Genomic DNA, 144,179 nt, shown 5'->3' on the forward strand with positions numbered 1-144,179 from the left:
AGAACGTGCCATTCCACTTTGAACAGCAATAACTAGAGTTCTAGGCCATCAAAAGCAGTGATCTTAGATATTTTAGAAAGCTTAGGAAAATAACTACAACTCTCCTATTATCACCAATACATGATTCCTTGTTTAAATAAGCCGAACAATACAATCATTTAGATCTATTCAGAGCACATGCAAAAGCTGACAGCAAACTTGTAACATCTATAACTCCTAAACCAGTAGGCCTAAAATCATGAGATTTTAGGAAAAGAAATATAAGGAAATTATCTACGACTTTTGTATTCAACATATCTACAGAAAACTTCATTTGCATCACAAAAATATCACCACCACAGAAACTATACATGCAGCCATTTTCAGCACATAAGCAAAGTAACAAGGTGACATAAAAGTGCATCCAACACATAGCTCTAAACCATGATGAGGAACCCATACAACCTCATCTCAAACCAACACATGACATTAGCATCACAAGAACCATGTATAAACATATAATAAGAAAAGCACATGCTCCTTCAAAGTTTAATTAACATGCAACTAATAAAAAGGTGATGTTGCAAACATTCTAATTTGGAGCCTAGGTTTTATGAGAGAGATATGATAACAAAGCATGCTACTATACAAAATTTACATGCTCAATGGCTACTGTACAAAATTTACATGCTCAAGTTTTATAAATTGATTATTACATGCAAAACAAGTTTTAATTGCAAATAAGCATGTGAGAGCAAGACAAGTCTAAACCTCCACATTTTCTGTAAACACAAGACCAAATTAGATTTTCTTAGGTTACCACCACACCATGAAAAGGCAATGGAACACCATTTTCCATTTTTACACCTTTATGATATTTATCAAGCATTTACAACTACTTATCAAGCACCTAGCAAGATAAATTAATAACTCAGTAATACATGCACCAAAAATCATGAAATTTTAACCAGAGCTCATGCATCACATAGATATCCTACAATTAAAATTTCATGTTGTTTGTAGCACTACAACTTCTAGTATGACAATAAGAAGCAAAACAAGCTAGAATTGCCTATTTAACAAGATTAAGTCCAAACCTTATAAAAACAGTACACAATTAGAATGTTTAATATTTTTATTAGATAGAGCATGTAATCACAAGATTAACACAACTAGAATTACCATTTTTGGACTTCTATAACTGAAGATATGCATCTATCCAACTTAAAGGCATTTTTAAAAGCACTTTTCTACTAATAGATATCATATTATGACTCTACTGCATAGATCTACTCACAAGGATTCTAAAACATGTTCATTTGCTATTTTACAAATTTTCTACGATTTACTATGATTTTCCAAAGTTTTAGTGAAATTAAAAGCAATAAAGGGGAAACACATTTGTTTCGGAGACCCTAAACTTTCCTCAAATACCAATTCCAGTGAACAGGTCCCTATAGGCACTATTCATATTAGTCTAGGGTTCATAGTTAGGCCCTTCCCTTTCTTCTTATTTGAGCTCGAGGTCCCCGACGTGAGTTGGAGCAAAGGAGGTCGACGGCGAGGTGGTCGACCTCTGGCAGCGAGCAGTAGGGCCGCAGCATGCCCTAGCCTACGCGCACCCCCTCAGGTCTTCGGCTTGGCCCATGGTGGCCTATGGTGGCCCGACCACAGTAATAGGTGGTAGCAGCATCTAGCCACATAGCGGCGAAACCAATCAGTGATGGAGGCGACCGGTGAAGGGCCGTGGAAGGCACGACGTGAGCTAGGGATTGCGGCGGCACCAAAGACTAGGTGGAGGAAGGCTAGAGGAGAAGCAGCACTAGCATCAGGAGCTTCGCTCGGTGGCAGCCATGGTGGGTTCCCCAGTCATAAGCATGCACAAGAGCTAGGAGAGCGAGGTGAGCAAGTGAGGGAGGACTCAAGAGGGGCGAGCGCTTGGCTTCGCTATATCGTTAAGCAAGGGCGAGGTGACAGTCATGCGAGCAGCAAGGGCACCACGTGGCGTTGAGCCCCTATGCATAGTCGGCCATGATGAGCTCTAGTTTGAAATAAGCTAAAGACCTCAAAAATACGACTAAAACTCCATATACTCCCCTTCATATCTCTCAAATTGGTTAGTGATTTGTTCAACCAATTGCACCGTGTGATAGAGCTACACGAGTACTACAACTTTGATTAAAAGAATTTAGTCCAAATCAAAATGGATAGTGTGAGATATTAATTCCCAAAGAGGGGTACTTGAAAATTGAAAATAGAAATTCAGATATTCAGTCCAAGTTCCACGAATTAAGTGAAACTAGCAGTTTTGGGAATTGATTTTGATGGTCCAAATGTGCTCCAAACTTGATGAGACTTGTTTTGTTGTTATCTCCATGGATAGCACTTCAACTTATATTAAGAATCCAATTGAGTTACCATACAATTTTGCAAGAGAAAAATGTCGCAAATTTGGCGCAATCCTGCTGTCAATAGAGGACTTAGAAATATTTTCAACTTGACAAAAGAGCAGCAGATTAAAACTTTGAACCTCTTTTTGACCTGCTTCCAGGTTGATTTAGGGTTGGGTCCAAAAACAAAGTTTGCTATGCATAACTTCAACTTCAACTTCTGTTTAAGGTCAAACTTCATATCTAGTCCTAAAATCATTGTTTCACCTTTGTCAATGCAGCATCACGATAAGGCTTAAATTAGAGATTTAGGCCAATTGAGGCATTTTCTTGACATTTGCTCAGCACGAACCCTTCATGACTTTTGTTCATGAGTTGAATTAGAACTGTTTGAGCAAGGTTGCAAGGATTGGTCAACATCCCATGTTTCAATTTGCTTAATGAAGCAATTTAAGCAAAATGTAACTTCTCATTTCATGTGACTTTTTGGCTCCAAACTTCATGAAACTTTTCCAATGGTGGAGATAGATAGATGTTAAGGTGATGCTCATGAAAGAACCATATTTAACACTACTCAAGCATACATTTGAAAAGGGTCAACATGTAAGCAATGGTGTGTTGTCCAAATTTAAGTTGAGCTCATTTTCATAGATTTGACCTCAACACCTTCATCACCATTTCAGAGATAAGGAACTAAAGATCTTGATTACCTCTTGATATGTCATGTTTGAGCTCAAACCCACTACCTAGCAAGTACCCCAAGTAAAGCATCCTACACATTGAAGCTTCCTTTCTAATGTTAATCAACAACTCATAATCATAATCTAAAATCTGTTGTTTGACACTTTTCAAATTGTTTTTGACTCGTAAAGGCACAAATTGAATTGTAGAACACCTTGACTGCTCATGTGTTGTTGATATGAGAGGGCAAAAGCAAGGCACAAAGGGGTGCAAGGAGTCTTCTTTAGGGTATCTAAAGGATTATCTAACGACAAAACATTGACCATGTTGCTAATCTTTGCATCAATCACAAACACAACCTTTTAACATGAGGGATGATAGCAGTCAATAGAGAAATCATAGATTCTATACACCTTGGTTTTTAGTTCATATCTCACAAACTACTAGTCCATTCCACATGAATTTTCTTAAGGCGTGTATACCCACAAGTCCTCTCACAACTAACCAAAATTCAGCTCAAATGGACACTATTTGACTTTCCAAATGAATCATCTACCAAAATTGTTCTATTCTAAAATTTTAGTGACCTGAACTGACAAAATATCTCTCAAATCCAATGCTTTACTCACCAATGCTCAAACCAACTTTAGACATCGAAGTACCCCAAGTGAATAATGAGCTTGCCAAGTTTTTTTATGATCCAACCATGTTTACCAAGGGGTGTACCCATAGTAGTAGATGAATTGGTGGAGGTGCATGTGATATGAACCAGATGATAATAAAGACACAAGATTTATATAGGTTTAGGCTGTCAGCTTGACATAACACCCTACATCCTGTGCTCTGTTATTTTGTATTAATTGTGTATTAGATTCGATATATCATCTAGGGGACTCCTACCTCTCCTTATATACTCTGGAAGGGTAGGGTTACAAGGAAAATATTCTATTTGGTATTATACAATACATCACATCTTCATGTAGTCTTGAAGTGCATGCCTTGATCTTGTGGGCTGGGCCACCTTTGGGGCACAGCCCATGTCTTGTCTTATGGGTACCGAGGGCCATATCCCCACAGCTAGTCCCCAAGTGCCCTGTATCCTTTGAGCAACGCTGTCTTGAACATGTTCGAGCAGTTTGACGTGAAGCCAATCAGTTTAACCAATGATCCGAGCGGTGGAAGTCAAAGCTAACCAGTTTAACTAGTGAACTGAGCGGTGAAAGTCAAAGTCGATCAGTTTAACTGGTGAACTGAGTGGTGAAAGTCAAAGCTGACCAGTGTAAGTGGTGAATTGAGCGGTGAAAGTCAAAGCCGACCAGTTTAACTGGTGTGCTAAGCGGTGAAAGTCGAAGCCAACCGGTTTAACTAGTGCACAGATCTCGGACTTAGGCATGTAAGGCTTGCCAGAAGGATGTAAGGGGCTCAAGATAAAAATTTAAAAATTCTCCACCTTAGGAGAAGTGTAGCCACTTAGACTCCATTTGCAAGGAATCATCCATGATTTAGTCAATAAGTTGGGTAAATCAAGAAAAGAGCACTACATTCACTACTAGGTGAAGTGTAGCCACTTAGTCCCCGAGCCTGCTAGAAGATGAAGAAATAAATCTTGTCATAGGGACAAAGAAAATAGGCCTAAAAGCTTGCCAATGTCATATGTCATGTGCATATCAAGACCCTAGATGTGCTACCCAAGATCAGCACCTAGATCCAAACAGCATGGAGCAAGCTGATAGCACACCGATGAGACATTGCAAGATCCAACCACCAAGGGAGTCCCTAGCTTAGCTGATGACTCTTGCATGAAGAATCCGAACGCTGAGTCCCCAGCTTAGCTGGCAATGAAGTGACAAATAATCCAAACATTGAGGAGTCCCTAGCTTAGCTAGCGATGAAGCGACAAACAATCCGACCAGTTGATTGGCAAAGAATCAAGGACCGAGCAGCCCAACCAACTGGTCGGTGACGAAGTGAGCGCCAAGTAGAAGTGAGCGCCGAATAGTTCGACCAGCTAGTTGGTGATGAGGGTCATGAACCTTGCGGTCCAACCAGTTGATTGGCAGAGAAAACAGCGGTGGAGCTTGCCAGAGACATCGACCTTAGGTGAAGTGCACACACTTAGGCTTCATTGGCGAGGTCAGATGATCATCATCCATGACTTAGGCAAAGAGGATGTTAGTATTGATACATGCGCTGCAAGGTGTAATGTATACATTGTAGTCTCTGAGCCTAACAGTAGGTGAAGAATGCACCAAGTGTCAGGATCAAAGAAGTACAACGATCAGTTAATTAGAATAACTAAGTCCCAGCTTAGCTAAGCACACATCTAGCCCCCATCTTAGCTAAAGACCAGTAAGAGGAAAAATAGTACATTTACTGCTAGGTGAAGTGTACACACTTAGTACCCGAGCTTGTTGTAAGATAGAGCAGCATCTTGTAGCAGGATCAAAGAAACAAGTGAAAAGGATGAAATCCCCATGCTGAGCACTGGACATTGGAGTACAATTTGTATAGTGTTGAGCACTTAAAATGGAGAAAAAATGGAGACTACTTAGCACTTTACCGTTGAAGAAAATTGGAGAGTGCTTAGCACTTAAACTGTGGAGAAAATAAAGAGTGCTTAGCACTATACCGTGGAGAAAATAGAGAGTGCTTAACACTATACTATGGAGAAAATGGAGAGTGCTTAGCATTATACCATGGAGAAAATGGACAATGCATAGCACTATACCATGGCAAACATGGGAAGTGCTTAGCACTTAACCATGGTGAAATTTGGAGAGTGCTTAGCACTACCATGGAGAAAATGGAGAGTGCATAGCACTATACCATGGCAAACATGGGAAGTGCTTAGCACTTAACCGTGGCAAAATTTGGAGAGTGCTTAGCACTATACCATGGAGAAAATGGAGAGTTCTTAGCACTTAACCGTGGCAAAATTTAGAGAGTGCTTAGCACTATACCGTGGTGAACATGGGAAGTGCTTAGCACTTAACTATGGAGAAATTTGGAGAGTGCTTAGCACTATACCATGGAGAAAATGGAGAGTGCTTAGCACTTAACCATGGTGAGATTTGGAGAGTGCTTAGCACTATACCATGGAGAAATTGGAGAGTTCTTAGCATTTAACCATGGCGAAATTTGGAGAGTGCTTAGCACTATACCATGGAGAAATTGGAGAGTGCTTAGCATTTAACCATGGCGAAATTTGGAGAGTGCTTAGCACTATACCATGGTGAACATGGGAAGTGCTTAGCACTTAACCATGGAAAAATTTGGAGAGTTCTTAGCACTAAACCATGGAGAAAATGAGAGTGCTTAGCACTTAACCATGGCGAGATTTGGAGAGTGCTTAGCACTATACTGTGGAGAAATTGGAGAGTCCTTAGCACATAACCGTGGTGAAATTTGGAGAGTGCATAGCACTATACCATGGAGAAAATGGAGAGTGTTTAGCACTATATCGTGGAGAACATAGGAGAGCATGGAGAGTGCTTAGCACTATACCATGGCAAGATTGGAGAACATGGAGAATATTAGAGAACATGGAGATCATTAGAGAGTGCTTAGCACTTTATCGTGGCGAGATTGGAGAGCATGGAGAATATTGGAGAACATGGAGATCATTGGAGAGCATGGAGATCATTGGAGAGCATGGACATCATTGGAGAGTGCTTAGCATTTAACCATGGTGAGATTGGAGAACATGGATAATATTGGAGAGTGCTTAGCACTTAACCGTGGCGAGATGTGTGGGGCATTCTATCCCAAGATTCTTGTTCACACTTAGGAATATGGGCATCATCAAGGAGCCGCTGCCACCCACGCATGACGTAGGGTGCTACCACTCATGCACGTTTAGGTGCTAAGTCAAGGATAGGGCTGCTTCTGGATAATGCAAATGAAAACATGACTGGTCAGGCGGCAATGAAATTGCCTAGCCCTCGAGCTTTTTTGGCCTATCGCCATGGCAGGCGATCATTGTTGTCACAACATAGTTCTTTGTAGCGGTCATCATTATAGGCATGGCATGGTTTGATTATGACTCAAGCGGCTCGCTTAGCAGCTCCCTTGGTGGCTTGGGCTCGAGCGGCTCGGTGGCATGGCGGCTCGAGTAGCTCAGTGGCATGGCGGCACAGCGGCATGTGGCTCGAGTGGCTCGGTGGCTCGATGACACTGATGGCACGGTGGCTCGATGGCTCAGTGGCATGGTGGCATGGTGGCTCAATAGCATGGTGGCTCAAGCGGCTCGATGGCATGGCAGCTTGAGTGGCTCAGTGGCACATCAGCATGGTGGCTCAGTGGCACAGTAGCTACATAGAGTCATAGACAAATAGGCATAATCAGAGCCTGGCAGAGTCAATTTGCATGGGGAGGCGAAGCCCTTGAGCGTGTTCGACCGAGGCAAGGGCATGGTTCTATTTGAATGGTGATAGTATACGTCATCTTATAGATGTTTAGCATGAAGAAATAAGTAATTTGAGAAAAATTATGGAAAACAAATGGAGAAAGCACATGGCCAGCGCTGTTGTTGATAGTTATCAAGGTAGACAAAGTTATATATATATATGTAAGAATATTCAATGGAAAAAACTATGACTTAGCTCATTTGGATTGATGATGTTGGAGTCACGTTTCATGAGTGTAGATCGGTAGCAAGGGAATTTATTTCTTGCATGCATGCTCGAGGCTATATGTAGATGCAGTCAAAACACCATGATGGTTTGTTTACTTATCTTGCATGGTATTATAGATAATACATCGTCCTTTGCTTATTGACATTGATGTTAGTGAAAATCACAATGCGTCGTGTGAGTTGCCTCATAATGTTGAGTCAATAGTGAGGACCACACGAGCCATCGATGAGGGCTAACGAGCGCCGCCAAAGGATGATGACGAGTCGATGTTGGGTGATGTAGCCAAATTCTTGCAGTTGACCTATATGCTGCTAGCTTGCCACATGTAGCCATCTCCTTGATTGGTGCCAACAAAGCACAGCAATGGACCTCTAGAGAACTCTTACAAAAAGCAATGTGCCTCAGAGCCTTGAGTTGAGATTGCTGTCTCATAGAGCCGAGTCATCACCGCAGATGGTGATGATGATGGAAAATTACCATCTGGTTCTCCCTAAGCATAGCTGATGATGAAGCGATAGACAATCTCACTAGTTGGTTGGCGAAGAATCGAGCACTGAGCAGCCCAACCAACTAGTCGGCGACAAAGTGAGCGTCGAGTAGAAGTGAGCACCCAACAGTCTGATCAACTGGTCGGATATTGCATTATGGGAATCTTAAACACGAAGATATTAAATGTGGAGACATTTAATTATGGAAAATAACTAGAGAAATAATAATTGGAGGAGCATGGCAAAAACTCTAAGAAAAGAATTGGAGAAAGCTATATTAAATGTAGATATAGTAGAGGTACTTAGCTTTAGTCAAAATGTCTGATCGGCGGCATATGACATTATCTGGTCGGCATCGATGAAATTGCTCGGCCCACGAGCTTTCTAGCCAGTCATCTTGGCAGCGATCACGATCGTCATAGTGCTGTTCTACAAAGTGATCATTGTGACATGGTAGGTGATCAAAACAAGTAGTTTAGGCAACATCATCCTTATTCCACTAGTCGGCCTTAGGCAAATCCGATATGAAGATATCATTGTTGTAGCCGCATTCAATCTAGTCAGAGAAGTGATGCTGCATGGTAGGCTCGGACTGCTCAATGCATTCGGATGAACACGTGGAGTCATACGTGTAGTCATAGTTGAATAGGCATAGTAGCTGCAGTCGGACATGGTTTGCATGAATTGTTTGTGCATGCACATGCACATATACACCTTGGCCTTTCTTGCTTGGTAATGTAGATCGTGTTCGACTCAAGAGAGCTTATCGATGGCATGCTGGATTTGCCATTATCGATGACAAGGAGTGTAGTCAATGGATGTCACGGCATGCTAACAACAAGCCAACGAGGAGGTCCATGCTGTCGATGACCAAAGCCACTAATGAGCAGGCGATGTCAGCGAGCTGTCGATGTGGCCTGAGGACTGAATGACGAGTGTCACCGACAAGGGATGACAAGAAGATCCATGACATATTGACAAAGGGCCTTCACAAGACGACAATAGGATCCACATTGTTAGCGAGGGACATAGTTAGGTTCCTTCCAATAATTGCCATGCAGACAAATAGAGATGTAAACAGGTATACATGTGTTGTATATTTAATTGAAACAAAAATATAGCTTAGCTTGTTTAATGGGCAGCTAGAATGCTAATCTCAAGCTAGGGTCAGATCTTGAAAGTGCTAATCAGCATCTGATCATTGCATGTCTCTTTGTAGATGTACGCCCTCCTTTAGATCATGTCCTACGACATGGTCGATGAGCCAATGATGTTGATAGCGAGATGTGATGACGAAGGATGCCATGGGACCAGCGAATCCATGATGATGAGTCTATGGTGTGAGCCGCATTAGTAGGTGCCACCGCCAGGGCCTAATGATTGCATCTCATGTCAACATGAGATCATGCTGATGATGATATTGTCGGCGTGGAGGGGGCATCAGCATACGGACTCAGTGACATCCAACACCGCTAGTACATTGGTGCAAGGGGCATTGCTCATTGCCACTAAGGCATGGAGACATAGAGAAGTAGTTCTTCTAGGCATCACGTTGCTAATCGGTACATCGAGCGCCACCGCCGAAAGATGTCGATTTATCGTGGATGATGTTGACCTTGAGGTATGCCATCTAGATCGCCATGGGATCAACATGCACACCCCCTACCTAGCACACCACTATCGATGAAATCTGGTCGACAGTCTACCAAGGGCTATACCCACGGTAGGAGATGAATTGGTGGATGTGCACGTAATACAAACTAGATGGTAATAAAGACACAAGACAAAAGATTTATATAGGTTTAGGCCGTCAGCTTGACGTAACAACCTACATCATGTGCTCTGTTATTTTGTATTGATTATGTATCAGATTTGATATATCGTCTAGGGGACCCCTCCCTCTCCTTATATACTCTAGAGGGATAGGGTTACAAGGAAAATATCCTATTTGGTATTATACAATAAATCACATCTTCATGTAGTCTTGCGGTGCACGCCTTGATCTTGTGGGCTAGGCCACCTTTGGGCCGCGGCCCATGTCATGTCTTGTGGTTATTGGAGGCTATACTCCCATAGTTCTACACTCTCTAACTCTTTGTACAAAAGCAGAGTAGCTGATGTAGACAAGGCCTGATCTTCCAATAGGTACGATAGTGTCGATTGGTGGAGACTCGATGTTCACGATCTAGGCTTCGAACCAAGACTGATTCGGACCCTCACAACCGTTAAACCACTCCATGTACTCATTAGCACCAATACCATCATAAGTAGGTGGGGAAGAAATAATAGATTGACCTGCGGGAGAAGGTGTAGTGTAGCAACAATAGTGCATGGCTCATGCATCATTGATGCCTCATATCGGTACGTGTTGTAACTTGTCATTGTTAGCATCAAACAAGAAAACACACAAGTATGTATTTTCCTATTAGCTACTATAGGATGTGGTCAAGGAGTAAAGTCACACACTCTCAAGCGTCTTACCATGGTCTTACAAGTGTTCTTACCAAAGCAACAGGAGGTGCAATCGGTCGGTGACTGTGATACCGTTGTAGCTTGAGTGTAACAGTTGCAAGGCAAACCTGTACTTGGTTAGAAGAAAGTGGAGCTTGGACAGGCACAATATAGTAGCAAGGAATAGCAATAATTTAATTCAGAAATTGCAAGATTGAAAAGTAGTCCCAAGCTAGTCTATGTCGCTAGCCTAGACTCGTCCTAGACCTAGTTCAACAAGCAATAATATCCCAGCACAAGGACTAAACAGGATGCAAGCACTCCTGAATTTTTTTTCACCTTCCTTTTTTTCCTTTCCTTTTTTCTTTTGGTGTGGCTATTTTTTCTTTTTTTTTGCACCTTGCCTTTTGTGTTTCTTTGTTTTTTAACAGAATGTGCCGCAAATGACTCTAATATGTAACCACCATATGAATTGATTAAATCTGCATAGGCTTGTGCACCAATATGCGCGGCTGGACACCTTAGCAAAGCAACTCCACAAACGAAACACCTTATTGATTATTACTCTGACATGTTCTAAAGGGCAACAAACCTTCCTTTTTTGGATCTAGTACTGAGAACAACCACAAGAAATTTGGAGTCTTGAATGTTTACGCACACAACAGCAACTTGTGTAGATGGTAAATCAGACGTGTAGTAAATCTAATTGACCAAAATAAACACCAAACCAATCTATTGGCCAAACTAACTTTATCACTAAGATATATTTTTTTTGTTCAGCCAGAAAAGAAGACCGACACTAGACCAAGACTAATTAACCAACGAACACAATGATAGGCGAGGGATGACAGTTCAACAAAGCAAACTAAAATTAAAAATATTGCAAGGCACAAAGGGGCTGTAGGATATGGAATATGTGGTAGTGTATATATTTTTTGGCTTTTTTGGACAATAGGTAATGCAAAAACAGTAACAATCTAAAGGGGAAAACAAAGTTATACCTAACGGGCAACAAGGGTTCTAATACCACTTGATGTAGACAAGGCCCGATCTTCCGATAGGTATGATAGCGTTGATTGGTGGAGACTCAATGTTCATGATCTAGGCTTCAAACCAAGACTAATTCTGAGCCTCGCAACTGTTACACCACTGCTCCGTTGGTTATCAACCACACGAACGCGATTGACCTCGCCGAGAAGGCTTTTCTGCAAGTGAATCGAGAACACAAGCAAGAACAGGATGAACGCAATATGAAATTGCAAATAAATATAAGGCTTATGATAACAAGAATGAGTTCAGGTCTTCATTTGAAAGGACTAATCGCCATAGGCGAACAAGATCAACAACCGAGGCCCTGGTTCATAGCAAGCGACCTTGGCGGCACAGTTGTAGCCAAACGACGTCTGTTTCACAAGGAAATCAAGAACTAAACAGAACCCAAACCCTAAGGAGAGTGACGGCTACTAATTATAGAGCCCTGGACGTCACCCCCTGGACATGACCCTAATGGGCCCAAACATGATACATGGTCCAATGGACCAAAAGACGGTGTCACAGCACCCTGGCAGATTCTGGATGCTGACTTGTTTTGATGATTTCCATTGATTATGAGGGGCTTTTGATGTGAGACTACTTGCATTGGCTTCCTTATCTAATTATCTTTCCATTCATATGTGGATCGTTAAAAACAGAGCCCGAACATGCCTGTGTGACCAGTTTTATGACAGACTGGTCCTATAACCTGAGATGGGCTTGAACTTGATTTGGGCCTCCACCTTAGTGACTCGAACCGGATGAGCTTCGGGCCTCCTTCTCGGTTAGGACACCCTCACTGATCTCCTCGTCCTCTATCTCAAAGCATGGTCATATGCATGGAGCTCATGTCCTTATCAGTAGCTTTCTCACTGAGGATGGAGGCTAGGGTTTTTCCTTACATTCCTCTTAGGAAACAACCTCAACCGTTGATTTAGACACCAACTCGACGATACACAAGCACTAGACATGTGGGCTGTTTTTTGTAGGACACAATGCATATTACACGTAGAGGGGCAGTCCAACAAAGATAAGGGACCATTTCTAACTACCCTTCTATGCTTCATCCAATAGAGTCCTGAACAAATCCTTTGATAGCACCATATACATAACGATGCTGACCGAAACTAGGGACGTGCTTTCTCTAGCTCTTTACTTAGCTGATACAACATTTTGCACTATCTATGTGATGGTTCAAGATGGAATTGACTTGATCATAGCAGCTCTGGAAGATAGAGTGCCACTTAGGCCATTGACTAGTTGATCAACTCCTTGTTGGTCATTGTTCTATGAGACATAGCCTTCATAGCTACCGAAGAGTCGTTACCTAGCTAGAGATTAACCTTCCTACTGATAACTAATTAGTTGTCTCTCAACACTTAAAAAGCTCCAAAATTTCCTTTTTGATGGCAACAATTATAGTGGATGCGCAAACAAATAGTTGCCATGGAAGTCAGCCACGAAGGGGTGACACCGAAGAAGGTTAGTTTTTGTCTGCATGATCCTTATGCACTTAAAGATTGAGAACTTGGATAGGAAGCTCATGAGTACTAGGTGACCTATTACAGGACATAATATCCTAGTCCATTTATCATCCGACTGATAACTTGTCTAACTTTAAGTGACGTGTACCATTCTGATCCAACAGGGATGACATGAGTTGCTCACCAGATGGCTGATGTCATTATAGGGACAATCAAGTAGAGTCACTTGTCTACCACCTCTTATAGTTTGCTATTGTTTATGTCGATGATCTGTTCTTCCAAGTTATCCTTTTTGCAACTTCAGAAGGAAACTCTACTACTTTTGGTCTGATATACGGATCTTTCGATTGGATATGGAGAGATTATCAAGGAAAAGCTCACAAGGAGACAACTCATCGGTGTAGTTCCATAATGGGTCATCACTAGAAACCTCAATACCAGCGCGTGCCGAGCAGCACAACCTTGTGTTGGCCGCCATAGGAGGCTCTCAGTTTTGTCGTGGCACCGTAGATCGCTAATTGTGGTACCATTACTAAACCTACAACCCACAAGAGTTCTCACGTGGAACAAATTGGGTTGCATAGGACCACACACCATGTGAAGGAGTGATAGCAAGTTAAGGTGGTCACAAGGTTAGGAGTCAACAAGGGGTGGTCCAAAGTAAAGACATGGCACATGAGAAACATAAACTAAGTAATGAAGACAACTAAGCGTGAGACTCTGGCGTAAATTTTCACACATGCCTTATTTTTACCAAGGAGATTACACGATAAAAGAGTAATACGAGATGTGGTCTTGTTGGGTAGCAAAATGAGATCAAGACTGATAAACATTCTAAGACTTGAGAGAGTTGGAGATTAAACAAGTGAGATTCGAGGGATAGAGTAGATACACTACTCAGAGATTTAGTTGATAAAGCAACGAAATGATTTGCAAGGAAAAGACTTCGAGGTTCAGGCAGCAAGAGGTTAGCGTTGCACCGTATCACCTTTAGGATAAGGTCAGAGATGTCTGACAAGGATTTTTGGGTAGGGTCTTCACACATAGGAGCAAGAGATCCATGACATATGCAATCATTGAATGGAATGAAGCTTGGGCTCACAGGTCAAGCAAAGGCATAGATACACAAACATTCAAGGGCTAATAATCACATAGAGGCTCAAGCTTCTAAGCAAAGGAATCTACTTGGAGACAGCCATGAGATTAACATAACTTGAGTGTTGTTCTAGGATAAGGCTCTTTGACACTCGTATGCTTACCGAGGACAAAAAGGGTGACAACTATGGTACCACCTAGATCACAACACATTCACACATACATCATGGTAATACCTAGAGAGCAAGCAACCACACGTCTAAAGAACTATTGTGAAGATAACTTGAAAGGAAGAACCTGACATTATATTTAAAAGAAAAGCATGTGCAGGCTTCTAACAAGGTATCACTACTAGTTTTAGTTTTCAAAAGGGTGAAGTTTTTGCTAACTACTAACTTGTCATCTATTTCCTTTAGAAGCAAACATACAAGGCAAAGCTAATCACACACTATCTTCAAGCATAGCTATTCAAACAACATGGAACAAGGTATTTTGCCTAGCTTTACACAGGGAAGATAGTAATATCACATTGATCACAAGTTACTTAGTATTAGAACAAAGTAAAGGAAGCATATTTATGCACAAGCACAATCATGATGCATGACCATCCTATTTGTCCTCACAAAATTGCCAGCCTAAGGTGGCAATCACATTCTATGTTGGTGGCATAGAACCTCAGCTATGTTCAATCTACGCATTCATGGTTAGCGTACCTATAGAAGATTCCATTTCAGCCTAACCCCACAATTATATGTATGTGGAAATGAAAATTTGGTCTCTAGGTTTCATTCTAAATACTTCCATATATATATATAGAATATATATATATACTTCTATATCAAAGCTACCCATATGTAAATACGTCTATACATACATATAAATATACATATATAGCCATATCAAAACTAACCCATAATTATATACTTCCGTATATATATATATAAGATATATATACTTTAGTATCAAAACTACCTCTCCCCTTTGACCGCACGCTCACATCTTGCGGTCAAACCACTCACCAACTTACCTGGGCATAGAGGTATATTGATCCATACATTACCATTCAAGAGAATGGCATCCATACAACAGCACGTCGTATGAACGATGAAATAAAAATTGCAATTAAGTAAATCCCCCATAGTTAGTATCAGTTTACTTAGCCACCAAGTAGTCCTTAATTGGGCTTAACTAGAGGTTGTTGCTAGCATAGTTTTGCAAATTAGTTTTAACAAATTTACCTATACCTAAGGTTTTAGTCCAAATAGGCTTTTAAAATCAAAACTTTGCTTTTAAAACTACGTACATGATAGTATTATGCTTAATCTTGCTCTAATCCAGCTATGACAGAACTGGCCAATTTATATAAGATCGAGTATGGATGTCCCCGTTTAACACGTTGATGCGCACATACTTTTACTTATATAAACCCGGTAGTCTACAGAGTGTCACGAAGGACCTCAGTAAATCCACATCACAACCAAGATTGCACGATTAAGCAAATACACATCATATACACAGAGTTGCAGTGGAAATAATGTTTATAATGAGTTCACAAATAATAATACAAGTTTGGGTTTCAAAACCAATTAGTGAAAACAACATAGCTTTCAACTAATTATAATAATGTAAGTTTGTAATACATTGCTAGCATAGGGGACATCCTCTGACAAAAGCATATAGATAAGAACACTATATAGAGTCGCCGAGCCCATCGACGGTTAGCCACCATCTTTAGCAGGTCGAGAACTTCACCTACAAAATGGTGGGATAAACCCTGAGTACAAGAAGGTACTCAGCTATACTTACCCATCATAAATAAAAAATAAAGTGACACCAAGGATCATGCAAGGCTATATAAGTGGAGCTAGCTTGACAACATTTTGCATAAAAAGCCACTAATTCAGCTATACATTTTATAATTCGGTCATCAAGTTAATTATAACTATTCATCTCTAGATTAGCAACTAACATATGCCAAACATGTGGTATATCATTTAGTAGCATAACAATAGTAACCATAGCTAGTGTAAGATTTTTATATTCATCAAAACCATCATATTCCATAATCCAATTACTATAATGAAGGGGCTCCGTAAAGTTTCTCACTATCTAGGAGAGACGGTGATTCGAATCGATTTCAACCAGCTGGGAATTTATTCCTAACACAAACCCAGACAAACCTATGCCAAGGTAGTCTTAGGTCAGCTTTGGTACAACTCAGGTACACATTTTGTGGGTTCGATCAGCGCTGCACAACTAGGGACAACCAGCTGCTAGAACGATTAGGACTACCCTACCCTTGGGCTCACGTTTGGCTCCCCACTCATCCTTACTACCATCTAGAGTGTGCACTTTAACAGAACGAGGCCTGGCCTTAGTTGAGCTACTCGGCTTCGTGGTCAGAACGAGTTATCCAGCTAGCTAAGTGAGAGGACTGCATTCAAAATAACAATAGGGCCTCCAACGATGCGGTCCTTAATTGACACAGACAGAATCGGATGAGTTAACCCACACATAGACTCCGCCCGGCCTCTATTTATTCATCACCCTATGGTTCTGTTCCACGATAGCAAATATAGCCAACCATGCTCCGGTATCCACCTATATTTCGCAGGTGATAGGAAATGACCCGACTTCTACCGGTCTAAGCATTGCTAAGTATATATTCAATCTTGGACCTATACATGGTTAAAGGTATAAATATCTAGACAAGGAAGTTATATGCATCAAGTGTTTCCAATCAACTCCTATAACCTAATGCATCAAACATGTACCTGTGTCTAGCACAGGGGTAGCAAGCATAACAAGCATGGCACACCAGTTAACTCAAGTCCAACTATTACAATCATTTAATAAGCAAGAACTAATTAAGCCTAGCATCACATAAGAACTAGGGCTGCGGTGATGACACCAACATAATTAAAGCTCTAGCAAAACATGCATCAAGATCATTTTGTGGCAACATGCATACATGACCATTTATTAGTTATGTGCTTGACCAACATTATATAACACATTTATAAGATACCTTAGGTAGTTCAATTTAACTCTAGTAGTGTTATGAGCTAACACTAACAAGCATACAAAGCAATGCAAAGTGAAGCAAACAACTTTAGGTACAAGCTCAGATTCAGGGCAGCAGCACAACAGTCACTTGTTTCAACCATACCTGGAGTTACAAACATTCAATAAAGGTGATCTTGGACTTTTTGGAAAGCTAATGAAATTATCTACAACTCTTTAATTTACACTCAGAGCTGATTCTAAAGCTAACCAAGTCAAAATACACCAAGGAGCAGGTATGCACAAACAATGGACAGAAAAACTGATACGAACTTCAGAGATGCATATCCAGAGTTCTATCCATCCAACAAATGTTGTTCTCAACTTTTTTTATAAATCTTATTAAGTTAGCTAAAAATTTGTTATTATCATCTAAGGGTGATTTCACAGCAAAAAGGGTTAAACAACACAAAGAAGGCATCTCTATTCAGATTTGAACAGAACCTACCATTCCACTTTGAACAGCAATAACTAGAGTTCTAGACCACCAAAAGCAGTGATCTTAGAAATTTTAGAAATCTTAGAAAAATCAATACAAATCTCCTATTATCACCAATACAAGATTCCATGTTTAAATAAGCCAAAACAATATAATCATTCAGATCTATTCAGAGCACATGCAAAGCTGATAGCAAATTTGTTACATCTATAACTCCTAAACCAGCTTGCCTAAAATAATGAAATTTTAGGAAACGCAAGATAACAAAATTATCTAAAACATTTGTACTCAACATATCTACATAAAACATCATTTGCATCATGAAAATATCACCACCACAGAAACTATACATGCAGCCATTTTCAGCACATAAGCAAAGTGGTGCTTCACTTGATTCTATAACAAGGTGACATAAAATTGCATCCAACACATAGATCTAAGCCATTGTGAGGAACCCACACAACCTCATCTCAAACCAACACATGACATTAGCATCACAAGAACCATGTATAAACATCTAATAAGAAAAGCACATGCTCCTTCAAAGTTTAATCAACATGCAACTAATAAAAAGGAGATGTTGCAAACATTCTAATTTGGAGCCTAGGTTTTATGAGACAGATATGATTACAAAGCATGGCTGATGTACAAATTTTACATGCTTAAGTTTAATAAATTGATTATTACATGCAAAACAAGTTTTAATTGCAAATAAGCATGTGAGAGCAAGACAAATCTAAACCTCCACATTTTCTATAAACACTTGAGCAAATTAGGTTTGCTGAGGTTACCACCACACCATGCAAAGGCAATGGAACAACATTTTCCATTTTTTACACCTTTATGATATTTATCATGCATTCACAACTACTTATCAAGCACCTAGCAAGATAAATTAATAAATCAGCAATAGATGCACCAAAAATCTTGAAATTTTAACCACAGCTCATGCATCACATAGATATCCTACAATTAAAATTTCATGCTATTTGGAGTAATACAACTTCAGATATGAGAGTAACAAGCAAAATAAGCTAAAATTGCCTATTTAACAAGATTAAGTCAAAACATTATAAAACAGTACACAATTAGCAAGTTTAATATTTTTATTAGCTAGAGAATGTCATCAACAGATTAACACAACTAGAATTAGCATTTATTGACTTCTATAACTCAAGATATGCATCTGTCCAACTTAAAAGCATTTTAAAAGCACTTTACAAGAATAAATAAAAACAACAAATTTCTACTAACACATATCATATTATGACTACTGCGTAGATCTACTCACAAGGATTCCAAAACATGTTCATTTGCTATTTTATGATTTTTTTATGATTTACTATGATTTTCCAAACTTTCAACTAAATTAAAAACAATAAAGGAGAAACACATTTGCTTCGGAGACCCTGAACTTTCATCAAATATTGATTCTAGCGAATAGGTCCCTATAGGCACTATTCATATGAGTCTAGGGTTCAAAGTTAGGCCCTTCCCTTTCTTCTTATTTGAGCGCGAGCTCCCCGACGCAAGTTGGAGCAGAGGAGGTCGACGGTGGCTTAATTTTCCTATGAGGTGGTCAACCTCTGGTGGCGAGCCATAGGGCCACAACAAGCCCTAACCTATGTGCACCCTCTTAGGGCCTTGGCTTGGCCTGCAGCGGCCTATGGTGGCCCATCCATGGTAATAGGTAGCAATAGTAGCCAGCCACTCGACGGCGAGGCCAATCGGCGACAGGAGGCGACCGATGAAGGGCCGTGGAAGGCATGATGTGAGCTGGGGACTGCTGCGGCACGAAAGACTGGGTGAAGGAAGGCTGGAGGACCAGCAGTGCTGGTCGGTAGGAGCTTTGCTTAGCGGTGTCCATGGCGGTATCCACGGTCATGAGCGTGCGTGAGAGCAGGAGAGGGAGGCGAGGTAAGGGTGGACTGAGGAGGGGGAGCGCTCGGCTTCACTATATCTTCGAGCATGGGTGAAGGTGGCGGTCATGCGAGCAGCAGAGGGCACCACATGGCATTGAGACCCTATCCATAGTCGGCCATGACAAGCTCTAGTTCAAAATTAGCTAAGGAGCTAACAAGTATCAACTCAAAAATATGACTGAACTCCATATCCTCCCCTTCATATCGCTCAAATTGATTAGTGATTTGTTCAACCAATTACACAGTGTGATAGAGCTACACGAGTACTACAACTTTTATTAAAATAGTTTGGTCCAAATCAAAATGGTTTGCGAGATATTAATTCCCAAAGTGGGGTACTTGAAAACTGAAAACGAAAATTCAGATATTAAGTCCAAGTTCCACGAATTCAGTGAAACTAGCAGTTTTGGGAATTGATTTTGAAGTTCCAAATGTGCTCCAAACTTGATGAGACTTGTTTTGTTGTTATCTCCATGGATAGCACTTCAACTTATATTAAGGAATCCAATTGAGTTACCATACAATTTTGCAAGAGAAAAATGTCGCAAACTTGGCGCAAAATTGCTGTCAATTGAGGACTTAGAAATATTTTCAGCTTGACAAAATAGCAGAAGATTCAAACTTTGAACCTCTTTTTGACCTGCTTCCAGGTTGATTTAGGGCTGGGTCCAAAAACAAAGTTTGCTATGCATAACTTAAACTTCAACTTCTATTAAGGTCAAACTTCATATCTGGTCCTAAAATCATTGTTTCACCTTGGTCAAAGCAGCATCACGATAAGGCTTAAATTAGAGTTTTAGGCCGATTGAGGCATTTTCTTGACATTTGCTCAGCGCAAACCCTTCATAACTTTTGTTCATGAGTTGAACTAGAACTATTTGAGCAAGGTTGCAAGGTTTGGTTGACATGCCATGTTTCCATTTGCTTAATGAAGCAATTTAAGCAAAATGTATCATATTTCATATAACTTTTTGGCTCCAAACTTCATGAAACTTTTCCAATGGTGGAGATAGATTGATGTTAAGGTGATGCTCATGAAAGTGCCATGTTTAACACTACTCAAGCATACATTTGAAAAGGGTGAACATGTATGCAATGGTGTGTTGTCCAAATTTAAGTTGGGCACATTTTCATAGATTTGACCTTAACACCTTCATCACCATTTCAGAGATAAGGAATGAAAGCTCTTGATACCTCTTGATCTATCTTGTTTGAGCTAAAACCCACTGCCTAGCAAGTGGCTAACACCTAGGGTGTTATAGGTTTGGTATAAAATGTTGTTCTATTTGCATGATTCAACGAGATCTTTTGTGATGTTTTGGATTCTACTCATGTGATTGCATTCACATGAATTAGATAAGATTAAGTTCAAATTGGTGTGATCTTTTATGTCATAGATGTTGTTACTATTTCCTATAAAGTTAGTCAAACTTAGAATTATAAATGACACAGTAACAAGCATCATAGGAAAAAGAGGAAAAAACTACAGAGGATATTGTCCGACGTGTTCAAATGTACAGAGGCCTGACTTTCTTACACATGTAGGGGTGCATGCTCATACAAAAAAATACAATCAGCACTAGTAGACTTTGAACAATGAGATACATATATAGTTGATGTTGTTGCCAAATTAAAATAAAGTCACCAACCATATATATGCATAGATGTTTAACACAACTTAACATGCACTAATTCAGAATTAATCTACCACACTGATGTGAATAACTTATAGCATTCCCATGAGATCCTACACTCCTCATTGCAGAACCTAGCCCACAAGTCCATTCTTCAAATCTGATAGGCTCACTGCAGCCGCTGCTTGTGCAATGCCCATTCCGGGGAATAACGAGGCAAAGAATGGGCTCTACATGTTGTGGCACCATGTCCTGCAATTGTTAGTACACATCTTTGTGGCACCGTGTATAGGTCTAGTTCTTCCATGGCAGTGTAGCTGGCCCCACTTTGTTAGCACCTTCGAGCTACCTCAACATGCATTGGGAAATGTCATCATTGTCGCCGCCAGTACTAGAACTATAGAGCACGAGGACGAAGACGTACATACCAAGTTTATGGCCTACCTTAGTTGAGTGCTCAAGCCATTCAATCAGTGGTATCAATGACCTATGGGCTTGTTGGCGGTCCTTAACTCCTATTTTAGCCACTAACTCCCACATAAAATCTACATAGATGGTCACCAAACTTAGAATTAGGGCTTACAACTCATAAGTTCCACTAGTTTTGGTGAATTATCTTTTGCAGGATGACTTTTATGAAAAGCATGGAAATATGACCAAGAATACGCAATCATGCAAAGCACATTTCCATCCTACACATAGCAAAAGAGAAGAGAGGCCCACAACTAGGAAAAACAGGTCCCAAACAAGTGGAGAACAAGGATAAACCCAAATCAAATGAACTTATCTTCATAGAACACCACCATAGGCCAAGTCAAGAAGCCCAAAGGAGCTAACTCACCAAAAATGGGCATGTTTGGTCTCAGTGGTGGTGCGCCCACACCACTGGTGCGGCCATACCCCAACCGGCCCCTTTTGGCCCCATTTTTGGTAGGAGGATTCCTACTGACGTTACAATGACGGTTACATAGGTGCCCGACTAGGTTCAATGTATCTTGAGGTCATTTTGCACTTTCCATGAGGGGATGAGGCATTTTCAAATGACCCCCTCCTCTCCACCTATAAAAGGGGGGGCTCTCCCCCTCATTCCAACAACACACAAGAGAAGAAGAGCAAAGCAAGATCAAGAGCATCACCACTCCATGGGCTTAGGCCCTAGTTAGCTCTAGCAAAGTAGAAGGGAGAGATGTGTGGAAGAGTTCAGGGAAGAAGTGCCGGACTTGTCAGGTAACCATCCCCCGCTTGTACCTCGATGGATACACGCTTTGTACCTCTATGGGTATCTTAGTAAGTATTCATGGTTCCTTTGGTTATAAAAGTCTTTTGAATAGTTGAGCATTACTTTTATTTACTTACTAGGATCATGGTTCGTCCCCATGGTGGATACTCTAGTAGAGGGCCCTAATAAAGACGATAACCCTATGCAAATGCTAGAGTAGTATTTGATAGTGTAGACATGGTGTCTAGGATAGAGGCTACCTTCGTTTGCCTCGTGCTCCACAGTTGAGGGGTAGGCGGAAGGTGGTGATAGCCCTATCAGTCCCTTGTAAACCCCCATGTTTGGGTTTGACATAGAGCCATAGGTCACTATCGCTTGGTAGACCAGGTGTACATTGGTGCCCAAAGTGAGCAAGTAGGAGTAAAGTTTATTTGTGTGGCAGAACCAACCAATTTATAAGAGCACAAGTACAATAGCAACCACTAAATCGATCGCACCGTCATACTTGAGCCCCTATAAACCCGATAGTCCATCGAGTATCACATAGGATCTTGAATAATCCAACACAGAACTAAGATCATACATGATTCAACATACAAGCCACATGTTACATAAGTTCACAAGTAGCTCAACATACATAGGAGTATGGAAAGAGTTATTACAATACCTAGTTCAAATATAGTAGTAGCAGAAGCAAAGCTAGTTTTTTAAAACTAACATCACACACCATTGTTCAAATACTTGCTAGTTTATGATCACATCCCACAAAAGCATCATAGATTAGATATATAGAAGCACCTTGCCCATGGCCTACTCCTTGTCCACCATAGGACAAAAGCAGTTCTTACAATATCCATGATAGACAATGTTATCTGCAACAAGTGGGAAATAAACCCTGAGTACAAAAATGTACTCATCTAGACTTACCCATCATAAACCAAAATAAAGTGACTCTAAGGTTCATGCAAGGCTTTATAAGTGGAGCTAGCTTGACAACATTTTTGCAAAAAGACACTAGTTGAGCTACACATTTTATAATACGGTCATCAAGTTAATTATAGCTATTGATCTCAAGATTAGCAACTAACTTGTGCCAAACATGTAGAATTAGGTAGCATAACAATAATAACCATAGCAGGTGTAAAATTTCCATGTTCATCATAACCATCACATTCCATAGTCCAATTACTACAATAAAGAACCTCCATCAAGTTTCTCACTATCTGGGAGAGATGACGATTTGAATCGATTGCATCCAGCTGGGCAGTTATTCCTAACACAAACTCAGACATACCTACACCAAGGTAGTCTTAGGTCACCTTTGGTATAACTTAGATACACATTTTGTGGGTTCAATCAGCGCCGTACCCTCAGGGACACTACCGAATGCCAGGTCGATCAGGACTTCAACCTGCCCTTGGCCTCACATCAGCTCCTCACACATCCTTACTACCTCCAGATTGTGCACTTTCACTTAACGGGTCCTAGCTTGAGTTGAGCTACTTGGCTTCATGGTCGGAATGAGTTATCCGACTAGCTAAGTGAGAGGTATGTGTTCAAAATGACAAGAGAGCCTCCAACAATGCGGTCCTTAATCAGCACAGATAGAATCACATGAGTCAACCTACACATAGACTCCACCTAGGCTCCAGTTACATTATCCCATGGTTCTTTTCCATGAAAGCAAATATAGCTAACCATGCTCTGGTATCCACCTATATCTCGCTGGTGACAAGAAATCACCCGACTTCTACTGGTCTAAGCATGGCTAAGCAAATATTTGATCCTAGACCTACATAGGGTTTAAAGTATATATCAGGACAAGGTAGTTCTATGCATCATGTGTTTCCAAATCAACTCTTATAACCTAATCATCAAACATAAAGGACTCAAGTGATATTTTATAAAACATAGGGGGCTTAGAATCCTCCGGGGCTTGCCTTTCAAGAAAGAGGTGGGCCCATGGTTAGGTCACACTAGTAGTTCTTCTAGAGCCTGCTCCTCACTTTTAGGAGTTACCTACCGTGGTGCCTCCTAATTCTCCTCTTCGGCCCTCGAACTCCAAGAGGGTGATTCTTTCGGGTGATCCTATATGCATGAGCATGGAATAAGATATCATGGATGCATAGATAATGACATGGATGATATGATATGATGGAATGCATAATGATAAGTGTTCTTAATAGCAAGGCATTAGGGTGATTACAAGATTACTTTCTTTTACTGAGTAGGTGCATATCTCCTCTCTTGTAATTAAACGAACACCTACTTAAAACATTTTCTAGACTACATGATAGCAGCCACTTGTTTTGACCAAAACTAGAGTTTTACCAATCCAAACAATATGATTGTAGTCTTTCTAGAAAGCTTATAAAATTGTCTAGAACTTTGTTGTTGACAAGTTTCATAGAAAAGATCATTCTCATCACGAGATTGTCACCACAAGATAAACTACACATGCAACCCTATAGTTGAGTTATAAAGCAATAATTAACTAGCTGCCTATACCCAATTAACTTTAAGCACAACTACTAATATCAAAAGATCATATGCATCACAAGCACCATAGAAAACATCATGGTTAGGCCCAATTAATTTATTTATACCTCTTTATTAATTTCCTTATATAATAGGGTGATTTAAAGGATAATTATTTCTAGTTCACAAAAAAAATTTGAGAACATTACAGTAGCTTACACATGACCCCAATATTCTACTGTACAAATTTCATGCCATTTGAATAATTATAGCCACCTCTACAAAAATAACAAGAAGCATAGGCTTATTTTAGCAAAAATAGTCTAGCCTAGTGAAAAGTGTCAAACAATAGATTTCATTTTTTTCTTACTTTCATCCTAGCATAAGAATACTATGTAAAAGTTTTCATAATCATAAGTTACATATATTTACCCCTATTAATTTCACTAGAAACTAGCAATTAATCAAGGTTAAATAGTAAAACCATATTTCAAGTATGCCTACTATAGTTTTAGTATTTTTCCTAGCTAGACCATGTCAACACAAGACCAAGAAAATTGGAATCACATTTTTAGCACTTCTCTAGCTCAAGTTATGCATTTTACAAGATAGAAACTAATTTAAAAGCATTTATCCAGCTTGATTTCATTCTCCCAGAAAAATACCCCAAACAGTAGGTTTCATATTTTTATCAAATAGTACACTTCAAGATGAATCCAACAAATTTGGTTCAATCAATTTGGACATTCCTAGCTCTAATTATGAGTTTTTGAAGTTTGCAACAAAATCTAGAAAAATAAATAAAGAAAATTCAAAACCCTGACTTACAGCAGGGCCCCGTGGGTCAACGAGCCCACGCGACAATGAGACAGGAGTAGAGGACGGTGCTAACTAGCTGGAGCTCACCGACAACATGCTTGCCGATAGTAGCGTCTTTACCATCGTGACCTACTCGACATTCCACGTCGATTGGTGCCCTTGGTTGGCTCAATGGCTCACCGGAGCTACCTCATCGGTGGCAATGGCGACACGGTGGAGGTGCTTGACAATGGGATCATCATCTCTAGCAACGACATGGCTAGGCAAGCGATGCTACAACATTAGGGAGTCCTAGCAGAGCTCTAAGGTTAGGTCTAGGGCACGGTGAAGCGGTGGTGTGCTTTGGCCATGTGCATGGCAGCGCATAGAACATGGCTGTGGTGTCACCATTCTGATGAGACGGCAGTCAAAGGTAGGTCTCTATCTTCGGGGAAGGCGCTAACACTCTAGATGACTGGGTAATGGGCACCAAAGCGGGCTAAGGGTGGCTAGTGAAGTCAGCGGTGGTGAGCCCATGCTTGCAGCCATGGTGGAAGCGCATTCCTTCACTAACACGGCGGTAGCAGTTAAGTAGGGTGTGGCCTTAGCTTCTCAAACCTACAGCGATGACCAACCAAGGGAGATGGAGGTAGGAGAGGCACTGATGGTGGCTAGCCATGGGTGAGCTTGAGCTCGACGGCGCACCGTGGCCATGGTGGCGGCGACAATGGCCTAAGGGCCCTCACCTTGGCTCTAGAGGCGATAATGGCAGGTCTAGGAGGTAGAGCGAGGCGTGGTGGAGCTATGTTCGAGATGGATTAGTTGGTGGTGTGGCATGGATGGCGTGCGAGCATGGCAGAGGCTCGATGGCGGTGTGCAAGTATGGTGGTCCGCCCCTAGCAGGGCGAGCGAGAGAGGAAGAGAGTGGGGGCGCGAATGAGTGTGAATGAGGAGCGGCCGGCTCACTTTCCCTCTTGACATGACAATGCGGGGACAATGTCAAGTGCACGGTGCCACACAGCAGGTGAGCACTGGTGTGGTCGGCCATGATGATGCGCACGGTGGCCGGTTCAAACTGGCCATCAGGCCGACTAACAAGCTATTTTCTCCCCTCTATAACTCCTAATCCATGGTGAGTTAGCAAAAACTTCACTAATACAATTTATAGAGCTATATGTGATCTTCAACTTTGTTGTAGGAAGCATTTCCAAATTCTCAATGGTTTTCAAGTTGCAACATTTCAAAGTGGTACACTTTGAAACTGTAAGCCACAAAGAAAGTTTCTTAAGTCCTTAAACAACATTTGATTACTTCTTGTGGGCCCTATTTAACCATGTTAGGCACTGAATTAGCTCATGACCCTTAAATAAAGTTTGTTACACATGTCAAGAACTACAACTTTTATTAAGGGTGCACTGTCATGCAAATAATCTAGACTATAGTTCAACTCTAGTCAAAGTAGTATCATGAAAAATGAAGTTTTGAGTAAACTAGGACTTAGAAGCAAATTTGGCCCATGTCATGAATACAAACATTGTTCAATTTTCCATCCTAGATGTGTCTAAGGTGTTTTTGTGACCTCGGAACCATCTCTTGCATTGGTCACACATGATCACAAGCATATGCATGCATATAATCAACATCACATGTGATAAAGATTAGGTGAATGAAATGAAACTTCATATGCTCATGCTCACGAATGCTTGGATGATGCTTGTGCTCATGAAATGCAAGTGTCAAATGCAATGCTTAACACTAGGGTGTTACAGCCCCTCCCACCTTATAGAAATCTCATCCCAAGATTTGAAAGACCTACCATTTTCTATAAAAGGCAGGATAAACCTCTCGTAGATAATCCTCTCATTGCCATGTAGCATCTTGTTCACCTGTGGTTATTCCACACCACTTTGTAGAACTTGATGACCTTGCTCTAGGTTACTCTTTCCATTTCTTCCAAAACTTATATTAGTTTCTCTTCATAAGTCAAATTCGATTGGACCTTAATATTGGTGGAGTCAATAGCTTCATTAGGTACATGAATACACCTTCTCAGCTGAGAAACATGAAAGACATTGAATATGGCTCGCATCTCCAAAGGTAACTATAGCTTGTAAGCCACCCTTCCACTTTGCTCAATGATCTTATATGGGCCTACATTCCTAGGTGCTAGTTTTCTTTTTACCACAAACCTCTACACACCCTTCATGGGCAAAACTTTTAAGTACACTTAATCTCCCACTTCAAAGGTTAGTGGCCTTCTTCTCTTGTTAGCATAGCTCTTTTGCCTAGATTGAGCGGCTTCAATATGTTGTTGGATATTACGCACTTGCTCTTTAGCTTCTTTGACAAAATCAATGCCATAGTACCTCCTTTCCCTGGCTTACCTAGTTCAAGGGAGTTCTACATTTCCGACCATACAAGGCTTCAAAAGGAGCCATCTTGATGCTCTTTTGATAACTATTGTCATAGGAAAATTCAGCTAGAGGAAGCCATTTTTCTCATGAACCTTTAGAAGATATAACACATGCTCTCAACATGTCTTCTAAGATCTAATTCACTCGCTCAGTTTGCCCATAGGTTTGAGGGTGATAAGCAGAACTTCAGGCTAAGTTGGTGCCTAACTCCTTGTGCAAGTGCTCCCAAAAAAGAACAGTAAACTAAGATCCTCTATCTAACACAATGGTTCTTGTTACACATGTAAATGTACTATATGAGTGATGTACAACTCTACATATTGATGTGGTCGATAACTGGTCTTGACAGGAATGAAATGTGCGGACCTAGTCAAACGGTCTACAATTACCCATATCGAGTCAAAACCTTTCTGTGTACTTGGAGTCCAACAATAAAATCCATATTGATCTCCTCCCATTTCCATCCTAGAACAGATAAAGGTTGGAGCAATCCAATAGGTTTCAGATGATCTACTTTGACCCTACTTCAAGTATCACATCTAGACACATAGGTGACAATTTCTTTCTTCATCTTGGTCCACCAAAAATGGGTTTTCAAATCTGGATACATCTTGCTACTACCCAGATGTATAGACAACTTGGAGGACTGAGCTTCATCTAAGATTTGATTTCTAAGTTCACGGTCCTTCGCTACCACTAGTCGATCTTTAAACCATAACACACCCTTCTCATCCAACCTAAAATGTTTGGTTTCCTATTCCTTCATATTTCTCTTGATGTGAAACACACCTACATCTATCTTCTAAAGTTTGATGATTTGCTTTCGAGTGAGCAACTGACAGATGATGTTGTGTAACACAGCAAGATGCAACAGATTAAACCCATACTCCAACAATGCTTCTAAGGCATTACAATGAGATTTCTGACTAAGTGCATATGCTACAACATTGGATTTTCCTAGTATGGTAGTGCACTTCCAAATTATAGTCCTTGATCAGCTGTAACCATCTACACTATCTCATGTTTCAGTTCAGGTTGCGTGAAGATATACTTGAGACTTTTATGGTCAGTGCATATGCGACATATGTTTCCCAACAAGTAATGTCTCCATATAATCAATGCATGAACAACTACTGCAAGCTCTAAATCATGGGTAGGATAGTTAACCTTCATGCTTTCTCAACTAGCCAAGAAGCATATGCAATAACTTGACCCTCTTGCATTAGCACACAACCAAGACTCGGTCCCTGATGCATCGCAAATACATCAAAGGGCTTTTCTATATCGGGTTGTGCCAACAAATAGGAGCTATTGTCAGCAGAGTTTCGTAGAGTGTGAAAAGCAGCCTCACACTTCAGGGGTCCAATTAAACTTTTCATATTTCTGAAGTAATCTGGTCATAGGCTTAGCTATCTTGGAAAAATCTAGAATAAAACGATGATAGTAGCATGGCTAGCCCTAGAAAACTCTAAACTTCAGGAACCAAAGTCGGGGCCTTCCAATCCTTGACCTCTTGCACTTTAGATGGGTCTATAGAGATTCCATTTTCTGATAGTACATGACCTAGGAAAGGCACTTTCCTCAACCAGAATTCGCACTTGCTAAATTTTGCATACAATTTATGCCTCTCATAGTCTAGACAAGACAATCCTCAGATGCTTTACATGATCTTCCTCATTTTTAGAGTAAACCAGGATGTCATCGATAAACACAATCACGAACTTGTCAATGCTCAAGGCATGAATACCTACATTCATCAAATACATGAAATAGGCAGGAGCATTTGTCAGTCCAAAAGGCATGACCAAATACTCATACAAGCCTATACCTAGTGGAGAAAGCTGTCTTAGGTACTTTTTCTAGCCTGACCTAGATCTAGTGATAGCCTGATCTCAAGTCAATCTTAGAGAATACCCTTGCTCTTACCAATTGATCAAAGAAAATATCAATACGAGGCAAAGGATACTTGTTCTTTATGGTTACGGCATTGAGTGGCCTATAGTCCACACACATCCATAATGATTTATCCTTTTTCTTCACAAACAAGGTTGGACAACCCATGGAGATGAATGAAGTCAAATGAGACCTTTGTCCAATAACTCTTGTAGTTGAATCTTAAGTTGGCTAACTCATTTGGTGGCATCCTATAGGGTCTTCTTGAGATAGGAGATGTACCTAGCACTAACTCAATTCTAAATTCCACATCCCTATTTGGTGACAAACTAGGTAACTCATCTAGGAACACATATGGAAACTCACACACTACTAGAATATCACAAAGAGTAGTAGGCTTGGATGGCACATGACAAGTTTTGAAAATCAAAACTTCTAGGAAGTCGCACCAGAAAAGCACCATCCCCTTTGGGTTCCCTCAACATAATGGTTCTTGTGGATGTGTTGATGAGAACTCCATGACCACTCATCCATTTCATGCCTAAAATCACATCTATGGCTAATCCTAGCAACACTATGAGATCCATAGTATACTTCCTCTCTTGTATGGAGATAAGCACATCTCTAACTATTTTGTTGGTAGAGATAATAGCCCTAGCTAAACTTATACTATAACCACCCTTGTCTACCTCAATTATTTTCTGATCATGCTTAGATATAAATGTCTAACTCATAAATGAACGTGAAGCTCCAGAATCAAATAAAACAATTGCGGGGTGTTCGCCGACAAGAAACATACTAGCGGTAACAACTTCCTCGACGGGAATCTCCTCCACAGCTGTATAGTGCACATACCTAGGGCATGCCTTAGCATTGGACTATTTCTGATTGCCCTGATTCTGATTTCCACCCTTCTTGGGATAAGGGCATTCCCTAGACTAGTGGTCGGTCTGGTTGCAATTAAAGCATGGCTGGTTGCTTTTTGGTCCTATGGAGCTTCCTTGCCTGGTGTTCCCCTTAGGTAGGGCAATGGTGAAAGCCTTGTGATACACCTTCTGAGGTTGGCTAGACATCATTTTATTCTAGGGAGGTCTAAACTTAGGCATTGGGGATGGAACTGTGGCCTAGTTGCCACTGAAGCCCTTGACTAAGATGAGCCTAAAACACCTACCACAACAGTTGGCTTGTGGCCCTTTGCTGTCGCATGTAAGTTATTCTAGTTCTCCTACATAAGGGCATCGCTAACAAATTCATTATATGTAGCACATCTAGAGTTGGCCATTATTTTCATCAATTTGGTGCTGAGCCCTCTCTTGAAGCTCTGTATCCTTTTCTCTTCAGTGTTCACAAATTCTGGTGCATACCTTGACAAGTTGTTGAATGCGTGCATGTACTCGGTGAGAGTTTTTATCCCATGTGTTAGCCTCATAAACTCAGCTGCTTTCATTCTCATTAGCCCTAGGGTATATGGTGTCCCCTAAAGGCTGCCTTGAATTGCTCCCAAGTAACATTGGTGCCAGCAGGTAGGGCAGACAGATAGTGAGTCCACCAAATACCTGCAGGTCCTTATAATTGATGGGATGCATATTCTACCTTCATTAGTTCAGAGACCCTTAACAGATGGAATTTTTGTTCAAAGGTGTTTAGCCATTCCTCAGCTTGAAGTGGCTCCTCTACCTCTTTGAAGATGGGAGGCTTAGTGCCCAAGAAGTCCTTGAATGTACTGAATTGATTTGGCTTCGGTCCTTGATTCTACTAGTGGGCACGAGCAGTATTCTGCGCAATGAGGCATAGGGTTTCTTCCATCGCTCTCTGATTCCCCAAGAATTGCATGAAAAACTCATTCATGGAGGGTGGCAGTGGTGGTGGTAGGTCGTAATCATTACCACCTTGACTGGTAATAGCTCTAGTGCGAGTGCAAGTCATCTGTAATTTGCAACAATAAGTAATCATTGGGTGATGCCAAGAAATTGTGGAGGAATTGCATAATCATGCCCAACTGAATTTACTCGAGAGAATTTAAAATTCATGCAATAAAATAGAGGCATAACAATTCATTTCCACAACATACATCACCAATTACATTACTCATTATACTCACAATACATTCGCATGCATGTAACAATTTTACCAGTACAACAAAATTGGAATTTCATTAGAGTTCAAACCATATTGGCCCAACATGCAAGGTTCCAACATTACATCAAAGTTACATCTTGAATATCGAAACTTAAACTACAAGTCCATTACAAAAGATAGCAGGGGATACATCTAGCACATCGAACTAGTCACTAAGTTTCTCTACTCATCAGTGTACTTGCTATTGAGGTCAGATATAGCATCATCCTCATCACTAGAACCGCTTGTTCTTCCTCTTTCGAACCATCATCTTCAATGAACATTTTCAGATCCTCTTCTTCTTCTTCAAGGATCGAATGCAGTTCGTTGTTCAGATAATGCACCTCATGCTAAAGATCAACCACCACATTTTGGGCATCAGCAAGCTAATGACATAAATCCTACTCAACTCGTGCCTACTGTGCTACTTCATCCTCGGCTCTATCTCATGCTACTTTTGCCAGCACAACATGGTTGTTAGCTAGGATCCATTGGTGCATAGCATTAAACACCTCGGCATGAGCGGCATCTGGCTGCTCCCGTAGTCCTATCAGCACAGCCTAGTCATCAACCCTTGTTGCCTAGGCTGCATCCCTGTCTTCAGCAGCTGCTTTAGCTACCTTCATATGCCTATGGGCATGCTTTCTGAGCTGGCGTTGTGCAGCCTCGGTCCTCATGAGTTTGTCCATGCAAGTAGTGTAGGACTCCTACTAGAAGTCCTGGGTGTCCTGACGAGCATAGAACATCTTCATCATGATGAACATAGCTCTCATAGCGAGACTAGAACTTCCTGCCCACTCATCCCAGTCTTGGATCAACACGTTGTGGTTATGCTTGGTCCAAACTGCAGTAGATGGATTTACCTAAGGAAAAGTACTAGCGGCACTGCTGATAAGTTCATCCTCGTGTTGCTGACAAATCTTGCTCAGCACCTCAAAAGCAACCACTTGGGCACCTTCCTAAGGAGTTCTTCCCTCAGAATCTGCCTCCCACTCCTGCCATAGGGGTGTTTGGGTATGAGTAGGTATGGTTAGCTGCACCTCATACCATGGTTGTCCCTCTAGATGTCCCTCATTCTAGGAATAGCAGGGTGGTTCCGTATACCCCACAAAGTGCAACACCCTCCAAAGTAGGGCAGGGGTGCCGAACATGTCCAAGAAAGTGTCATTCCCCACTGGTGCTACCATTTGTACCAACAAAATTATGGTGCAACTCTTGTGAGAACAACCTTATGTTAGAAAAGAGTTATTTAACAGAATAAGAAACTTATAATGGGAGGAACAATGCAAATATGTAATGAATGATTTATCATGATGCATGCATGTTCCATACGTCCTCACAAACTTAGGAAAAAATAAAACTTCTAGTGACATACATGGTGGCATACATACATTCTCTCATAATATAAGCGTAACTAGTCGAGCTACATGTTTCGCTATTAGTTTACCTGCACAAGAATTTCATTTTAGCCCAACCCCACATTTATATATGCAGAAATGAAAATCTAGACTCTAAGTTGTAAGCTAAATACTTCCATATATATACCCATTATATATACACTTCCATATCAAAACTACCTGAAAGCAAATATGTCCCATACATACATATAAATATGCATATATAGTCATATCAAAGCTAACCCATAATTAAATAACTCTATATATGTATAAAACATACATTAGTATCAAAGCTACCTCTCCCCTTTAGACCGCATGCTCACATCTTGCAGTCATGCCACTCAACAGCTTACTTGGGCATAGAGGAGTTTGATCCATACATTACCACTCAAGTGAACAGCTTCCATACAATAGCACGTCATATGGACGACAAAAATAAATACCCCCCATGTTAGTACTTAGTTAGCCACCTGAGATCCTTAACTAGGCATAAAGGAAGTGATCACTGGCACACTTTAGATTTAGGTTCTAGATTTGAACACCTATATATATAACTACAAGTTGCCAAAATGGGTTTTGTAAAACAAAAACTTTTGTTTTAAATACACATGGCAATAATATTGAATCGATACCAGTTGTGGTAGAAACCGACCAATTTATGAGACATAAGTACAATAGCAACCACCGAAGCGATCGCACCATCATACTTGAGCCCCTATAAACCTGGTAGTCCATCGAGTATCACGCAGGATACTGAATAATCCAACACACAACCAAGATCATACATGATTCAACATACAAGCCACATGTTACATAAGTTCACAAGTAGTTCAACATACATTGTAGTACAGAAAGAGCTATTACAATACCAGTTCGAATACAGTAGTAACAGAAGCAAAGATATTTTTTAAACTAGCATCTCACACCATTATTCAAATACTTGCCAATTTATGATCACATCCCACAAAAGCATCATAGATTAGATATATAGAAGTGCCTTGCCCATGGCCTACTCCTTGTCCATGGTACAACAGAAGCAGTTCTTACAATATCGATGATAGACGGTGTTATCTGCAACAAGTGGGAAATAAACCCTGAGTACAAAAAGGTACTCTGCTTGACTTACCCGTCATAAACCAAAATAAAGTGACTCCAAGGATCATGCAAGACTTTATAAGTGGAGCTAGCTTGACAACATTTTTGCAAAAAGGCACTAGTTGAGCTACACATTTTATAATTCAGTCATCAAGTTAATTATAGCTATTCATCACTAGATTAGCAAATAACCTATGCCGAACATGTGATGTAGAATTAGATAGCATAACAATAATAACCATAGCCGGTGTAACATTTCCATGTTCATCATAACCATCACATTCCATAGTCCAATTACTACGATGAAGAAGCTCCATCAAGATTCTCACTATTCAGGAGAGGTCGTGATTCGAATCGATTGCAACCAGTTGGGCAATTATTCCTATCACAAACCCAAACATACTTGCGCCAACGTACTCTTAGGTCACCTTTGGTACAACTTAGGTACACATTTCATGGGTCCAATCAGCGTCGCACCCTTAGGAACACTACTAGATGCTAGGTCGATTAGTACTTTAACCTGCCCTTGGCCTCACACTGGCTCCCCGCACATCCTTACTACCTCCAGAGTATGCACTTTCACTTAATGGGTCCTGACCTGAGTTGAGCTACTTGGCTTCATGGTCAGAACGAGTTATCCGGCTAGCTAATTGAGAGGCATGTGTTCAAAATGACAAGAGGGCCTCCAACGATGCGGTCCTCAATCGGCACAGATAGAATCACATGAGTCAACCTATACATAGACTCCACCTGGCCTCTAGTTACATTATCACATGGTTCTTTTTCATGATAGCAAATATAGCCAACCATGCTCTGGTATCCACCTATATCTCGCAGGTGACAGGAAATCACCCGACTTCTAATGTTCTAAGCTTGGCTAAGCATATATTTGATCATGGACCTACATAGGGTTTAAAGTATATATTTGGACAAGGTAGTTCTATGTATCAAGTGTTTCCAAATCAACTCTTATAACCTAATGCATCAGACATAATGGACTCAAGTGATATTTTATAAAACATAGGAGGTATGAATGCTCTGGGGCTTGCCTTTCAAGAAAGAGATGGGCCTATGGTCTGGGCACTTTTAGGAGCTACCCGCTGTGGTGCCTCCTGATTCTCCTCCTCTTCGGCCTCGAACTCCAAGAGGGTTATTCTTTCGGGCGATCCTATATGCATGAGCATGGAATAAGATATCATGGAAGCATAGATAATGGCATGGATGATATGATATGATGGAATGCATAATTATAAGTGTTCTTCACAGCAAGGCATTAGGGTGATAACAAGATTACTTTCTTTTTACTGAGTCGGTGCATATCTCCTCTCTAGTAATTAAACGAACACCTATTTAAAACATTTTCTAGACTGCAAGACAATAGCCACTTGTTTTGACCATAACTAGAGTTTTACCCATCCAAACAATATGATTGTGGACTTTCTAGAAAGCTTATAAAATTGTCTATAATTTTGTTATTGACAAGCTTCATAGAAAAGAACATTCTCATCACGAGATTGTCACCACAACAGAAACTACACATGCAGCCCTCTAGTTGAGTTATAAAGCAATAATTAACTATCTGCCTATAACCAATTAACTTTAAGCACAACTTCTAATATCAACAGATCATATGCATCACAAGCACAATAGAAAACATCATGGTTAAGCCCAATTAATTTATTTATACCTCTTTATTAATTTCCTTATATAATAGGGTGATTTAAAGGATAATTATTTCTAGTGCACAATAAATTCTGAGAACATTACAGTAGCTTACACATGACCCCAATAGTCTACTATACAAATTTCATGCCTTTTGTATAAGTATAGCTACCTCTACAAAAATAACAAGTTGCATAGGCTTATTTTAGCAAAAATAGTCTAGCCTAGTGAAAAGTGTCAAACAACAGATTTCATATTTTTCTTGCTTTCATCCTAGCATAAGAATATTGTGTAAAAATTTTCATGATCATAAGTTACGTATATTTACACCTATTAATTTCACCAGAAACTAGCAATTAATCAAGGTTAAATAGTAAAACATATTTCAAGTATGCCAACTATAGGTTTAGTATTTTTCCTATCTAGAGCAAGTCAACACAAGACCAACAAAATTGGAATCACATTTTTAGCACTTCTCTTGCTCAAGTAATGTATTTTACAAAATAGAAACTAATTTAAAAGCACTTATCTAGCTTGATTTAATTCCCCTAGAAAAATAACCCAAATAGTAGGTTTCATATTTTTATCAAATAGTACACTTCATGATGAATCCAACATAATTGGGTTCACTCAATGTGGACATTCCTAGCTCTAGTTCTGAGTTTTTTAAGTTTGCAACAAAATCTAGAAAAATAAATAGAGAAAAATTCAAAACCCTGACTGACAGCTGGGCCCCGTGGGGCAACGAGCCCATGCGTCAGCGAGACAGGAGCAGAGGACGGCACTAACCGGCCGAAGCTTGTCGACAATGAGCTCGCCAGTGGTAGCATCTTCACCATCGTGACCTACTCGACATTCCGTTTTGATTAGTGCCATTGGTTGGCTCAGTGGCTCGTCGGAGCTCCCTCGTCGGTGGCACGACGGAGGTGCGTGGTGGTGGGATCAACATCTCCAGCAATGACACGGCTAGGTGAGCGATGTTATAGCATCAGCGAGTCCTAGCAGAGCTCTAGGGTTAGGTCTAGAAGTAGTGGTGTGCTCCGGCCGCATGCATGGCGGTGCAGCAGCACATAGAGCATGGCGGTGGTGTCACCATTCTAACAATACGGTGGTCGAAGGTAGGTCTCCATCTTTGGCGAAGGCCCTAACACTCTAAATGACTCAGTAACAAGCACTAGAGTGGACTAAGGGTGGCTGGTGAAGTCACTGACAATGAGCGCATGCTTGAGACCATGGCGGACGGGCACGCCGCGGACGCACGTTCCCGCACCGATGCGGCGATAGTGGTTAAGCGGGCTATGGCCTTAGATTCTCGAAGCTATGGAAATGACCAACCAAGGGAGCAGGAAGTATGAGATGCACTGATGGTGGCTAGCCATGGGCGAGCTTGAGCTCGATGGTGCAAAGTGGCCATGGCGGCGACAATGGCCCAAGGGCCCTCACCTTGGCTCGAGAGGCAACAATGGCGGGTCAAGAGGTAGAGCGAGGCACGGTGGAGCTATGGGTGAGATGGATTGGTTGGTGGTGTGTCATGGATGACATGCGAGCATGGTAGAGGCTTGACGGTGGCATGTGGGTGTAGTGGACCACCCTGGTAGTGCGAGCAACAAAGGAAGAGAGTGAGGGCGCGAGTGAGTGTGAAGGAGGAGCGGCCGGCTCACTTTCCCTCTTGACACAGCGATGCGGGGACAACAGCAAGCGTGTGGTGCCATGCGGTGGGCGAGCCCTGGCATGGTCGGCCACAATGGTGTGCATGGTGGTTGGTTCAAACCGGCCATCGGGCTGACTGACTGGTTGTTTTCTCCCCTTTATAACTCCTAATCCGTGGTGAGTTAGCAAAAACTTCACTAATACAATTTATAGAGCTATATGTGATCTTCAACTTTATTTTAGGAAGCATTTTCAAACTCTCAATGGTTTTCAAGTTGCAATGTTTCAAAGTGGTACCCTTTGAAACTGTAACCCACTTAAGACTTAGAAAGTTTCTTAAGTCCTTAAACAACATTTGATTATTTCTTGTGGGCCCTATTTGACCATGTTAGGCACTAAATTAGCTCATGACCCTTAAATAAAGTTTGTTACCCATGTCAAGAACTACAACTTTTACTAAGGGTGCACTTCCATGCAAATATTCTAGACTATAGTTCAACTCTAGTCAAAGTAGTATCATGAAAAATGAAGTTTTGAGTAAACTAGGACTTATAAGCAAATTTGGCCCATGTCATGAATACAAACATTGTTCCATTTTCCATCCTAGATGTGTCTATGGTGTTTTTGTGACCTCACAACCATCTCTTTTATTGGTCACACATGATCACAAGCATATGCATGCATATAATCAATATCACATGTGATAAAGATAAGGTGAATGAAATGAAACTTCATATGCTCATGCTCATGAATGCTTGGATGATGCTTGTGCACATGAAATGCAAGTGCCAAATGAAATGCTTAAGACTAGGGTGTTACAATCTATCCTTAGACCATAAGTCATAGGAATCCTTCTCTACCCTTACCAGCTATACTTGTGTTGTCCTTGGACAAATTAGCTAGAAGAAATACCTCTGTTCCCTGTGGAAAATATGATACACTGAATACTTCTAGGTGAAAGCTACAATGGTAATTCTGTACACTTGTGGATTCCTTCTATAAACGTTAAGAAATACCAACAAGATTTCTAGCACCATTACCAGGGAACGGTTGTTACTTTCTTCAAACCTAGTTCATCCTCGTATTTGTATCCTTTATCATATCTTTTATAAAAACAAAAATATTTCCTTTATCCTTTTCATCATGAAGCCAACATCCATTGCAAACTTGACCGCTTCAAATGGGGAGTTCCTTGGGCCATCACCTGTTTCAAAACCAAACTTTTCATCTAGCTATGAACTCCACCATGGCTTAATAGCCATGGTTCGAGCACTACCCTTCTTAGGGCACGAAAATGAAAACCCTTGCCATCACCTACGAGACTTCAAGGAAATGTGTTTGTGCCTAAGCATCTTGGGGATGACACAAGAAATTCTAAGGTGGAAATTTTTCCCTTCTCCCTCACGGGAAGGTGAAGTAATGGTACACATTTGTCGTAGAAAGTATGAATGGGGTCTAGGATGAACTTAAAGACAAGTTTTGTCTTGCATTTTTTCCCATGTCCTGTATTGGCTCTCTACCAAGGGCAATCCTCGACTTTGAGAAGCATGAGAAGGATTCTATAGGTACAGCCTAGGCTAGGTTTTTAGCATTAATACACGCTAGCCTAGACTTGTCTTTACCTGATAGCATATTGCTATGACTCTTTTGTTTGGACATTAACATGGAAGCGGACCTATGCCTAGACACAACTACCAAAGGTAGATTTACACACAAATCTATGATGGAACAAGTAGAGTTTCTTGAGCAATTCAAAGACCAAACCCCTCTAGGCAAAAGTCATGTCGAGTGTTGAGAAGCCTCATCAGTCAAAAACAAACGTATACCATCCCAAGGTTTGACTCATGAGCCCTGAACGGAACCACAAACACCAAAGGAACGCATAATTCATCCTTCAAAGTTCCCTATCAAATTCAGGGATTATGGCAGTACCTTAAGACACCGTGGGCATGAAAAACTTATACTTCCTTCTGAGGAAGATTCCCTTAGGGTAAATCCATCAATGGAATGGTCAATGGAAGTGAAATGTTTTTCTAAAGCAATTTGGATTCTTTCACCGTCCATGACCATGCCCTATTCATTAAGGGGGACAGTGGTCAATACCCTACACAACCCCATGGTCGAGACTAACATCATGTCAGAATTTCTTGCGAAAGCCCTTTTTAGGTAAAATGCCTAGGTAAAATGCCGCTAGTCTCGACCAACAAGCTCTTCAAAAGTCCCTCGAGACTAATTTTTGAGTGTTGTGAGATTGCTAGGGCTGTGCTCGTCAAAATTAATGAAATCAAGGTTATCATAGATTTCCACATCTTTGCCATCCTTGAGTTCGATCTTCTCATAGGCTCCCCATTGGATAAACTTCTTCAAGTAAAACCTTCCCATGGGAGACTTGATGAAAAGTTTGGGAAAACTGCTTCTGCCACACCTATCCTTTGCCGAAAAAGTCCCATGGTGAAGCATTATCCCAACCATGACCCATTCGAGGAGGCGAAGTTCATTTCCCATTCATTTCCCCTAGGCTTTCTAGTGAAACCAAACATCCCTTACTACCCTCACTCAAGCTAGAACCATGTCCTTCTAGCTATCCAAACATTATTCTTGAAAACAAAACATTTGTGCCATGGACATTCCTTTAGCATCAACTCTAGAGACCAAGGAAATGAATTCCACAGACGAGCATGAAAGCTTCTCATTTAAGACCCCTCATGTTTCATGCTCACTATTGGAATCTCTAGAGTTCGTTTTGCTAAAAACCATGAGCTCCTATGAGGATCCCAACCTCCTTCTACTCCTTGTTTCAAAGCTTTTTAGGAGGATGGTTGTGGATGCCTACATCTATCACAAATATTGTAAATCCTATTGTAGCACTATGGTACTAACCTTGCAGCTTGAACAAAGATGCTAAATATTTGGTGGTGAAGCTAGGAAGTACACCACCATTGATAGCTGCAATATGAAGTTCCCATGGTCGAGCTTATGACCATAAACAAAGCATTGCCAGGAGATACCCCGGATTATCATGAAAAAAATATTTATATTTATTTAATTGAAAAAACCTTTTCTCCTTCAATAAAAGCAAGATCATGTTATCCAGTTAGTATGCACCTTCGGGTATTCTTAGTTGCTAACCCTTTTAGGTTGAGATCAAGAAGAATAAGGTACATATGATGCTAAAGAACATGGGAGCTATTGGTATTTATAAGTACAAATAGAATATGAAGGATTCTGCAAGCGCATAGAATACCATTGTAGCATTTTACCGAGAGTATTCCAGGTATCGTTATTTATATTTTACCATAGGAAAACAATGGAGTAAAGATTATTGAATATTCAATAGAGTATCTATCAGTCAACATACCATCATAGCTAGAGCAAGGGGTAAAGGTAATGATAGGGATTAAGCGTAATGACACTTAGGGGATAGGTCACTAAGAAACTATAAACTAGTTAACTCAGGAGAACAATGGGTGAGGTTGATTCCTGTGATATTCCTATTACATGGTCAAAGTATATATACACCCAACTATAGCTAAGACAAACTCTACTCTTGTGCACTTCAGGACACCGCTTAGATAGTAGAGGATCCATAAAAGATAACTCTACTTATGCGATTATGGTCCTACAACTTAAGAACCTACTCAATTCGGTATGGACTATGAAAGATAGATGGGGCTGTCACCTCTGACTGCTACCACACAACCAAAGAATAGGGTGTACTCACGAACAAAGCATCATATGAGCACCATGCTTACACAAGGCTCGGCTACTTAGCCCAACCATGGTAAACTAGCAAGCTAAGCGCTCTATGAACCCAGACACAAAAGTATTGATAACCTTAACTAATAAGCGAGATATATATTCAAAGTAAGCATAGACATGTAGATAAGAATATGATAAATTGATAATAAGTATTACAAGATGTAGAAGTGAACATACAAGGCTTTGTGAGCCTCCAAGACTAGATCCAAAACTTGAGCATGAGCCTAACTCGACCCTCACTCCTGAGCTACTAATCTACCACAATGGAGAGCTCTAGACCTAATCCTCCTAGTGTGTGTTGATCTGAATGAGAGATATGAATTAGGATTTTAGGATGGATCTAAGGAGGGGGATAGGGGCTGCTATATATAAGGGGTAGTGTCAATTCTAGACCCTCAGATCAAACTGACTTGAATAAATGGCGTAGATGTGATGTTTAAGACAGTGGAGAACCATTATACGAAGGGGAGGCTGACAGGTGGGGCCCATAGGCTGGTCAGCCTAGGGGTGGGGCCGGTCAGCCCACCTATCAGCGTCTCGGCTCAATCTTTGATGGAGAGTCTTCTAGGGTCTTCTAGAGTCTTCTGGAGTTGTTTACGCCATGGTTAAGCATGATTTACTTTGACGAATAGGTCCACCTTGATGGTTTTCTAGATAAACTCTGCTAAAAACATATATTCAACAAAACTCATGGAATTTGTCAGTTTAAACCCCTAAACCTATATTGGTGATCATTTTTATGCATTTATACAAGTTATGTTATGGTGTATGATTGATGTTAACGACCATCAACAAGCTCCCCCACACTTAACCTTTGTTAGTCCCTGAGCAAAGCCAAACTTAGTAATGGATCCAAAGTTTCTAGAATGCTTTCACACCTCAAAAATACATAGGTGTTCAATAAAAAATTCTCCTCTAGATTAGAATAAACTTATCTGACTTTCAAACTTACCCGTATTACCTTCAACCATGGGGCTTCTTAACCTTCACTTGGGTCTTGAGCAATTGAAAGACAGAACAATCAAGTCAAGCACTATGTCTCAAATTCTTTGTTTCGCCATTGTTCTAGAGTTTTTATAAGTTTTCAAAATGAAACTCAGAGATTCCATTGTATGACACTCTGAAGTCTCTCAATATATGTGGTACTTGCGGATCCTTACCATGGCAATAAAGATGTTATGCCTTTTCTCTTCCTACTACTAAGGCTTATGTGGAGCTTATAGGTAGGGAGAAAGCTAGAGCATACTTGCAATGCATATATTGTAAAATCAAACAACGGATTCAAAGAGAGTTGAGTCATACAATCAAATCAAGATGTGCATGTGTGTGGATGTATGGTGGATATATATATGGTGGCTAACCTAATTCTAATTTGCTCCTTGGAAACATATCTCTCTTTTGAAACTTGGAAACAATTGCTAGAGAACAGGGGCTAATCTTATTCACCTCTCTTTCTCTCTCTCTTTTTCAAGCGGGCATCTAAGTACCCATTGTTTTCAATATCTTGGACACTTTTGTCTCCATTTTTTCTCAACTCTTTTTTTCTTTTCTCTCTTTCTTTTTATGAGTAACTTTTGCATGGCCCCATGCCTCTTTTCTACAACAAAACTTTGAGAGAGATATCTACAAGAACTTTGGAGCATTTATATGATGGATGGAAAACCTAACAAGCATGTTTTTGTGTTCACCCCTAGTGTAGGAGTAAAACATTTTTGGGTGGATCTAGATGGAAAACATGTTTTTGCGCCTACCCTCAGTGTAGGAGTAGTGCATATTTGGGTGGTGTGTACGTAATCTTGATTTTAAGAGCATCACAAACCTCTCATAAGGGTCAACAAAGCTTGACAAAACTCAATATGATTACAAGCAGCGTATAAGTGGAAGTTTGCCTAGCCTAAATGACATGTATGGCTCTGGTAGGAATTAAAGCTTTGTCATACAAGAACTCATCATAGCATTTTATGTTTTTCAAAAGATAAAACTCTAGAACTTTAGTATCACTTGGAACAAGATAAACAATAGCTCAAAACTTCTCATATCATATCCGTCAATTACCTAGACTTAGATCAAGCATATGCTACCCACAAGTTTCAAGTTTAGAGTTAATCCTTATATCAAAACAATTTTATCCAAAACTCGGGAGAATTCAAGGTTGAAAACTAGGTACTTGAAAGGAATTACAACAGAGCAACTATTCATGATTTCCATTTTAAGAGATTATCTTCATAGTCCTTTATTGTTTATTTAGCTCTTAAATGAAATTAAAGCAAACTAGACACACTCTTTTTATTTTGTTTTCAATTTTTAGATCACACATTATAACTATATATATTTCTATAAAGATAACTTTTTATTTCATTTTTAGTTATTCATCTTTTTTCTAATATATAAAGCAAACTGAGAACAATAAAAGGAAAAGAAATACTTCTCTAGATATGGGGGATGCCTTCTACCCCAAGCTAGTTGTTGTCGTGGTTGCTCAATGAGGTGGCATGGAAATGGAGGTGCTGGAACAGAGCCCCCCAATTTGGATTTTGTTGTTGCTATTGTTGCTAGAGGCCGACCATCTCTTGTCCCATGCTTACCTACCATTGTGTATGATTGTGTATCGTACCTTGTATGGCAGCATTTGTCTCTTTAATGGTTGCAAGTCTATTGTCGAAGCAGTGGAGGGCCTCCTAAGAGTCATGATACCCTTGACCAAAGAAAGACATGCATCCTCCCCGATGCCCACTTGAGGTTGCTTCATAATCTTGCCCTTGATTGTTGTGGAAGTTCATTTATCAAGTATCTCAGTTTGCTCTTGAAGATGAGGATTCTTGAGGTGGTGCCTCCAGTAGTGGGGCTTCCACTGGTGGTGCCACCTTATTTTGCCAAACCCTGTCGTGGTTTTGAGTTTGATTTAGGTTTAACAGGTTCATCCTTTCTTGATTTGTTCCACCTTCAGTTTAGAACTTTCACTTCTGGAATTTGGGGGATTGATTCCCCCACACTTTGCTTAAAGTGTGTTCCATTCATAAAGACAAGATAGAGATCAAGTGCATGGGTTCTATTGGTGGAAAAACACCAATAGAACCAAAACTTTATTTATTCTTCTCTAGCCTTAGGCACATTGGATCATGATAAGTGTTGATGTTATGTGCATTGTTCATTCCTACAACATGAGTGATAAGATCAGAAGGATGAGTATGAATGTGGCATTTGAATACATTTGTCAAAAAGAGAGGAGTTGCTTAACATATAGAAGGATTGTCTATGTTTACAAAATGTATCAAACTTTACATGATTATGACTATCTTCTTCTAAAGATAAGATATGCAACATTTTAGCTTGTTTGGTAAAGACTGAGATTAAGAGGGTGGTGCTATGAACAAACCCAAAGAACAAGACATGTTGAGTTAATAGGGTTGGATCAAGCAAAGTTGTAACTCAAACATGTTTGTTTCTTTATTTATGTGCATACCAAGATCAAGGAGAAGCTTCAAATAATAACCTCTTACCTTAAGATGTTACCTTCTTCATTGGAGTGTGATGACACCCTATGATGAAGGGTAGATGACTTGCGGTGGTCTCTTCTTTCTTCTTGAAGATTTCCTTGCTTGAGTTGGTCATGAGCATCTTGTCTCCTATGTCGCACTCCTTTCTTATGCCACCTTTTATTCCTTCTTCTATGGATCTCAGCATTTTATTTAGACCATCTGCTCCACTCATTGTTTCATTCCTATAAAAGATTAGTAGACAACACATACCTGAAGGAATATACAAATAATTCAAAGCAAGGATAGTGTTATCATAGAGCTAATGGTCATCTTTTATGCTACAGAAAAGTTGGTTTTAATATTTTAATTAGCATATAATCTTTATCCCATGTTTTAATTATTTAAATTTTTATTTATTATTGATTTAGCAAGTTGAGCATATGATAAAGGTAGAGATCACCAAGACAAATTAGCAACATGGCATGAGATGATTTAAAGAACTCCATTCCCCACACTTGAATTTTGTAGAATCAAGTTTGGATGATAGAATTCTCCTACAAATATGATTCTATGTTCCATAATACTTGGTTGGATATACCTTATGTTTTCCTTCTTTCTATTGAAATGATTAGTGACAAACATACCTAAAGGAGGCTTATCTGATTTACTAGTTAGAAAGAGCTCATAGCCCATTAAGCAGGACCTTTCCTTGTATTGAGCCTCAATCCTAGAGCTGAGGATATGGACAGTTACATGCTTATCTTCTATCAATCTTTCTTGATTTATGTTGATTCTTGGTTGATGAGTTGGTATTCATTGGAGATGCAAACTCAAGTTCCTCCTTGATTGTCTAACGGAGTGGCGGAGAGTTGTTCTTTGTTGTTTGTCAGTGATTCGTCAGCCGTCTTTATGGTCAAAGAAGGAACATCATTGGTACTTGTATGAAAGCTTCATCTCAATGACTTAGGGATGTTGTCTTGCGACCATGGTCGCTGCCTTATGAGACACCATCAATAGACCTCCATTGATTACTGATGTTTGTTGATATGAGGATGCATGCCATGATGTAGTGGCATTTGTCATCCTAGTCCTTACTGTCAATGTGTGCATCGATGTCTTCAAAGATGATGGAAGCAGCAATTAGATTGGCTAAATATGAGGTGAGTTGCACCCTGCTTCTCATCAGCCTCCTATCTTGAGTCCTAGAAAGCCTCAATGCTAGGTTGCCTTTGACATTACTTGTGGCCTGTTGATTTGTTCAGTCCACTTCCTATGAGTGAGTGCTTCTATTGTAGATCCTTTTTGTGGTGCTCATCTCATTTCTCTTTTGTTCCATAGCTGAAGTGATGGTTTGGTTTGGGTTCAGAGGTTCAAATCAAACCATGAACATGCATAGCTTTTATTGATTTTTCCTACAAAATGTTAGTGGACGCATACCCGAGGGAATACAATGAATTTGAAACATGGGTTGTTGTCCATAACTTTTGTAATTTTCCTCTATGTTAATGAAAATATGGTTTTAGGTTTACTTTAGCATAGGTTTTGTTTATCAAATTTTATTTGTCCACTGCATTCTAGCATGGTTCAAGGCAAAAGTAACTTGCAGCAAAAGATGAAGTGAATAAACTTTGATAATTATAGATCTTCCATCCATGAAGGATGAACTATGTCTTCTTTGAGCAAAGTTATTTGGAGTTTATCATGTGCCTTGCTTCATCTCCTGGTGTGAGTTCATCTTGGGACTTTCCCAAATTGAATTTGAGAATTTTCTACAGAGGTTAGTCCAACAAAATAACCAGTGACTATGCAAGGAATTTTTAGTTCAATAACTATTGGTATATTTAACGCACACAGATAAATTCACAAAGCATGGATACCATTGTAGCTTTCACTCGAAAGTATTCCAACTATTGTATCCACAAGGAAAAGTTTGAGACTAACTACAATCTAACTTAACTAGTGGTAGCAACAAGGTTAAGAAAAATAGGAGCATAGAGAGGAAAACTAAGGTTCTCTAGTTCTAACTTGGGTAAGCTATGTCTTCTAATATTCAACTAGGGACACTACTTAAGGAAAGGCACCAGCAGAGGATGCTTCCCATAGTAACTGTGTCCTACTTGCCCTACAAATAGGAGGTGGGCTTATAGTAACCTAATGAATAATATAAACAAGAAGCTTACTTGAATTAGAAATTGATTACCAGAGAAATCTCAGAGGCAAGCTCAGAGTACTTGGATCCACCAAGGTCCAAGCCATAGAGAGGGCACCGACTAGGACGGCACCTCCACCAAACTTTTTCCTCACTCTCCATCTCACTATTATTTACAAGACTAGAGCTTATGGAGGGCTAATCTTCTCTTGATAGCTATCTCTGATCCTGATGAGGAGAATATGAATTAGGGTTTCAGGATGGCTCTAGGGAGGGTGGTAGGGGCTGGTATATACCATTGTAGCATTTTACTGGGAGTATTCTAGGTATCATTATTTATATTTTACCATAAGAAAACAATGGAGTAAAGATTATTGAATATTCAATAGAGTATCTATTAGTCAACATACCATCATAGCTAGAGCAAGGGGTAAAGGTAATCATAGGGATTAAGTGTAATGATACTTAGGGGATAGATCACTAAGATACTAGTAAACTAGTTAACTTAGGAGAACAATGGGTGAGGTAGATTCCTATGATATTCCTATTACATGGTCAAAGTATATATATATACACCCAACTATAACTAAGACTAACTCTACTCTTGTGCACTTTGGGACGCCACTTAGACAGTAGAGCATCCATAAAAGATAACTCTACTAACGTGACTATGGTCCTATAATTTAAGAACCTGCTCAATTCGATATGGACTATGAAGGATAGATGGGGCTATCACCTCCCACTGCTACCACACAACCAGAGAATAGGGTGTACTCACAGGTAGAGCATCATATAAGCATCATGCTTACACGAGGCTTGGCTACTTAGCCCAACCATGGTAAACTAGCAAGCTAAGCACTCTATGAATCCACACACAAAAGTATGTGTAGGGGGGTACAACCCCGGATACCCATGGCAGACCACATGGACTGTGCCTCCAGGGGTGGCCCAGCCACAAGACAAAGCCTTGCGGGGCATGACTCTACTCAGCACCTCCCGCAAGACACCAGGAAGATATCTTGAAGATACTACGAGATCTGTTAGGATACATTTGATCCCAAGATTCCTGTAATCTGTTATTACTTTCTGGTTATCTCTCAGATCTAACTAACTTGTAACCCTACCCCCGGACTATATAAGGCGGCCAAGGACCCCCTCTAAACTCATGCAATATCATACAATAGCTAATACAAACTAATAGACCACTAGGAGTAGGGTATTATGTTATACTGATGGCCTGAACTTGTCTAACTCATGTATCTCTATTGCCTTCTTGTTCTTGATCACACACTTCTATGTTGATCAATCTACCTCCATGGGATACCCCTCGGAGGATTGTCGATGATATTCTATCGATAGTTGGCGCGCCAGGTAGGGGTGTGTGTGTTGTTTCCTTATCGAACAAGATGGCTTTTTCCATAGGATCTTCAGTCCCTCCCGCTGCCTAGCTAGATCTTCATGGTCGAATCCATCTCATGGGTCATCAACGCTGATAGAGTCAGAGAGCTCATCGAGACAATACAGATCGATTCTGCGCTGATCACCCTGACACCTATGACTATAGATCCGATCTTGGAACTGCCTCCAAGGTCGCCTTCATCAACAACTCGCCGCCCGCTTCCTCGCTACTAGAGGAGGCAGATCAACAATGATAATCTGATTGCATCCATCAATTAGATTGGTCTAAAGCTCGCCGATTGCCTCTCCATCGCTGAATCGGCTCTAGACACTCTAGTTTCAGTGCCAACCACCCTCCGATCTAGATCTATCAGGAGGTAGCTTGGGAGACTCCGAGGGTCATGGCCTACCCTTGGGGTTTGCCAACATTGCCGCCACTTACCAAGATGCCCTAAGGGGTGGATTGCCATCCTCCCTGCCGACCAGATTGCCGACCAGCCTTCGCCGGCCGTCAACATGCTGCACGTTGGCCGATGCCCCAGAGCATCCTGCTAGACCATCTTGGAGGAGAATCTAGACTCTGAGTCCCAGGGTTCTACAGAGACCATCACCGAAACTAGCACTGAGCTACTTCCTCTCCCTCCTTTCTACAGGTGGTGCAATCTTCAATGTCAGCGTCGACAACCCCCCTTGGAATGGTGAAATCGAGGAGGAATGCACCGCCCATGAGAATCAGAATGTCAACCGTGCATAGCGCCTGAGCAAATGAGATTGCTCTTAAGATGGCCAAGCAGCAACTTGACTCTTAAGGAAGTCCACTCCAACGCAACCTTGATGATGAGTTTGTCTTCATTGATGGCCATGACTTCTACAAGACACCAAGCTCCAATCTCATAGTGGCCGCTAGTGAGCTCACCTAGCTCCCGCAGACACCCAAGGTCACCAAGGTCGCTGCTATGCTTAAAGCGGCATACTGTTAGGTCAATGAGATCTGCCAGGAACAAAGACCATACTCCACAACCTTGATTCACCAATCAGCCGTGACAAGAACCGATCACCACCAAAGTCGCTTCACTAACTAGCACTGCGACGATAGGTAACCCCTCCAGGGTGGAGCTAGGGGCAACCACATCGAACATCACCGCCAACATGACTAGGAGGTCGACCAGGATGTCCGAGTGCACCTCAACAATCTCCGAGATGCACGACTGACGTATCGATGCGCCGCTTCGATCGCCATAAAGAAGAAGTATGCAGCCGCCAGGAGTATGAGCAAGAGTATGGTAACCCAGGCTCAGCTCTCAAGCCGCTCAACACCAGCAACACTACAGACGATGGCACCGCCAACCCCGAAGGGCCCCCAGCATTCATGAGGGCACTCCAAACACTTTAGTGGCCCCGTGGTTTTAAAATCACTGGGGTCGAGCCCTACGAAGGAAGGACGAACCCAACACTATGGCTACAAGCTTATGCCACTTGCTGTCCATGCCATCGGAGGAGACACCAGCATCTTGGTGAACTATCTTCCCATCAAGCTCACGCCAACCACCATGAACTGGTTCACAAAACTTGCCCCGGACTCCATCGGATCCTAGGAAGAGCTGAAAAAAGTCTTCACCGACAATTATATGGCTACGTGTACTTGGTCGGGCACCAAGTAAGATCTCAACCTGCTTCAATCAGAAGCCATCTGAGCTCCTCCATAGCTACATCAGATGCTTTTCTGAGATGAGGAATTCTATTCCCAACATCATGGAAGCGGAGGTCATCACCGCCTTCATCAGAGGACTCCATCACCATGAGCTTCACTCCAAGTTCAACCGCAAGCCAGTCTACAGGGATTGGCGAGATGATCACAACCACCAACCAGTACGTTGATGCCAAGAAAGCCAAGGTACGCTTCAATGAGGATGTAGGCACTCATCACCCAACACATCGCTATGGTGACCGCCCTAGATGATCGACGCCTCAATGACCGACGCTACGACAACCATACTTGCCATCGTGACAGCGGCCATGATCGACCAGAAGGACCCAAGTTTTGTCAAAATCACCGCCGCTAGCCAGACCACATCATCGCCGCTGTCAATGAACCTCACATCAAGTGCAACTACAACGAGCAATACAAAAAGATCCTCGATGGCCCGTGCCCTCTCCACTAAGAACGCTAGACATAAGATGAAGGACTGCCTTGGCTTGGCTAAGGAGTTCTAGGATAAAAAGCTAGACGATGACACCAACGATGAAGCCAGGAGGCCGCCTGACCACCTAGGGGTAATAACAATGCCTTCTAGGACCATGACAAGGTGGTCGCCACCATCTTTGGGGGGCTCGCCTCCACCGAGAGCAGAAGAGAATGGAAGCTCGCCACCCGGTGGGTGCTCGCCGTCACTACAGAAGATGCTGCCATCAACCCCAACTATTGCCCATGGTCCGAGGCCCCAATCACCTTTAGCAGGGCTGACCAGTGGGCAGACATCCCCTATACAAGGTGTTTCCCCCTTGTCCTCGACACAACCATCTAGAAAGTGCTTTTTAGAAAAGTGCTCATCGACAGTGGGAGCACTTTGAATCTCCTCTCTGCCGGAGCCCTAAAGGAGTTGGTCCTTGGGATAACAGATCTCACACCCTTAGACTCCTCCTTCTGGGGTGTGATACCTAGCAAGGCATCCAAACCAGCTTGGAGAGATCACCCTACCAGTATAGTTCAGCATGGCAAGCAACTATCGCATCGAGCACATCAACATCTACATCGCTGACTTTAACACCACCTACCACACCATACTTGGTCAGCCAGCTCGAGCCAAGTTCATGGTTGTACCACACTATGCTTATCTGGTGTTGAAGATGCCTTCGCCTGTAGGAGTCCTGGCCTTGTAGGCCAACCTCTCCATCACCTACGCCTATGAGACAGAGAGCCTCGTGCTCGTTGAAGCCACAGACCTCTCCATCTAGATGGCTAGTGTGGTCTCTGACGCCAAGACGGTGCCCGCCGACTGACCTGGAGATCCCATCATTGGAGCCTCCTCACGCCTCCACCAAGTCTAGGAAACTAAGGAGGTCGGCCTTGGCCTCGATGACCCCTCCAAGACCATGAAGATTGGGGCTCACCTTGACCCCAAATAGGAAAGCGCGCTCATCTCCTTCCTATGTGCCAACGCTGACATGTTTGCTTGGAAACCTACCGACATGTTGGGGGTACCAGTAGGTAGAAGATTGACCACTCCTTGAATGTCTCAGCCAACTGCCAAACCGATCAAGCAGAAACTCTGCCGATTCAGTGCCAGATAAGAAGGAGGCTATTAGGGTAGAAATAAAACAACTCTTAGCTATCGGATTCATAAAAGAAGTGTATCATCCTAAGTGGTTAACAAACCTTGTTCTTAGTTAAGAAAGAATAAAGAATGGAGAATGTGTAGTTGATTACACTGATCTTAACAAACACTACCCTAAAGACCCCTTTGGTCTACCTCAGATAGATGAGGTTGTAGACTCCACCGCTGGCTGTGAACTACTCTCCTTCCTCAATTGTTACTCTGGCTATCACTAGATCTCCCTCAAGGAAGAAGACCAGATCAAGACGTCATTCATCATGCCCTTCGGTGCATACTGCTACACCACCATGTCCTTCGGACTCAAGAACACTAGGGTGACTTATCAAAGGGCCATCCAGATGTGCCTCAATCAACTAGATTGGCTGCAATGTCGAAGCTTACATTGATGATGTTGTCATCAAGTCTAAGACCACTGACAATCTTATTGCCGACCTCAAGGAAACGCTCAGCCAACCTAAAATGGTACCATGGAAGCTGAACCCTTCAAAGTGCATCTTTGGAGTTCCATCCGGTATACTCCTAGGCTACATCATCAATGCACGTGGCATCGAGCCCAACCCCGACAAGGTCTCTACCATCACCAACATGAAATGGCCAACATGCGTCAAGGATATAGGGAAGCTTATAGGCTGCATGACTGCTTTAAGCCGCTTCATATCGCGCCTCGGTGAAAAAGGGCTACCATTCTTCAAACTCCTCAAGGCCTCCGAGCGCTTTTCCTAGTCGGAGGAGGTAGACACAGCTTTTGAGCACCTCAAGTTGTTCCTAACAAAGCCTCTAATCATGATAGCGCCATGGCCAAATGAAACTCTCCTAATCTACATCGCCGCTACTTCTCATGTCATCAGCATAGTCATTGTGGTCGAACACAAGGAAGTTGGGCATGCCTATAAGGTGCAACGTCTGGTATACTTCATCAGTGAGGTTCTCAATGAGCCCAAGACTCATTATCCTCATGTCCAAAAGTTGTTATATGACGTCCTAATTACGTCGCGCAAGCTCCGCCACTACTTTGAGTATTACAAGATCGCTGTGGTCACTGAGTTCCCTCTGGGGAACATTCTCTACAACAAAGAGGCCAACGGCCATATCATCAAGTGGGCTATCGAGCTCGGCACTTACTCCATTGAATTCAGAAGCAGGCCTACCATCAAGTCTTAGGTGCTTGCTGATTTCATCGCTAAGTGGACTAAGATTCAAGAGCCCATCACCGCTACTTGCCCCGAGCACTGGGTGATGTACTTTGACAGCACTCTCAACATCAACAGTGCTAGTGTGGGCACTCTGTTCATCACACTGACAAAGGATAAGCTCCGATATGTTCTCCGGATACATTTTTTGGCCTCCAACAACGCCGCCGAATATGAAGCATGTCTCCATGGACTTCGTATAGCCATTGAGTTCGGCGTTAAATGCATCATGGTATACGGGGACTCCACGCTAGTCATCAACCAGCTCAATAAAGACTAGTCTTGCCCAAGTGAGATGATGGATGCATACTGCGCTAAAATTAGGAAGCTTGAAGGGAAATTCTACTGGTATCGAGTACCACCACATGGTATGCGATCAAAATCAGCTCGCCGACCACCTATCCAAGTTAGGCTCCTCTCGCGTTGTGATTCCACTAGGGGTCTTCATTTAAGATCTTCTGGCACCATCCATTAAGGAAGATAAGGAAATTTAGGAAGTTCCCCCTCCAAGCAACTAGTACTTATAGTACCTTCGCTGACCACCGATTGGAGGGAACAGTTCATCAAGTACCTCTTCAGCACCAAAGTACCCATCAATAAGGCTGAAACCAAACACCTAATCCATCAAAGCAAGCATTACATGCTGGTGGACGGCAACTTGATGAGGAAAAGTGCCAAGGAAGGGATATTGCAAAAATGCATCACCCAAGAAGGAGTGAAGCTACTTCTCAAAATTCACTCCGGTTCCTACAGCAACCACTGTGGCCTCGAGAACCCTAGTCAGCAAAGCTTTCTGAGCTAGTTTTTACTAGCCCATAGCCATCGCTGATGCAGAAGACCTCATCCAATATTGTGAAGGATGCTAATTTTTCACCAAGCAAATACATGTGTCGGCCCAAGAGCTGCAGACCATCCCAGCTTCCTAGCCCTTCACATGCTGGGGACTAGATATGATTGGACCTTTCAAGCTAGCACCAAGTGGTTTCTAGAACATATACAATGCCATCAGCAAGTTCTCCAAGTGGATCGAGTATAAACCGCTCATCTCGGCTACTGCAAAGAAAGCAGTCAAGCTCTTCGAAGATATCATCCACAGATTTGATCTCCCGAACAACATCATCACTGACCTTAGAACTACATTTACTAGCCATCACCTTTGGGACTTCTACAAAGACTAGTGCATCTCTATCAAATACGTCTCTGTTGCCCATCCTAGAGCCAATGGCTAGGTCAAATGGGCGAACGGCATGATCCTTGATGCCCTCAAAAAGAGGTTGTATCAGAAAGAAGAAAAGCATCTAGGTAGATGGCTCAAGGAGCTACCAGCTATGGTCTAGGGACTATGCACTCAAGCTAGTCATAGCACTAGTGTGTCTCCATATTTCTTGGTCTATGGCTCAGAAGCCAAACTACCAGCGGATATTGCCTTCCGAGCACCAAGGGTGGAAAATTATGATGAAGAGCAAGCCATAGCTGTTCGGATAGAGGACGTCGATAGGGCCGAGGAAGAATGCCTAATCACCTACATTCGCACAGCCAAATATCTAGAAGGCTTGCAAAGGTACTATAACCACAACATCAAAGGTCATTCATTTGCTGTCGGCGACCTCGTTCTCCATAGAAAACAAAAAACCAAAGGGATGCACAAGCTCTCCTCCCCATGGGAAGGGCCTTACGTCATCAAAGAGGTTACCCAACTAGGGTCTTATTGGCTATGTGACTTAGATGGAATCGATGTCCCCAACTCATGGCACATTGAGCACCTCATAGTTTCTATCCTTGAAACGCTCCAGATATGTACTCTCCACTTTACGATGAATAAAGTTTTGGTCTCCATAATTTGTCTCCATTTTTTCTCCATTATGATTTAATCTCCACTTATGGTCACCAAGCTCTACGCTACTCCATAACGAACTCCAATACAAAATCACTAACGTATTTCACCAAACAAGTTCTCCAAATCACCGAACACATTTCTCCAAATCGCCAACGTATTTCACCAAACAGGTTTCTCCAAGTCGCCACCACATTTCTCCAAATCTCTAATGTATTTCACCGACAATGTTTCTCCAAATCTCTAACGTATTTTGCTGAATAGGTTTCTCCAAATCTTCAACATATTTCACTAGATCACCAACCACGTCTCTCCAAATCTCCAACATTTTTTGCCAAATAGGTTCTCTAAATCGCCGACCACGTTTCTCCATATCTCCAAAATGTTTTGCCGACCACCGAGCAGCACATGTTCTATTCTGTTCTCTATGAAGAAGACCCAGTCTTTGATCTCTCCCTACACATGCTACGGGCTCCACGCTCTGTGTTATGGGTGGTCGGTTGTAGTTCCTTGGTCATGACTGTTCCTCCTACACGTGCACGGGCTCCGCGCTTGACGTTATGGACTATGGGCTAGCCAAGGCTGAGAGCTCAGTAAAGAATTAACTGCTCAGACACCACTTATACTGTGTTTATCTCCAAGTTATTTTGCCAACAGCCGAGCAGCACATGTTCTGCTCAGCGTTCTATGGAGAAGACCCAGTCTCTGATCTCTCCCTACATCTGCTATAGGCTCTGCGCTCTGCGTTATGGGTGGTCGGCTATGGTTCCTTGGTGACGCCTATTCCTCCTACATGTGCACGGGCTCCGCGCGCGATGTTACGGACTATGGGCAAGCTAAGGCCAAAGAGTTCAGTAATGAACTAACTGCTCGAATGCTACTTATACTATGTATAATTGCGTTAGGGTTATTACTACAACGATTTTCACCATAAATATGAGCAAGCTGCATAAACATGCACTTTATAACATTTATACAAATACATAAATGTTTTCTACGCTCTCGCGCGCTCTAACTACCCTCTCCAAATGTTACAGATAATACTCTCTGAGTAGATCACCGAGCTCCACCATCGCCGTCCGTCTCGTCAAATAGGTCTATGTCACCGGCTAGCTTTTTTGCTGCGTCCTCCACCTCATCCTCTAGCTGCTAGGTCTCCACCTCACGCATCCCTTCAGTGAATCCGGCCCCTATTGCCTGAAGGTCAACGGATTGATAGTGGGACCAAACCACTACAAGGGCATGAGTAATGGCGGTAACAACGATGTCGCGATTGAAGCTCTCCCACGCCACCTTGCACCTCTAGATGATAGTGTCTAAATGTGGGGCCTACCATTGGGCTGAGGAGCCACCTCTAGGTCGATGTAGTTGAGCATTGGTTTAACTCTGGTGACTATGGCATAGAACTTCTCCTATTGGGTCTTGGCCTCCTGCACTAGCACATCAAACTATGTGTTGACCCTCCGACGGTAGTCTGCAAGCATTACAAGGTTCCATCAAGCAAGGAAACTACTTCAGCAGTAACTCCAACCAGGAAGTACTCACCATTTAGCTCCTCGGCCAGTTTGTCTGCTCACCCTATTTCCTTCATCTTCTCCTCTAGTTGTGTGGACTTCTGCTCTAGTTGCATGGAAGCACTCACCAGCTGCTCAGACTTGCCATGCAGCTGCTCGAACGCAGCCGCCAGTTGCTCGGATAGGATGCCCTTCTGGTACTCTAGGTCCCACGTGTTGGACTCAGCAAGGTCTCGCTCGTGCTGGGCCCTCTGGGTGTTTTTCTCCATAAGGTTCATTGCCTCCTTGAGTTTTTCATTTTCCTCAGCGAGGGGCTCCATCCTTTTGATCAACTGGTGGTGCTACTTGGTAGTCTGAGTTATCCCCTACAAGGGCACAATGGCAATGACAAACTCTAATCTCCAACATCAAAGATGATGATTCCAGATGCAGTACTAACCTCAATTTGCTTCATCACTCTGGCAAGGGCAGACTTCATTCTCCTCATCTCCCTAGTGGTGTCCTCCTCCTCGACAACCACCACATCGTTGCCGCGTTTGCAGAGGATTCCAATGGCCTAGGGTCGAGACTCCTCATGTTCAATCTCTTCAACCTTGTCCTCCTTCGCCATGGCTAGAGGCACCACCAGGGAGTTCCATGGCTGGATAGCGGGTCTAACCATGCTCTATGATGCCTTGGGGCACTGTCTGCTCCTTGGGCATGACCGGCTTCGCTGCCCTAGACTCAGGTGCGGCATCGGCATCTCCCGCATTCACCACTAAAGACCCAGCGGCTTCCATCGTTGTCCTGAGCACCATCGCCGACCCATCCACCGTCGGTGCCAATTGTTCACCGCCACCAAGTTCACCAGTAGCAGCGGTTGACTCCTCCATAGACCACCGAGCACCTGGGGACTCCAAAATGGGGTCTACCGCCACCTCCTCTGCTCCAGGACTAGTCTTTAATTGCTCAACAGTCTGGACAGGCGGGGTTGGATCCTCCACATGCCTCGCACTACATCAATCAGCTTGTTAGTCACCAAATAAAAATGAGGAACGACAGCAAAGTAACTTCAAGGCAAGGATACTTACAGTTTGGTCTACTAGTATAATTTCTTGAACCAGTGCTGCCTACCTGAGCCCCTAGCCACGGCCTTGGGGTTGATGCTCGTGTCTTGGGGTGGAGGTCCCATGGTCTCTGATGTTGGCCTTTCCTCCTCCTATCGCTCTAGCGCTCCCCTCGCTTGCTGCTCGAGGAATTCCTCCACCCACCTCTCCAGGGCTCCCCTCGCCTGTTGCTTAGGGACTTCCTCCACCTACCTCTCTAGGGTTCCCCTTGCTTGCTGCTTGGAGACTCCCATCACCTATTGTTGGGGAACTTCCTCCCCTTCCATCGATTATTCCTCTACACACGTGTTGTGTAGAGGCGCCTTCGTGCTCGGTGGAGGAGCAACCAGAACTTCATTGTCATCTGACCACTCGAACACCATGGTCCTTCGTGTCCAAGTGGTCTAGTCACCACCAAGCAAGATGCCGCCTGGCTTGAGGGGAGCGGCACCCACCATCTTTCTCTTCTTTCGGGCCGGCTCGTCTACCACTATCCTCTTCCTCAGATTTTCTCCGACACCGAGGATGGACTCTCTGATGAGATGTTGATGGCTTCCTCCTTAGGCTGCGGTGGTGGCCGGGCGTCTACTCCCTTCGACCAATCGCTCCTCAGCACGCCTAAGAAGTACACCGCTCTTTCCTGCGAATGGATCTTCACATGAGTAAATCAGGCAACTGCTCGGCAATGACAAAAGATAAAAAAACATTAGTAACACACAACTGAGATATTTACCTAAGGAGGCAAGTTTTTGCAGTGAAAGGGTTTCATCTACCCTGGCAAGTTGAATGAGGTGAGTGCAGCGAACAGCTCTACAGCCTGCTCCTACACAACATCCCTCGACAGCATTTCTGACCTCTCCCGGGTATCGTCGGTCTCCCCCTTGAACTCAAAGTGGGGTGGGCCCTCTCCCTATAGGGCTAGATACGACGCACTATAAAGCTTGCCGCCACTAATCCACCATTGGTCTTCACGCCCTTTATTAAGCCAAGGAGCTCCCTCACTTGCTCCATATCAGTGCTACTTGGCATCTTCGACCGGCTCTTCTGGCTCTCCGATATGTGGTCAGCATTCAGTGGACTGTAGGGTGGCTCTGCTTCATGTAGAACCACCTAGTGTTCCACCCCTTCAGCGATGTGCTTAGTAGAACAGTAAGGTATTCCCCCACCATTCCATCGTGCAGCTGAAGATATACTCCACCAACCACCTTGGAACCACCGCTGCCTCTCTTCTTCAGCCAGAATAGGTGACGGAAGAGATTGAAGTGTGGAAGGATTCCGAGATATGCCTCACATAAATAGATGAAGATAGATATGTGCAATATGGTATTTGGGTGGAGGTTGCACAGACTAACCACCTAGAGCTCCAACAGATCCCTCATGAATGGATAAACAGGAAATCCAAACCCACGCCAGAAATAATCCTCAAATACCACCACTTCGTCGGTATGAGGCATGGGGAAGGGCTCACCAAGGGCTGGCTGCCATCCAGTGGTGACATGGTCAAGTAGAATGCCCGCCTCCACCAATCTGTTGAGCTCTGCCTCTCCCATTTATGACAGCACCCACTCTTCGTCACGCTGGATTTTGACGCTCGCCTTCTAGGGGCTCGTCTTCTTTGGTTTCGTAGCTCCCTTCTTCGGCGACATCTCTCAGATCTGGTTAGGGTTTGTGATGAGGACATGGCACCTTCGGATATGAACAATGATTATAAGGTGCGCTTGTTCCTACATTTGCATAGTGGCTTTGGTTATAATTCACTTGGTTCCACATGTACATGTCACTATTTGATTGTAGGTTCAAATGTGTTTCATAATGGAAGTTCATCAAAGTTGAATTTTCGGTTCGTTGGCAGCCCGACAGTGCCTCATTGGGAAGGCCATAACTCATCCATCCGGAGTGCGATCGAGGTCAATGAGCACTTGATGGAAAGCTTGTTTGATAAGCTTTCAAATAGATCTGGTTCCATCTCAATATCACGTCGGCAAGGTCTCCAAATCACCAATATATTCTGTCGCTATTTCTAGCGGGAGCTACACTGTCGTACTGGGCTTGTTAGACATCCTTGGGACCCAGGCCCAAGTTGGAGCACACCCCAAGAAGATGGAGAACACCTAAGAGATGGCCTTGGACGTCCTCCTCCTTGGCCACCACCTTAGGAGGCCAGCAAGGACGTCCAAGCCAAGCCAGAGGCCCAGTCCAATCCGAGTTTGAGTCTGCCTCGGCCATCAGGACCAGTCTACAATAAAATGGATGCCCAGGATGCATCCGAACTCCGTTTTCGATGATCCATATATGGATGGAAAGATAATTTGATAAGGAAGCCAATACATGTGGTTTCACATCAAAAGCTCTTCGGAATCAATGGGAATCGTCAAAACAAGTCAGCATCCAGAATCTATCAGGGTGCTGCGACACCTTCTTTTGGGCCGTTGGGCCTTGTAACTTGTTGAGACACCTTTATGACGTGAAGAGGGATCCTTGGACGTCCCTTAGGCTATATAATCAGTAGCCACCACCTACTTTAGGGTTTAGGGTTTTGTTTTAGATCAATCTGTCATTGAACAGTCGCCGTTATCGGTTTGCAAGACCCCAACTTCGAGTGCTTAATCATTCATCTGCAATTGTCACTTTAATTGAGTTGCTTTTTATCTTGTTCTTGCTTGTGTTCTTCGATTCGTAGCAGGGATAAGCCTTCTTGGCGAGGTCAACTGGATTGTGACACGGTTGATAACCAGAGGAGACGTGGTGCTAAGGTTGCAGGGTTTGGCTCTTTGTGATCTCAAGCCGGATCGGTGTGTCGCTCTCCGAACAATTCGTTGTTTATCTTGAACCTGACGGAAGATTAGGACCCTCGTCTACATTAAGTGGTAATCAGAGCTTTAGGTATACCATCAAGTTCGCATCTTACCCTTAGTTCGAGTGTTTTTTGCTTTTATCCCATAGTCCAATGCCATATTTGTTTCCTATCCTATAACCATCCGCGCCATAGCCTTTGCATGATTCAGTTTCAGAGTCCGCTTTGTTGAGTTTGTGTCCTAGGTCAAAGTCTTGTTGCTGGTTTAGATTATGTTCTTTTCTAGTTTGTGTTGATCCCTCCACCCGCCGCTATTCCGTATCACCATCGGTTTGCATCTTATGTCCACTAAAACCCTGATTCGAGCAGCTTCCTTAAAACAGTCATAACTTTTGCATCCGAACTCGAAACGGGGAAAATTTTATATCTACGGAGAATGCCAGAAAATTTTAGATCTATTTCATCCCAGCATTGCTGGGTTCGAAAAAAATTATATTTGCGAAATTCGATTAGAAAATTGAGTTTCTAGGCCCACAAGTTTTACTATGCTTTTTAGAGCACAGTTCTAATTTTCTATAGGCCACATCTTTTATTCAATTGAGCTCAAATTTTTTGTGGTTTATTCTTGTGTGCTCCTTGCTGAGAAAAAAATTTCAAAAGAGCAAAAGCAAGAAAAAAAAGATTGGACAAAAAAATAAAAGAAAAAATAGTAAAAGAGAATAGAAGATATCGAAAAGGAGCACATAAGGAACACTCAATAGCTCTATTGTTTGTGGTATCTTTTGCCTTGTTCATATCCATTGCTACCTTTAATACTTGTTTCCTTTCATCCTTGTTTCCTCTCTTGTTTATCACAACTGGTGATAGAAACACGTATAGGCCAGCAACTAGGACAAGTGCTCTGGACATTTATTCAATATTGTTGTCTGTCACTGACCTGTGTGCCACATATATATATTTGTTCTTTTTCGTGCCTCCCAAGCTCCACATATACTTCAAATTGGTACAGAAAAAGACCCTTGCAATCTCAGTACCACTGCCTCATAGGTATCACAAACCAGCCGCCGGTTGTACCGCCACTGCTTGCGTTGGTAAGAACTTTGTAAGAGCTTGGTAAGACGCTTCCACTTGTTGTGAAAAGTGACACCACTGCAACCACATAGTCATTTGGTAGGGATAACTTTCACCGTTTGTTCCTTGTTTTTGTGTTTACAATGACAGGTTGTTCGTATCCACCGACTTATGATGGTATAGGTGCTGATGAGTACATGGAGTGGGAAATTGCCATCGATAACATATTTGCTACTCGCTTTATGTGTCCAAGGAGAAAGGTAAAAAATGCAGCTAGTGTTTTGCTACATTCTACTTTATCTTGGTGGGAGTCTTTAGATCCTTCTGATAAGCCTCAAACTTGGAATGATATGAAACTTCTTATGCGAGAAACCTTTATTAATCCACCTCCTATTTTGACTTCATATGATGAGGTGCACCATTTAGAGGAAGAGTCTGTTGTTATTCCTCCTACTATGCCTAACCTTTTGTAGGACAATGTAGAAAAGAGCAAGGATGACGTGATAGAAAATGAGAAGCTCATAGCCTCATGTGAAAATTTAGAACCATCAACTATTACCCCTACTGAACATGAGAGCAAAGGTAATGCCCATGATGCTAAACTCACAGAAGGTGAGAGTTCTCTTGATGTACTGAATTTTTCCACCAATCATGCTATGATAGAGCAAATTTTAGTGGAGCATTCGCTTGATTTACCTTTGTCACAAGATGATTTGCTTGATGTTTCTTGTGACGAAGATGACTTGCATGATGATATTTATGTTATACCCATGCAATCATTGAACAATGATCACGCTATATGTGTGCTGAAAATGAGCACTTGTGCTGAAAATAGACTTGTTATTCATAATGCTAGTGAAGTTGATGAGCTGAAATTGTTGTCTTCTTTAAATACTTTGGGTTACATTGAATTTGATGTTCTGTGTAATCTTAGTTCTTTAGAGGAGAAACTTTATGCATATGCTGATTTGCCATGGTTCTCTAGACATACATATCATTTTATTAGAAAATATAATTGTAAAGGAGAGTATATGGTGCATCGTGTCTATATTTGTTCAAATCTGAAATCTCCTTATATTGTGCAAAAATATGATCAACTAGAGGGCACCAATAGTGATAATGTTGTCATGTCGAAATCCCCAAGTTTTGTAATGAGGCAACAGGTTAAATTTCAAGAAGGGGAGCAATGTTGGCTACTACCGACAACTTGTCCACCAGCTAAGCTCAAACCGAGGACGGTTTGTTGTCAAGAAGGGGAGGATGATGAGGACATGGCACCTTCGGATATGAACAATGATTATAAGGTGCGCTTGTTCCAACATTTGCATAGTGGCTTTGGTTATAATTCACTTGGTTCCACATGTACATGTCACTATTTGATTGTAGGTTCAAATGTGTTTCATAATGGAAGTTCATCAAAGTTGAATTTTCGGTTCGTCGGCAGCCCGACAGTGCCCCATTGGGAAGGCCATAACTCATCCATCCGGAGTGCGATCGAGGTCAATGAGCACTTGATGGAAAGCTTGTTTGATAAGCTTTCAAATAGATTTGGTTCCATCTCAATATCATGTCGGCAAGGCCTCCAAATCACCAATATATTATATCGCTATTTCTGGCGGGAGCTACACTGTCGTCATGGGCTTGTTAGACATCCTTAGGACCCAGGCCCAAGTTGGAGCACGCCCCAAGAAGATGGAGAACACCTAAGAGATGGCCTTGGACGTCCTCCTCCTTGGCCACCACCTTAGGAGGCCAGGAAGGACGTCCAAGCCAAGCCAGAGGCCCAGTCCAATCCGAGTTCGAGTCTGCCTCGGCCATCAGGACCAGTCTACAATAAAACGGACGCCCAAGACGCATCCGAACACTATTTTCGATGATCCACATATGGATGGAAAGATAATTTGATAAGGAAGCCAATCCAAGTGGTTTCACATCAAAAGCTCTTCGGAATCAATGGGAATCATCAAAACAAGTCAGCGTCCAGAATCTGTCAGGGTGCTGCGACACCTTCTTTTGGGCCGTTGGGCCTTGTAACGTGTTGGGACACCTTTAGGACGTGAAGAGGGATCCTTGGACGTCCCTTAGGCTATATAATCAGTAGCCACCACCTACTTTAGGGTTTGGGGTTTTGTTTTAGATCAATCTGTCATTGAACAGTCACCGTTATCGGTTTGCAAGACCCCAACTTCGAGTGCTTAATCATTCATCTGCAATTGTCACTTTAATTGAGTTGCTTTTTATCTTGTTCTTGCTTGTGTTCTTCGATTCGCAGTAGGGATTAGCCTTCTTGGCGAGGTCAATCGGATTGTGACACGGTTGATAACTAGAGGAGACGTGGTGCTAAGGTTGCAGGGTTTGGGTCTTTGTGATCTAAAGCCAGATCAGTGTGTCGCTCTCCGAACAAATCGTTGTTTATCTTGAACCTGACGGAAGATCGGGACCCTCGTCTACATTAGTTTGGCAGTGAAAGCAGGTGTAGATGTGAATTTGGAAATGCGATGGCTAAGGAGGAAGATGAAATGGCAAAGGGGCAAAGGTATGAGCGTGGGGTGCGGCAGCGCAGTTATAACATACTCCCCCCACCTTTTCACATTCGAGGGTTTTTGGGAAACCATTCCCACAATTTGCACTTCTCCAAATTCTCCACAACTGAAGGTGGGCCGTTACCTAGGCCTTGGCGCAGCCCTAGCCCGTATTGCTGATTTATCTTCACAATTTGTTACGGCTCGCCGAATATTCGCTGACATCTCCGCCAACTGTTATGGCTTAGTAATTACTACTGTACAGCCATTACTCCAGTGTTTTCTCCACGATTCTATTTTCTCCAAGTTGACTGCTATTTTTGACCCTAGCACCATGTGACCATGTCACCTATTGTCAGGCTCGGGGACTAAGTGGGCACACTTCACCTTGTGGTGAATGTGCTTTTTGGGGCTATGCCCGGGGACTGGCTACCTAGTCGGCTGGTCTTCTATTTTTCTTCTACTTTGGACCCTGGCACCACATGACTATGTCATCTACTATTAGGCTCGGGGACTAAGTGGGCACACTTCACCTCACGGTGAATGTGTTTGCTTTATTCTAGAAGACTCCACGCCTCTTGAAGCTGAAGAAGACTATCTCTTTTTTCTCATGGTCGGACTCTAAGTGGGCACACTTGGTCTACTGCGAAGAAATTTTCGATTCTGAACTTGAGCTCCTTACACCCTTATGGCAAGTTGTACTTGGGTTATACTGTTTGGCTATGGTTCATGCTGCTCGGTGATGGTTCACGCTACTCTGCAACTGCTCACAACTGCTCGACAACTCATCACGGTGGTCGAACCATGAGTTTGACTGCTCGGCTTTGTTTGCACCTGCTCGAACAAGCTCAAGACAATGTTGCACAATGGGTACAAGGCACTCAAGGACTAGCTATGGGGGGTACGACCCTAGATACCCATGACAAACCACATGGGTTGCGCCTCTAGGGGTGGCCTAGCCCACAAGATGAAGCCTTGCGGGGCATGACTCTGCTCGGCGCCTCCCGCAAGACACCAGGAAGATATCCTGAATATACTACGAGATCTGTTAGGATACGTATGATCCCAAGATTCCTGTAATCTATTATTACTTTTTGGTTATCTCTCAGATCTAACAAACTTGTAACCCTACCTCCTAGACTATATAAGGCAGGCAGGGACCCCCTCCAAACTCACACAATATCATACAATAGCTAATACAAACCAATAGACCATAGGAGTAGGGTATTACATCATACTGACGGCCTGAACCTATCTAACTCATGTGTCTATGTTGCCTTCTTGTTCTTGATCACACGCTTCTCTACCGATCAATCTACCTTCATGGGATACCCCTCTGAGGACTGCCGACAATATTCTATCAATGGTATGGATAACCTTAACTAATAAGTGAGATATATATTCAAAGTAAGCATAGCCATGTAGATACGAATATGATAAATTGATAATAAGTCTTACAAGATGTAGAAGTGAAGATACAAGGCTTTCTGAGTCTCCAAGACTAGATCTAGAACTTGAGCATGAGCCCAACTCGACCCTCACTCCCAAGCTACTAATCTACTACATTACAGAGCTCTAGACCTAATCCTCCTAGTGTGGGTTTATCTGAATGAGAGATATGAATTAGGGTTTTAGGATGGATCTAGGGAGGGGGTAGGGGCTGCTATATATAAGGGGTAGCATCAATTCTGGACCCTCATATTAAACCAACTTGAATAAATGGTGTAGATGTGATCTTTAAGGTGCTAGAGAATCGTCATACAAATGGGAGGCTAACAGGTGGGGCCCATAGGCCGGTCAACACCCCTATCAGTGTCTTGGCTAGATTTTGGTGGAGAGTCTTCTAGGGTCTTCTAGAGTCTTCTAGAGTTTTTATGCCATGGGTAAGAGCAATTTACTTTGATGAATAGGTCCACCTTGATAATTTTCTGGATAAACCCTGTTGAAAACATAGATTCACCAAAACTAGTAGAATTTGTCAGTTTAAACCCCTAAACCTATATTGGTGATCATTTTTATGCATTTATACAAGTTATGTTGATGGTGTATGAATGATGTTAACGATCGTCAATAGGAGCTGCATCAACCATACATGTCGATGTTGTTTGCTGATGGAACACACTTAAAGGAAGACCTCCGACATTGCACACTTGACTTTTACACAAAAGTACAAGTGTGGGGGAGAATGGTGAAAACACCCACTACATGTTCCATCCATACCAAAGGATACCTAGGTTAAAAAAAGATGATGTTGGCTCTACCTTGCTAAAAAGGGAGAGTTAAAAAAAGAGAAAATATATATATGATAAAAAAGGGGAAAATTGATATATAAGAAAAGGAGGTAAAAGAAGAGAGAGCAGGATCCATAAGGCAGGTGCTCCTTTTATAGGCCTTTGCTACTATCACCAAGGCCCATGGTTTATACACACTATTTGTGTGTATGGCCAAGCTTTGTTGCTCGCCTAAGATGGATCCCATGTGGTCGAAAAGTACACTCAGGTATGCAAAGGTAATAAATGTTCACCAACTCCTTTACTCACATTTGTCTCCATGAAAATATAAAATCATACTTCCCTTATTTTTGTCGTATGCTCTAGTTTGGATGTATTTGTATATGGTACATCCATAGGTTCTTTTAAATTAAGCATGGTGCTTAGGTTAAAATAGCCTTCTTTAATCAAAACATGACATGGTGTTGAATTTTGATTAATGAACTTTGGAGTATTACTTTCATAAACAATAGAAGTAATCAATTATGGAGATAAATCAAGACTATGTTTTTGTTGCAAACTTTAGTTTAGCCTTGCTTGAGTATACAAAGTCTAGTGAACAAATAAATAATAATGAAAAACAAAATAAAATAGATAAAAATAATGATTAAAAATAATAAGATGATTTAGGCTCCCCGGTGTTCAAACCGGTAGAGACCTTGTTTGTTTCCACATTTGTTTCTTTTTATTTGAATAAAATAGGTACAAGAATAAGTGTGGGGGAGATCTCTCAATCATAACTAACACACATTCGAGATCTCCCACCTACACGTTGTATAACCATCAGACGATTCACCATGCAGAAGGACAAGACAGATAGCTTCAAAAAGGATTGGCTACCACATCTGAATCCCTTAACTCCTTCCTCTACAATGATGGTTTGTGCAACAAATCCCTCAACTCTCCTAAGTTTTGAAGTTTAAAACTAAACAAATTAAAAAGGCAAAACTTTTGATGCTGGCATGTGAAAAAATTGAGAACCTACTTTTAAACGCTCCATCTCCATGCAATCCTTTGACTGAATTTGCATACTCTCTATCCCTTGCTAATATTCCTATAACTTGTGAACAAACTATGATAGGGACCCCATGTTATCTAAGTAATTGGAATATGTGATATAGTAGGATGAAAATGAACCTTGCTCTCTTATGCAAAGGACTTGGGATTTATTTTGCAAAATCAAAATTTGAATAGCATGCTCCTCAATGATTTGCAATTTCCAACCAAAGCCATATCTAGTGAATAGAACTTAAAATCTCTCAACATATGCTACTTACTCCTGCTTTGAGTTTTGTCAAGTCTTGTTGACCCTTGTTGAGAAAGTTATCATGCCCCTAAGATCAAGATCATGTACACCCACCTATACATGCTGCTCTTATCCTGGGAGTACGAAAAAACAAGCTTTCATCCACCAAAAACTTTGCTCCTACACTAGGAGTAGACAAAAAAAATATTTGATAGGAAAATACTCTAAGTTCTATAAAATAGTGATCTCTCTCAATATGTGGTTTAAGAGACATGGACTATGCAAAAAGAAGAAAAAGAAAAAAAATATGGACACATGAAGGTCTAAGAAAAAAAATTAGGGACACATGAAGGTCCCAAGGTATTGAAAAAAAAGAAGATGAGCACATGAAGGCTCATAAAAAATGAAATGATAGCCATGTCTCAGAATAAAAAGCTAGAGAGAGATCACCCATACAAAAGGAGTATTGTATAGATTTAGAAATGTTTTATCCACACACTTGCACTTCTTGATCTAAGGGTATGACATCTTTCTCCTTGGATCCGAGCTTTGACTCAACAAAATATGCAGAGTAAGTATGCCTTCATATCTTTCCCTATCCAAAGATGCATTTACACTTTTTAGAAGTAGGAAAGAAAGAAGGCAACACTATGATATGCCTTGATGAGGAACCAAACACATATATGAGTGATCTAAGAGAATCATTTGAGGAGCAAAGCTATGTTTACATTTTTAAAATTACATGAAAACCCAAGTTTCTCAGCTATTTGATGCAAGGGGATTTGAATCCATGTTGTTCCATTATTCAATTACCCAAGATAATGTGGTAGACACTCCACAAGTGTAGGTGAAGCTTGGAATAACTTGTATGGAGATGTCATATCATGGAGATGACCCATCTTAGTCCTTACTCAAGGACGAGCAAAGGGCTAAGTGTGGGGGAGTTGTTGGCAGTGCTTAACTCCTATTTCTAACCGCCAACTCCCACATAAAATCTGCACAAATGATCATCAAACTTAGAATTAGGGCTTACAACTCACAAGTCCACTAGTTTTGGTGAAATATCTTTTGTAGGATGACTTATATGAAAAGCATGAAAATATGACCAAGAATACGCAATCACACAAAGCACAATTCCATCCTACACATAGCAAAAGAGAAGAGAGGCCCATAACTATGAAAAACAAGGCCCAAACAAGTGGAGAACAAGGATAAACCCAAATCAAATCAACTTATCTTTGCAGAACACCACCATGGGCCAAGTTAAGAAGTCCAAAGAAGCTCACTCAACAAAAATGGGCCTGTTAGGGCTCAGTGGCGGTGCGGCCACACCACTGGTGCGACTACACCCCAACTAGCCCATTTTTGCAGGAGGCTTCCCACCAACGTTGCAATGATGGTTATGTAGGTGTCCGGCCATGTTCAATGTATCTTGAGGTCAGTTTGCACTTTCCATGATGGGATGAAGCATTTCAAATGACCCTCTCCTCTCCACCTATAAAAGGGGGGCCTCTCCCCCTCATTCCAACAACACACAAGAGAAGAAGAGCAAAGCAAGAGCAAGAGCATCACCACTCCATGGGCTTAGGCCCTAGTTAGCTCTAGCAAAGTAGAATGGAGAGATGTGAGGAAGAGTTTGGGGAAGAAGTGCCAAACTTGTCGGTAACCTTCCCCCACTTGTACCTCGATGGATACACACTTTGTACCTCTACGAGTATCTTGGTAAGTATTTGTGGTTCCTTTGGTTATAAAAGTCTTTTGAATAGTTGAACTTTACTTTTATTTGCTTGTAGGATCGTCATCCGTCCCTGTGGTGGATACTCTAGTAGAGGGCCCTGATAAAGATGGATAACCCTACGTGAATGCTAGAGTAGTAGTTGATAGCATAGACATGGTGTCTAGGCTAGAAGCTACCTTCATTTGCGTCGTGCCCCACAGTTGAGGGGTAGGCAGCAAGTGGTGATAGCCCTATCTGTCCCTTGTAATCACCCACATTTGGGTTCGACGTAGAGCCGTAGGCCGGTATCGCTTAGCAGACTAGGTGTATGCTGGTGCTCGAAGTGAGCAAGTAAGTTTATCTATCCTTAGACCCTAAGCCATAGGAATCCTTTTCTATCCTCACTAGCTATCCTTGTGTCATCCTTGGACGAATTAGCTAGAAGAAATACCTCCATTACCTGTGGAAAATATGATACCCTAAATACTTCTGAGTGAAAGCTACAATGGTAATTTCGTACACTTGTGGATTCTTTCTATAAACATTAAGAAATATCAACAGGGCTTCCACAAACACAGGATGCAAGTTGGCAAGGAAGTAGGCCTCCAAGTCGCCCACGCTGGCTAGCCTATTAGTGAGCAAGGTGTTGTAGTCATCATTGTAGTAATGGTGCTCCTAGAAACCTTGATGTTGTAGCACCTAGCGTAGTTGTATGCGTCGGCCGACTTCGATGGTGCTGCACACCCTACGCATGAATGAGCAGGTTGTCCATAGGCTGGCATGGTTGTCCGTGGGGGCATATGTCTATTTAGTGATGTGGCCAGTGATGTCCATAGCCAACTCCATCGGGAGCCAATCCATCATGACGTAGCCAAGGAAGAAGCAGAGTCAGAGCATGTGCATGATGAACGATAATGGATGCGGTGTCGGAGTAGAGTATGAAGGTGTGACTACAACGAGGAAGAGAGCACTGGGGAAATAGGGCTAGCAGTTTATGTAGGCAGAGACTCCACATTCTTGAAGGATCACGTATACCATGTAAGCGTGTCTTGGGGAAGTGAATTGTCCAATGCGACAGTTCATTCTGAAGGAACCAAACGGCTTCTTGCTTGAGTTCTAGGTGTCCATGTAAATGTGTCTTAGGAAAGTGAATCATAGTAAATCTTGTGTTAATAGAGGATATGTAATCATCTATTTCTCTCATGTTTAGGGGCTCCATACTCGATTGGGGGTGCTTCAAGTTTATGAGGTGCTCGTTCAAGGGCTCCATGTTCCCTTGTGCTTGGAAAATTAGCAGAGGAGTCAACAAAGTTCCATTCGATGTATGTCACATTGCATGGTGCACTAAAGTCTAGCCCGTGTTGTTTCTCAGCAGCCAGACAATCCTACGTGCCCACCCAGATTTAAAAATAGGACCCAAACTTAAAATTGTAAATGACACAGTAACAAGCATCATAGGAAAATGAGGAAAAACAAGACTTGTTCGTATGAACTCCAATCCAAGCAGTCACAATAGTCGAGGGGTAGACTGGTTGCTACGACATTCAAAACTAACAACCATTTATACTGTGTCCTACGAGATCAAATATATAGCGGACAAACTTTCTCGCTCACAGTAAAATTCAACAGCAAAACAACCATATTGGTTGCTTTTGATTATAGGTTTCTTTCTAGTTCTCTTTCTAATATGTAGTATGGTAAACATGCATAACAGAATTCATTCGATCAAGTCTCGCATCGATGTAATGCCTAACGGAGGAGCCACATAGCTATTCAAATTTTACAGCACATGCAAGAAAGTCCAACCATTGTAAATCTGACCAGGCTAGACACATCTCACGTTCTACTAGAATATTGCCAACACGTCTAGTATTGGAAACTGTTCAACCAACCTCTGAAATCTAGGATGGCATTTACTAGAACCCATCTAAGGTCCTCTACATTCCAAGCGATTCACTTCAAATTCCATCTCGTAATTGTCACCCCATTCATCCTATAGCTATTTAACATTGGGTTCCCTTTAAATTGTCCTTGCTCCAACTCCAAACCAATTCAAATCATACCTACAAACTAAGCCACTAGACCCATAGAGTAGCCATCACCATGAGCTCCGCTAGGGATCCTGCTGCCCAATTTTCCACTTTCAAACACCATGTCAAGTGTAGAATGACATCGAAGAACATCTTCACCATCAATGATCCATCTGGTAGGAGCATCCTTGAAGCATCGTTCTCTATGACCCTAGAATGCACAGTGACCAAGACCCTCAAAGCTGGCAGTCACTAGTAGTCGGTTTACCTCTTATACGAAGGAGGCAGCACCACCACAATCTTGAAGGCGAATCAAGTTGTGGGCATCCCTGGTGACTAGGAAGGTGTCTGTGATGTCCTACGTGGCTTGATGAGGACATTCACGTGGCTACAACAACTCAACCTCACTGACAAGTAGTGGGAGGACATCCTTCCTGAGCCCAAGGTTCCTGAACTCATGGACCTAATGTGTGAGGCCTGCCAACATGGATGCATCATCCATGTAATGCTTGAGCTTTGGGTCAATGAACAGTTGAAGTTCATCACATTCGAGGCGCTCTTGACGCTCTGCGTGGAGGCAGAGGCGGCGCTAGTGGGGTGTTGGGACTATAGCATCTGCCTGGAGGATGAAACATCTAATCCTGTGGTCGACCATGCTATGGAAATGCCTAGCTACAGCCATGCATTCCACCGCAAGTGCATCACCAAGTGGTTCGGTCGGAGATCCACCTGCCTGATGTGCTGATGAGATTTGTCTATGTATCCTGACCCGGCAGTGCATTGATTCCTCTCGCACTTCACCAAAGTGGATTATTAATTAAGCTCATTGTTTTATATTGTATAAAATACTTATTACGCATCATACTCCTCTATATATATTTGGTCAAAATTCAGAATCTTTGAGTAAATCTCTGCTCCATCACTTTCTCCACTCTGCCGCTCTAACCGCGGTGATCTTGTCCACAACTTCACTTGTTTTATTTCCTACCTTCTCGGAGCTCTTCCATTCCCTCTACAGATCTAAACCATGAGGAATGTGTAGTTGCCTTCTCGTACATGTGCTCAGCACATAAAATACATGACTTCATGCCATCAGGCCAGACACCCAAGGCAACAAAAAAACAAATAGAAACTAACTGAGGAAACTTCATCCATTATAGCATCTTCACTGTTCAAGGCGTTCAAAAAAATGGCAGGTGAACTTTTTTGCTTGTTCAGTAACATTTCAACACCAATGGCTCTTCTTTTCTGCATTAGATTAAGGCCAGACTTGCTCCTTGGTTCAAGGTTCTGGCAAATAACACAACATATATTAGCAAGGGTTCCTACTACATGAGCTCAACACATACACTACATGACTTCATGCTATCCCATAGATCAAAGCCAGTCATGGCTACTACTACTAGTACTACTAATACAAGATAATGAACAGTACCCAAAGCGCACAAAATCTCAATGTCGTCGAATCGATTTGGTCTTGTTCAGATAGTTGAGGTCATAAGGACATCCAATCAAGTTGAGATGGTGAACTGTCTTGAAAATGATGTAGTCTCCACTGATGTCAACACTATAGTCAGAGAGCTGATGGCATCCACAATAGTGCTGCAAAGCACAAATATTTCTCCAGAATCATGGTCTTCAACAACTCTGGTAATGTGTTGTTGCCCAACAACCGCACGAACAGCAGCTTCAATGATTAGGCATTGCGTAGCTCGGTCATGTACACGATGCCTCCAAGTCACAAGCAACCTATTCTATTCTCCTAGCTCCACACCTAGCTACCAAAACACATTGTTTGTTGTAGAGTACACATCCATGATATGGCAAGTAGTTGACATCTATAAACATGATTTCAGTTAGAACAAATGATAATCGAGGAAAGGGGGGAAAGCAATCAGGTTAGCAGACATAATAATAAGTTCATACAAATAATCCAGTTTGATATGAAACACATTACCTTTATCCAGATCCTATAACCACTAGGGAACCCGATTGGGAAAATGCAAAGGGGTGAGGGAAGGGGAGAGCAACCAGATTGATGCAATGCTATCGAACAAGGGAAGGGGGACATTCCTTTCATATAGGCCTTGCACAGTTGATGAGAGTGAATTGAATGCGGTAGGAAAGCTAGACACAAGAAGGAATTGAGAAAAGGAGCTTTTGACCACCATGACACGCTTGAGACTTGAATGCCTGCCGCGGTTATGATGGGTCTTTTCTATACTTTTTTTACTCCAATCCAAGTAGTCATAACAATTGAGGGGCAAACTAGTTGCTATGACATTCAAAACTGACGACCCTTTATAATGTGTCCTACGAGATTAAAAATACAGCGGTCAGACTTTCTTGCGTTCGTAGTAAAATTTAACAGCTATGTCTCATTCGTTATGCATTAGATCTAAGGCGATACTTGTTGAGATGAACTCCTCGCTGCATGGTTCTTGCAAGTTCAACAAATTTTATCAAAGACTACTGATATGTGTTTGGTTCTTGTAAGATCAAAGCCACTCATGACTACTAGAACTACTGATACTTGTTTGGTTCAACAAACTGAGGCACAAAGCAACCCTTGCGCGGTTGCGATGAGTGAATTGAATGCATGAGGAAAGCCTCTATAGTTATTTTACTCCAAGCATTCACGACAGTCGAGGTGCAGACTAAAGAGTGAAGATGAGTTGCTCTTGCTTCTGTAAGCAATTTCTCTTGCTTGGTTTTGTAGAGCAATAGCTAGCTAGATATGGCTATGGTTTCATAGGTCTTGATCATCTACACTCGCTCGTCTATGGCTGAAGATGCTACTTCAAATCCAACTAGTACTTCATGCATGCAGCCACAGCTGGTGCAGCTGTTCTTTGTAGCACAGTCAATCTGGCAAAAGTTCTAGTCACAACTTAGTAGTAGAGTAAAATGTCTAGGCTGGTCAAATTTACATGACTCAGACTATGAGGCGTCCATACGATTTACAAGAAATAGGTAAACATCATTTCGTCAATACTATACTTGTCTATATATTTGGTCAATAGAGTTTAACCCACCTAATACAAAGTTCAACAAAATTCCATTTACATGGATATTATTACAACAAGATAAACTAAAGAACATCACAATTGTCTCCAGTGAACATTGAAAACACAAATCAGAACATCAGTGTTATGATATACTAGAACATCACACCTATTTTAGAAACAGAGAACAAGGGCGTATCTCTAATGCCATAGATACTAAACATTAAAATCATCTGACCATGTTGCTACTGCTCAGTTGAAAGGAACTGCATGAACTCCACCAATCTCTAGATCATTCGAACGGATTGTAAGATAACAGATACGATGAGAAAATACTTCTGCACCATAGAACTCATAATGGTATGAAAGCAAAGTCTAGAGATTTGCATTTGAACGAACCATAACAAACACATAGGGTCCTAGATGATCCTCATCAAGACGGTAGTTTTGATGGCCAAGAACTTGATGAACAACTACAGAAGTAATGTGCCACCTATTGTAAAAGTCATAATGCAATGCAAGCACTACAACCCTTGCTTGTAGGCCATGGTGAACATGAAACTCATAGAAAAAATAGCGATACATAGATATGTCCCAAGAATGATCATAGTTATCCATGATCTATGTAAAAAATAAAACAATATGCAAAAAAATGAAGAACAAAGATACCTAGTAGTAGGGTGGAGGGCAAATGCTTTGGGATAGAACTAAAGCAAAAGCTCTAGAGAGACTTCCTCTCGTCCTTTGTAATGGAAATGGGGATCCTGATCTTCCGTTAGGTAGTGATAACTATCGTTGTGGCGGAGAATGACACACCAATCTGGCTTTAGATCGAAAGATCGAACCCTGCAATCTTAACACCACAGCTCCTCTGGTTATCAACTGAGACACGGATCCGATTGACCTCACCAAGAAGACTAATCCCTGCCTATGCAATGAAGAACACAAGCAAGAACAAGAAAGAAAGCAACCAAATTGCAGATTATTGATTAATCTCATGAAGTTGGGGTCACACAAACCGATGAATGACAAAACTATTCTTGACAGATTAATCTAAGCAAAACCCCAAAACCTAATGACAGCGGTGATGTATGATTATAAAGGTCTTAGGGTCATCACCTACCCTGGACGTGCCCCCTAATGGGCCCAAACACGATACACAGTCCAACGGACCAAAAGACGGTGTCACAGCACCCTGGCAGATTCTGGATGCTGACTTGTTTCGACGATTCCCGTTGATTTTTAAGGTATTTTGGCATGAGACCACTTGGATTGGCTTCCTTATCAAACTATCTTTCCAACCATACATGGATCATCAAAATAGAGTCTAGATGCATCCTGGGTGACCAGTTGAAGGCAGACTAGTCCTAGAGGTCGAGGCAGACTTGAAATCATGTTGGACCGGGCCTCTGGTTTTTGTTGAACATCCTTGCTGGTCATCAATGCCTCCACCTCTTCCTCTAAGTCCCTCATGACCCTCTCCAATGTTCCTAAGCAAGATAACATCATTAGGTAGTAGTCTATTCTCAAAAGTATGAAAAGGATCACTTAAGAACGAGCTCACCTCTAAATTGAGTTGACGCATTCAAGCCTGGGTCATTGGACCTTGCATGACAGTTGGAGGATCAGCGGGTACATTTGAAGGAGTGATGTCCTCATCATCCTCCCCCTCTTGAAACTGAGTCGTCCTTGACTCAAGCTCATTTTCTTCTCCCAAATAAGGCTTCAAATCTACAATGTTAAAGGTGGGACTAACCCCAAACTCGGGTGGCAACTCAAGTTTGTAGGCATTATCATTTATTTTCTCAATTATCTTATAAGGACCAGCTGCTCTTGGCATTAATTTAGACTTTTGCAGCTCAGGAAATCTATCTTTTCTCAAATGTAACCAAACCAAATCACCCGGTTCAAGTTTAATTTCTTTTCTACCTTTACTACCAGCAATTCTATACTTTTCATTCATTCTTTCAATATTTGCTTTAGTTGTTTCGTGTAACTTACGAATGAAATCAGCACGCTCTCTAGCATCACTATGTGTTCTTTAAGTGGTAGGTAAAGGCAAAACATCAATAGGAGCATGAGGGTTAAAACCATACACTACCTAAAAAGGACTTACCTTGGTGGTGGAATGTTCCGACCTGTTATATGCAAACTCCACATGCAGCAAACATTCTTCCCACATCTTCAAATTGCGCTTCAAAATTGCTCTCAACATGGTGGACAATGTTTGATTCACTACCTCAGTTTGCCCAATAGTTTGGGGATGACATGTTGTAGAAAATAGCAGCTTGGTCCCCAATTTATTCTACAAAGTGCAGCCAAAAATGACTAAAGAATTTTGCATCATGATCTGAAACAATAGGAGAAGGCATACCATGCAAGTGAACAATTTTTAGAAAGAAAAGGTCAGCAATATGAATAGCATCGTCGCTCTTATAACAAGGAATAAAATGTGCCATCTTAGAAAAATGATCAACCACCACAAAAATACTATCCCTCCCCCTCTTAGTCCTTGGCAAACCCAACACAAAATCCATAGATATATCAGCCCAAGGAGTAGAAGGAACAGGAAGAGGCATATACAAACCATGTGGGTTCAACCGCAACTTAGCTTTTTGACATGTGGTGCACCAAGCCACATACCGTTCTACATCTTGCCTCATCCTAGGCCAAAAGAAATGTGTGGACAGCACCTCCTCTATCTTCTTGGCTCTAAAATGTCCCATCAATCCGCCTCCATGTGCCTCCTACAGCAACAAAAGACGAACAGAGCCAACTGGAATGCATAGGCAGTTAGCTCTAAACAAAAACCCATCATTGATCATAAACTTATTCCATGTATGTCCTTCTCTACAATTTAGCAACACGTCCTTAAAATCAGGATCAAGCTCATATTGTTGTTTTACTGATTCAAGCCCAAAAATTCAACAATCAAGTTGGGACAGTAATGTATATCATCTAGACAAAGCATCAACAATCACATTATCCTTCCTTTTCTTGTGTTTGATAATATAAGAAAAGATTCAATAAATTCAACCCATTTAGCATGCCTATGATTCAGATTATGTTGAGAGCGAAGATACTTAAGTGATTCATGATCAGAATGAATAACAAATTCTTTAGGCCACAAATAATGATGCCACGTCTCTAAAGAACGGACAAGTGCATACAATTCCTTATTATACGTGGAGTAATTCAGAATAGGACCTTGCAATTTTTCACTAAAGTAAGCAATAGGGTTTACCATCTTGCATCAAAACACCCTCAATGCCAACTCCACTAGCATCACATTCTAGCTCAAAAGTCTTACCAAAATTTGGAAGTTGCAGCAATGGTGCGTGTGTGAGCTTATCCTTCAAAGTGTCAAAGGACTCCTCATGTGCCTTTCCCCAATCAAACACCACCCCTTTCTTCATCAACTCATGCAACAGGGCAGCAATGGTGCTGAAATCTTTGATGAAGCGGTGGTAGAATCCTACAAGACCAAGAAAACTCCTCACCTGTGTGACAGTTTGAGGAATCCGGCCAGCTCTTTATGGCTTCAATTTTCATCTCATCCACCTCAATTCCCTATGGAGTTACAACATAGCTAAGAAAAGAAACTCGATCCATGCAAAAGATGCACTTCTCAAGGTTACCAAATAAATGTGCATCACGTAAAGCATTAAAAACAGCACGTAAGTGATCCATATGTTCATCAAAAGACTTGTTGTAAATCAATATATCATCAAAGTAAACTACCACAAAACGATCAATAAAAGCTCTCAAAACCTCATTCATTAAGCGCATGAAAGTGCTAGGTGCATTGGTCAAACCAAAAGGCATTACTAACCACTCATACAACCCGAATTTGGTTTAAACGCGGTTTTCCATTCATCTCTAAGTTTTGTTATAATTTGGTGGTAGCCACTTCGCAAGTCAATCTTGGTGAAAATTATAGAACCACACAACTCATCAAGCATGTCGTCTAGCCTAGGAATAGGATGACGATACCGAATAGTAATATTATTGTTGGCTCTACAATCAACACACATACGCCAAGTTCCATCTTTCTTAGGAACCAAAAGTACAGGAATGGCATAAGGACTAAGGCTTTCATGTGCATACCCATGGTCTAAAAGGTCTTGGACTTGCTGCTGAATTTCCTTAGTCTCCTCGGGATTGGTTCGATAGGCAGCACGGTTGGGCAAGGTTGCTCCTGGAATCAAATTGATTTGATGCTCTATCCCCCTCATAGGTGGCAGCCCCAGGGGTATCTCAGCTAGAAAAATGTCCTCGTACTCCTACAAAAGGTTAGTGATAGCAGGAGGTGCCGAGCTAACAATATCATCAAGCAAAAACATAGCTCATTTGCATACCAAAGCATAGCAAATATCATCATCAGAAATTTCAGCAAAGTCACATTTTGTTGCAAACATAACACCACCCTTCAATTTAATCCCCTTAGCCTTAGAAATAGATGTAGACTTATCCTTTTTAGCTAGGAGAATAGAATTAGCAACTTGCTGATTTTCATATTGAACATCATTCAAACTAGCAGCGCGTTCTCTATCAGCTTGTACAATTTGAGCAGGGGTCAAAGGTACCAAAGTAATTTTCTTTCCTTTATGCACAAAGGTGTATTTATTACTTCTACCATGGTGTGTAGCATCATTATCATGTTCCCAGGGATGACCCAATAAGAGTGAATAGGCTTGCATAGGTACCACATCACAATTAATAGAATCAGCATAAGAACCAATGGAAAATGAAACTCTGCAAGTTTGTGTACCTTTGCTTGTCCAGAATCATTTAGCCACTGAATATGGTATGGACGTGGGTGCAGGCGGGTGGTCAAGCCAAGCTTCTTGACCAAATCAGAACTCACCAAATTATTGCAACTACCTCCATCAATAATGACACATGCTCGATGGTTGCTGATGATAAAGAAAATCTAGAACAAGTTATGGCGTTGTAGCTTCTTAGGTTGTTGTACTTGTGAGCTAAGCACCCGCTGTACAATGATGCTCCTATAGGACGCCGTCCTCTGATCTATATCTTGGTCTTCTCCATCCTCAATGTTAGAGGTGCTGATGTAACCATCTTCTGTAGCAATGTATGCCCGCTAACTTGGGCAGTCCTTCTGCACATGGCCAATGCCATGGTAGCGGTGGCACTAAATGCTCAAAGTGCGTCCCGTCGATGCAACGGATGAGGCACACTTGGTAGGCACCTGCAAAGAATTTTTACCTAAATCTAAAGGTCGTGCGGGAGGTGCCTTAGGTGTAGTGGTAACTCCAGAGGCTGCTAGTCGCTTGCTCCCTAGTGGAGGTGCCTGAAAAGTGGTTGGCTTGATCAACCCCAAAGATGGTGCTGAGTGTGGCGTGTATGTGGTGCTGACCTTGCTCTTGCTCTATTGTTCACGCCCCTGCAATTCCTTTTCTACAAGCATAGCAAACTAAAACAACTGGTTGACAGTGTTAAATTCTTTATGATCAACAATGTCCTGAATCTCGCGCCTCAAACCCGAATAAAACCGATAAATGGAATCTTCGTTCCCCTCCACAACACTACAACACATCAATCCCTTTTGGAGCTCACCATAGTAATCCTGTACAGATTTCTCTCCTTGTTCTAAACGCATCAATTTCTTACGCAAGTCCCTATGATAAGAAGGAGGAACAAAACGATCACACATAGCTATCTTGAGTTCTTCCCATGTACTAGGTAAAGCATCTTGTGTGGCTAGCCCATTCCACCAAATAATGGCAAAGTCCTTAAACTCACTAGTAGCTTGTCGAACTCTATGATGCTCAGGCACAAGGTGGGCACTAAACTTTTGTTCTACCATCATCTCCCAATCATGATATCCCTCAGCATCATAATGACCCAAAAAAGATGGTATTGTGAACTTAATCTTAGCATAAGGATCATCGGGCACACGGTGATTATTACCTTAATGGTGGTGGACACCACCCATACCTATCATGTTGTGGCGAAGACGTCGTCGTAATCTTGCTTGTCGGAAGGCTGCTCGATCTATGTTTCTAGTGGCATCATGCACCGTGTCTTCTAGCAAGAGACCATCGGTGTTGCTACTGGAGACATCATTGTTGACCGCCACCAAGGTTTCCAACTTAGTAACCTTGTTAGTTATTGTGGAAATTTGTTTGTCCAATCTCTCCATGCTATTGCCAATGTTGAGTTCAATGAGTGCATCAGTGGCGGCCTTCCTAATGGCCTCATTCATCCTTTTTTGGGCATTATCTACAGTAGCTTGCAGTTGCTCTTGGCTAACACACTTGTTGAAATCCTTGGGACTGTTATCTCCAGTCTGATCACCTACTGCCATTGTAAACACAAAAATAGGAACAAACAGTGAAAGTTATCCCTACCAAATGACTACGCTGGTTGTAGTGGTGTCACTTTTCATAGCAAGTGGAAGCGTCTTACCAAGCTCTTACATAGTTCTTACCAACACAAGCAGTGGGCGGCACAACCGGTGGCTGGTTCGTGATACTTGTGAGGCAGTGGTACCGAGATTGCAAGGCCCTTTTTCTGTACTGATCTAAAGAGTTTGTGGAGCTTGAAAGGACACACAAAGAATAATATGTATATTTGGCACACAAGTTAGTAATAGAAAGTAATGCTGAATTATAGTCCAAAGTACTTGTTCTCGTTGCTGGTCTAAAATGTTCTAAGTGCTAGGTGTGTGACAAACAAGTATGGTGGATAGCAAGGTGACAGGGGTGTGAAAAAAAAGTATGGTGGATAGCAAGAGCAACACAAACAAGAAACTAGACAGCACACACTAACACAGCTCACTTTGGCCTTCTCTATGTGCTCCTCTAGATATTATTCCTCTTTTGCCCCTCTCTTTTTTCTATTTTTCTGGGCTGTCGTTGTTTTTTTAGGAAATTTTGACTTTTTCTTTTTCTTTTTTTGATATTTTTCCTTCACTTAGGAGCACAAAAGAAGTAACCACAGAAAATATGAGCTTAAAAAGTGAAAGACGTGGCCTGTGGAAATTTCAGAAGACGTGCTCAAAATTGACAAAAAGCTTGTGACCATGAAAAGAGGATCTTGTGACTAGTTTTTGACCAAATTAAAATTTTCCGACCCTAATAGGCTGGGGGATGGACAGATCCAAAAAGTTTTTCTGATTGATTTTGATATATGGAACGTCGAAATCTGAGTTCGTTTGCAAAAACTAGACCAATTTTAAGAACGGACTCCGAATTAGATGACAAAACAGGAACAATTCGCGCAAAATTGGTCACGACAGCAAGGATTTGATGGAAACGATGGGGGAACACATGAACTGGACTCTAACACGACCTAACCAGCAACAAGACCTTGACCAAGACACAAACTCAACACGACAGACTCTAAAACTGAAATATGCAATGGCTATGGCGCGGAAGGTTCTAGGATAGGAAAAAATACGGCACTAGACTATGGGACGAATGTGAAACACTCAAAACTAGGGGATAAATATGAACCTGAAGGTATACCTTAGCTCTGATTACCACTTAATGGAAACAGGGGATCCTGATCTTTCGTTATGTAGTGATAACTATCGTTGTGGCGGAGAATGACACATCGATCTGGCTTCAGATCGAAAGATCGAACCCTGCAATCTTAGCACCACAACTCCTCTAGTTATCAACTGAGACATAGATCCGGTTGACCTCACCAAGAAGGCTAATCCCTACTTGTGCAACAAAGAACACAAGTAAGAACAAGAAAGAAAGCAACCAAATTGTAGATGATTGATTAATCTCATGAAGTTGAGGTCTCACAAACCGATGAACAGCGAAACTGTTCTTGACAGATTGATCTAAGCAAAACTCCAAAACCTAATGATGGTGGCGGCATATGATTATAAAGGTCTTAGGGTCATCGCCTACCTAGGATGCGCCCCTAATGATCCGGCCTGTCAAGATTTCTTTAGTATAGGACTGTCTTAGGCCCTGTTTGGATGGACTGCGACTAATTAGCCATGGCTAAAAAATAGCCAACTAAAAATCAGCCAATTACTTGTGTTCTTAGTCCATACCTGTTTGTATCCTAAACTAATTGTTGGGTTCTATAGATTCAAACTAGTTGTTAGCCCCTAGTAGTCAGGTTCTATGGACTACTTGGATGGCCCTATATTTCATAGTGATCCGAATTGACTATATTTTGTAGGGTCAGATTATCTTAGGGTCCAGAAAATTTCAACATCTATACACCCATGTCCTTTGATCAGAAAGGACAAACACCGTTAGTATAACTTGTTACCAAATGACCAAAGGATCTAAGCTACACAACGCTCAATAGAGTTTAACCGACCTAATACAAAGTTCAACAAAAGTTAACATAGACACGCATGCAAATATGACTTCACATATGATCGTTCCACTGACCAAACCTAGTCATGACTTACACTACTGATACATCCCACAGATCAAGGGTTGAGGTGGGCATGCAAGATGTTGTCGTCCATGTTCACCTTCGTTAAGACGGCATTGGCCACCGGCTCGAGGCACACGGACAATAGGGATGTACTCGAGAGATGGAAAGTACAACACCGACTATGACTCTAGAGAGGAGGATGATCTAGAGTACTAGCGAGTCAACAAATCGCAAGAGCGCTGACTAGGAGGAGGATGCTTTAATTTTTTTTCTCTTCTCTAGAAACTCAAAGCACCTTAGAATCCATGACTACTTTTTCTAGGGTGGGAAATCCATGGGGATATCATTTGAATAACCCATTTAGTTTTTTTGTAGGGTTTTTCATCCCTAGGCATGCCTCCCCCTTTCTTCCTAATTATATGCCTTAGTTCAAATAGTCGTAGATGCAGTCACACACACAAAAAAAAATCGCCAGTTGCAACACAATAAGCTATAGCGAGCAGGTTTATTTTTTCTTTTTTGGTAATTTTTAGGTGTCAAATTCATGGATCTTTTAATTATTTATTATCTTCCACTTTTAGTTTTATATTTATTTATATTATGAAAAAACCAAAAAGGCAACAACTAAGGCCGTCTAAAATTCTGGCCTCTGCTGAGTAGACGAGGCTGTCTACCCACCCAAAAATTTGATTTTGCACCGTGCCGAGCAGTCCCGCCAACACGCACCAAAAATTAGATGTCTCTCTTCTGCCCTCCACACAGAAAATAGGTTTACCATGCCATCGATTTCATACAAGGGCATTTGTGGAAATAAGATGGCCACATAAAAGCGCAAAGAGTCACCGTCTCCGCCTCCATCTCCATTCTTCAGCCGCACCATCTCTCCTCTAGCTCCAATCCTAGTCCCATGGCCAACCTTTCCACTCTCTAATCGCCCCCTCTACCACCCCACTCCGGACCATAGGCGCCATCGAAACAACAGCTCGACTCCCTCTCCACTCTCCAGCCGCACCCTCTCTCATACATTCTAAACCCTAGCCGAAGACGGACCCCCTTCGATTTCTCGATAGTAGGTCAATCAGCTAACAGCGAAAGGACCGCCTCAACAATAGTACAAGCTGAATCTGCATCTCCTACCTAGCTCGACACCTATCATGACCGATCAGATCTGATCTCTAGCCAGAGTCAGATCTGGTACCCTTTCGTTAACGTTGGTTGCACTAGCTCCATGACCGCGATGACAGGACAGTGGTGCTGATGACAAAGCAAAGCCAGGGAACATGGACGAATAGGTACCCAAATTCCTTTTATGATGTGTGCTCTACTATAGTGGCTGAACCAAGGATATGTAGATAGCAATGGGGTTACATATTTCCTATAGTTGAGTGTAGCTAACATATGCTTTATTGGATTAATGACTTCCATATAAGCTGTAGTTACTAGTTAGGTGCTTATTTGCATACTCTTGCTCTATTGTGTTGACATTCTATAGAAGCTTTAGTTAATCAATGCCTTTGTAATCTAGATGCACAGCCACTAACTTTTTATGAACAAACATGGGATGCACAAATCGCAAGGAATCATAAAAAGATGGAAGAAGTTGGAATACGATGTGTGGGCCCAAAACCTGTGTCTCCAAAGGCAAAAAAAGTGAAGCACAAAGGGTAGACACGGTGAAGATTTGGAATATATCCCTGAACTAGGGGAGGTAGTTGAGAGATTTGATGATACAGATGAAATAGATTAAGATTTAGAAGACGAGCTAGTGCCCCTCTCAATTGATGAGGTGCTTGTTCTATCTTGTATTTAGTTTGGAGGAGGAGGGGGTGTAGGTAGCCGTGCAATGCTTTACTGTTTGGATATCAATGGAATTTGTACATGTTTGCTACTTAAGTTTGTATCTCCAATTTCAATGTCTGGGCCAAAGAAGCCATAGAGGAGGCTCTGCCAGCAGGACAAAAGACAACGCTATCATGAATCTTGGGCGAAGGCTCTCCAAGCGAGTGAGGTCAACACCACCAGAAGAGGCTACTCATGGATTTTGTACTTGGAGCTCTTCCGCTGGCAAAAGGGTGGAGGTAGCAGCAATAGGTGAACATAATTCTCCATCATGACAGACACTTGGACCTAGGGATCAATTCCAAGTTCATCAATTGACTGGAGACATTAGTTTGGATGGTAGCCTACCTAGCCCTGAGAGAGACTCCTCATGGCCAGATGTTGATAGCCCTACCAAAGAGGAGCCCTCTTAGCAAACTCCTATCTCCCTCCACCCATAGAATGATGAAAGTTGCCAAGGTTGTATTACCTTATAGATGTTTATCAATCAATTTGCACTAGCTATTTGATATCCATGTAACTTTTCTAACAATCTAAATGTATGAAAACTATGTAGTGCCATTGTCTAGAAGAGCGAGGAAGCCAAGGCCTCGAACTTGTGGAATTATGCCTGACAAAATGAGCAAATCACTAGGAGGAGTGAGGATGGACATCTCTGTTGCTGAGGGGAATAGAAGGCCACATTATCTAGTGCAAGCTGCCAAGTTTGCCTCAGAGGCAAGTGTATTAGTCAGGAGTAAAGTACCAATTTTGACGCATTGGAAACAATACAAGGGGAAGAGGTCAGGTGCCATCTATTGCACAAGATTTGTGGATAGACTAAATGTATGTATGGGTATCCCCTCTTGACATTCAACTCTGCTTTGAACAACTTTAATGGATTTACTTTTCATTCACACAACTATGTGTAGCGAAGGTTGCGCATTAACGGTGCTCACTCACCAACAAAAGAAGCTTGCTAGAATGTATTGCAGTCTGTGGTATGGCAGGCATGCTATAGGTTGAAGCAAAAATACTTCATTAGCGTCCCTATTGATCATATCTGTATGACCTCTCTTGTCTCATCCATGAATGATGCACAGTGGTGTGAACTTGTCAAGATTTGGTCTAGTGCTAAGAACAAGGTGTGTGAACCCATCAATTTCCTGTTTAGTCTTGCTATGGTCTACTTGTGCTGAAGTCTAACACAAATGAAGCTATAGAAAACATCTGAGAAGAACAAGCAAAACCATGCAAAAGTGAAGTACCAGCAGGCTACAGGATCTCGCTCCTATGTTGTCCAGATGCAAAAGTTTGTAAGTGATGGTTTTTGTAACACCCTAGTGTTAAGCATTGCATTTGGCACTTGCATTTCATGAGCACAAGCATCATCCAAGCATTCATCAGCATGAGCATATAGAATTTCATCTTATTCTTTCTATGTTATCACATGTGATGTTGATTATATACATGCATATGCTTGTGATAAGGTGTGACCAATGCATTAGATGGTTGTGAGGTCACAAAAACATCTTAGACACATCTAGGATGGTAAATGGAACAATGTTTGCATTCATGACATGGGCCAATTTTGCTTCTAAGTGTTGGTTTACTTTGAAATGCCTTTTACATGATGCTAGTTTGACAAAAGTTGAATAGTATCTTAGAGTGTTTGCATGGCAGTGCATGCTTAATAAAAGTTGTAGTTTATCTCATGGGGAACAAACTTTATTTAAGGGTCATGAGCTAATTCAGTGCCCAACATAGTCAAAAATAGCTCCAAAGTAGCAATCAAATGTTGTTTAGGTACTTAGAAATTTTGCTAAGTCTAAAGCTGGTTTTCAGTTTCAAAGTAGCCTACTTTAGAGCATTGTAGTTTGAAAAACATCATGAATTAGACAAAACTTTCTGAAGCAAAGTTGTAAATCTCTTATAGCTCTACAATTTCTATTAATGCACTTTTTGCTAACTCGAACTGGATTAGGAGTTATAGAGGTGCAAAGTGGCACTATCAGTCGGCCTGACGGCCGATTTGAATCAGCAGGCCAAGTGTGTCATGGCCAACCGCTGCCAGGCCGTGCGTGCCATGTGGTGGCCGCTCGCCAGCATTGGCCTGGCTGGTCAGGCCAGCAAGGGGAGAAAAGGGAGGCGAAGCTGCTGCGCTCGCCCATTCTCACTCTCTTGCTGTCGACAGAATATCGTCGATAGTCCTCCGAGGGGTATCCCATGAAGGTAGATTGATCGACAGAGGAGCGTGAGATCAAGAATAAGAAGGCAATAGAGACACACGAGTTAGATAGGTTCAGGCCGTTAGTATGACATAATACCCTACTCCTATGGTCTGTTGATTTGTATTAGCTATCATATGATATGCCATGATTTTAGAGGGGGTCCCTACCCACCTTATATAGTCTACGAGGTAGGGTTACAAGTCGGTTAGATCTAAGAGAACTGGAAAGTACTAACTGATTATAGGAATCTTGGGATCATACATATCCTAACAGATCTTGTAGTATCTTTAGGATATCTTCTCGATGTCTTGAGAAAGGTGCCGAGCAGAGTCGTGCCTCGCAAGGCTTCTTCTTGTGGGCTAGGCCACCCCTAGGAGCATAGCCCATGTGGTCTGCCGTGGGTATCCGGGGTTGTACACCCCACAACTAGTCCTCGAGCACCTTGTACCCATTGTGCAACGCTGTCTTGAGCTTGTCCGAGCAGGTGCAAATAACGTCGAGCAGTCAAGCTCATGGTTCCACCACCATGCTGAACTGTCGAGCTGCGTGAACCGTCGCCAAGCAGTGTGAACCATTGCTGAGTAGCATAACTTGTCACTGAGCAGCGTGACCTGTCGCCGAGCACCATGAACCATTGCTGACCAGAGTGACCCAAGTACGGCTTGCCATAAGGGTGTAAGGAGCTCAAGTTTAGAAATGAAAATTTCTCCACAGTGGATCAAGTGTGCCCACTTAGAGTCTGAACAAAGTTGTAGGAATCAATCCTCCTCTATAGGCACATAATCTTCTAGAAAAAATCCCACACATTCACCGCGAGGTGAAGTGTGCCCACTTAGTCCCCGAGCCTGATAGCAGATGATGTAATCATGTGGTGCTAGGGTCAGAAACTTGAAGAATAGTAGAAAACCAGCCGAGTAGGCAGCCAGTCCCCGGGCATGGCCTAAAAAGAAAACAAAGCACATTCACCGCAAGGTGAAGTATGCCCACTTAGTCCCCGAGCCTGACAGTAGGTGACGTAGTCATGTGGTGCCAGGGTCAGAAACAAAAAATCAATCACATCCCAATAGAGTAGACCGCCAGTCCCCAAGCTATAGGCGGAGTTATCAGAGAAATTGAATCTTGGAGAAAAAACCAGAGTATCGGCTATACAGTGTTAGTTACTTAGCCTTAATAAATGGCGGAGTAGTCAGCAATATTTTGGCAAGGAGCAACTGACGATAGCAACAAACAAGTGACATGGGCTGAGGTTGCGTGAAAAACCTGGTAACGGCCCATTAAGCCACATCGGAGAATTCAGAGCGACGCAAATTGCGGGAACGGTTTCCCAAAAACCCTTGAGTCGTAAAAGTGGGGGAAAGTGCTTTATAATAGTACCACCGCCCCCCATTCTCCCACCCTTGCCACTTCGCCATTTCATCTTCCACTTCAGACACCACACCTCCAGATTCATAGCCACACACATTACCGATGCCAGACCGCATCTAGATTTGAGTGATGGCGCCAAAGAGGAGAGCCGTGAACCCAAAGAAAACAAGCCCAAAGAAGGCAGGAAGCGGAGCCAGTCATGACAAAGAGTGGATGCTATCACGCACTGGAGAAGCAGAGCTCAAAAGAATGGTGATGGCAGGTGTGCTTCCTGACCGCGTCACCGTCGGATGGCGGTCAGCCAGTGGTGAGCCCTTTCCAATGCCTAATACCGATGAAGTTGTAGTCTTTGAAGATTATTTCTGGTGTGGATTGGGGTTCCCTGTTCATCCTTTCCTATGAGATCTGTTGGTATTTTGGTCGATTAGTCTGTGCAATCTCCACCCCAACACTATACTGCACATCTCGATCTTTATTCACTTTTATGAGGCATTTCTTGGGATTCTACCGCACTTCAACCTCTTTAGACACTTGTTTTGGTTAAAGAAGAAAGGCGGCGGCGGCTCCAAGGTGGTCGGCAGCGTATATCTATAGCTCCGGGATGGAATGGCCAGCGATTATATCAGCGTACCACTAAACACTTCCCTGAAAGGGTGGAATTCCAAGTGGTTCTACATGAAACAGAACCACCTAGTCATCCACTACGACGTCCACCATATCCTAGAGAGCCAAAGAAGCTGGTCGGAGAGACCAAGAAGTATCGACATGGAGCAAGTGAAGGAGCTCCTTAACTTGATTCAAGGTGTGTAGTTGAGAGGTGAACTTGTGGCAGCAAGCTTCATAGTACGCCGTGTCTAGCCTTGCAAGGAAAGGGCCTACCCTCCTTTTGACTACAAGGGCGATGATGACGGAACCCGGGAGAGACCTGAATGGCTATCAAGGAAAGAAGTAATAAGCCACGCCATAGAACTATTCACCTCCAGCGGCTCATTTAGCTGGCCAAAAGAAACAAAGGCCTTCAACTGTATGAACCCGCCTCCTTAGGTAATCATCTTAACCTGCATTGTTCAAATGTCAATCATCGAGTAGGGAACTGACTTATGCAAAGATCCATTCGCAGGACAGGGCAGTATATTTTTCTAACATGCTGAGAGCTGAATGGCCACTGGCGGTGGACGTTCGACCAATAGAACACCCTGAAGAAAGTTCTGTCGGTATCTCATCAGAATCTAGAGATTCGGATGTTGATCACACGGTGCGTCCCCCCCATTATCGGAGAAATCCCAGGGGAAACGAGCAGTGGCAGACGAGCTGGCCTGGAAGAAGAGGAAAATGGTGACTGCTGCTCCCCGCAAACTGGGCAGTATATCACTGGGTGGCGACCAGACCACTCGCTCATAGAGGGCCGTGGTGATCGAGTGGTCTGATGATGACGAACATACAGTTCCCCCTCCCCCGAGCTTGCACACAACTTCATGCAACACACGTGTGGAGGAGCAACCAAGGGGAAGCGATGAAGTCCTCGAGCAGTAGGCAACAAATATCCCCACGGAGCAAGCGACAGGAGTCCTTGAGCAACAGGCGGAGGTAAACTCGGTGTTACTGGTGGAGGAAACACCAGAACAATAGGCGGAGCAGAGGCCAACTGTAGAGGAGGATAGACCTCCACCCAAGAGCACAAGGGTTGACCCCACAGCCACACCTAGTGGCTCGAACAGGCCTCGCCAATTCAAAAAAGTACACCAATAGACCAAATGGTAAGTATCCTCGCGTTGGTGTTGTTTTGCTATTTGATCTTAGCTTTTTGGGTGATTGACCAAATGTTCTGATGCAGCGCAAGGCACATGGAGGATCCAAAATCACCCGCTTAGACTAACGAGCAGCCTTGAGCTGATCCCGAGGCAGAGGTAACGCCTGCCGCCCCTGTGTCAGGGTCCCCTAGTGCTCGGTAGTCAGCGGAAAAATCAACAACCGCTGCGGGTGGAGCTGGAGATAGCTCGGCGATAATGCCTGAAGCAACGTCGGGTAGCGCCGGGCCCTTGGGAGCTAAAACTAGAGTTGCCAACGAAGCAACAGAGTCTGGGTCGATGAGACCAGGGGTGCCCGAGGAGCTAACGGTGCCCCCTGAGGGGTTGCATGTCATGCTTAGACCCACTGTCCGGCCATAGAGCCCCCCTACGGTGTTCCCTACTGTTGCGGAAGAGGAGGATGAGGTGGAGGAGATCGTTCATGATGAGCCTCAAACCCAATCCGTCTGAATCCTTCATAAGCACGGTGACGAAGTGGTAGTTGTCGAGGAAGAGGACACCCCTAGAGAAATAAGGAGGCTGAAATCTGCCCTCAGCGGAGTAGTAAAACAAATCGAGGTTAATACTGAATCCTGAATATTCTTCATTGATATTGGTGGTGTCCTTCTGTCATTGTCATTGTGCATTTCCAAGGGATAACTTGAATTGCTGAGCACTGTTACTAGCTGATTAAGAAGATGGAGCCCCTCACCGAGGAGAACAAAAAACTCAAGGAGGCGATGAACCATTCGAAGAAAAACATTCAAAGGGCATAGCGCGAGTGAGACCTTGTTGAGTCCAACGCGCAGGACCTAGAATACCAGAAAGGGGTCCTATCTAAGCACCTGGCGACTGCAAAAGAACAACTTTGGAGCAAGTCCGAGTAGCTGACCACTGCCTCTACACAACTTAAAGATGCTTCCGAGCAGTTGGAAAAGCTACAGAAAATCTCCAAGGAGAAGAAAGGTATGTACGATCCACAAAAATACCTCGCATAGTAGGATATGATTACTTTTGGTGATGAATGATGTACTTGTAGAACAAGACGCGGAGCTCGGTCAACTACACTAGGCCCTCGAGCAACTCCGGGAGGAGAAAGCGAAGGAGATAGGGCGAGCGAACAAACTAACCGAGGAGCTGAACGGTGAGTACCCCCTTGTTGGGTTTTCTACTGAAGTAACTATCTTGCCTGATGGAACTTCAAAATGCATGCAGACCACCATCGGAGGGTGAAGGCACAATTCGATGTGCTGGAGCAAGACGCCCGCACCCAGAGGAACAAATTTGACGCCTGTGGTTGCCAGAATCAAACCGGTGCTCGACTGCATCGAACTGAAAACTACTCCTCAGCCCAATGGCAGGTCGCTGTGCCTGGATATCATCATTGAAAGATGCAAGACGATGTGGGAAAGCTTTAAGAGCTTCAACCATGACGTCATTGTTTTCACCGCTACCCACACCCTTGCTATTGTTCGATCCCACTATCCAGCCACTGACCTGGAGGCGATAGGGGGCGGGAACGTTGAGGGGCTGAGTGAAGCGGAGACCCAGTGGCTTGAGGATGAGGTGGAAGACATGGCAAAAAAGTTAGCCGGTGATATATACCTGTTTAGAGAGACTAACGGTAGTGGCGAAGCACAATGATCTCCTTGGTGGACATCATCTGTAATTTCTAGACAGTATAGTTAGAATGCACGAAAGCATGGAAAATACTTATACAGATGATAACTATTATGAAGTGCATGCGTATGCGGTCAGAAAGAATTTTGGCAAAAAAATCTTTGTAATTACGACCATAAAGTATTTATACGGAGTATAAGTAGAGTCCGAGCAGTTAGTTTGCTACCGACCCCATGGCCTCAGCTAGCCCATAGTCCATGACATCGAGCGCGGAGCCTGTGCATGTGTAGGAAGAAGAGGCATGACCAAGGAACCGCAGCCGACCACCCATAATGCAGAGCGCGGAGCCCATAGCACATGTAGTGAGAGATCAGAGACTGGGTCTTCTCCATAGAGAGGAAAAAGCAGAACGTGTGCTGCTCGGTGGTTTATCGAAATAACTGAGAGATATAGACCGTATAAGCGTAGTTCGAGCAACTAGTTCTATGCTAAGCATTCGGCCTTAGCTAGCTCGTAGTCCATAATGTTGGGCACGGACCCCGTAGACGTGTAGGATAAATAGGCATGACCAAGGAACCATAGCCGACCACCCATAACACAGAGCACAGAGCCCATAGCATGTTTAGGTAGAGATCGAAGACTGGGTCTTCTCCGAAGAGAACAGAAAAGAAAGTAAGCTGCTCACTAATTGGCAAAAGGTCTTGGAGATTTGGGACAAAGTGTTTGGCAACTTTGGAGCAAAAATGTGGTGAAATACGTTGGAGGTTTGTGGAAAACATATTCGACGACTTGGAGAAAACTTATTCGGCGGAATCGTTCGGCGATTTGGAGAAATCAGTTCGGTGATTTAGAGAAATCATGTTCGGCGATTTGGAGAAATCATGTTCGGTGATTTGGAGAAATCGTGTTCGGTGATTTGGAGAAATCGTGTTCAGTGATTTTGAGAAATCATGTTCGGTGATTCAGAGAAATGTGGTCGGCGTAGTTATGGCGAGTACGTATTGGAGTTCGTCATGAAATAGCATATAGTTCGGTGACCACAAAAGGATGTTAAACAACAAAAGAGACAAAACGGTGACACATTATGGAGACCAAAAACTTATCTGAATATAAAATTATAAAGTACATATCTGTAGTGTTTTAAGGATAGAAACATATAAGGTGTTCAATGTGCCACGAGTTGGGAACATCGACTCCTTCTGAGTCACATAGGCGATAAGAACCTGGTCGAGTAACCTCTTTGATGACATAAGGCCCTTCCCAAGGGGAAGAGAGCTTGTGCAAACCTTCGGTCTTTTGTTTCCTACGGAGAACGAGATCGCCGACAGCAAATGAACGAGCCTTTGACATTTTGGTTGTAGTACCTCCGCAAGCCTTCTAGATATTTAGCTATATGGACACAAGTGATTAGGCGCTCTCCTTCGGCTCTCTCGATGTCCTCAGACTGAACAGCCTCAGCCCTGCTCTTCATCATAGTTTTCCACTCTAGGTGCTCGGAAAGTAACGTATGCTGGTAGTATGGCTTTTGAGCCATAGACCAAAAAGTATGGAGTTTATGCTAGTGCTATGACTAGCTTGAGTATGTAGTCCCCAGACAACAGCTGGAAGCTCCTTGAGCCATCTGCTTAGGTGCTTTTCTTCTTTTTGATACAGTCGCTTTTTTAGGGCATCAAGGATCATACCGTTCACCCGTTCGACCTGACCATTGGCTCTTGGATGGGCAACAGAAACATATTTGATGGAGATGCAACGGTCTTTGCAAAAGTCCCAGAAATGATGTCCAGTAAACGTAGTTCTGAGATCGGTGATGATGCTGTTTGGCAGACCAAATCTGTGGATGATATCTTCAAAGAGATCAACTGCCTTCTTTGCAGTAGCTGAGGCGAGCGGTTTATATTCAATCCACTTGGAGAACTTGTCAATGGCAACATACACGTACCGAAAACCACCTAGTGCTGGCTTAAAAGGCCCAATTATGTCCAGTCCCCAACATGCAAAGGGCCAAGAAGCTGGGATGGTTTGAAGCTCTTGCACCGGAACGTGTATTTGCTTAGCAAAGAATTGGCATCCTTCATAATGCCGGACGAGATCTTCTACATCAGTGATGGCTGTGGGTCAATAAAAATCAGCTCAGAAAGCCTTGCCGACCAATGTTCTCGAGGCCACATGGTTGCCGCAAGAACCAGAGTGAATTTCGAGAAGTAGCTTCACTCCCTCCTCTTGGGTGATGCATTTTTGCAGTATCACTTCCTTGGCACTCTTCCTCATCAAGCTGCCATCCACCAGCACATAAAGCTTGCTTCAATGAACTAGGTGTTTAGTTTCAGTCTTGTCTATGGGTAACTCAACGCTGGTGACGTACTTGATGAATTGCTCCCTCCAGTCAGCGATCGGCGAGGGAAACTTCTTCGACTTCCTTATCTTCTTTGATGGACGGCGCCAGGAGATCTTGAATAAAGACTCCTAGTGGGATCGCGGCATGAGAAGAACCCAACTTAGATAAGTGGTCGGCGAGTTGATTTTGGTCGCGTACCACATGGTGATACTCGATGCCATAGAATTTTCCTTCGAGCTTTCTAATTTCTGCGTAGTAAGCATCCATCTTGTCACTAGAATAGGACCAGTCCTTATTGAGATGGTTGATAACCAGCACAGGAGTCCTCGTACACCATGAGGCGTTTGACGCCAAGCTCGACAGCTATACGAAGACCATGGAGACAAGCTTCATATTTCGCAACGTTGTTGGAGGCCGGGAAGTGTATCCGGAGAACATATCATAGCTTTTCCTTGGTCAGGCGTAATGAATAGAATGTCTGCACTAGCACTATTGATGTTCAAGGTGCCATCAAAGTACATCACCTAGTGTTCGGGGCAAGCAGTGGTGATGGGCTCTTGGATCTCAGGTCCATTCAGCAACGAAGTCAGCAAGCGCTTGTGACTTAATGGTAGGTCTACTTCTGAATTCGATAGAATAGGTGCCTGAGCTCAATAGCCCATTTTATGATGTGGCCATTGGCCTCTTTGTTGCCAAGAATGTCCCCCAAAGGGAACTCAGTGACCATGGTGATCTTGTAGTATTTGAAGTAGTGTCAGAGCTTGCACAACGTAATCAGAATTGCATATAATAGTTTTTGTACCTGAGGATAATGAGTTTTTAGCTCATTAAGTACTTCACTGATAAAGTAGACCAGACATTGCACCTTATAAGCGTGCCTAGCTTCCTCATGTTCGACGATGATAGCTGTGCTCACGACACAAGAAGTGGCAGGCGATGTATATTAGCAGAGTCTCATCTAGCCTTGGCGCTATCATGATCGGCGGCTTTTGTTAAGAACAACTTGAGCTACTTGAAAGCTGAGTCTGCCTCCTCCAACCAGGTAAAGCACTCAGAGGCCTTGAGGAGCTTGAAGAAAGGTAGCCCTTTTTCACTGAGGCGTGATATGAAGCAGCTTAAAGCAGCCATGCAACCTATAAGCTTCTATATATCTTTGACACATGTTGGCCAGTTTCATATTGGTGATGGTGGAGACCTTGTCAGGATTAGGCTCGATGCCTCGAGCGCTAACGATGTAGCCCAGCAGTATACCGGATGGAACTCCAAAGATGCACTTTGAAGGGTTCAGCTTCCATCGGATACTTGTTTAGGTTGGCGAAGGTTTCTTCGAGGTCGGCGATAAGGTTGTCAGTTGTCTTGGTCTTGACGACCATGTCATCAATGTAGGCTTCAACATTGTGGCCGATCTATTGGTCGAGGCACATCTGAATGGCCCTTTGATAGGTAGCCCCGGTGTTCTTGAGTCCGAAGGACATAGTTTTGTAGCAGTATGCACCAAAAGGTGTAATGAACGATGTCTTTATCTGGTCTTCTTCCTTGAGGGAGATCTGATGATAGCCTAGAGTAACAGTCAAGGAAGGATAGTAGTTCACAGCCAGTAGTAGAGTCTACAACCTCGTCTATCCGAGGCAAGCCGAAGGGGTCTTTAGGGCAATGTTTGTTAAGATTAGTATAATCAACGCACATTCTCCATTCTTTATTCTTTTTTCGAACGAGAACAGGGTTTGCTAACCAATCTGGATGACACACTTCTTTTATAAACCCAGGTAGCTAAGAGTCATTTTATTTCTATCCCTAATAGCCTCCTTCTTGTCTAGCACTGAATCGGCAGAGTTTCTGCTTAATCAGTTTGGCAGTCGGTGAGACATTCAAGGAGTGCTCGATCTTCTCCCGTGGTACCCTTGGCATGTCTGTAGGTTTCCAAGCAAACACATCGGCGTTGGCATGTAGGAAGGAGATGAGCACGCTTTCCTATTTGGGGTCAAGGTGAGCCCCAATCTTCACGGTCTTGGAGGCGTCGTTGAGGCCGAGGCCAACCTCCTTGATTTCCTTGGACTTGGCGAATGCACGGGGAAGCTCTAGCTTCGGAATCTCCATGTCATCGGCGGGTGCTGTCTTGGCTTCAGCGACCATGCTAGGCATCTAGATGGAGAGGTCGGTGGCTTCGACGAGAGTAAGACTCTCTGTCTCATAGGCGTAGGCAACGGAGAGGTTGGCCCGCAGAGCCAGGACTCCTATAGGCGAAGGCATCTTCAACACCAGATACGCGTAGTGTGGTATGGCCATGAATTTGGCCAGAGCTGGCCAGCCAAGTATGGTGTGGTAAGCGGTGTCAAAGTCAGCGACGTAGAAGTTGATATGCTCGACGCGGTAGTTGCTTGCTGTGCCGAACTGTACTGGTAGGGTGATCTCTCCAAGTGGTCTGGATGCCCTTCTAGGTACCACACCCTAGAAGGAGGAGTCCGAGGGTGTGAGATCTGATATCGCGAGGCCCAACTCCCTTAGGGCCCCGGTGAAAAGTAGGTTCAAAGCACTGCCACCGTCAATAAGGACTTTTCTAAAGAGCACCTTCAGGATGGTTGCATCGAGGACGAGGGGGAAACGCCCTATGTAGGGTATGTCTGCCCACTGGTCGGCCCTACTAAAGGTGATGGGGACCTTAGACCATGGGCGATAGCTGGGGTCAGCGATAGTTTCTTCTGAAGCGACGGCGAGCACTCGTCAGGCGGCGAGCTTCCATTCCCTTCTACTCTCAGTAGAGGTGAGGCCCCCAAAGATGGTGGTAACCACCTTATCGTGGTCCTAAAAGGCATTGTTGTTGTTCCTAGGTGGTCAGCGACCTCCGGCTCCATCGTTGGTGTCGTCATCGAGCCTCTTGTCCTGGAACTCCCTGGCCAGACCAATGTAGTCCATCATCTTGTGTTTGGCATTCTTCTGAAGAGGGCACGGGCCATCGAGGATCTTTTGGTACTATTCATCATAGTTACGCTTGGCGCGAGGTTGACTAACGATGGCGAAGATGTGTTCTGGTCAGCGGCGGCAATTTTGGCCAGGCCTGTGTCCTCCTGTTCGATCATGGCCGCTATCATGATGATAGTTGCGGTCGTCGGGGCGGCGATCGCTATGACGTCGGTCGTGGGGGCAATCATTATAGCGGTGAGGTAGTCGCTGAGTGCCTGCATCCTTGTTGAAGCGCACCTCAGCTTCCTCGGCATCGGCATACTGGTTGGCGGTAGTTATCATTTCGCCGATACCGGTCGGTGGCTTACAGTTGAATTTGGAGTGAAGCTCGCGATGGTGGAGTCCTCGGATAAAGGCGGTGATGACTTCAGCTTCCATGATGTTGGGGATAGAGTTCCTCATCTTGGAGAAACGTCGGATGTAGCTGCGGAGAAGCTCAGATGGCTTCTAGTTGATGCGTCTGAGATCATGCTTCGTGTCGGGTCGAGTACACATGGCCATATAGTTGTCGGTGAAGACTTTCTTCAACTCTTCCCATGAGCCGATGGAGTCCGGCGTAAGGCTGGTGAACCAGCTCATGGCGGGTGGTGTGAGCATGATGGGGAGATAATTTGCCATGACGCTGGTGTCTCCTCCCGCGGCGTGGACGGCAGTGGCATAAGCCTGCAGCCACTGAGTTGGGTTCATTCTTCCTTCGTAGGTCTCAACCCCGGTGATCTTAAAACCATGGGGCCACTGAAGCATTCAGAGTGCCCTTATGAAAGCTGGACGCCCCTCAGGGTTATCGACACCATCATCTATGGCATTGTGGTTGGGGATAGGCTCAAGGGCTAAGTATGGGTTGTCGTACTCCTTTTCATAATCCTAGCGGCGACACACTTCATCTTCATGGCGACCAAAGCGACATTGCTCGATACGCCGCCATGCATCCTGAAGGTTGCTAAGATGTACTGTAGCATCCTGTTCGACCTCCTGGTCATGCTGGTGATGGTGTTCGGCGTGATGCCCCTTGGGTCCCCCTGGAGAGGTAGCGACTGGTCGGCAAAACGGCTATGACTGGGGCGGCGATTGGACCTCGGCGCAGCTGATCGATGAATCATGCTCATAGAGCACAAAGGTCTCTGATCCTCACAGATCTCATTGACCTGACAGTGAGCCGCTTTAAACATGGCGGCGATCTTGGCGAGCTCGGGTGTTTGAGGGAAACGAGCGAGCTCGTTGGTGGCTACTGCCAAATTGGCGCTTGGAGTCTTGAAGACGTCGTGGCCGTCGATGTGAAGAAATTCTTCATTGAGGTCATGGTGGAGCGGGAGCGGTCTTCCTTGAGAGTTCAGCCAATTATTCTGAGCAGCCTCGGTCCTCATGATGGCTGCCTCGTTTTCTTACTGCTGCGCGCAGTTGACGTTTCGGTTCTCCCGAGCAACGCGCTCCTCCTCGGTTTCGCCGTTCCGGGGAGGGCTGTCGATGCTGATACTGAAGATCGCACCACCCCAGAAGGGTGGAAGGAGAAATTGATCAGAGAAGGTTTTGGCAAGGGTCTCCATAGAGCCCTGAGACTCAGAGCCTGAAGCTTCTTCTGGGATGGTCTGGAGGTGCGCCCTAGGGCTCCGGCCTAAGTGTAGCGTGTTGACGGCTGGCGGAAGCTGGACGGCGACCTGGTCAGCGAGTTTGCCCCTTAGGGAATGTTGGTGAATGGTGGCAGCATTAGAGAACCCAAAGGGTAGGGCCATAACCCCTACAGTTTCCCGAGCAGCCTTCGATAGATCTGGATCGGAGGGTGGTCGGCGCTGAACCAGAGTGTCCATGCCGATTCAGCGATGGAGAGACAGTTGCCGAGCTTTAGTCTGACCTAATTGATGGATTCAATCAGATCGTCATTGTTGATGGGCCTCCTCTAGTAGTGAGGAAGCAGATGATGAGTCATCACTGAGGAGACCTCGGAATCGGCTCCAAGATTGGATCTACAGTTGTAGGTGTAGGGGTGGCCAGCGCAGAACCGATCTGCCCCAACTCAAGGAGCTCTCTGACTCCGTCAGCATTGATGACTCAGGAGATGGATCCGACCATGAAGATCTGGCCAGGCTATGGAAGGGACGAAGAGCCTATGGAAAAAGCCATCTTGTTCGACAAGGAAACAGCACACACACCCCTACCTGGCACGCCAACTGTCGATAGAATATCGTCGGTAGTCCTCCGAGGGGTATCCCACGAAGGTAGATTGATCGACAGAGGAGCGTGAGATTAAGAACAAGAAGGCAACAGAGACACATGAGTTAGACAGGTTCAGGCCATCAGTATGACGTAATACCCTACTCTTGTGGTTTGTTGGTTTGTATTAGCTATCGTATGATATGTCATGATTTTAGAGGGGGTCCCTGCCCACCTTATATAGTCCGAGAGGCAGGGTTACAAGTCGGTTAGATCTGAGAGATAACCAGAAAGTAATAACTGATTACAGAAATCTTGGGATCATACATATCCTAACAGATCTCGTAGTATCTTTAGGATATCTTCCCGATGTCTTGCGGAAGGCGCCGAGCAGAGTCGTGCCTCGCAAGGCTTCTTCTTGTGAGCTGGGCCACCCCTAGGGGCATAGCCCATGTGGTCTGCCATGGGTATCCGGGGTCGTACACCCCACACTCGCCCTTGCTCTACCTCTCTCATGCTCGCCGAAGTGAAGCGGAGCACCACACCAACACCGTCGCACCACCGCCGTGCTCGCTCGCCGCCCACGCAGCACCACCACCCAATCCACCTCATCCACAGCTCCATCGTGAGCCGCTCCACCTTCCCGACCCGCTAGTGGTACCATCCGAGCCGAGGAAAAGCCACATTTCGTGTCGCCATCGCCACCATGGCCACGGAGCGCCACCGAGCTCCAAGCTCGCCCATGGCCAGCCACCACCATAGCATCTCTGACCTCTCTCTCCCTCGTCTGGTCAACATCGTAGGGACTAGTTGCTAAGACCGCAGTTGGCTTAACTACTACCACCGCCGTCGCACGGGAACACACTAAGCGTGCCCGCCATGGCCGCGAGCTCAAACTTGTCGTGGTCGGCCCTCGCTAGATCCCATCTTCCCCGTCCTGTGTTTGTTTTCACACCACCATGACCCGTAGCACCTTCTCCTATGACAGAGACTTGCCACCAACCACCGTCTCGTCGGAACGACAAGCGCCACCCCGTGCATTGTCCTCCACCGTGCCGCCATGCACGTGGCCGAAGCTCACCGCCGCTTCACCATGGCTCGATCTGCACTGTAGATCTCCGCTAGGGTCTGTAGAAGCTATACCGTGCTCGCCTGGCCATGCCATAGCCGAAGACGGCGAGTCCGCTAGGAAAAATACTAAACCTACCGAAGACATACTTCAAATATGGTCTTTCTATTTAATCTTTATTATTTGCTAGTTTCTAGTGAAAATAAATGGGGTAAAAATATATAACATATGATCATGCAAATATTTACACAGTGTTCTTATGCTAGGATGAAAGTAAGAAAAATATGAAATCTGTTATTTGACACTTTTCACTAGGCTAAACTACTTTTGCTAAAATAAGCCTATGTAACTTGGTATTTTTGTAGAGGTTGCTATACTTATCCAAACGGCATGAAATTTGTATAGTAGACTATTGGGGTTATATGTAACCTACTGTAAGTTTCTCAGAATTTATTGAGCCCTGAAAATAATTATCCTCTAAATCACCCTATTATATAATGAAAATTAATAAATAAATATAAATAAATTATTTGGGCTTAACCATGATGTTTTCTAGGGTGCTTGTGATTAATATGATCTGTTGATGTTATTAGTTGGGCTTAGAAGTAATTTGTTATAGGCAGCTAGTTAATTATTGCTTTATAATTCAACTAAATGGCTGCATGAGTAGTTTACGTTGTGTTGAAAAATTTATGATGATAGTGACCTTTCCTGTGAAACTTGTTAATAACAAAGTTATAGATAACTTACTCATCTAGCTTGTCCTAAAATTTCATGGTCATAGGTCAAATGGTTTAAGAGTTATAGCTGCTAGAAAGCTGCTGTCAGATTTGCTTATCCTCAGGACAGAACTGAAAGATTGAATTGTTTGACCTAGATAGCTACTGAATCACTTTAAGATGATCAGAGTTAAGTTGTAGGAAAGTTTATAAGCTTTCTAGAAAGTCCAAGATCATGTTATTTGGGTGTATAAAATTCCAGTTATGGTCAAAACAAGTAGTTGTTGTCTTGCAGTCCAGAAAATGCTTTAAATGGATGTTTGTTTAATTACAAGAGAAGAGATATGCACCTACAAAGTAAAAGAAGTTAATCTTGTTATCGCCCTAATACCTTGTTGTTAAGGACATTTATGTTTATGCATCATATCATATCATCCATATCATTACTGTGCATTCTTGTATCTTATTTTGCGCTAATGCATATAGGATCACCAGAAGGAATCACACTCTTGGAGTTTGAGGCAGAGAAGGAGGAGGAGAATCAAGAGGCACCATAGTAGGTAGCCCCTGAAAGTGAGGAGTAGGGTCCTAAGGAATTACTAGAGTGCCCCGATCACAGGCCTACCTCCATTCTGAAAGGCAAGCCCCGGAGCATTCTAAGCCTTGTATGTTTTTACAAATAGCATTTGAGTCATTTTTGTTTGATGCATTAGGTTATAGGAGTTGGTTAGAAACACTTGATGCATAGAACTACCTTATCCAGAAATATACCTTGAACCCTATGTTGGTCCAGAATCGAACATATGCTTAGTCATGCTTAGATCAGTAGAAGTCGAGTGATTTCCTATCACCTGCGAGATATAGGTGGATACCGGAGCATGGTTGGCTATATTTGCTATCGTGGAAAATAACCCTAGGGTATTATTAAGGGGAGACCGGTCGGGAACTTATATGCAATGGTGTTGGTTTGGCTATGTTGGTCCCGTCCATGTCGATTAAAGATCATACTGTTATTGGTGCTTCTATCGAGATTGAACACATACCTCTCACTTAGCTAGCTACATAACTCGTTCTAATCACGAAGCTGAGTAGCTCATCTCAGGTCGGGCCTCATTCTATTAGAGTGCGCACTCTAGATGGTAGTAAGGATGTGCGGGGAGCAAGACGTGAGCCTAAGGGCAGGCCAGGCCTAAACGTCCTAGCAACCGGTTGTCCCTGGTTGTGCGGCACTGATCGAACCCATAAAATGTGGACCTGAGTTGTACCAAAGGTGACCCAACGTGACCCCGATGGAGGAAGTGTGGGTTTGTGTTAGGAATAACTACCCAGCTAGTTGCAACCAATTTGAATCATCGTCTCTCCCGGATAGTGAGAAACTCGACTAGTCACAGCATTGTAGTTACTGGACTATGGAATTTGATGGTTATATTGGACATGGGAATGCTACACCGGCTATGGTTATTATTGTGATGCTACATAATGATGTATCACATGTTTAGCATAGGTTAGTTGTTAATCTAGAGGTGAATAGCTATAATTAACTTGATACTAGAATTATAAAATATATGGTTGAACTAGTGGTTTTATGCAAAATATTATTAGGCCAGCTCGACTTATAAAGCCTTTCATGATCCTTGGAGTCACATTATTTTTGGTTTATGATGGGTAAGTCTAGCTGAGTACCTTCTTGTACTCAGGATTTATTTCCCCACTTGTTGCAGATAATACAGTCTATCATGGATATTGTAAGAACTGCTTATGTCCCGCCATGGATGAGGAGTAGGCCCTAGGCAAGGCACTTCAAATTAACTCCTCTATAATGCTTTTGTGGGTTGTGATCCTAAACTAGCAAAGTATTTGAACGATGGTGTGAGATGTTCATTTCAAACTATATTTGCTTCCACTACTACTTCATTTGAACTTGGTTTGTAATAACTTTAATTGTACTCCGATGTATGGTGAGGTAATTGTGAACTTTATGTAATATATGGCATATATGTTGAATCATGTACGATATTGGTTGTATGTTGGCGATGAATCAAGACCCTTTGTGGTACTCAATGGACTACCAGGTTTATATGGGCTCAAGTATGACAGTGCGATCATTTCTATGGTTGCCATTGTACTTGTGCTCTTGTAAATTGGTCGGTTCTATCACAGCTAGCATCGGAGCAAGATTTAACATTATTTGCCACATGTGTATTTAAAATAAAGGTTTTTGTTTTCCAAAACCAGTTTTTGGCAACATATAGTTATATATATAGGTGTTCAAATCTGAAATTTAAATCTAAAGTGTGCTGGTGATCATTTCCCTTATGCCCATTAAGGACTTCAGCTGGCTAAATAAGTACTAACATGGGGGTTTTTATTTTCGTCGTCCATACGGCGTGCTATTGTATGGATGCCATTCACTTGAGTGGTAATGTATGGATCAAATGCCTCTACACCCAAGGTAAGATGATGAGCGGCATGACCGCAAGATGTGAGCATGCGGTATAAGGGAAGAGGTAGTTTTGATACTAAAGTATATATATGTCACATATATATACTGTAACACCCTAAAATTAGCTACTTTCTAAAAAGAGTAAAATGATTTCTGTTAATTGTTTTGTGCTCATAAAAACATAGGTAAAAGAAATTTTTCTTTAAATTAAAATCCAACATAAGGGTAAAAACATGTTTGCGCATACATACCGTTGCATTGATACTTTTGTGATGAGTGGTTTGGAAAATAAATTCAAATCTCAATCTTTAAAATATTGCTTTCAAGTAGTGGTTTAAAAAGAATTTGAAAATTTGCAAAAACAAAAGTTAGATAAGATGCCTTGTTTTTAAAATCTAAAGGCTTGGAAAAGGTTTTAAGACACGTTAGGACGATGCCTCACTTTCCGGGAATCTTTCTGACCTTTTTCGGGATTAAATTCATATTTCTTGGAGTTTTATCTTTTTCCTCGATCAATGCAAAAGTCTTTTTCGGGAGCTAAACCACTTTGGTTGTGTTCCTTATTCTTCCATCTATCCCTAGGAATTTTTCTAGTATTTTTCGGTGCTCAGAGATATTTTTCGGAGCCTAAATAGTAATTCCTGATTTTCTGTAATTATTTTAATTCCGAAAATCAATATTTACTAAAATATCTTGGATTTCCAAAATATCCAAACCCTACGTATATATATATGCTGGCGTAGCCCTCGACGCGAGGATTCCAGAAGTACAGCCCGTTTTTCGAGCCGCCGCTCGTAGCCCCGCAGATCGGACGCCGAAGTTGTCCACAGCTAGGTTTCCGGCGAACCTTCGGCGAGCTTTTCCGACCACCTCGAACGTCTCCAGCGAAAACCGTCACCACCACGAGGTAGATCTCGTCGTCCTCTACATCGGCATGTCCTTCTTTGCATCCATCCATCACCGTTTGATCGTTCCCCTTCGGTTTTCCTTTTCCGTTGACATTTTCCGGCGAGCTCCACCATGGTCCCCGACGTGTTCTGGGTGCCCGGCCATCTTCCGGCGCCGGCCGCTGCCCACGCTGCCATGCCGCGCTCCTACGGCCATCGGCCGCCTGCCCCTAGGGCCGTGCGCCCCACGGCCAGCCTCCCTGCTGCGTCTGAGAGCAGCAAGCGCCGCCGCCCATGGCCGGTTGGCCACCGCCACTGGTGCGGGCCGAGCGGGCCCAGCCATCCCGCGCTGCCGTGGACCTGCGCTGCCCCTGTCCCGACGCTGCGCCGCTGGCCGGCCAGCAAGCCCCAGCCGAGCCCCTCCCTGCCCAGCGCGTGTGCAGCAACAGCAGTTTCCCCATGGCTGCGTACGTGAAGATCACAAGGTACAAGATGATGTATTTACAGTTTTGCCACCGATCGTTAACCCTTTACCGTTTCATCGTCTTAACTCCGTTTCGAGCGATTCTAGTTGCGTTAGCTTTGTAATTTTGTGCTCTATGCAGTAGTAGTAAAGTTTATCAAGTCAGTTAATTATGAATTTATTAATCTAATACTAATTGCATTAATAATTAGTTAGTGGTTTTCCAATTAAAAACAATCAGTTTAATTTCGTTCTTGTTCTTTTACGACCGTGCTGATCATGAGGTACACATTAGTAGGAAAATTTATCGTGTTTCACATCTTTGAATTTTATAAGTAAATATTAATTGATTTGTGCTTATGCAATTGAGTTTTTAATTAAAAGTAACATAGGCATATACTTCGGTCATTTATAAATTATTGTAAATCTAATTAATGTTACCCTTAATCTCTCTTGATTTATAAGTGATTTAGTTTAATCCTGAAACATAAGTGCTTTCGTTTAGTTATTATATGTTCTTTATCTTTTCGTGTTAAATGTTTAAATGACTTAAAGCATATGTATAATCCTTCATAATTATAAAATATGACTTATGCCAACACTAATGCCTTTTTAATTATGACTTGCTTAGATCAATTATGAGACATAATATAAATGCTCTATCAGTTGCTCTCACATGTTTTATATTTCTAAAGTAAAGTTTAAATACTTTATATAATATGAGATATGTTGATTAATAAAAGATGATTAATTAGTGACATAAACATGTATGTCTTTAAATTGTAATTTGCCAAGTTTAAATGTGACATATATACTTTGAATATATATACTCTCATTTGTTATTATATTTCAATTTAATTTGCATAAATGATATCAAGATATTTATAATTAAGATATGATTAATTTATCTTAGTTTTCTAAATCTAATAACTCAAGTATAAAATGACTTAACTCAATTTTAGATATTCCCCTGAGATATCTTATACATGTTTTATGATCATTAAAATAGATAAAGCATATAGTTTTCTTTCCAACGTAAATCCTTCGATAGATGTTTCTGTTTTACCGTAGCTCTGATTAGTGTACCTTTCGCGTGTGCGTGATCGTAGCAATGCGTAGATTAGATTTCGAATCTTTTCATTGATTGGTGTATTGTTCTAATCTAGTATGTTTGCTATGCATGCTTGTTCGGATGCTTGTGTGGTGCTTTTCGGTCTTGTCCAGTCGGTGAGTTTTGCATTGGTGATCTATAAGAAGTTGGAGAAGAAGAAGAAGAAGAAAACGTTGAAGATTAAAGCTTACCGAAGGATCGGTGTTTAAGACAAGTATAGTTTGGGTTTTCTTTCTGTGACCATGATCTTGAAACTTGATTAATGAATATGCTACAAACATAAAAGATGACTTGTTAGCAACAACAGGAGGGTTAAATTCCCTCTCCACAAGGTCTCATTTGTAAGTGATCATCCAGGACTTACAGTACAGCTGTGAGGGCTATATGGCTCTGGCTCTAGTTGCTTGGGAGACCTTTTCTAGCAGGCTTAGAGGATACTGCGAGTTGGATATAGGACAGCCTCTGTCCTGTTGTGCCTTGCTATGGAAGCGGCCTTTTAATGGAAGGGGGGTTCCTATATCCGATGACCCTGCGGCCCTTCCCGGTTAGACAAACTTCTGAGTAGCTTTATATGATTTCCGGTGTTTGGACTTTGCAAACCCGTACATTTGGAAATCATGACTCACAGTGAAAGTGTACACCTCTGCGCAGAGTTTAATAAACTGATATATCAGCCGTGCTCACGGTCACGAGTGGCCAAGGGATTCTTACGCCAAAGATGAGCACTTGTTTAATTATGCTTAACTGAGTTGTTTTGAGCTATTTATTATTCAATTATACTTGATCATGTGGCTATGGAATGCACTACCTTGTTGCTATATTTGCTGAGTTCGACATGGACTCACCCTTGCAATTTCCCCCACACCTCAGGCTGCTGGAGTCTGAAGGATTTAGGCTTGTGATCAACCAGTCAGTTTGGATCCAGTGGAGTGAAGTCTGCACCCGAAGATCAGAGTTGTCTATCCGCTGATTGCTTTCTAAGGTTATCTCTTTTGCGAAGTTCGCTATATATTAAGCATTGTGAATTGATACTGCCCCTTCATTTGTAGCTATATGTGAGGTTTGATTACCAGGGCTCACATATGGTGTGCATTCGGCTTTGTCCTTGAAACCGGGTGTTACAAGTGGTATCAGAGCAATGCTGACTGTAGGACGCAAGCCTAGTAGAAACTGGTCGTTCTAAGGTTTACAACTTACAGCAAAAATCCTTGTTCTATAAATCTTGATATTTTCTTCTCTACTACATTCTTACCCTTGATATTCGTCCCCTCCTTGATGCTTCTTTAAAAGCTTTTTGTTCCCATCTACTCCTTGCTTTGATATGCTTTTAGAATCTTGTCTTACCACCTTCTCGCGTAATTTGAAGTTAAGCTATAGGATCTTTACCCATAATATGAAGAAGACGATAGTATCGCAAGTGTAAGTCAATGATTGAATTGTGCACCTTAATTGCTTGTTGGCTTGTCATTATGATTATGTTTTGTTTTGAATCTTTGTAATGAGTGCAATGATTTTTTGGATTTTCCACAAATTCATTTAGTTTATAGGCATAAGACATAAGGATTAATGAATAGATAGTTGGGTTTTGGTTTTCTCCTGTTTCCCTATCCTATCTTTCTGGAGCAACCTATCATCTTTGGTTTATATCTCTATTCTTGGGCAATCAAAAATCATGGTAAACTTTTAGAGAATACTAGACTTCAACATGTTTCTCTGACCTCAAGAATCACCCTGATAGCTATTAAGGTTATGAAGTTATGAAAATCATAAGAGGATGTATCTGTGCTGTCAGAAATCTGGAGCAGTCTGTGGTATTCTAGTCATAACGCAATTTTGGTTGGTGCAAAGTTTGTGGAATTTTTCTGGATACAACTAGACCTCTGTATCTTCCATATGCCTCTGGAATCACTATCATAGCTAATATATTTTGGGAGATATAAACATCACAAGCCGAAGTTTCTGTGCAGTCTGTAATCTAGGACAGTTTCTGTTGTGTGTTGTGTTTGACCAACTTAACTGCCGAATCTGGAAAAGTGTTCTATAAGAAAGTGGTAGAGAATTTCATAAGCTTTCCAACGGTATAAAGTACAGCTTCATTGGATTTGCATAACAGAAGTTATACTAGTTTTACTACGCTGCTATTTTTATGCTCGCGAGGAACTGCAGGTTCTGGTTTTTGCCAATGCACATGAGTCACTTTGGGATAATAGGACGACATCATGATAACTATCTCATTTAGAAGAAGATGCAAGCTATTCTTTGGTGCCCTTGGTTGATGTGTTCTTAAGGGGGGTAGCCAAGGCATAAAGGAATCGCAAGATGGAGGTCTCATACAATCTAGAGCTTCACTTGGAAGTATCGGTTATTCCTACAGTTGAGGAATCACTATCCGACACAAGGATCTTTGTTCAAGATTGTTAACAGGTTGGATCATCTACAAGGAGCTCAAATATTTTGTCAGGATTGGTCTTCGCTTCAAGCAATCATCACTTGGGAGTTCAACCTTCAACTCAAGACAAGTTGGCACTGATGGCATACGAAAATATGATGATTGGACTCCTCTACAGTTGGTTCTTTGGCAACTTAAGTGAGTTTCGTTTGGATGGAGTTCTCTTTTTGGTTGTGGGATGTCTCTAATGATAGAATTATACGGACAATCGCTCAAGAGAGATGTGTTGAGCTGGAACCCACTTAAGTATGCAAGAGGGATTCAGAGTTCCCCAGAATGGTAAGATTCTATCACACGTTCATTAGAGGTATTATAGTGTTGAACACAAGAGTTTCTTTTATAAAGCGGTTGGCAAGGATATAGACGTGTTCTATGTAAGAAAAGCAGTGAATTATGCATCAAGTCAACTATGGAGGCTTGAGATGGACTATTTGACATATGAGATCTGGAGTTATCCATTGTGGAGCATAGTGGTATTATCTACTTGGACATGAAGAGTGATATCTACGTGAATCATAAGAATCTAAGGGACATTTTCAGTAAGTTGGATTGAGATTGTGACATCAGTGTTGGGTTCAATTAACCAAATGTTTTTGGTTTAGAAGTATGTGTTATCTTTAGAAGAAATAAAAGTCGTGGCCAATGCCGTTAGCAAATTGGAAGAGCTATGCTAAGAAGATTGAACGACACCATGGATTAAGTTTTGTGTTTAAGAGTCACAACTCAACCTGAGCATATATATAGTTAATAGTGTTTTGAAGTTGGAATCTATTTTGGACCAAGAGAGTAATACATGAGGATCAATTGGAATATGGATGTATGAAGTGGTCGATTTGATATCTTGGACTAAAAAAAATCTAGCAAGACATGTTGAGAAGCATTGTGTTATATTTTGGAATTAGTGAGGACAAGAGTTTGTCACTCAATGGATTCCAATGTGGTCTTTGTGAGAAGCATATGGAGTGTCAGTGTGAAGAATAAGCTAGCACCCAGCTGCAACAGTTCATTGAGGTTGTTAAAAAGGAAAAGCGAAGAGGCTAACAATTGGAAGAGTACCAGAGAGTTGGTTTGTGGATACTTGAGAGTTAATTAGAGGGCCTATCAACATATGGGGATCAGCGAGTATGGTATTTGGAGTAAAAGTAACAGGTGTGCAAAGTCAAGAGAAATCTTTGTCAAGACGGTGGAACTACTCGAGAAAGTGAAGAAGATCCAATGGCAGTGTGCATTCCAGTGTCTTGATCATCATCTTCTGAATCTCGAGGACGAGATTCATCTTAAGGGGGTAGAATTGTAACACCCTAAAATTAGCTACTTTCTAAAAAGAGTAAAATGATTTCTGTTAATTGTTTTGTGCTCATAAAAACATAGGTAAAAGAAATTTTTCTTTAAATTAAAATCCAACATAAGGGTAAAAACATGTTTGCGCATACATACCATTGCATTGATACTTTTGTGATGAGTGGTTTGGAAAATAAATTCAAATCTCAATCTTTAAAATATTGCTTTCAAGTAGTGGTTTAAAAAGAATTTGAAAATTTGCAAAAACAAAAGTTAGATAAGATGCCTTGTTTTTAAAATCTAAAGGCTTGGAAAAGGTTTTAAGACACGTTAGGACGATGCCTCACTTTCCGGGAATCTTTCTGACCTTTTTCGGGATTAAATTCATATTTCTTGGAGTTTTATCTTTTTCCTCGATCAATGCAAAAGTCTTTTTCGGGAGCTAAACCACTTTGGTTGTGTTCCTTATTCTTCCATCTATCCCTAGGAATTTTTCTAGTATTTTTCGGTGCTCAGAGATATTTTTCGGAGCCTAAATAGTAATTCCTGATTTTCTGTAATTATTTTAATTCCGAAAATCAATATTTACTAAAATATCTCGGATTTCCAAAATATCCAAACCCTACGTATATATATATGCCGGCGTAGCCCTCGACGCGAGGATTCCAGAAGTACAGCCCGTTTTTCGAGCCGCCGCTCGTAGCCCCGCAGATCGGACGCCGAAATTGTCCACAGCTAGGTTTCCGGCGAACCTTCGGCGAGCTTTTCCGACCACCTCGAACGTCTCCAGTGAAAACCGTCACCACCACGAGGTAGATCTTGTCGTCCTCTACATCGGCATGTCCTTCTTTGCATCCATCCATCACCGTTTGATCGTTCCCCTTCGGTTTTCCTTTTCCGTTGACATTTTCCGGCGAGCTCCACCATGGTCCCCGACGTGTTCTGGGTGCCCGGCCATCTTCCGGCGCCGGCCGCTGCCCACGCTGCCATGCCGCGCTCCTACGGCCGTCGGCCGCCTGCCCCTAGGGCCGTGTGCCCCACGGCCGGCCTCCCTGCTGCGTCTGAGAGCAGCAAGCGCCGCCGCCCATGGCCGGTTGGCCACCGCCACTGGTGCGGGCCGAGCGGGCCCAGCCATCCCGCGCTGCCGTGGACCTGCGCTGCCCCTGTCCCGGCGCTGCACCGCTGGCCGGCCAGCAAGCCCCAGCCGAGCCCCTCCCTGCCCAGCGCATGTGCAGCAACAGCAGTTTCCCCATGGCTGCGTACGTGAAGATCACAAGGTACAAGATGATGTATTTACAGTTTTGCCACCGATCGTTAACCCTTTACCGTTTCATCGTCTTAACTCCGTTTCGAGCGATTCTAGTTGCGTTAGCTTTGTAATTTTGTGCTCTATGCAGTAGTAGTAAAGTTTATCAAGTCAGTTAATTATGAATTTATTAATCTAATACTAATTGCATTAATAATTAGTTAGTGGTTTTCCAATTAAAAACAATCAGTTTAATTTCGTTCTGGTTCTTTTACGACCGTGCTGATCATGAGGTACACATTAGTAGGAAAATTTATCGTGTTTCACATCTTTGAATTTTATAAGTAAATATTAATTGATTTGTGCTTATGCAATTGAGTTTTTAATTAAAAGTAACATAGGCATATACTTCGGTCATTTATAAATTATTGTAAATCTAATTAATGTTACCCTTAATCTCTCTTGATTTATAAGTGATTTAGTTTAATCCTGAAACATAAGTGCTTTCGTTTAGTTATTATATGTTCTTTATCTTTTCGTGTTAAATGTTTAAATGACTTAAAGCATATGTATAATCCTTCATAATTATAAAATATGACTTATGCCAACACTAATGCCTTTTTAATTATGACTTGCTTAGATCAATTATGAGACATAATATAAATGCTCTATCAGTTGCTCTCACATGTTTTATATTTCTAAAGTAAAGTTTAAATACTTTATATAATATGAGATATGTTGATTAATAAAAGATGATTAATTAGTGACATAAACATGTATGTCTTTAAATTGTAATTTGCCAAGTTTAAATGTGACATATATACTTTGAATATATATACTCTCATTTGTTATTATATTTCAATTTAATTTGCATAAATGATATCAAGATATTTATAATTAAGATATGATTAATTTATCTTAGTTTTCTAAATCTAATAACTCAAGTATAAAATGACTTAACTCAATTTTAGATATTCCCCTGAGATATCTTATACATGTTTTATGATCATTAAAATAGATAAAGCATATAGTTTTCTTTCCAACGTAAATCCTTCGATAGATGTTTCTGTTTTACCGTAGCTCTGATTAGTGTACCTTTCGCGTGTGCGTGATCGTAGCAATGCGTAGATTAGATTTTGAATCTTTTCATTGATTGGTGTATTGTTCTAATCTAGTATGTTTGCTATGCATGCTTGTTCGGATGCTTGTGTGGTGCTTTTCGGTCTTGTCCAGTCGGTGAGTTTTGCGTTGGTGATCTATAAGAAGTTGGAGAAGAAGAAGAAGAAGAAAACGTTGAAGATTAAAGCTTGCCGAAGGATCGGTGTTTAAGGCAAGTATAGTTTGGGTTTTCTTTCTGTGACCATGATCTTGAAACTTGATTAATGAATATGCTACAAACATAAAAGATGACTTATTAGCAACAACAGGAGGGTTAAATTCCCTCTCCACAAGGTCTCATTTGTAAGTGATCATCCAGGACTTACAGTACAGCTGTGAGGGCTATATGGCTCTGGCTCTAGTTGCTTGGGAGACCTTTTCTAGCAGGCTTAGAGGATACTGCGAGTTGGATATAGGACAGCCTCTGTCCTGTTGTGCCTTGCTATGGAAGCGGCCTTTTAATGGAAGGGGGGTTCCTATATCCGATGACCCTGCGGCCCTTCCCGGTTAGACAAACTTCTGAGTAGCTTTATATGATTTCCGGTGTTTGGACTTTGCAAACCCGTACATTTGGAAATCATGACTCACAGTGAAAGTGTACACCTCTGCGCAGAGTTTAATAAACTGATATATCAGCCGTGCTCACGGTCACGAGTGGCCAAGGGATTCTTACACCAAAGATGAGCACTTGTTTAATTATGCTTAACTGAGTTGTTTTGAGCTATTTATTATTCAATTATACTTGATCATGTGGCTATGGAATGCACTACCTTGTTGCTATATTTGCTGAGTTCGACATGGACTCACCCTTGCAATTTCCCCCACACCTCAGGCTGCTGGAGTCTGAAGGAGTTAGGCTTGTGATCAACCAGTCAGTTTGGATCCAGTGGAGTGAAGTCTGCACCCGGAGATCAGAGTTGTCTATCCGCTGATTGCTTTCTAAGGTTATCTCTTTTGCGAAGTTCGCTATATATTAAGCATTGTGAATTGATACTGCCCCTTCATTTGTAGCTATATGTGAGGTTTGATTACCAGGGCTCACATATGGTGTGCATTCGGCTTTGTCCTTGAAACCGGGTGTTACATATACGGAGGTATTTAATTATGGGCTAGCTTTGATACGACTATATATGCATATTTATGTGTGTATGGGACATATTTACTTTTGGGTAGCTTTGATACGGAAGTATATATATGGGTGTATATATATATATATATGAAAGTATTTAGCTTGCAACCAAGAGCCTAGATGTTCATTTCTACAGATATAATTGTGGGGTTGGGCTGAAATGAAATTCTTATGCAGGTACACTAACAACGAAACATGTAGCCCGACTAGTTAAGTTATTTATGAGAGAACATATGTATGCCGCTAGAAGTTTCAATTTTTCTAAGTTTATGAGGACATATGGAACGTGCATGCATTATGATAAATCATTCATTACATACTTGCATTGTTCCTCCCCTTATAAGTTCTTATTCAGTTAAGTAACTCTTTTCTATTATAACGTTGTTCTCACAAGAGTTGCACCATTTTTGCTATAGGTGGCAGCCTATTACCCACCGGAAGGGAACGAGGCATTCTTGGGTATCTTTGGCACACCTGCCTTCCTCTAGAGAGTGTTGCACTTTGTGGGGTACATAGAGCCGCCCCAATACTTTTGGACATAGAGGCATGTGTAGGAGGAACCATGGTTTGAGGTACAAGTATCCATCCCAGCTTGTACACGGGCACCGCAGTACCAGGGCTAGAAAGTAGAGTCTGAGGAAAGAACCCTTTGGGAAGGCGCTCAAGTGGCAGCCTTTGAGATCTTGAGCACACTCTGTTAGTAGCATAGTGATTCACTCACCAACAGTGCAACGGTATCTATTCCTTAGCTGGATCTAGCTACGGTAGTTTAGAGGCAGCATGACCACATTTCTATGGTGTAGGACCATGATGAGCGGGCACAGAGCTCAAGTCCTACTATGAGTGCTATGTTTGATGTCCTGCAGATGTTTTATTCCTAAGAAGACATCCGCTATTTCTGACAAGAGTCTTATAACATCTATGTGAACAAGCTCATGGAAGCTAGGGAAGTACAACGAAGGCTGAAGAAGCATGTGCGTAAGCACAAGATAGCTAGGGAGGCTCTTTGGGACACTAATGACGCTCATACAGCATTGGGAGCCCTCCAGACTTAGATGGAGAATGTTGTTGCAGATAGGAATGCAGCATGAGCAAAGACACGAGCCGCTCATGCTCAAAGGGTGTAGGCCATCCAGCAGAGGGATGAGGCCTACCATCTTATAGAGGCTAGAGAGGAGGCTAGGACTGGACTATGGTTCTAGCTAGGTGGCTAGAGAATGACTAGCATCGGAGGGAGACAGAGTACCGGTGTTAGATTCAGGAGCACCAGAACACTATTGCGGAGCTTCAGCATGATGTTCATCGCCTCAATAACATCATTAATCCTATTCCTCCCTAGTAGCTACAGAAGAAGGAGAGGAAGATCCAAAAATGTTCGTGGAAGATGATGGTCGAGAAGAGGAAGAGCAAGAACAACTTGTGCCTATGGACAATCACAAGGCAAATGCTATGTCTAGTGTTGACAGTGACCACTCTAAGGCATAACTTAGCTATAGTGCTTAGCTAGATGCATGAGCTTCTTATCTTTTTCGATCTTTTATGTAATGGACATGTGATTTAAGTTTTGATCTTCAGATGTATCATTAATGTAATATTGGAACCTTGCATGTTGGTCCACTATGGGTCGAACTCTAATGAAATTCTAGTTTCGTTTTACTGGTAAAATGTGACATGCATGCGAACATATTGCGAGTATGATAAGTGATCAAATTGGTGATGTCATGTTGTGAGAATGAATTATTGTGCCTCTATTTTATTGTATGAATTTATATTCTCTCCAGTAAATTTAGTTTGGCATGATTACACAATTCTTCTATAATTTCTTGACATCAGCCAATAATCACTTATTGTTGTAATTTTGTAGATAACTCGCACCTACGCTGGGGCAGGTACCAGCCAAGGTGGCAATGATGGTGACCTACCACCACCACCACCACCCTCCATGAATGAGTTTTTTGCACAATTCTTGGGGAATCAATGAGCAATGGAAGAAACACTATGCCTCATAGTGTAGAATACTATCATGCCCACCAACTAAATTAGGGCTAGAACCCAATAAATATAGTACATTCAAGGACTTTCTGGAGACTAAGCCTCCTATCTTTAAAGAGGCAGAAGAACCGCTCTAGGCTGATGAGTGGTTGAACACTATTAAACAAAAGTTCTATCTGTTGAGGGTCACCAAAATGATGAAGGCTGAGTATGCATCGTATCAACTGTAGGGGCCTGCAGGTATCTGGTGGACTCATTATTTGTCTGTCTTACCTACTAGAGCAAATGTTACCTAGGAGCAATTCAAAACAGCCTTTAGGGAGCATCATATCCCCCCAGGGCTGATGCGGATGAAGGCCGCTGAGTTTATGAAGCTGACACAGAGGACAAAGACTCTCACCGAGTATATGCATGCATTCAACAACTTGTCTAGATATGCACCAGCATTCATGGATATAGAAGAGAAAAAGATAGAAAGCTTCAAGAGAGGCCATGGCACTAAGTTGATGAAAACCACGGCCAACTCTAGATGTGCTACATATAATGAATTTGTCAGCGATGCCCTCACTCAAGAGAACTAGAACAACTTACATGCGGCAGCAAAAGGCCGCAAGCGAGCCGCTGAGGTGGGTGCCTTAGGCTCATCTTAGTCAAGGGCTTCCATGGTAGCAAGGCCACAATTCCGTCCCCCAGCACCTAAGTTTAGGCCTCCCTAGAAGAACACCCAGTCTAGCTGACCTCAGAAGGTATTTCACAAGGCATTCACCATTGCCATGCCCAAGGGAAACGTAGGGCAAGGAAGCTCAGTTGGACAAAGAAACAACCAGCCGTGCTTCAACTACAATCAGACAGGCCACTGGGCCAAAGAGTGCCCCTATCCTAAAAAGGGATGTAATCAGAATCAAAGCAACCAAAAGCAAGCCAATCCTAAAGCATGTCCTGCGTATGTGCATTATACAGCCGTGGAGGAAATCCCTACGGGAGAAGTTGTTACCACTGGTATGTTTCTTGTAAACAAACACCCCTCAATTGTTTTATTTGATTCTAGAGCTTCGCATTCATCTATGAGTCAGACTTTTGCATCTAAGCATGATCATAAGATAGTGGTTGTAGACAAGGGTGGTTATAGTATAAGTTCAGCTAGGACTACTATCTCTACAAACCAATTAATTAGAGATGTGCTTATCTCCATACAAGAGAGGGAGTATACTATGGATCTCATAGTATTGCTAGGATTAGCCATAGATGTGATATTGGGCATAAGTTGGATGAGTGGTCATGGAGTTCTCACTGACACTACCACTAGAACAATTATGTTGAGAGAACCAAAGGGGGGTAATGCTTTTCTAATACCACTTCCCTAAAGTTTTGATCTTCAAAACTTGTCATGTGCCATCCAAGCCACTACTCTCTATGATATTCTAGTAGTTTATGAGTTTCCTGATGTATTCCCAGATGAGTTGCATGGTTTGTTGCTCGATAAGGATGTAGAATTTAAGATTGAGTTAGTGCCAAGTATAGCACCTATCTCAAGAAGACCCTATAGGATGTCACCCAATGAGTTAGCCAAACTTAAAATTCAGCTACAAGAACTTTTGGACAAAGGCCTCATTCAACCTAGTTCATCTCCCTAGGATTGTGTAGCCTTGTTTGTGAAGAAAAAGGACAAATCGTTATGGATGTGTGTGGACTATAGGCCGCTCAATGTCATAACCATTAAGAACAAGTACCCTTTGCCTCGTATTGATATTTTGTTTGATCAATTGGTAAGAGAAAAGGTATTCTCTAGGATCAATTTGAGATCAGGCTACCACCAGATCAAGATCAGACCAGAAGATGTACCTAAGATAACTTTATCAACTAGGTATGGCTTGTATGAGTATTTAGTCATGTCTTTTGGACTAACAAATGCTCTTTCCTATTTTATGTATTTGATGAATTTGGTATTCATGCCCGAGCTTGATAAGTTCATGGTTGTGTTTATCGATGATATCCTGATTTACTCTAAAATGAGATAGACCATGCAGAGCATCTGAGGATTGTCTTGTCTAGGCTGAAAGAGCATAAATTGTATGCAAAAATTAGCAAGTGTGAATTCTGGTTGTAGAAAGTATCTTTCTTAAGTCATATATTATCTTAAAATGGAATCTCTATAGACCCATCTAAAGTGCAAGAGGTCATGGATTGGAAGGCCCTGACTTTGGTTCATGAAGTTTAGAGTTTTCTAGGGCTAGCAGGCTATTATCATCGTTTTATTCTAGATTTCCCCAAAATAGCTAAGCCCATCACTAGATTACTTCAGAAGGATGAAAAGTTTAATTGGACCCTAGAGTGTGAGGCTGCTTTTCATACTCTATTAACCTTGCTAACCACTGCTCTTGTTCTAGCACAACCCGACATTAAAAAGCCTTTCGATGTGTTCTGTGATGCATCAGGGACCGGTCTTGTTGTGTGCTTATGTAAGAGGGCCAAGTCATTGCCTATGCTTCTCGGCAGTTGAGAAAGCATGAAGTCAACTTCCCTACCCATGATTTAGAGCTTGTCGTAGTTGTCCATGCATTAAAGATATGGAGACATTATTTGTTGGGGAATGTATGTCACATATACACAGATCATAAAAGTCTCAAATACATCTTCACTCAACTTGAACTAAACAAGAGACAGCATAGATGGTTAGAGCTGATTAAGGACTATAATTTGGAAGTGCACTATCATTCGGGAAAAGCCAATGTTGTAGCAGATGCACTTAGTCAGAAATCTCATTGTAACAGCTTAGAAGCCTTGTTGGAAGATGGGTTTAATCTGTTGCATCCTATTATGCTACACAACATTACTATCAGTTGCTCACTTGAGAGCAAGATCATCGAACTACTGAAGATAGATGTAGATGTGTTTCACATCAAGAGAAAGATGAAGGAACAGAAACCCAAGCATTTTAGGTTGGATGAAAAGGGTGTGTTATGGTTTAAGGACCGACTAGTGGTACCGAAAGATCATGAACTTAAAAATCAAATTTTAGATGAAGCTCATTCATCCAAGTTATCTATCCATCCGGGTAGTAGCAAAATGTATCAAGATTTGAAAACTCATTTTTGGTGGACCAAGATGAAGAAAGAAATCACCGCCTATGTTGCTAGATGTGATACTTGCAGTAGGGTCAAAGCAGATCATCTGAAACCTGTTGGACCACTTCAACCGTTATCCATTCTAGGCTAGAAATGGGAGGAAATAAGTATGGACTTTATTACAGGTCTCCCACACATGCAACAGGGTCATGATTCCATATGGGTCATTGTGGACCGCCTCACCAAGTCAGCGCATTCCATATCGGTCAACATAAAGTATCCCGCTGGGAAGTATGCCAAGCTATATGTTTCTCAGATCATGAGGTTACATGGGGTACCAAGGACCATAATCTTAGATCAAGGACCATAGTTTATAACTCGCTTTTGGGAACATTTGCATAAGGCCATGGGAACTAAACCAATCAGAAGTTTAGCATACCATTCGTAAACCTCCGAGTAGACCGAGCGAGTGAATCAAATCTTAGATGATATGTTGAGAGCATGTGTTGTATCCTCTAAGGGATCATGGGAGAAGTGGTTACCTCACACAAAATTTTATTACAATAATAGTTACCAAGAGAGTATCAAGATGGCTCCTTTCAAAGCACTTTATGGCTGAAAATGTAGGACCCCCTTGAACTGGGTTGAGCCTAGGGAAAGGAGGTACTATAGTATTAATTTTGTCAAGGAAGCCGAACAACAGGTTCTAGTTATACAAGGCCATATTGAAGCAGCCCAAGCACGATAAAAGAGTTATGCTGATAAAAGAAGGACACTAACCTTTGAAGTGGGAGATTATGTGTCCTTAAAAGTTTTGCCCATGAGGGGTGTACAGAGATTTGGAGTAAAGAAGAAGCTTGCACCCAGATATGTAGGGCCATATAAGATTATTGAACGGAAGGGAAAGGTAGCTTACAAGTTGCAACTTCCACTAGAGATGAGTGTTATCTTCAATTTCTTCCATGTTTTCAGCTGAGGAAATGTCTTCACGTGCCTAATGAAGCCATTGAACCCACCAATATTAAGCTCCAATCATATTTGACTTATGAAGAGAAATCAATCCGAGTGCTAGAAGAAGCAAAGTCATTAAATTCTACAAGGTGGTGTGGAATAACCACGGTGAACAAGATGCCATGTGGAAATGGGAGCATTATTTATGTGAGGTTTATCCCGCCTTTTTATGAAAAAATGGTAGGTCATCCAAATCTCGAGATGAGATTTCTATAAGGGGGAGGGGCAGTAACACCCTAGTGTTAAGCAATGCATTTGGCACTTGCATTTCATGAGCACAAGCATCATCCAAGCATTCATGAGCATGAGCATATGGAATTTCATCTTATTCTTTATATGTTATCACATGTGATGTTGATTATATACATGCATATGCTTGTGATAAGGTGTGACTAGTGCAAGAGATGGTTGTGAGGTCACAAAAACACCTTAGACACATCTAGGATGGTAAATGGAACAATATTTGTATTCATGACATGGGCCAATTTTGCTTCTAAGTGTTGGTTTACTTTGAAATGCCTTTTACACGATGCTAGTTTGACCAAAGTTGAACAAAAGCTTAGAGTATTTGCATGGCAGTGCACCCTTAATAAAAGTTGTAGCTTATCTCATGGGGAACTAACTTTGTTTAAGGGTCATGAGCTAATTTAGTGCCCAACATTGTAAAAATAATAGCCCCAAAGTAGCAATCAAATGCTATTTAGGGACTTAGAAATTTTGCTAAGTCTAAAGCTGGTTTTTAGTTTCAAAGTAGCCTACTTTGGAGCATTGTAGTTTGAAAACCATCATGAATTAGACAAAACTTTCTGAAGCAAAGTTGTAGATCTCTTATAGCTCTACAATTTCTATTAATGGACTTTTTGCTAACTCAAAATGGATTAGGAGTTATAGAGGTGCAAAGTGGCACTATCAATCGCCCTGATGGCCAATTTGAATCTATCAGCCGAGCGTATTATGGCTGACTACTGCCAGGCCACGTGCGCCGTGTGATGGCCGCTCGCCGACATCGGCCCGGTCGGTTAGGCCAGTAGGGGGAGAAAAGGGAGGCAAAGCCACTACGCTTGCCCATTCTCACTCTCTTGCCCTTGCTTTGCCTCTCTCGCGCTCGTCGAAGCAAAGCGGAGCACTGCACCATCACCGCCGCACCACCACTACGCTCGCTTGCCACCCACATAGCACCACCACCCAATCCACCTCGCCCACAGCTCCGCCATGAGCCGCTCCACCTTCCCGACCCACTAGTGCCACCATCTAAGCCGAGGTGAAGCCACATTTCACGTTGCCGATGCTGCCATGGCCATGAAGCACTGCCGAGCTCTAAGCTCGCCCATGGCCAGCCACCACCGTAGCATCTCCGACCTCTCTCTCCCTTGTCTGGTTGTCGCCATAGGGACTAGTTGCTAAGATCACGGCTGGCTTAACTACTACCACCGCCATTGCGTGGGAATGCACCACCGCACCGAGCACGCCCACCATGGCCGTGAGCTCAAGCTTGCTACGACCGGCCCTCTCTAGATCCCATCTTCCCCCTCATGTGTTTGTTTTTGCACCACTGTGACCCATAGCACCTTCTCCTATGACGAAGACCCATCACCAACCACCATCTCGTCGGAACAGCAAGCGTCGCCGCATGCACTGTGCGTCGCCATGCAACCATGCACATGGCCGGAGCTCACCGCCGCTTCACCGTGGCTTGATCTGCACCGTAGGGCTCTGCTAGGGTCGGTAGAAGCTGTAGCCATGCTCGCTTGGTCATGCCATCGTCGGAGACAGCGAGGTCTACCACCACATGCCACTTGCCGAGCTGCCATGCTCGCCGGCGTGCTGTCTTGGCTTCAGCGACCATGCTAGGCATCTAGATGGAGAGGTCGGTGGCTTCGACGAGAGTAAGACTCTCTGTCTCATAGGCGTAGGCAACGGAGAGGTTGGCCCGCAGAGCCAGGACTCCTATAGGCGAAGGCATCTTCAACACCAGATACGCGTAGTGTGGTATGGCCATGAATTTGGCCAGAGCTGGCCAGCCAAGTATGGTGTGGTAAGCGGTGTCGAAGTCAGCGACGTAGAAGTTGATATGCTCGACGCGGTAGTTGCTTGCCTGTGCCGAACTGTACTGGTAGGGTGATCTCTCCAAGTGGTCTGGATGCCCTTCTAGGTACCACACCCTAGAAGGAGGAGTCCGAGGGTGTGAGATCTGATATCGCGAGGCCCAACTCCCTTAGGGCCCCGGTGAAAAGTAGGTTCAAAGCACTGCCACCGTCAATAAGGACTTTTCTAAAGAGCACCTTCAGGATGGTTGCATCGAGGACGAGGGGGAAACGCCCTATGTAGGGTATGTCTGCCCACTGGTCGGCCCTACTAAAGGTGATGGGGACCTTAGACCATGGGCGATAGCTGGGGTCAGCGATAGTTTCTTCTGAAGCGACGGCGAGCACTCGTCAGGCGGCGAGCTTCCATTCCCTTCTACTCTCAGTAGAGGTGAGGCCCCCAAAGATGGTGGTAACCACCTTATCGTGGTCCTAAAAGGCATTGTTGTTGTTCCTAGGTGGTCAGCGACCTCCGGCTCCATCGTTGGTGTCGTCATCGAGCCTCTTGTCCTGGAACTCCCTGGCCAGACCAATGTAGTCCATCATCTTGTGTTTGGCATTCTTCTGAAGAGGGCACGGGCCATCGAGGATCTTTTGGTACTATTCATCATAGTTACGCTTGGCGCGAGGTTGACTAACGATGGCGAAGATGTGTTCTGGTCAGCGGCGGCAATTTTGGCCAGGCCTGTGTCCTCCTGTTCGATCATGGCCGCTATCATGATGATAGTTGCGGTCGTCGGGGCGGCGATCGCTATGACGTCGGTCGTGGGGGCAATCATTATAGCGGTGAGGTAGTCGCTGAGTGCCTGCATCCTTGTTGAAGCGCACCTCAGCTTCCTCAGGCATCGGCATACTGGTTGGCGGTAGTTATCATTTCGCCGATACCGGTCGGTGGCTTACAGTTGAATTTGGAGTGAAGCTCGCGATGGTGGAGTCCTCGGATAAAGGCGGTGATGACTTCAGCTTCCATGATGTTGGGGATAGAGTTCCTCATCTTGGAGAAACGTCGGATGTAGCTACGGAGAAGCTCAGATGGCTTCTAGGTTGATGCGTCTGAGATCATGCTTCGTGTCGGGTCGAGTACACATGGCCATATAGTTGTCGGTGAAGACTTTCTTCAACTCTTCCCATGAGCCGATGGAGTCCAGCGTAAGGCTGGTGAACCAGCTCATGGCGGGTGGTGTGAGCATGATGGGGAGATAATTTGCCATGACGCTGGTGTCTCCTCCCGCAGGCGTGGACGGCAGTGGCATAAGCCTGCAGCCACTGAGTTGGGTTCATTCTTCCTTCGTAGGTCTCAACCCCGGTGATCTTAAAACCATGGGGCCACTGAAGCATTCAGAGTGCCCTTATGAAAGCTGGACGCCCCTCAGGGTTATCGACACCATCATCTATGGCATTGTGGTTGGGGATAGGCTCGAGGGCTAAGTATGGGTTGTCGTACTCCTTTTCATAATCCTAGCGGCGACACACTTCATCTTCATGGCGACCAAAGCGACATTGCTCGATACGCCGCCAGTGCATCCTGAAGGTTGCTAAGATGTACTGTAGCATCCTGTTCGACCTCCTGGTCATGCTGGTGATGGTGTTCGGCGTGATGCCCCTTGGGTCCCCCTGGAGAGGTAGCGTACTGGTCGGCAAAACGGCTATGACTGGGGCGGCGATTGGACCTCGGCGCAGCTGATCGATGAATCATGCTCATAGAGCACAAAGGTCTCTGATCCTCACAGATCTCATTGACCTGACAGTGAGCCGCTTTAAACATGGCGGCGATCTTGGCGAGCTCGGGTGTTTGAGGGAAACGAGCGAGCTCGTTGGTGGCTACTGCCAAATTGGCGCTTGGAGTCTTGAAGACGTCGTGGCCAGTCGATGTGAAGAAATTCTTCATTGAGGTCATGGTGGAGCGGGAGCGGTCTTCCTTGAGAGTTCAGCCAATTATTCTGAGCAGCCTCGGTCCTCATGATGGCTGCCTCGTTTTCTTACTGCTGCGCGCAGTTGACGTTTCGGTTCTCCCGAGCAACGCGCTCCTCCTCGGTTTCGCCGTTCCGGGGAGGGCTGTCGATGCTGATACTGAAGATCGCACCACCCCAGAAGGGTGGAAGGAGAAATTGATCAGAGAAGGTTTTGGCAAGGGTCTCCATAGAGCCCTGAGACTCAGAGCCTGAAGCTTCTTCTGGGATGGTCTGGAGGTGCGCCCTAGGGCTCCGGCCTAAGTGTAGCGTGTTGACGGCTGGCGGAAGCTGGACGGCGACCTGGTCAGCGAGTTTGCCCCTTAGGGAATGTTGGTGAATGGTGGCAGCATTAGAGAACCCAAAGGGTAGGGCCATAACCCCTACAGTTTCCCGAGCAGCCTTCGATAGATCTGGATCGGAGGGTGGTCGGCGCTGAACCAGAGTGTCCATGCCGATTCAGCGATGGAGAGACAGTTGCCGAGCTTTAGTCTGACCTAATTGATGGATTCAATCAGATCGTCATTGTTGATGGGCCTCCTCTAGTAGTGAGGAAGCAGATGATGAGTCATCACTGAGGAGACCTCGGAATCGGCTCCAAGATTGGATCTACAGTTGTAGGTGTAGGGGTGGCCAGCGCAGAACCGATCTGCCCCAACTCAAGGAGCTCTCTGACTCCGTCAGCATTGATGACTCAGGAGATGGATCCGACCATGAAGATCTGGCCAGGCTATGGAAGGGACGAAGAGCCTATGGAAAAAGCCATCTTGTTCGACAAGGAAACAGCACACACACCCCTACCTGGCACGCCAACTGTCGATAGAATATCGTCGGTAGTCCTCCGAGGGGTATCCCACGAAGGTAGATTGATCGACAGAGGAGCGTGAGATTAAGAACAAGAAGGCAACAGAGACACATGAGTTAGACAGGTTCAGGCCATCAGTATGACGTAATACCCTACTCTTGTGGTTTGTTGGTTTGTATTAGCTATCGTATGATATGTCATGATTTTAGAGGGGGTCCCTGCCCACCTTATATAGTCCGAGAGGCAGGGTTACAAGTCGGTTAGATCTGAGAGATAACCAGAAAGTAATAACTGATTACAGAAATCTTGGGATCATACATATCCTAACAGATCTCGTAGTATCTTAGGATATCTTCCCGATGTCTTGCGGAAGGCGCCGAGCAGAGTCGTGCCTCGCAAGGCTTCTTCTTGTGAGCTGGGCCACCCCTAGGGGCATAGCCCATGTGGTCTGCCATGGGTATCCGGGGTCGTACACCCCACACTCGCCCTTGCTCTACCTCTCTCATGCTCGCCGAAGTGAAGCGGAGCACCACACCAACACCGTCGCACCACCGCCGTGCTCGCTCGCCGCCCACGCAGCACCACCACCCAATCCACCTCATCCACAGCTCCATCGTGAGCCGCTCCACCTTCCCGACCCGCTAGTGGTACCATCCGAGCCGAGGAAAAGCCACATTTCGTGTCGCCATCGCCACCATGGCCACGGAGCGCCACCGAGCTCCAAGCTCGCCCATGGCCAGCCACCACCATAGCATCTCTGACCTCTCTCTCCCTCGTCTGGTCAACATCGTAGGGACTAGTTGCTAAGACCAGCAGTTGGCTTAACTACTACCACCGCCGTCGCACGGGAACACACTAAGCGTGCCCGCCATGGCCGCGAGCTCAAACTTGTCGTGGTCGGCCCTCGCTAGATCCCATCTTCCCCGTCCTGTGTTTGTTTTCACACCACCATGACCCGTAGCACCTTCTCCTATGACAGAGACTTGCCACCAACCACCGTCTCGTCGGAACGACAAGCGCCACCCCGTGCATTGTCCTCCACCGTGCCGCCATGCACGTGGCCGAAGCTCACCGCCGCTTCACCATGGCTCGATCTGCACTGTAGATCTCCGCTAGGGTCTGTAGAAGCTATACCGTGCTCGCCTGGCCATGCCATAGCCGAAGACGGCGAGTCCGCTAGGAAAAATACTAAACCTACCGAAGACATACTTCAAATATGGTCTTTCTATTTAATCTTTATTATTTGCTAGTTTCTAGTGAAAATAAATGGGGTAAAAATATATAACATATGATCATGCAAATATTTACACAGTGTTCTTATGCTAGGATGAAAGTAAGAAAAATATGAAATCTGTTATTTGACACTTTTCACTAGGCTAAACTACTTTTGCTAAAATAAGCCTATGTAACTTGGTATTTTTGTAGAGGTTGCTATACTTATCCAAACGGCATGAAATTTGTATAGTAGACTATTGGGGTTATATGTAACCTACTGTAAGTTTCTCAGAATTTATTGAGCCCTGAAAATAATTATCCTCTAAATCACCCTATTATATAATGAAAATTAATAAATAAATATAAATAAATTATTTGGGCTTAACCATGATGTTTTCTAGGGTGCTTGTGATTAATATGATCTGTTGATGTTATTAGTTGGGCTTAGAAGTAATTTGTTATAGGCAGCTAGTTAATTATTGCTTTATAATTCAACTAAATGGCTGCATGAGTAGTTTACGTTGTGTTGAAAAATTTATGATGATAGTGACCTTTCCTGTGAAACTTGTTAATAACAAAGTTATAGATAACTTACTCATCTAGCTTGTCCTAAAATTTCATGGTCATAGGTCAAATGGTTTAAGAGTTATAGCTGCTAGAAAGCTGCTGTCAGATTTGCTTATCCTCAGGACAGAACTGAAAGATTGAATTGTTTGACCTAGATAGCTACTGAATCACTTTAAGATGATCAGAGTTAAGTTGTAGGAAAGTTTATAAGCTTTCTAGAAAGTCCAAGATCATGTTATTTGGGTGTATAAAATTCCAGTTATGGTCAAAACAAGTAGTTGTTGTCTTGCAGTCCAGAAAATGCTTTAAATGGATGTTTGTTTAATTACAAGAGAAGAGATATGCACCTACAAAGTAAAAGAAGTTAATCTTGTTATCGCCCTAATACCTTGTTGTTAAGGACATTTATGTTTATGCATCATATCATATCATCCATATCATTACTGTGCATTCTTGTATCTTATTTTGCGCTAATGCATATAGGATCACCAGAAGGAATCACACTCTTGGAGTTTGAGGCAGAGAAGGAGGAGGAGAATCAAGAGGCACCATAGTAGGTAGCCCCTGAAAGTGAGGAGTAGGGTCCTAAGGAATTACTAGAGTGCCCCGATCACAGGCCTACCTCCATTCTGAAAGGCAAGCCCCGGAGCATTCTAAGCCTTGTATGTTTTTACAAATAGCATTTGAGTCATTTTTGTTTGATGCATTAGGTTATAGGAGTTGGTTAGAAACACTTGATGCATAGAACTACCTTATCCAGAAATATACCTTGAACCCTATGTTGGTCCAGAATCGAACATATGCTTAGTCATGCTTAGATCAGTAGAAGTCGAGTGATTTCCTATCACCTGCGAGATATAGGTGGATACCGGAGCATGGTTGGCTATATTTGCTATCGTGGAAAATAACCCTAGGGTATTATTAAGGGGAGACCGGTCGGGAACTTATATGCAATGGTGTTGGTTTGGCTATGTTGGTCCCGTCCATGTCGATTAAAGATCATACTGTTATTGGTGCTTCTATCGAGATTGAACACATACCTCTCACTTAGCTAGCTACATAACTCGTTCTAATCACGAAGCTGAGTAGCTCATCTCAGGTCGGGCCTCATTCTATTAGAGTGCGCACTCTAGATGGTAGTAAGGATGTGCGGGGAGCAAGACGTGAGCCTAAGGGCAGGCCAGGCCTAAACGTCCTAGCAACCGGTTGTCCCTGGTTGTGCGGCACTGATCGAACCCATAAAATGTGGACCTGAGTTGTACCAAAGGTGACCCAACGTGACCCCGATGGAGGAAGTGTGGGTTTGTGTTAGGAATAACTACCCAGCTAGTTGCAACCAATTTGAATCATCGTCTCTCCCGGATAGTGAGAAACTCGACTAGTCACAGCATTGTAGTTACTGGACTATGGAATTTGATGGTTATATTGGACATGGGAATGCTACACCGGCTATGGTTATTATTGTGATGCTACATAATGATGTATCACATGTTTAGCATAGGTTAGTTGTTAATCTAGAGGTGAATAGCTATAATTAACTTGATACTAGAATTATAAAATATATGGTTGAACTAGTGGTTTTATGCAAAATATTATTAGGCCAGCTCGACTTATAAAGCCTTTCATGATCCTTGGAGTCACATTATTTTTGGTTTATGATGGGTAAGTCTAGCTGAGTACCTTCTTGTACTCAGGATTTATTTCCCCACTTGTTGCAGATAATACAGTCTATCATGGATATTGTAAGAACTGCTTATGTCCCGCCATGGATGAGGAGTAGGCCCTAGGCAAGGCACTTCAAATTAACTCCTCTATAATGCTTTTGTGGGTTGTGATCCTAAACTAGCAAAGTATTTGAACGATGGTGTGAGATGTTCATTTCAAACTATATTTGCTTCCACTACTACTTCATTTGAACTTGGTTTGTAATAACTTTAATTGTACTCCGATGTATGGTGAGGTAATTGTGAACTTTATGTAATATATGGCATATATGTTGAATCATGTACGATATTGGTTGTATGTTGGCGATGAATCAAGACCCTTTGTGGTACTCAATGGACTACCAGGTTTATATGGGCTCAAGTATGACAGTGCGATCATTTCTATGGTTGCCATTGTACTTGTGCTCTTGTAAATTGGTCGGTTCTATCACAGCTAGCATCGGAGCAAGATTTAACATTATTTGCCACATGTGTATTTAAAATAAAGGTTTTTGTTTTCCAAAACCAGTTTTTGGCAACATATAGTTATATATATAGGTGTTCAAATCTGAAATTTAAATCTAAAGTGTGCTGGTGATCATTTCCCTTATGCCCATTAAGGACTTCAGCTGGCTAAATAAGTACTAACATGGGGGTTTTTATTTTCGTCGTCCATACGGCGTGCTATTGTATGGATGCCATTCACTTGAGTGGTAATGTATGGATCAAATGCCTCTACACCCAAGGTAAGATGATGAGCGGCATGACCGCAAGATGTGAGCATGCGGTATAAGGGAAGAGGTAGTTTTGATACTAAAGTATATATATGTCACATATATATACTGTAACACCCTAAAATTAGCTACTTTCTAAAAAGAGTAAAATGATTTCTGTTAATTGTTTTGTGCTCATAAAAACATAGGTAAAAGAAATTTTTCTTTAAATTAAAATCCAACATAAGGGTAAAAACATGTTTGCGCATACATACCGTTGCATTGATACTTTTGTGATGAGTGGTTTGGAAAATAAATTCAAATCTCAATCTTTAAAATATTGCTTTCAAGTAGTGGTTTAAAAAGAATTTGAAAATTTGCAAAAACAAAAGTTAGATAAGATGCCTTGTTTTTAAAATCTAAAGGCTTGGAAAAGGTTTTAAGACACGTTAGGACGATGCCTCACTTTCCGGGAATCTTTCTGACCTTTTTCGGGATTAAATTCATATTTCTTGGAGTTTTATCTTTTTCCTCGATCAATGCAAAAGTCTTTTTCGGGAGCTAAACCACTTTGGTTGTGTTCCTTATTCTTCCATCTATCCCTAGGAATTTTTCTAGTATTTTTCGGTGCTCAGAGATATTTTTCGGAGCCTAAATAGTAATTCCTGATTTTCTGTAATTATTTTAATTCCGAAAATCAATATTTACTAAAATATCTTGGATTTCCAAAATATCCAAACCCTACGTATATATATATGCTGGCGTAGCCCTCGACGCGAGGATTCCAGAAGTACAGCCCGTTTTTCGAGCCGCCGCTCGTAGCCCCGCAGATCGGACGCCGAAGTTGTCCACAGCTAGGTTTCCGGCGAACCTTCGGCGAGCTTTTCCGACCACCTCGAACGTCTCCAGCGAAAACCGTCACCACCACGAGGTAGATCTCGTCGTCCTCTACATCGGCATGTCCTTCTTTGCATCCATCCATCACCGTTTGATCGTTCCCCTTCGGTTTTCCTTTTCCGTTGACATTTTCCGGCGAGCTCCACCATGGTCCCCGACGTGTTCTGGGTGCCCGGCCATCTTCCGGCGCCGGCCGCTGCCCACGCTGCCATGCCGCGCTCCTACGGCCATCGGCCGCCTGCCCCTAGGGCCGTGCGCCCCACGGCCAGCCTCCCTGCTGCGTCTGAGAGCAGCAAGCGCCGCCGCCCATGGCCGGTTGGCCACCGCCACTGGTGCGGGCCGAGCGGGCCCAGCCATCCCGCGCTGCCGTGGACCTGCGCTGCCCCTGTCCCGACGCTGCGCCGCTGGCCGGCCAGCAAGCCCCAGCCGAGCCCCTCCCTGCCCAGCGCGTGTGCAGCAACAGCAGTTTCCCCATGGCTGCGTACGTGAAGATCACAAGGTACAAGATGATGTATTTACAGTTTTGCCACCGATCGTTAACCCTTTACCGTTTCATCGTCTTAACTCCGTTTCGAGCGATTCTAGTTGCGTTAGCTTTGTAATTTTGTGCTCTATGCAGTAGTAGTAAAGTTTATCAAGTCAGTTAATTATGAATTTATTAATCTAATACTAATTGCATTAATAATTAGTTAGTGGTTTTCCAATTAAAAACAATCAGTTTAATTTCGTTCTTGTTCTTTTACGACCGTGCTGATCATGAGGTACACATTAGTAGGAAAATTTATCGTGTTTCACATCTTTGAATTTTATAAGTAAATATTAATTGATTTGTGCTTATGCAATTGAGTTTTTAATTAAAAGTAACATAGGCATATACTTCGGTCATTTATAAATTATTGTAAATCTAATTAATGTTACCCTTAATCTCTCTTGATTTATAAGTGATTTAGTTTAATCCTGAAACATAAGTGCTTTCGTTTAGTTATTATATGTTCTTTATCTTTTCGTGTTAAATGTTTAAATGACTTAAAGCATATGTATAATCCTTCATAATTATAAAATATGACTTATGCCAACACTAATGCCTTTTTAATTATGACTTGCTTAGATCAATTATGAGACATAATATAAATGCTCTATCAGTTGCTCTCACATGTTTTATATTTCTAAAGTAAAGTTTAAATACTTTATATAATATGAGATATGTTGATTAATAAAAGATGATTAATTAGTGACATAAACATGTATGTCTTTAAATTGTAATTTGCCAAGTTTAAATGTGACATATATACTTTGAATATATATACTCTCATTTGTTATTATATTTCAATTTAATTTGCATAAATGATATCAAGATATTTATAATTAAGATATGATTAATTTATCTTAGTTTTCTAAATCTAATAACTCAAGTATAAAATGACTTAACTCAATTTTAGATATTCCCCTGAGATATCTTATACATGTTTTATGATCATTAAAATAGATAAAGCATATAGTTTTCTTTCCAACGTAAATCCTTCGATAGATGTTTCTGTTTTACCGTAGCTCTGATTAGTGTACCTTTCGCGTGTGCGTGATCGTAGCAATGCGTAGATTAGATTTCGAATCTTTTCATTGATTGGTGTATTGTTCTAATCTAGTATGTTTGCTATGCATGCTTGTTCGGATGCTTGTGTGGTGCTTTTCGGTCTTGTCCAGTCGGTGAGTTTTGCATTGGTGATCTATAAGAAGTTGGAGAAGAAGAAGAAGAAGAAAACGTTGAAGATTAAAGCTTACCGAAGGATCGGTGTTTAAGACAAGTATAGTTTGGGTTTTCTTTCTGTGACCATGATCTTGAAACTTGATTAATGAATATGCTACAAACATAAAAGATGACTTGTTAGCAACAACAGGAGGGTTAAATTCCCTCTCCACAAGGTCTCATTTGTAAGTGATCATCCAGGACTTACAGTACAGCTGTGAGGGCTATATGGCTCTGGCTCTAGTTGCTTGGGAGACCTTTTCTAGCAGGCTTAGAGGATACTGCGAGTTGGATATAGGACAGCCTCTGTCCTGTTGTGCCTTGCTATGGAAGCGGCCTTTTAATGGAAGGGGGGTTCCTATATCCGATGACCCTGCGGCCCTTCCCGGTTAGACAAACTTCTGAGTAGCTTTATATGATTTCCGGTGTTTGGACTTTGCAAACCCGTACATTTGGAAATCATGACTCACAGTGAAAGTGTACACCTCTGCGCAGAGTTTAATAAACTGATATATCAGCCGTGCTCACGGTCACGAGTGGCCAAGGGATTCTTACGCCAAAGATGAGCACTTGTTTAATTATGCTTAACTGAGTTGTTTTGAGCTATTTATTATTCAATTATACTTGATCATGTGGCTATGGAATGCACTACCTTGTTGCTATATTTGCTGAGTTCGACATGGACTCACCCTTGCAATTTCCCCCACACCTCAGGCTGCTGGAGTCTGAAGGATTTAGGCTTGTGATCAACCAGTCAGTTTGGATCCAGTGGAGTGAAGTCTGCACCCGAAGATCAGAGTTGTCTATCCGCTGATTGCTTTCTAAGGTTATCTCTTTTGCGAAGTTCGCTATATATTAAGCATTGTGAATTGATACTGCCCCTTCATTTGTAGCTATATGTGAGGTTTGATTACCAGGGCTCACATATGGTGTGCATTCGGCTTTGTCCTTGAAACCGGGTGTTACAAGTGGTATCAGAGCAATGCTGACTGTAGGACGCAAGCCTAGTAGAAACTGGTCGTTCTAAGGTTTACAACTTACAGCAAAAATCCTTGTTCTATAAATCTTGATATTTTCTTCTCTACTACATTCTTACCCTTGATATTCGTCCCCTCCTTGATGCTTCTTTAAAAGCTTTTTGTTCCCATCTACTCCTTGCTTTGATATGCTTTTAGAATCTTGTCTTACCACCTTCTCGCGTAATTTGAAGTTAAGCTATAGGATCTTTACCCATAATATGAAGAAGACGATAGTATCGCAAGTGTAAGTCAATGATTGAATTGTGCACCTTAATTGCTTGTTGGCTTGTCATTATGATTATGTTTTGTTTTGAATCTTTGTAATGAGTGCAATGATTTTTTGGATTTTCCACAAATTCATTTAGTTTATAGGCATAAGACATAAGGATTAATGAATAGATAGTTGGGTTTTGGTTTTCTCCTGTTTCCCTATCCTATCTTTCTGGAGCAACCTATCATCTTTGGTTTATATCTCTATTCTTGGGCAATCAAAAATCATGGTAAACTTTTAGAGAATACTAGACTTCAACATGTTTCTCTGACCTCAAGAATCACCCTGATAGCTATTAAGGTTATGAAGTTATGAAAATCATAAGAGGATGTATCTGTGCTGTCAGAAATCTGGAGCAGTCTGTGGTATTCTAGTCATAACGCAATTTTGGTTGGTGCAAAGTTTGTGGAATTTTTCTGGATACAACTAGACCTCTGTATCTTCCATATGCCTCTGGAATCACTATCATAGCTAATATATTTTGGGAGATATAAACATCACAAGCCGAAGTTTCTGTGCAGTCTGTAATCTAGGACAGTTTCTGTTGTGTGTTGTGTTTGACCAACTTAACTGCCGAATCTGGAAAAGTGTTCTATAAGAAAGTGGTAGAGAATTTCATAAGCTTTCCAACGGTATAAAGTACAGCTTCATTGGATTTGCATAACAGAAGTTATACTAGTTTTACTACGCTGCTATTTTTATGCTCGCGAGGAACTGCAGGTTCTGGTTTTTGCCAATGCACATGAGTCACTTTGGGATAATAGGACGACATCATGATAACTATCTCATTTAGAAGAAGATGCAAGCTATTCTTTGGTGCCCTTGGTTGATGTGTTCTTAAGGGGGGTAGCCAAGGCATAAAGGAATCGCAAGATGGAGGTCTCATACAATCTAGAGCTTCACTTGGAAGTATCGGTTATTCCTACAGTTGAGGAATCACTATCCGACACAAGGATCTTTGTTCAAGATTGTTAACAGGTTGGATCATCTACAAGGAGCTCAAATATTTTGTCAGGATTGGTCTTCGCTTCAAGCAATCATCACTTGGGAGTTCAACCTTCAACTCAAGACAAGTTGGCACTGATGGCATACGAAAATATGATGATTGGACTCCTCTACAGTTGGTTCTTTGGCAACTTAAGTGAGTTTCGTTTGGATGGAGTTCTCTTTTTGGTTGTGGGATGTCTCTAATGATAGAATTATACGGACAATCGCTCAAGAGAGATGTGTTGAGCTGGAACCCACTTAAGTATGCAAGAGGGATTCAGAGTTCCCCAGAATGGTAAGATTCTATCACACGTTCATTAGAGGTATTATAGTGTTGAACACAAGAGTTTCTTTTATAAAGCGGTTGGCAAGGATATAGACGTGTTCTATGTAAGAAAAGCAGTGAATTATGCATCAAGTCAACTATGGAGGCTTGAGATGGACTATTTGACATATGAGATCTGGAGTTATCCATTGTGGAGCATAGTGGTATTATCTACTTGGACATGAAGAGTGATATCTACGTGAATCATAAGAATCTAAGGGACATTTTCAGTAAGTTGGATTGAGATTGTGACATCAGTGTTGGGTTCAATTAACCAAATGTTTTTGGTTTAGAAGTATGTGTTATCTTTAGAAGAAATAAAAGTCGTGGCCAATGCCGTTAGCAAATTGGAAGAGCTATGCTAAGAAGATTGAACGACACCATGGATTAAGTTTTGTGTTTAAGAGTCACAACTCAACCTGAGCATATATATAGTTAATAGTGTTTTGAAGTTGGAATCTATTTTGGACCAAGAGAGTAATACATGAGGATCAATTGGAATATGGATGTATGAAGTGGTCGATTTGATATCTTGGACTAAAAAAAATCTAGCAAGACATGTTGAGAAGCATTGTGTTATATTTTGGAATTAGTGAGGACAAGAGTTTGTCACTCAATGGATTCCAATGTGGTCTTTGTGAGAAGCATATGGAGTGTCAGTGTGAAGAATAAGCTAGCACCCAGCTGCAACAGTTCATTGAGGTTGTTAAAAAGGAAAAGCGAAGAGGCTAACAATTGGAAGAGTACCAGAGAGTTGGTTTGTGGATACTTGAGAGTTAATTAGAGGGCCTATCAACATATGGGGATCAGCGAGTATGGTATTTGGAGTAAAAGTAACAGGTGTGCAAAGTCAAGAGAAATCTTTGTCAAGACGGTGGAACTACTCGAGAAAGTGAAGAAGATCCAATGGCAGTGTGCATTCCAGTGTCTTGATCATCATCTTCTGAATCTCGAGGACGAGATTCATCTTAAGGGGGTAGAATTGTAACACCCTAAAATTAGCTACTTTCTAAAAAGAGTAAAATGATTTCTGTTAATTGTTTTGTGCTCATAAAAACATAGGTAAAAGAAATTTTTCTTTAAATTAAAATCCAACATAAGGGTAAAAACATGTTTGCGCATACATACCATTGCATTGATACTTTTGTGATGAGTGGTTTGGAAAATAAATTCAAATCTCAATCTTTAAAATATTGCTTTCAAGTAGTGGTTTAAAAAGAATTTGAAAATTTGCAAAAACAAAAGTTAGATAAGATGCCTTGTTTTTAAAATCTAAAGGCTTGGAAAAGGTTTTAAGACACGTTAGGACGATGCCTCACTTTCCGGGAATCTTTCTGACCTTTTTCGGGATTAAATTCATATTTCTTGGAGTTTTATCTTTTTCCTCGATCAATGCAAAAGTCTTTTTCGGGAGCTAAACCACTTTGGTTGTGTTCCTTATTCTTCCATCTATCCCTAGGAATTTTTCTAGTATTTTTCGGTGCTCAGAGATATTTTTCGGAGCCTAAATAGTAATTCCTGATTTTCTGTAATTATTTTAATTCCGAAAATCAATATTTACTAAAATATCTCGGATTTCCAAAATATCCAAACCCTACGTATATATATATGCCGGCGTAGCCCTCGACGCGAGGATTCCAGAAGTACAGCCCGTTTTTCGAGCCGCCGCTCGTAGCCCCGCAGATCGGACGCCGAAATTGTCCACAGCTAGGTTTCCGGCGAACCTTCGGCGAGCTTTTCCGACCACCTCGAACGTCTCCAGTGAAAACCGTCACCACCACGAGGTAGATCTTGTCGTCCTCTACATCGGCATGTCCTTCTTTGCATCCATCCATCACCGTTTGATCGTTCCCCTTCGGTTTTCCTTTTCCGTTGACATTTTCCGGCGAGCTCCACCATGGTCCCCGACGTGTTCTGGGTGCCCGGCCATCTTCCGGCGCCGGCCGCTGCCCACGCTGCCATGCCGCGCTCCTACGGCCGTCGGCCGCCTGCCCCTAGGGCCGTGTGCCCCACGGCCGGCCTCCCTGCTGCGTCTGAGAGCAGCAAGCGCCGCCGCCCATGGCCGGTTGGCCACCGCCACTGGTGCGGGCCGAGCGGGCCCAGCCATCCCGCGCTGCCGTGGACCTGCGCTGCCCCTGTCCCGGCGCTGCACCGCTGGCCGGCCAGCAAGCCCCAGCCGAGCCCCTCCCTGCCCAGCGCATGTGCAGCAACAGCAGTTTCCCCATGGCTGCGTACGTGAAGATCACAAGGTACAAGATGATGTATTTACAGTTTTGCCACCGATCGTTAACCCTTTACCGTTTCATCGTCTTAACTCCGTTTCGAGCGATTCTAGTTGCGTTAGCTTTGTAATTTTGTGCTCTATGCAGTAGTAGTAAAGTTTATCAAGTCAGTTAATTATGAATTTATTAATCTAATACTAATTGCATTAATAATTAGTTAGTGGTTTTCCAATTAAAAACAATCAGTTTAATTTCGTTCTGGTTCTTTTACGACCGTGCTGATCATGAGGTACACATTAGTAGGAAAATTTATCGTGTTTCACATCTTTGAATTTTATAAGTAAATATTAATTGATTTGTGCTTATGCAATTGAGTTTTTAATTAAAAGTAACATAGGCATATACTTCGGTCATTTATAAATTATTGTAAATCTAATTAATGTTACCCTTAATCTCTCTTGATTTATAAGTGATTTAGTTTAATCCTGAAACATAAGTGCTTTCGTTTAGTTATTATATGTTCTTTATCTTTTCGTGTTAAATGTTTAAATGACTTAAAGCATATGTATAATCCTTCATAATTATAAAATATGACTTATGCCAACACTAATGCCTTTTTAATTATGACTTGCTTAGATCAATTATGAGACATAATATAAATGCTCTATCAGTTGCTCTCACATGTTTTATATTTCTAAAGTAAAGTTTAAATACTTTATATAATATGAGATATGTTGATTAATAAAAGATGATTAATTAGTGACATAAACATGTATGTCTTTAAATTGTAATTTGCCAAGTTTAAATGTGACATATATACTTTGAATATATATACTCTCATTTGTTATTATATTTCAATTTAATTTGCATAAATGATATCAAGATATTTATAATTAAGATATGATTAATTTATCTTAGTTTTCTAAATCTAATAACTCAAGTATAAAATGACTTAACTCAATTTTAGATATTCCCCTGAGATATCTTATACATGTTTTATGATCATTAAAATAGATAAAGCATATAGTTTTCTTTCCAACGTAAATCCTTCGATAGATGTTTCTGTTTTACCGTAGCTCTGATTAGTGTACCTTTCGCGTGTGCGTGATCGTAGCAATGCGTAGATTAGATTTTGAATCTTTTCATTGATTGGTGTATTGTTCTAATCTAGTATGTTTGCTATGCATGCTTGTTCGGATGCTTGTGTGGTGCTTTTCGGTCTTGTCCAGTCGGTGAGTTTTGCGTTGGTGATCTATAAGAAGTTGGAGAAGAAGAAGAAGAAGAAAACGTTGAAGATTAAAGCTTGCCGAAGGATCGGTGTTTAAGGCAAGTATAGTTTGGGTTTTCTTTCTGTGACCATGATCTTGAAACTTGATTAATGAATATGCTACAAACATAAAAGATGACTTATTAGCAACAACAGGAGGGTTAAATTCCCTCTCCACAAGGTCTCATTTGTAAGTGATCATCCAGGACTTACAGTACAGCTGTGAGGGCTATATGGCTCTGGCTCTAGTTGCTTGGGAGACCTTTTCTAGCAGGCTTAGAGGATACTGCGAGTTGGATATAGGACAGCCTCTGTCCTGTTGTGCCTTGCTATGGAAGCGGCCTTTTAATGGAAGGGGGGTTCCTATATCCGATGACCCTGCGGCCCTTCCCGGTTAGACAAACTTCTGAGTAGCTTTATATGATTTCCGGTGTTTGGACTTTGCAAACCCGTACATTTGGAAATCATGACTCACAGTGAAAGTGTACACCTCTGCGCAGAGTTTAATAAACTGATATATCAGCCGTGCTCACGGTCACGAGTGGCCAAGGGATTCTTACACCAAAGATGAGCACTTGTTTAATTATGCTTAACTGAGTTGTTTTGAGCTATTTATTATTCAATTATACTTGATCATGTGGCTATGGAATGCACTACCTTGTTGCTATATTTGCTGAGTTCGACATGGACTCACCCTTGCAATTTCCCCCACACCTCAGGCTGCTGGAGTCTGAAGGAGTTAGGCTTGTGATCAACCAGTCAGTTTGGATCCAGTGGAGTGAAGTCTGCACCCGGAGATCAGAGTTGTCTATCCGCTGATTGCTTTCTAAGGTTATCTCTTTTGCGAAGTTCGCTATATATTAAGCATTGTGAATTGATACTGCCCCTTCATTTGTAGCTATATGTGAGGTTTGATTACCAGGGCTCACATATGGTGTGCATTCGGCTTTGTCCTTGAAACCGGGTGTTACATATACGGAGGTATTTAATTATGGGCTAGCTTTGATACGACTATATATGCATATTTATGTGTGTATGGGACATATTTACTTTTGGGTAGCTTTGATACGGAAGTATATATATGGGTGTATATATATATATATATGAAAGTATTTAGCTTGCAACCAAGAGCCTAGATGTTCATTTCTACAGATATAATTGTGGGGTTGGGCTGAAATGAAATTCTTATGCAGGTACACTAACAACGAAACATGTAGCCCGACTAGTTAAGTTATTTATGAGAGAACATATGTATGCCGCTAGAAGTTTCAATTTTTCTAAGTTTATGAGGACATATGGAACGTGCATGCATTATGATAAATCATTCATTACATACTTGCATTGTTCCTCCCCTTATAAGTTCTTATTCAGTTAAGTAACTCTTTTCTATTATAACGTTGTTCTCACAAGAGTTGCACCATTTTTGCTATAGGTGGCAGCCTATTACCCACCGGAAGGGAACGAGGCATTCTTGGGTATCTTTGGCACACCTGCCTTCCTCTAGAGAGTGTTGCACTTTGTGGGGTACATAGAGCCGCCCCAATACTTTTGGACATAGAGGCATGTGTAGGAGGAACCATGGTTTGAGGTACAAGTATCCATCCCAGCTTGTACACGGGCACCGCAGTACCAGGGCTAGAAAGTAGAGTCTGAGGAAAGAACCCTTTGGGAAGGCGCTCAAGTGGCAGCCTTTGAGATCTTGAGCACACTCTGTTAGTAGCATAGTGATTCACTCACCAACAGTGCAACGGTATCTATTCCTTAGCTGGATCTAGCTACGGTAGTTTAGAGGCAGCATGACCACATTTCTATGGTGTAGGACCATGATGAGCGGGCACAGAGCTCAAGTCCTACTATGAGTGCTATGTTTGATGTCCTGCAGATGTTTTATTCCTAAGAAGACATCCGCTATTTCTGACAAGAGTCTTATAACATCTATGTGAACAAGCTCATGGAAGCTAGGGAAGTACAACGAAGGCTGAAGAAGCATGTGCGTAAGCACAAGATAGCTAGGGAGGCTCTTTGGGACACTAATGACGCTCATACAGCATTGGGAGCCCTCCAGACTTAGATGGAGAATGTTGTTGCAGATAGGAATGCAGCATGAGCAAAGACACGAGCCGCTCATGCTCAAAGGGTGTAGGCCATCCAGCAGAGGGATGAGGCCTACCATCTTATAGAGGCTAGAGAGGAGGCTAGGACTGGACTATGGTTCTAGCTAGGTGGCTAGAGAATGACTAGCATCGGAGGGAGACAGAGTACCGGTGTTAGATTCAGGAGCACCAGAACACTATTGCGGAGCTTCAGCATGATGTTCATCGCCTCAATAACATCATTAATCCTATTCCTCCCTAGTAGCTACAGAAGAAGGAGAGGAAGATCCAAAAATGTTCGTGGAAGATGATGGTCGAGAAGAGGAAGAGCAAGAACAACTTGTGCCTATGGACAATCACAAGGCAAATGCTATGTCTAGTGTTGACAGTGACCACTCTAAGGCATAACTTAGCTATAGTGCTTAGCTAGATGCATGAGCTTCTTATCTTTTTCGATCTTTTATGTAATGGACATGTGATTTAAGTTTTGATCTTCAGATGTATCATTAATGTAATATTGGAACCTTGCATGTTGGTCCACTATGGGTCGAACTCTAATGAAATTCTAGTTTCGTTTTACTGGTAAAATGTGACATGCATGCGAACATATTGCGAGTATGATAAGTGATCAAATTGGTGATGTCATGTTGTGAGAATGAATTATTGTGCCTCTATTTTATTGTATGAATTTATATTCTCTCCAGTAAATTTAGTTTGGCATGATTACACAATTCTTCTATAATTTCTTGACATCAGCCAATAATCACTTATTGTTGTAATTTTGTAGATAACTCGCACCTACGCTGGGGCAGGTACCAGCCAAGGTGGCAATGATGGTGACCTACCACCACCACCACCACCCTCCATGAATGAGTTTTTTGCACAATTCTTGGGGAATCAATGAGCAATGGAAGAAACACTATGCCTCATAGTGTAGAATACTATCATGCCCACCAACTAAATTAGGGCTAGAACCCAATAAATATAGTACATTCAAGGACTTTCTGGAGACTAAGCCTCCTATCTTTAAAGAGGCAGAAGAACCGCTCTAGGCTGATGAGTGGTTGAACACTATTAAACAAAAGTTCTATCTATTGAGGGTCACCGAAAATGATGAAGGCTGAGTATGCATCGTATCAACTGTAGGGGCCTGCAGGTATCTGGTGGACTCATTATTTGTCTGTCTTACCTACTAGAGCAAATGTTACCTAGGAGCAATTCAAAACAGCCTTTAGGGAGCATCATATCCCCCTAGGGCTGATGCGGATGAAGGCCGCTGAGTTTATGAAGCTGACACAGAGGACAAAGACTCTCACCGAGTATATGCATGCATTCAACAACTTGTCTAGATATGCACCAGCATTCATGGATATAGAAGAGAAAAAGATAGAAAGCTTCAAGAGAGGCCATGGCACTAAGTTGATGAAAACCACGGCCAACTCTAGATGTGCTACATATAATGAATTTGTCAGCGATGCCCTCACTCAAGAGAGCTAGAACAACTTACATGCGGCAGCAAAAGGCCGCAAGCGAGCCGCTGAGGTGGGTGCCTTAGGCTCATCTTAGTCAAGGGCTTCCATGGTAGCAAGGCCACAATTCCGTCCCCCAGCACCTAAGTTTAGGCCTCCCTAGAAGAACACCCAGTCTAGCTGACCTCAGAAGGTATTTCACAAGGCATTCACCATTGCCATGCCCAAGGGAAACGTAGGGCAAGGAAGCTCAGTTGGACAAAGAAACAACCAGCCGTGCTTCAACTACAATCAGACAGGCCACTGGGCCAAAGAGTGCCCCTATCCTAAAAAGGGATGTAATCAGAATCAAAGCAACCAAAAGCAAGCCAATCCTAAAGCATGTCCTGCGTATGTGCATTATACAGCCGTGGAGGAAATCCCTACGGGAGAAGTTGTTACCACTGGTATGTTTCTTGTAAACAAACACCCCTCAATTGTTTTATTTGATTCTAGAGCTTCACATTCATCTATGAGTCAGACTTTTGCATCTAAGCATGATCATAAGATAGTGGTTGTAGACAAGGGTGGTTATAGTATAAGTTCAGCTAGGACTACTATCTCTACAAACCAATTAATTAGAGATGTGCTTATCTCCATACAAGAGAGGGAGTATACTATGGATCTCATAGTATTGCTAGGATTAGCCATAGATGTGATATTGGGCATAAGTTGGATGAGTGGTCATGGAGTTCTCACTGACACTACCACTAGAACAATTATGTTGAGAGAACCAAAGGGGGGTAATGCTTTTCTAATACCACTTCCCTAAAGTTTTGATCTTCAAAACTTGTCATGTGCCATCCAAGCCACTACTCTCTATGATATTCTAGTAGTTTATGAGTTTCCTGATGTATTCCCAGATGAGTTGCATGGTTTGTTGCTCGATAAGGATGTAGAATTTAAGATTGAGTTAGTGCCAAGTATAGCACCTATCTCAAGAAGACCCTATAGGATGCCACCCAATGAGTTAGCCGAACTTAAAATTTTAGCTACAAGAACTTTTGGACAAAGGCCTCATTCAACCTAGTTCATCTCCCTAGGATTGTGTAGCCTTGTTTGTGAAGAAAAAGGACAAATCGTTATGGATGTGTGTGGACTATAGGCCGCTCAATGTCATAACCATTAAGAACAAGTACCCTTTGCCTCGTATTGATATTTTGTTTGATCAATTGGTAAGAGAAAAGGTATTCTCTAGGATCAATTTGAGATCAGGCTACCACCAGATCAAGATCAGACCAGAAGATGTACCTAAGATAACTTTATCAACTAGGTATGGCTTGTATGAGTATTTAGTCATGTCTTTTGGACTAACAAATGCTCTTTCCTATTTTATGTATTTGATGAATTTGGTATTCATGCCCGAGCTTGATAAGTTCAGTGGTTGTGTTTATCGATGATATCCTGATTTACTCTAAAAATGAGATAGACCATGCAGAGCATCTGAGGATTGTCTTGTCTAGGCTGAAAGAGCATAAATTGTATGCAAAAATTAGCAAGTGTGAATTCTGGTTGTAGAAAGTATCTTTCTTAAGTCATATATTATCTTAAAATGGAATCTCTATAGACCCATCTAAAGTGCAAGAGGTCATGGATTGGAAGGCCCTGACTTTGGTTCATGAAGTTTAGAGTTTTCTAGGGCTAGCAGGCTATTATCATCGTTTTATTCTAGATTTCCCCAAAATAGCTAAGCCCATCACTAGATTACTTCAGAAGGATGAAAAGTTTAATTGGACCCTAGAGTGTGAGGCTGCTTTTCATACTCTATTAACCTTGCTAACCACTGCTCTTGTTCTAGCACAACCCGACATTAAAAAGCCTTTCGATGTGTTCTGTGATGCATCAGGGACCTGGTCTTGTTGTGTGCTTATGTAAGAGGGCCAAGTCATTGCCTATGCTTCTCGGTAGTTGAGAAAGCATGAAGTCAACTTCCCTACCCATGATTTAGAGCTTGTCGTAGTTGTCCATGCATTAAAGATATGGAGACATTATTTGTTGGGGAATGTATGTCACATATACACAGATCATAAAAGTCTCAAATACATCTTCACTCAACCTGAACTAAACATGAGACAGCATAGATGGTTAGAGCTGATTAAGGACTATAATTTGGAAGTGCACTATCATTCGGGAAAAGCCAATGTTGTAGCAGATGCACTTAGTCAGAAATCTCATTGTAACAGCTTAGAAGCCTTGTTGGAAGATGGGTTTAATCTGTTGCATCCTATTATGCTACACAACATTACTATCAGTTGCTCACTTGAGAGCAAGATCATCGAACTACTGAAGATAGATGTAGATGTGTTTCACATCAAGAGAAAGATGAAGGAACAGAAACCCAAGCATTTTAGGTTGGATGAAAAGGGTGTGTTATGGTTTAAGGACCGACTAGTGGTACCGAAAGATCATGAACTTAAAAATCAAATTTTAGATGAAGCTCATTCATCCAAGTTATCTATCCATCCGGGTAGTAGCAAAATGTATCAAGATTTGAAAACTCATTTTTGGTGGACCAAGATGAAGAAAGAAATCACCGCCTATGTTGCTAGATGTGATACTTGCAGTAGGGTCAAAGCAGATCATCTGAAACCTGTTGGACCACTTCAACCGTTATCCATTCTAGGCTAGAAATGGGAGGAAATAAGTATGGACTTTATTACAGATCTCCCACACATGCAACAGGGTCATGATTCCATATGGGTCATTATGGACCGCCTCACCAAGTCAGCGCATTCCATACCGGTCAACATAAAGTATCCCGCTGGGAAGTATGCCAAGCTATATGTTTCTCAGATCATGAGGTTACATGGGGTACCAAGGACCATAATCTCAGATCAAGGACCATAGTTTATAACTCGCTTTTGGGAACATTTGCATAAGGCCATGGGAACTAAACCAATCAGAAGTTTAGCATACCATTCGTAAACCTCCGAGTAGACCGAGCGAGTGAATCAAATCTTAGACTGATATGTTGAGAGCATGTGTTGTATCCTCTAAGGGATCATGGGAGAAGTGGTTACCTCTCACAAAATTTTATTACAATAATAGTTACCAAGAGAGTATCAAGATGGCTCCTTTCAAAGCACTTTATGGCTGAAAATGTAGGACCCCCTTGAACTGGGTTGAGCCTAGGGAAAGGAGGTACTATAGTATTAATTTTGTCAAGGAAGCCGAACAACAGGTTCTAGTTATACAAGGCCATATTGAAGCAGCCCAAGCACGATAAAAGAGTTATGCTGATAAAAGAAGGACACTAACCTTTGAAGTGGGAGATTATGTGTCCTTAAAAGTTTTGCCCATGAGGGGTGTACAGAGATTTGGAGTAAAGAAGAAGCTTGCACCCAGATATGTAGGGCCATATAAGATTATTGAACAGAAGGGAAAGGTAGCTTACAAGTTGCAACTTCCACTAGAGATGAGTGTTATCTTCAATTTCTTCCATGTTTTCAGCTGAGGAAATGTCTTCACGTGCCTGAATGAAGCCATTGAACCCACCAATATTAAGCTCCAATCATATTTGACTTATGAAGAGAAATCAATCCGAGTGCTAGAAGAAGCAAAGTCATTAAATTCTACAAGGTGGTGTGGAATAACCACGGTGAACAAGATGCCATGTGGGAATGGGAGCATTATTTATGTGAGGTTTATCCCGCCTTTTTATGAAAAAATGGTAGGTCATCCAAATCTCGAGATGAGATTTCTATAAGGGGGAGGGGCAATAACACCCTAGTG

This window comes from Miscanthus floridulus, chromosome 4 (genome assembly GCF_019320115.1).
Source record: "Miscanthus floridulus cultivar M001 chromosome 4, ASM1932011v1, whole genome shotgun sequence".
In the NCBI taxonomy this organism is placed as follows: domain Eukaryota; kingdom Viridiplantae; phylum Streptophyta; class Magnoliopsida; order Poales; family Poaceae; genus Miscanthus; species Miscanthus floridulus.